The sequence below is a fragment of the Chiloscyllium plagiosum genome, unplaced genomic scaffold (genome assembly GCF_037043375.1).
Source record: "Chiloscyllium plagiosum isolate Xiang-an unplaced genomic scaffold, Cpla_swu_hap1 HiC_scaffold_21, whole genome shotgun sequence".
In the NCBI taxonomy this organism is placed as follows: Eukaryota; Metazoa; Chordata; class Chondrichthyes; order Orectolobiformes; family Hemiscylliidae; genus Chiloscyllium; species Chiloscyllium plagiosum.
In genome coordinates this window covers 64,749,924-64,894,102 of record NW_028270159.1, presented here as the reverse complement: position 1 = coordinate 64,894,102, position 144,179 = coordinate 64,749,924, and the positions used below count along the sequence as shown (strand labels likewise).

Genomic DNA, 144,179 nt, shown 5'->3' with positions numbered 1-144,179 from the left:
TTTTGTACATCTCAAACATGTATCCTCTCAATTTCTTCTGCTGTAAGAAAAACATCTCCAGACTATCCAATTTTTCTTCATAACTAAATATCCTGGTAAATCTGTCCTGCATCATTTCCAGTGCTATCATATCCGTGGTATCATTCGAATTGCAGAACTGCACACAATAGACAAGATAGAGCCAAATGAGCAAGTACAATAAATGATGTAGAAGTCCACAGAAAGAGGTACTTTCAAATAAATTTTCTTTTCCTCACTGCTACCCTGTGTCCTTTTGCTGAGCCTGATGTTCCAATAATCTATGGTCCTTGTTGTAAAAGCTGCAACATGAGAAATGATCTCACAACCACGGTATCGAAATGGAATGATTGGTTTGAAAGTGTGGACATGGTTCTTATATGATGGAACAGAGACGCATGAAATGCCAAAGCTGGGAGTGTTCCTGGTCAAACGGGGGGAGGAAGGGCATATTTGTCTCCGTTTATTAGATTATTAAGAAACAACAGCAGCATTAACCCGCACTGCAAATTGGCTCCGCTGAAGCCTGCTGGAGTCTTAAGTGAGAGGTCGATAAATTGAAAGCATTCTTTGAAATTTTCCTTAACAATGCACTGTTTTGTTACTTTGACAGTAAGAGCTGTTTTTGATCACATCGTCTCCAAATCAGCCTTTTGCTCCCAGTAAACACTCCAATCCAGCGTACATCACTTTCATTCCGACACAGCCATATGTCATATTCTCATTCCCTCTGTGATAATTGGAATTGACAATGTCATTCTCTGAGATGGAGCAATGTAGCATGCGGTTGGTCGTGTAGTGATCACAGAGGAACAGAGAACACAGAAAATTTACAGGCCAAGAACAGACCCTTTGCTCGTCGAAGCCTGAGCTGATCCACTGTCGAAACCTATCACTAAATTCAAAACAAACTGTATCCTTCTGCACCCCATCTACTCATGCATCTGTCCAGACACACCTGAAATGAATCTACCGTGCTTGCCTCTACTACCTCTGCTGGCAACACTATCCAAGTACCTACCACCCTCTGTGTAAAATACTTCCAACGTCGAACTCTCGTAAACTTTTCACTTCTCATCTTGAACGTGTGGCATCTCATTATTGAATACCTCACCTTGGGAAAAAGCTTATCTCTATCCACCCTGGCTATACCCTTCATGATTTTGTAGACGTCAATCAGGTCCCACTCAATCTCGTTTTCGTTAATAAAAACAGACATTACCTACTCAACCTCTCTTCAGAGCTAGCACCTTCCATACCAGGCAACATCCGCATAAACTTTCTCTGCACTCTTACATAACCGTGCACACCGTTTTGGTAATTTGGCGACCAGAACAGTACACAGCATTCTAAATGCGGTTGAACCAAAATCTTGTACAATTTTAGCATGCCAGCTCTTATACTCAATGCCCCGTCCGGTGAAGACAAGCACTCCATATGCCTTTTTGTCCACTCAATCCACCTGTGCAGCTACATTCAGGGTACAAAGGATCTGAACTCCCAGATCGCTCTGCTCATCAACTTTACCCAAGACTGTTCCGTTTACAGTACACTTGGCTCTAGAATTAGACTTCCCAAAATGCATTACTTCACATTTGCCTGGATTCAACTCCATCTGCCAATTCTCCGCTCAACTCTCCTGTCTATTTATATTCTCCCTCATTCTTTGACACTCCCCTATGATTTCTGCTACTCCACCAATCTTCGTGTCATCTGCAAATGTAATGGAGATATTTGGGACAGAAATGGAGAATGGAGCCTGGCAGCTGGTAGTAATTAGATTTGATGAATAAAATCTGGAATATAAACCCGCTCAGAGGAAGAGTGACAAAAAGTTTTAATTTGCTGAAAACCCATTCATTCATTTCCCTTCAAAAGGGAAATCTGCCGTCCTTAACGAGCCGCACAATAGTACGCTTCACCCATAAATTCCCACTGACTCAGGTCAAGAAGAGTTAAGGATGAACAGCAAGTGCTGTTCAGACTATGATAGCCACACTCCGTGGGAGAATAAGGAAGGATAAAAAAAGATACATGGATGACGGGGATAATTGGGAGTCGTCTCAGCGTGGACTCAAATTCAACTGCTTATCTAAACTAAACAGACACAAGGATACCCACGCCGCAATGAAGTCAGGTCCATCGGGGCGGGGTCTGCAGGAAGGGATTCAATTACCCACTGAAGTGTAAACTCACTTGCTCAGTCACAACTTGGACAGGTCATTCACCACTCCCACATGTGAGAAGGAATCAGTCAGGAGACCAACCTGCAGAGTCACCATCAGGTTTACAAATGACAGCAAGGGTCCGGTTCTGCTGTTATTTTCAGGTATTCATCTCATCTAAAAATGAACCATGTTTGGATGCCTGTTTCTAGTGGAGTACCACTGTTTCCTGATGAAGATCGATAATTCAAACTTAGTTGTAGGAGTCATGGTTAAGAAGTTTACAGAAGATATAACAATTGGTTGTATAGTTGACAATGATGAATAATTTCAGGGACCACAGGGATGTAACAATCAGGTAGAAAGGGAAAATGGAGAATGTAATTGAATCCAGACCGATGAGTGGTAATGAATTTGGGGAGTTGAAACAATAACAGTGAGGATTCTGAGTGGTGTACTGGAACAAAGAGATCTTGGAGTGGACATTCACAGATCTCTGAAGATTGTTGGACAGGGAGATCAGTTGTTCGAAAGGGTTTTTGGCTATTTTCTATTGTTGACCACGGGCTGAGGATGATATTCGATCTTTAGCAAGCGCAAGTTTAGGAAACAACTAAAGGAATGTGTACAAGTCTGGTCAATGCAATAGTCAATTTTAAAAACATTGTATGATAAAAGAGGGAGGGCTGAAGTATAACTCCTTGCCCATCAAGACCGCTTCACCACTCATTGAATTTACCACGGGTTCCTCTCCAAGTCATGCTGGTAGGTTCCTTAGAGGGTAATTTGCAAACGGTGACGTTTCAGTGCATCTTCAACCTTGTATTATAGTCAGTAAAGTTTTTGTACATTGAAGGTTCTGTCAACAAAACCTGGATGAGTTACTCCAGTGAATCTTCTAGGTGGTGCACTCTGCTGCAATTGTACCTTAGCAGTTAAGGGAATAAATATTCAGGTATTGAAGAATGTACAGTTAAGTGACTGCATTGTCGTGGAGGGTGCCCAGTTCCTTCAGTGGTATTAAAGCTGCACCCACCTAGGCAAATGGAGAGGGTTCTGTTAAACATCTAATTTGTGCGTTGCGGACGATGTAGGCTTCACGGAGACAAGAGCTGAGTTAATAATCAAACAAAGTCGACCGACGGACATGTTTTTGTAGTCAACTTCTTTATATGGGCGGTCAGGTTCCATTTCTCCGAAATACTAGCTCCCAGGACGATCACACGGAGTAATTCAGTTACAATGAAGCCATTGAATTTCAATCGAATATGATTAGATTCTCATTTGTCAGAGTCACCTTCGCTGTATTTGGTCCTTCTGTGGATCAATCCGATTCCAATCGCTTTCTGATTTCAAGTTTCAATTCCCATCTGCGCCTGAAATTTCAACCCGTTTCCTCGCCGAAATTTCTCCACCTGTCTTAATAATATGTAAGGACGCTGTAACGGACAGCAGAGATCTACAAATGTGTTGCTAACTCTGTATAAATTGGAGCTTCGTGGAATGATTGGTTCGGCTGGGAATATTATCCTTGAAACAAAAGAGGTGGAGGGGAGCTCTATAATCACATAATAACATTTATAAACGTTCAAAATTCATGGATCTTGACAGGGTAGATACAAGCAGGTGTGAGGAGAGCACCAATCGACATGAACACAGAATTAGATATTGCCTATTTAATTCAGAAATGATGAGTAATTTCTTTGCTCGGGGTCAGAATGTCTGTGGCATTTTTGCGGCACCCACTGCTGAGGTTGAGTTGTTGGGTATTTTCAAACTGTGCCAGATAGTTAATCAGAAAGATGATGAAACTTTGTCGAGGTAAGTGAGCAGAATCGAGTTGAAGATTATCAGATCAACCATGAGTTATTTGAATGGTGGGGCAGACTCGATGGGCTGAGTGGCATACTTCCACTTTGTTTAACATTTGGTCTGACGCCCTATTTTATTCATAAGTTTAGAATTGTGAGGAGATGGGCTGAAGTGATAGGAGACGTTTATTAAACAGATCAGACAGATCAAGAACAAGGCTCATAAACTCAGGAAGAAGAAATGTGCTGTGGCCTGGGTGCAACAAATAACACTGGGCACAGTACAGGTGGCTGTGTACAGAAGCTGTGATTGCTGAAGAAAGTTGGTGGACCTTATACAGTTGGCAAGTCAGTGATCACGCTGGATGATGAATCGTTGTATGAGTCACACACAGCAGAAATTGGTGGAAGGATGAAAGGTTCGTTTCATTGGAGAAGTTTTCTGCTGTTCCAATTCCGAGTGACTGTTTGAAATACTGATCAGATCATTGTGTGAAATGTTTGGTTAAAATACTCATGAACAACCCCACTGGATAAACTTGTGCTCCCGATCTCTTGTTATCTGTTTCACTTTCTTTCTAATAATGATTCCTTCTGCTTTCACATCCAAGGTATTAATGTACAAACAAATAGCAATGGTTCCTGCACAGATCCGTGTGGTAAACCCACTGGTGAAAGAATTTCAAATACAAAAACAACCCTCCAACATTTGTGGATCCAAATTGGCAACTTGCCTTGGATGCCACTGGTGTGTTGGACCAGCCTTCCATGTGCGACCTTATCAAAGGCCATTGTGAACTCCAAGGAACCCACATCATCTGCACAGCCCTCATCATGATTTCAAAGAAAACTCAACTGAATTCATCAGACGGGATCTTCCTGTACCAAATCCGTGCTGACTATCCCTAATTGTTTCCTGCCTTTCCATTTATTGATTCATCCTGTCGCTCAGAATTGTTTCCAATAATGTCCCTTCCACTGATGTCAGAGTACCTGCTCTGTAATTACCTGACCTATCCCTGCTTCCCTTCTTGAACAAAGGTACCACATTAGTGATCCTCCAGTCATTCGGCACTTCACCTGTGGACAGCAAAGTATTAAATATGTCCACCAGGGCCCCAGCAATCTCCTTTTTTTTACCTCCCATAGCAGCCGGGGATACATTTCATTGGGCACTGGGATGTTCTCCAACTTTATGCCTGTGAAAATATTTAATACCTCCTCCTTATTGATCTTAACATATTCCCGAACCTCACCATCTCAACAGAAATCCGCGACTACAATGTCTTTCTCCTATCTGAATATAGATGGGAAGTATTCATTTAAGGCTTCACCTACCCCCTCTGGCTCCATGCCCAGATTATCCCTTTCGTTTGTAACAGGTTGCACTCTTTAGCTGGGAATCCTCTGACTCTGACTGTAGTTATAAAATATCTTGTAACTTTTCCTTAATACTGTCTGTCAAGTATATTTCATGGCCATTGCTTGCCCTGCCCCTCATTTTTAAGGACCCCTTACCCTTTCTATACTCGTGAAGAGCTTCACCTGCTTTTATTGAACTGCATTTTGTCTATCAAAATCACGATATCACTTGATCAGTATTCACTGGACTTGCTGCCTTTGTCATTCCCACTTTACTAACATACTGGCCATGGATTCTCACTGTATCACTTTCACATGCTCCACTTTCCAAATATAGCCCTAACTGCAGGTAGTTCAGCCCAGTCTCTGTTTGCCACATCCTGTCTCATTATAGGAGACTCACTTGTGAGTGGGGCAGACAGGAGACTGTGTGGCTGCAGCAGTGACCCCAGATGGTGTGCTGCCTTTCAGATGCGAGGGTCGAGGATGTCTTTGAGCGGTTACGGAACATTCTGAAGGGGAGGGTGAACAGCCAGACGTCATTGTGCACATCGGTCCACATGAGAGAGGTAGACAAAGGGATGGGGTCCTGTGAAATGCGTATCGGGCATTAGGTAAGAAGTTGAAAAGCAGGACCTCAAGGGTAGTGATCTCCAGATTACTCCCAGTGCCACGTGCCAGTGAGGATAGAAATAAAAAGATAGGCCAGATGGATGTGTGACTGAGGAGCAGATGTCGGGGGCAGGGTTTTCAGTTCTTTGAGATCTCCTCTGGGGTAGAGGTGACCTGTCAAAGGGGCGGGGGGCGGGTTGGACTTGAACCAGAAGGACATCAGTATCCCTTCGTTGGTGATAGGATGGGGGGAGGATGGCTGACTGGCAATGCATGAGGCCTGACTGGTAAGGCAGATGAGCTCCGAGCATGGTTTGGCACTGGGGACAAGGACATTCCAGCCATAACAGAAACATGGCTGACAGATATAGGACATAGATGCAATGCTGGGCAAGGAGCAGATACATTCAAAGCTTCAATCCCACCATCTTGTGAGGGTCCTGCTTTCTCCTCTGCTGTAGTGGTCCTCACTGAGACAAACACTACATCGGACAAACAGGAAGAAAGTTAGCCAAGGATGAAAAAAGCCACCATTACGACTGGGAAAACACATCTATCCTGCGACAGGCTAAGCAAAGGCATGCCAGAGAATTCCTGGAGGCCTGGCACTCCAACCACAACGCCATAAACAAACACATAGATCCAGCTGCCATCGATCAACCCCTCAGAAAACGAACAGGAAATGACATCACCACAAACTCCAGGAACCCGATCCAGGAGAAAGATATAAATAGAAAGCAGGAGACAACAGCTTCGCTTCACTTGGAGGTCGCCACTGATGATGTTACCTAGCCAGGTAACGAAATGTCTGGATATCAAACCTACTGCTCAGCGAGCAAACTTACATCCTAAATCTCAACCTGGGCTTCAAACCTTCACACACCTTGCAAATTGTAAATTACCCACAGTGTTCAGGGATGTGCAGGATTGACACGTTAGTTAGGATAAATGGAGAGTAATAGGTGGGGGAATAGTTTTGGGAGGGATGTTATTCAGAGGGTCCATATGGACTCTCTGATGAGCATCCCGCCCAAACGTATTCCCTCACCGATGGAGTTGTTGGGCCAAATGGCCTGTTTCCACATTCTGGGTCTTCACTGAAGGTAGCCAGGAAGGAACTGAAGAATGGACTTCGGACAGCTGGACATGAAAAAGCTTTGTTGGGAAGGATTAAGAAAAACCGTAAGGTATACTCCACTTATGTGAGGAACAAGAGAATGGTCAGAGTTAGGGTACGGCCGATTAGGGATAGTGGAGGGAACTTGTGCCTGGAGTCATAGGTGGTAGGGGAGGTCCTTCATGCATACTGTGCTTCGGCATTCACTACTGAGAGGGACCTTGTTATTTGTGAGGACAGCGTGAAAAGGACTGATATATGTGAACAGGTTGACGTTAAGAAGGAGGATGTGCTGAGAATTGTATAAAACATAAAGATAGATAAGTCTATTGGACCAGACGGGATGTGCCCAAAGTTACTGCACGAAGCGAGGGAATGGATCGCTGCACCTTTGGAAATGACCTTTGCATCCACACTGTCCACCGAAGTCTTACCAGATGATTTGAGGGTGGCAAATGTTACTCCCTTGTTCAAGAAAGGGAATACGGACAATCCTGGGAATTACAGACCTCGCTTTCTTATGTCTGTGGTGTGCAGATTATTGGAGAGGACTCTGAGAGAGTGGATTCATGACTCCGTAGAAAAAACATAGTTTGATTAGAGATAGTCAGCATGGCTTTGTAAGGGACAGGTCTCTCCCTCACAAATCTTATTGGATCATTCGAGAGTGTGACAAAACACCTTTATGGCTCATTCAAAAAATACAGAGTCATGGGATACAGGGAAACCTGTCTGTCTGGATATAGATTTCCTGGCCCATAGAAGACAGAGTGTGATGATAAATGGGAAGCATACAGCATGGAGCTTGGTGACCAGTGGTGTTCTGCAGGGATCGGTTGCAGGAACTCTGCTCTTTGTGATTTATTTATAAACGGACTTGGATGTGGTTGTGGAAGAATGGATTAGTAATTTTGCCAATGAGATGGAGGTTGCTGGAGCGGTGGATAGTGTGGAGGTCGGTTGTCGATTAAAGCAGGATATTGATAGGATGAGGAGCTGGGCTAAGAATTGGCAGATGGAGTTCAATCTGGAAAAGTCTGAAATGATTCATTTTGGAAGGTCGAACGTGAATGCAGACTGCAGTGTTAAAGGCAGAATACTTGGTAGTGTTGTGGAACAAAGAGATCTTGGGTCTCTCAAAGTTGCCACCCAAGCTGATAGGGTTTTTATGAAGGAATATGTTGTGTTGGCTTTCAATTGCTGTGGGATTGGGTTTTCAAGCTGTGAGGTTATGCTGCAGCTCGATAGAGCCATGGTTAGACTTCACATGGAATATTGTGTTCAGGTCTAGTCCCCTCATTACAGGAATGCAGTCGACGCTTTAGGGAGGGTAAATTGGAGAATTACCAGAATGCTGCCTGTGCTGGAGAGCATGTCTTATGAAGAAAGGTTGAGGGAGGTAAGTCTTTTGTCATTGAAGTGAAGAAGGGTGAGGGGCGACTTGGTAGAAGTGAGAAAGATGACGTGAGACACAGATAGAGTGAATAGTGAGAGACTTTTTCACACCATGGCATAAATGGCTCTTGTATGTGGGCATAAATAATTTTAAGGTGGATGGGTAAGGAGAATTTTCAGAGATAGATTCTTTACACAAAGAGTGTTGCATGGTTGGAATGCACTACCAGCGGTGGTAGGAGAGTCAGATACAAGAGGAACATTTAATAGACTCTTGGAAAGGCACATGGATGGCAGTAAAATGAAGGGTATGTAGGTTAGTTCGATCTTACAGACTGATAAATGGTTGGCATGGCATCATAGCCGAAGGGTGTTGTACTGTACTGTTCTGTGTTCTAAGTTCCACGTGGTAAACTGGGTAAAAAGCCCAGATCAATGTCAAAGGATACGGCATTCAGGAGGAGCGAGGGAACTGGATGCAAAATTGGATTGATGGTAAGAGACAGAGGGTGATGGCAGACATAATGTTTTCCTGACTGGAGGCATGTGACCAGCAGTGGAGTGGGTCCCCTGTTGTTTGTCATTTGGATAAATGGTTTGGATGGGAATATTGGTTTCCTGGTAAGTAAGTTTTTTGGGGGAACACTGAAATTGGTGGCAGAGTGGACAGTGAAGAAGGTTATCTATGAAACAACAAGATGGACAGTACTGCTGGGATTGTGGGCTGAAGAATAGCACATGGAGTTTATTTAGATAAATGTGAAGTGTTCCATTTTGGTGAAACAAACCAGGGTGGGACTTGTACAGTTAATGTTCGGGCCCTGAGTAATGTTGCCAGTCAGTGACCCAGGGATGCAGTTACACAGTTCGTTGAAAGTGGCGACACAGTTAGACAGGCTGGTGAAGCTGGTGTTTCGGATGGTTACCTTAATACAAGACACTGTTGTGGCCTCCATAAAAGCGTTGTTGATCAGTCGGAAGAACTCATCAGGTTCACTTAGCTCATTTAGGGAAGAACATCCGACATTCTGACATGGTCTTGCCAACATGTGAATCCAGACCCACAGCAATATGGCTGACTCTGTGCTATACTCTGGATAAATACCAGTGGGGCAAAGAATGCCGGTCCAATCAGTAACACCCTCATCGCATGAATTAATAAATAAAAATACATCTGTCCTTCCCTACCTCTGCAAACCCATCCAGCTGCAGCCATTCAGACTGGCTTTGTAACACCGTTCAGGCCCGGACCACTCTCTGTAACACTCTCACCACCTCCAGCACCTTCACCTCTCCCTGTTCATATCATGTCATTAAACCCTGACAGTGATTCCTCTTTCCATTGCCCTCCCCGCTGATAGCAGACCCTTTGCAATTCCTTTAACACTTACTGCTTAAACTCTCTCATTTCAGGATTTAAGTAATTTGTGGTAATCGTCTAAGCCTGATAATATGACATGATCCATTTTGTTCTGAGTGAGGGATGGGTGGGAATTTCTTGCTGAGGTTTTGTCTGTTTCAATGGAACGTTCTTTTGTTCAGTGTTTTACACTATTCCTTCAAATGTTTTTTTTCCGTTATCCATTTACAGACACACGTTTCAGTCTGTTTAGCCTGTTTACCTTGGTCAGTTCTCCTCCCAAACTCATGTCAGTGGCTGTTTTTGTTTCTAGATGTGACTTGTCCTTTCTGTGATTCAGTTTAAAACTTTATATTTCTTCAAACAACACTTTACTCAATTTCCCAGGGGATCTCCCCAGGTGACATTACTCACTAAGTTTCATGATACAACGGTCGCTCTGAGATATTTACATTCCTAGCCAGTGAGGAACTAGTTGCACAATGTGTTATTCAAAGAAGCACTGAAGAAATTCTATAATCTCCTCTCCGAATATCACTCTTGTTAGTATGATTATCAAGATTATATGAATATTGCAGTTTCACTAAATTATCACAATGCCTTTATTGAAAATTCCAATGAGTTCCTCTTTAATGCAGTGATGAGCAATGAAATGCTGTTCGGTGGCTGAAACTGTTCTGCTGCTTGTGTCCTTGGAAAGTAGTAGCCAGAATTTACATGCAGACTGATCTACTTCATGATCTGCGGCCAAATGCTTTCTCTGTAATGGCTTTGTTATCCATTATTGTTAGTGTTGCCCATTTTGACTGAATTTCCTCATGGTTGTGAAACATTGAATATTTATGTTCCAAATTTTGTTCGCCCGGTAACCACGTCTCCCTGGTGCCTAAATCTCTTGTATCTCTGTGTCACAAATTAGTCTACCTTGTTGCAGAGACTTTGTCCATTCCAAAAAAAAATAATTACTCTTTCCCAAAATTTCCTGTCACAAATCGATTCACTAATGTACAGTAAAATTAAAATGTGTGCCTTCCTGTTCCTTTCTGCTTGTCTTCAGCTACAATCCGTGCTGTTCACATGCGTCATCTTTTCTATTTGGATTTGGAAACCTCCTTTCACCTGAACCGTCTGTCAGTTTAAAGCTCTGTCAATAAACCTACCGACATGATTGGCCAAGATACTGGTCCCAGCTCAGTTCCACTGGGACCATCCTAATTGATTTAAAAAAAAACAGGTATTGGATGCGGGTATCTCTGGCTGACCAGCCTTTCTTGCCCAGCCCTAGCTGCCCTTACGCTGAATAACTTGCTCGGCCATTTCAGAGGGTAATTCGGAAGCAAACACTTTGCTGTGGGTATGTCGTGCAGACCACGTGAGGATGGGCAGATGTCCTTCTCTGAATGGCAAGTGTTTGGATTTATTGTACATCAGTGTTTGGATTGATAGATTTTCAATTACTATTTTTAAACTAATTTATTTCAAATTCCACCATTTCAGATGATGTGGTTCAAACCTGCCTCTCCTGGACTTTAGCTGAGGTTTGGGATACATGCTCTAGCAACAACATCACTAGGCCGTTACTTTGTCTGCTCACAGGCTATTTATCCCTGAACACTGATACCAGTGTATCATGAAGCTAAACCTGTTTTCCTTCATGATTGTTTGATCCTGATACCTTCCAGCACTCTGGTGATATCACTCAGTCTCTCTCCATGTGTTATCTCTTACAGTGTGGGTCTAATGCTGCCACTGTCAGCGTCTCTCACTCTTGCAGCTACTCCAGATCCTGAGCCCGCAGAATTCTGCACTCCAGAGAGACGCAGCAGCACAGGCCAGGGATGGACACTGGGGTTTTCCAGATCTCTGTGGGAAACAGTACTATTCTCCATGCGTAACCCTCACTGCATCAGTCTAAGCTCCCATTCTGTCTGTTTCTCTGTCTCCTGTAGGTACTCAGGATGTTCCTGACTCAATAGATTTCCCAGCTGCCGGGTGTCTCATCCATCACCACATTGAAAGTGGTTAGTCAGCCAGAGAGACAAAGAGCAGGGAGATCTGGAGCTTTCAATAAATCCTGCAGTGAGGTAAGATCACTCAACATGCATAGAGCAGAGAGCATCCAGTGTTTCCCACTTGCGTCAGCATTGTCCTTCACAGCAACAGGAATATGCTGCCCCTGAAATCTTAATTAATCTCTCTTTTAAAAGAATCCCACTTGCCCGACGTCCCTTTACTTGCAAATTGCCTCCACGAATCAACTTTTTGACAGTTTTACCTAATACCTTCTGGACTGGGGCAAGGCCAGTTTCGATCTTTAACTTGTGGACCAGTCCTGTCCTTTTCCATCGCTATTTTCAAACTAATAGAATTGTGGTGACTTTGCCAAAGTGTTCCCCCACAAACACTTTAGCCCCTTTCTCTACCTTGTTTCCGAAGGGAGGTGTTGTTTCATCCCGTTCTCCAGTCGGACCAGTTACACACTGACTGAGACAGTTTTCTTGAACACACTGAACAAATCCCTTCCATCCAAGCTGCGAACATTATGGCAGTCCCAGTCTAGGTTTAGAAAGTTAAATTCCCGACCATTACAACCCTATCATTCTTACAGATATCCGAGATCTCCGACATATTTGCTGCTCAATTTCCCGCTGACTACTGCGGACCTGTAGTACCGTCATATCAAACTGATCATCCAGCCGTATTTCTTCATTCTACGAATACAGCTTCACTGGGCGATCCCCGGGAATGTCCTCTCTCAGTGCTGCAGTGATGTTTGCACTGATCAAAAACACCGATCCCCTTGTTGTCTTGCCTCCCCTTCAATCCTTCCTGTAGCATCTGTCCCGGGAGCATTGAGCTACCTGTCCTGCCCCTCCCTCAGCTGTGTTTCTGTAATTCCAGTGATATCCCTGTCCCATGCTCCCATCCATGCTGTGCGTTCATCTGTATAACCTGTTAGGCCTTTTACATTAAAGTAAATGCAGCTTAATTGATCAGTTTTCCCTCATTGCCTGTTGTGCTCGTGTCTGGCTCATCGATTGAAATGACTCTCTTTAAATGCTATCGCAGCCTCAACCTTCAGACTGCAGCCTGAGACCATTCCCCTCACTGTGGACAACGGCCTCACCTTTCATGTCATCTGCAAACCTACTAATGATACCTTCTGCTTTCACATCCGAGTGAATAATGCCCATAAGGAACAGCAATGGTTCCTGCACAGATCCCTGTGGTACACCCGCTGGGCAAAGGCTTTCAATCACAAAACCAACCCTCCACCAATTTTGGATCTAATTTGGCAACTTGCCTTTGATGCCATGGGCTCTTCTCTTTTGGTCCAGCCTTCCACGTGGATCCTTGTCAGAGGCCTTAATGAATTCCATGGAACACACATCATCTGCAGGGGCCTCATCAATATCTTCAATCATAATTTCAAAGAAATCTCAGCTGATTTAATCAGACATTATCTTCCTCTTCCAAATCCATGCTGACTATCACGAATCGGTCCCTGCCTTTCCAGTTATTGATCAAACCTGTCCCTCAGAATTGTTCCCAATTGTTCCCACTGCTGTCAGACTACCTGCTCTGTAATTACCAGGCCTATCCCTGCTGCTCTTCTTGAATAAAGGAACCACATTAGCGATCCTCCAGTCATTCGGCACTTCACCTGTGTCCAGCAAAGTATTAAATATATCGACCAGGGCCCCAGAAGTCTCCTCCCTTATCTTAGCATCCTGGGATACATTTCATTGGGTCCTGGGGATTTCTCCACCTTTATGCCTGTGAAACTATTTAATACCTCCTCGTTATTGATCTTAACATATTCTCGAACCTCACAATACCAACTGAAATCCCCATCTACAATGTCTTTTTCCTGTGTGAATACAGATGAGAAGTATTCATTGAAGACATCACCTACTTGTTCTGGCTCAATGCACAGATTGTCCCTTTGGTTTCTCACAGGCCTCCCTCTTTCACTGGGAATCCTCTTACTCTCACGATGCTGATAAAGTACCTGTCGCTTTTCCACAATCATATCTGCCAAATATATTTCATGACTATTGTTTGTCCCTCATTTTTCACAATCCCCTTGCACTCTCTATACTTGTGAAGGTCTTCACCTGATTTTATTGCACTGTACTTTCCTTATCGGACTCACGATATCACTTGATCAGTATTCCCTGGACTTGCTGCCCTTACTATTCACTCTTCAAGGAACACACTGGCCCTGCGTTTTCACTACATCACTTTAAAATACTTCACTTTCCTAATATGCACCCAATTGCAGGGAGTTCCTCCTTGTCTCTGTTTGCTCGATCATCTCTAATGATCGCAATACTGATAGGTGACTCAGTTGTGAGGGGGACAGACAGGAGACTGTGTGGCTGCAGAAGTGACCCCAGGATGGTGTGCTGCCTCCCGGGTACCAGGGTCAAGGATGTCGCTGCGTGGTTACTGAATATTCTGAAGGGGAGGGTGAATAGCCAGAGGTATTTGTGCACATAGGTCCTCATGACAGAGGTAGACAAAGGGATAGGCCCCTGTGAAATGAGTACAGGGAGTTAGGTAAGAAGTTAAAAAAAAAAGGATATTGACGTTAATGATCTCCAGATTACTCCCAGTCCACACGCCAGTGAGGATAGAAAAAGAAATATCGGCCAGATGGATGTGTGGCTGAGGATCTGGTATAGGGGGCAGGGTTTCCAGTTCTTAGGTCATTGGGATCTCTTCTGGGGTAGAGGTGACCTGTACCAGGTGGGTGGTTTGCACTGGAAGCAGAGGTGCACAGTATCACTGGAAAGAGATTTGCTGGTGTTACCTAGCAGGATTTAAACTATTTTGGCAGGGAGTTGAGACTCTGAATAAGAGAGGGCCCATCAACTAATCAGGGGAAAATATATCAGCCATCGAGAGAAAGTTTCCTATCCAGGGCACAGTTTCGGGAGGGAAAAGACTACTGGTTTAAAGGACATTAATTTCAATGCACGAGGCCTGACTGGTAAGGCAGACAAGTTCAGACCATGGATTAGCTCTGGGGACTAGGATATTATAGCCATAACAGAAACATGGCTGAGAGAAGGGCAGGACTGGCAGCGCAGTGTTCCAGGATACAGAAGCTACAGTCGTGACAGAAGGACAAGTAAGTGAGGAGGTGGGGGTGTCCTTTTGATTAGGGAGAATGTAAAAACAGTGCTGACAGACAATATTGTTAAGCGGTCCTCAAATGAGGCCATATTTTTATAAGTTAGAAACAAAAAGGAAATTGTCAGTCTGCTGGGATGGTGTTATAGACCCCCAAATAGCTAGCGGGTACGAGAGGAGAAAATGCGCAGTGAGATTGCAGGTTCCTATAAAAATAATAGAGTAGTATTGGATGGAAATTTTAACTTCCCATGGATTTACTGGGTCACCCAGAGTGTAAAAGGACCATACGTGGTGGAATTTGTCAAACATGACTAAGAAAGTTTCCTAAATCAAGATGTAGTGGGCTCTGTGCGACTCAGGCGGATGCAGCACAAGACCTCCCCTCAGAAAAAGAGGTCGGCCCAGTGACTGAAGTGTCAATCGGAGAGCATTTTGGGTCCAGTGACCACAACTGTCTTTGTTTTAAGATAGTTATGGAAATGAGTATACATTAGATTGTAAAGGGGGGAATTGGGTTCCTTAATTGAGTGCAAGACAAACGATTGACAAACAGGGCAAGTTCATTGGGAGACCAAGAGAAGGAATGTATGAAGATTTGAGAACAGCCATAAAGGCGTCATGCTGTGAAGTTATGGAATTGAATACTAACTCCTACAGGCTGTAACGAACCAAAGTGAAATGTGAGGTGTTACTCGAGCCTGGGTTGTGCTTCATTGGAACATTGCAGTAGCCCAGGACTGAAATGTTAGCATTAGAGCAAGGTAGGTTATTGAAATGGGAAACAATGAGACAGTCAGGGCTCTTCCTACAGACAGAGTGGGAGTGTTCCTTAATGCAGTCTCTGTTTTGTCTCCCCAATTTAAAGGAGACTGAATTGTGAGCAGCAATGACAGGAGACTGGATTGAAAGATTACAAGTGAAATGCTGCTTCTTTTGGAAGGTGTGTTGGGTTGTTAAGAAATGAGGAAAGAGTTAGCGATCATTTCAAATGTCCAAATGTATTTCTTCTTACATGTAGACTACATAGTTCCACAACGTGGAGAGAGTAAGTACTACAGGTGCGAGAGGCCAGAGTTAATAAACTTGGAGCTGGATAAACACAGCAGACCAGACAGAATCAGAGGAGCAAAAAGGCAATATTTTGATCTTGGACCCTTTGTCAGGACTGGCGAGGGAGACGGGAGCCCAGAAATGGAGCGATGGGATATGGAAGGACGAGGTGTAAGCATGATGGTGCTGCATACATGCAGGTACGAGGTTACTGTGATTGGTCAGTGGGAAGGTTGGAGCAGATATGTGAGTGAGAAGATGAACAGGTGGGTCTGGTCAAGGAGAAGGGACATGAGATAAGGCTGCGTGTGGAGGGATTTTGATGTTCCTCCTGTCAATATTGAGGTCAGTGGGCTATCAGTTCCAAAGGTAAACTCTCAGATGGTGTTTCTCTGACAGTGGACAGGCCAAGGATGGGCATATCCCCGGACGAGTTGGAGGACGAATTAAAATGGAAGGCAACGGGTTGGTTGTTGTGTTCAGAGCACTGGTGCTCCATACAGAGCCTGATCCTGCCCCACGAAGCACGTTTCCAACTCCCGATGTGGTCTCCTCTCTATCATGGAGACCAAAGGGAGATTCAGGGACATATTGATGGAGCATCTGCTCTCTGCACGCTTTAACCAACTCTACATTCCAGTTGCCATTCATTTCAATTACTCGCTCACACCCACCCACCCCTCTTGCTCATCCAGCGACAGGTCCATCCTTAGCCTCCTCCACTGTCAGAGTGAGGCCAAATAGTAACTAGGGAACACAACATGATCTTTCTGCTTGAGAGCTTACAGTTCACTGCTTTCAATACTGACTTCACTGCATTTAAAATCTCTCCTCCCACAGCCTTATTCCATGTTCCCCTTCCCGTGACCTGACCTCAGCAGTCAATCTTCCTCTTCGCCTATCCGCTGCACCCTTCCCACTGACCAATCACATTATCCCCCTACTTGCATCCCCTATCGTCATCCCATCTACGCTTCCCTCAGCTCCACACCCCTCCCTCTATTTACTTCCCGGCTCCCCTTCCCCCGGCCCAATCCTGATGAAGTATTTCAGCCTGAAACGTTGACTTTCCTGTTCCAACGATGCTGTCTGACCAGCTGTGCTTTTTCAGCTTCATATGTATTGCTATATCCGCAGCAACAGATTTTATTATGCTTTTTATACATTTTATTTTAGTCTATTTACTGACAAGCTTATCTCAGCATTCTCACTACAGGGTCAAGAAACAGTCTCTTTGTCACGAATGCTCCTGTCTGCTTCGAAATGATTTCCTTTATTTTAACCGTACTTTCAACTCTGCTGTTCGCAATAGCATGTAAATGTAACACTTGTTCTGTTGTAGCTTAATCACACCACGTCCAATATACTTCACAACTTCCTTGTTCCGAGACTCCACACATCTATTCATAAACGAAAGGATCCATTAAGTCCTTCTACACAACAGTTTCAACTTGCCTGATCATTTGTAATTTCTAATCTTCTGTGTCCTCTCTCCTTACATTTACCAGGCCTCCCTCACTCCAAACCTTCCTGAAAAATCACCAGCAATGCCTCCACAATCACCTTCGGCATCTCTTTATAACTGTGGGGTGTTATCAAACAGGTCTCGCTGATTGATCCAACTTAATCTTCCCCAGCTCCGCTCCTTACGTGGTCACGAAACTCACCTCTTCTCTCTTACTGTCTTGAAGTTCTGACATTTTGCTGATGTCTTTCACCGTGAAGATTGTTGCAATGTATTCAATTCCTCTGCCATTCCATTGCTTCCCATTACTATTCAAGCTTAATTTTCCAACATTCATTTGTTTGTTCTTTACACCCTGTCTTCCTTGTTATATGTCTAAAAATCTATTTTAATGTTCTATTACATGATTAACAAGCGTAATATCAGATTTCACCATCTTCTCCCATTTGCTGTTCTTAGTTATTCGTGCTGGAAGTTATAGGCTTCGTAATCGTCTAGATTCCGAATAATTTTCACCACATTGTGCGCACTTTCTTTTATTTTTATGCTGTCCCTGAGTTCGTTATCATGCACGGCTGCCTTGTCTTTCGCTGAATATCTATCTTTTTACTTGGGATTAATTTCTGATGTGCTGCTGAATTATCTCCAGAAACTCCTGTCATTGCTGCTTCACTATATTCCCGTGCTCAGCTCCCCTTCCGATTAACTCTGGCCAATGCCACCCTCATGTCCTTTTTGTTACATTACTCAATTATAAGCCATCTCTTCCAAAAGTGAGCATTAGATGTAAACTGAAGGAGGGAGGTTTGAGACATTGAACACGAAGAACGATTGGAGGATTTATTAACGAGATGGAAAGACAGTGACAGAGAGAATATAGACGTGAAGATGTAAAAATAGGGAAGTCTGCATGGTTGATAAAATTAGATGTGCTTCCGTATTTGGTTTGACAATTCCTGTGTGCTGTGGTCCTTTGTACAGTATATGTGCAACAGATTAATCTGGTGAAATCCTGGATTTGATGCCAGAACTTTTATCTCCATCAATATGAACGACACCAACTGTTGACAGAACCCAGCATATGTTTCCTGGTAGAAAGTGGATAAACTGAAACAAGTTGGAACACCAGAAGCAGGAATTTATAACATCCATCTGATAAGAATGGGAGATTAGATCAGGGAATGACAGAAAGGCGCAGGAGGCAGACGGTATGTTGAGAGTAGGGGAACATAACATCTCAGCTGAAGATTAAATAACATATTAATATTTTATAAATTTTGTACATCACATGCATCATGTTTGTTAAGCCTGTCTCTCTTGTTCATTCTGAATATGTTGCACACATATGCACGATCTTATCTTTCATACACACATAGACACACACATCCCACACACACACAGATACACACACAGACACACACACCATCACTGTTCAGCCATTCCATTTGAAATGATACGGTTTTGTTTACGTTGTCACTTGCCATTCCTTCTTCTGAATATATTATGTTTCTTTCACTGCATTTTATTTTATTCTGTCTGTCAAGAAGATATTGAGGACTGGCGGGGATGTCACTTTACTCCTCGTCAGTCTCCACAGCCAGTGTCTTCTATTCCTTTCTGTTTCTTAACCCATGAAAAATACGTACTGTGTCTGACCCTTTAATCCCAGCAACCAGGTCAAATTTAAACAGAACACTTACTTTTGCGCTTATGGCTACAAGAAAATCTCAAAAAGAAAAGGCATACAAATTGTGCAATAAGATGTTTGCATCTTTACAAACAGATTATAGAAGTGCATTGTGTAAACGGTAAACAATTAACTGGTTAGTGCTCTGAGAGTAAAATCCAGGGAAATACGCATTTCTTGTTTATGTTCAGGGCAGTTGTGCCCAGAAGCAGTTTTTATATTGGAAGTTGTTGTGGTGGAGGAGACTTCAGTGTTGTAACAACATCTCGATCGACGCTATATAATGATGACTATTCAGGCAGATTACTATCCCATCCTCGCTATTGTTGGGATTCCTGGTGAGTCGATCTCTGCCCAATTACTAATTTTCTAACCCGTTGTGAATGTCATCGTTTTCTCTGTAGTGTATATTTGGCAAAGATCCAAACTATTGTCTTCGCTTTCAATCACAATCTGCATTTCTATACCATGAATTTCATATCCCTGGCGTACAAGCATCTGAGGAGAAACGAAAGTGTTCATCACGACGATTACTCCATTTTATCCTGAACTGATTTATATCTCAATATTCCGTCTACCTCAAAACCTGTCGACTCCCACCTTCACAATATTCCCAGTCTTCACTTCTGCCTCAACACTGTTTCTGAATAAACTATCATCCACACCTTTTCAATTACAATTCTCTTCTGGCAACGCTTCTCGCTACACATATTTTGATCACAAACTTTTTCTTACCTCGACCTGGACTTATGCCAGGTGCAACGTGTGAAGTCAGTTTGATACTAAAATGAGTTTCAGTATAACCTGTAACCTCACACGAGGGAGAGGACTGTGCTGTCAGTGACCAGGAAGTGACAGTTTCATTGAACTGTCTTGATTCGGGAACTTTCTGAGCAGGAATGGGTGTCACAGTCCATTATCTCCCAATTGCAGTGTTCCAATGTATTCACACAGTGACGGAATCCATCTCTGCCTGCTGCTGAGGTTAATACCTTCGTGCTGTCTCCATAATGGAAGGTACTGAAAATCTTCTACATATAATATGGGACAGATTGACTGGTGAAAATAAGAACATGATTAGAATTAATAAAGTGAACTTACTCAAACACTAATTGAATTGAAGGTTGGCAAGTTACTGCACCAAATGAGTTCCATCCGAGTTTTCAAGGAAGTGGAATTACAGCTAGTGAATGAGTTATAGAGTCATACAGGACAGAAACAGACGCTTCGGTCCGACCAGTCCATGCTGACTATTCCAATTCCAAACTAATTTAGTCCCACCTGTCCGCGGTTGGCCCAAATCCAGGACATTCAGCCTCGGACCTTCGGGTGACCATCCTCCAAGGTGGACTTCGGGACAGGCAGTAGAGGAAGGTGGCTGAGCAAAGGCTGATAGCTAAGTTCGGTACCCATAGGGAGGGCCTCAACCGGAACCTTGGGTTCATGTCACATTACAGATGATCACCATTGCACTACACTCACATACACAGATATTCCTACACACACACACACTCACATGCACACGGACACAGATACACACAGACGCGCACACAGACACCCACACACACCCTTATAGACACACAGACTCCCACATATGCACCCCCTCACAGACTTAAGACACTCTGCACTCACTACACGCACACACACACACACACTTTCTCACACTCACAACCTCCACCCCAGACAGACACACAGACAGACAGACAAAGACCCACATGCACACATATATATTGTGCGTGGTGAATTTTTTTGGTACTTTCAGAGTTACATTGCACTTTGCTCAAAAACCACATAGATTCATGTCGAACTCTGAGCTCAAAAACTGCATGAATTTATTAAAACTCTGTTATTTCACTTTTTAGATTGGAATCAATCTAAACATCAGGTCATAGACAGAGAGTACAGGGGGCTAACACCTTCAGCATATTGTCTAGCTATCACTATTGTTAACAGCTAACCCGAGAATACAACTTTAAAAATAATCGTTTTGGGATTTACACATGAAAGAAGTGAAACTGTCACTGTATTCTAACAGATGAAAGGCTTAACAGACAATCAATTCTTCAATGTATAATTTCAGTTACATCACACTGCAAATTTTTGCTATAAATTCTGTGTTACGATCGAGCCCTCCACAATCACCTGATGAAGGAGTGTCGCTCCGAAAGCTAGTGCTTCCAATTAAACCTGTTGGACTATAACCTGGTGTTGTGTGATTTTTCACTTTGTACACCAAGGAAAGGGGCTTGGTGGATGTTGAGGTTAGGAAAAGATCTTTGATAACTCTTGGTCAAGTCTGCGTAAGGAGGGACGAAGTGGTGTGATTTCCAAAAGACATCAAGAAGGATAAGTCCCCAGGTCTGGATGGGATCTATCCAAGGTTACTGAGGGAAGCGAGAAAGGAAATAGCTGAGGCTTTAACAGATATTGTTGCAGCGTCCTTGAACACGGGGAGGTACCTGGGGAATGGACGATTGCTAATGGTGTCTCCTTGTTTAAGGAATAATCCAGGAAATTACAGACCTGTGAGCCTGACGTCAGTGGTAGGGAAGCTACTGGAGAAGATACTGAGGGATAGGATATATACATAGTTAGAATGCAATGACTTCTCAGTGCTAGGTAGCATGGGTTTCTGCAGGTATGGTAATGGCTTACAAACTTAATAGAATTATTTGAAGAGGTGACAATGTTGATTAATGAGGAAAGGGATATAGATATCATATAGATGGACTTTGGTAAGGTATTCGATAAATTTCCCCATGGTCAGCTGATGAAAAAGGTGAAGTTGCATGGGTGTTCTAGCTAGATGGATAGAGAACTGGTTGGGCAACAGGAGACACAAAGTAATGATGGAAGGGAGCTTCTCAAAATGGAGATCTGTGACAGTGGTGTCCCACAGGGGCCCTTGCTGGGACTTTTTTTTGTGGTATACATAAATGATTTGGAGGAAGGTGTAGCTTGTTTCATTAGCAAGTTTTCAGGTGACACTAAGATTGGTGGAGTAGCAGACAGTGAAGGGAACTGTCCGAGAATACAGCAGAATATAGATAGATTGGGGAGATGGACAGAGAAATGACAGATGGAGTTCAATTTGGACAAATGTGAGGCGATGCATTTTGTACGATCCAATTCAAGAGCGAACTATACAATAAATAGAAAAGTATTGGGGAAAATCGATGTGCAGAGACATCTAGGTGTTCAGGTCTATTGTTCCCTGAAGGTGGCAATGCAGATCAGTAGAGTGTTCAATAAAGTGTACGGCATGGCTTCCTTCATTGGACCGGGTACTGAATATAAGATTTTGCAGGTCATGTTACAGTTGTATAAGACTTTAGTTTAGCCTCATTTGGAATACTGCATACAGTCTGGTCACAACACGAGCAAAACGATGCGGATGCTTTGGAGAGGGTGCAGAGGAGGTTCACCAGGATGTTGTCTGGTATACAGAGTGCCAGCCATGAAGAGAGATTGAACAAATTGGGATTATTTTAGATAGACGGTGGTTGAGGGGGAATCTGATCCTTGGATGGCGAGGGATATTGAGGATCTGATAAGGACATTAAAGAAGGCATACATTGGGTTTAAGATATCGGGCTTAAGTCAATCCTTAGATGACTACACAAAGTGTAGGAGCACCCTTAAGAGGGGAATCAGAATCCCCCCAAAAAAGGACATGACATGGATCTCTGAGAAAAGGTGAAAGATAATCCCAAGAGATGCTCTAGCCATATTAAGAGTAGAAGCGTGACTCAGGATAGAATAGGTCCCCTTACTGATGAGCATGGCTGTCCTTGTGTGGAATCACCAGGAGGTGTGGGGAATTGTAAATTAATATTTCTTCTCCATGTTTAATCAGGAGCAAATGATGCTTACTAAGGAAATAAGGAAAGCAAGTGGGAATGTTTTGGTCTGCATGCATATTATCAAAGTGGAGGCATTTGCTACCTTAAAGCACAATAAGGTGAATAAATCCCCTGGGCAAGAACATGTCCATCCTCGGATGTTATGGGAGGCTAGGGAAAAAATTGCAGTGGCTCTTGCACAGATTTTTGCTTCATCGTTTGCCACTGGAGTGGTTCTATTGTTTAAGAAAGGTAGCAAAGACAAGCCAGGGAGCTCTTAGTTAGTGTGCGTAACATCAGTGTTAGGCAAGTTGTTGGAGACGATAATGAGAGACAGGATGAACCATCATTTGGAAATTCAAGGTCTGATTAGAAATAGTCAGCATGGATTTTTGTGCAGGAAATCATGTCTAACAAATCTTTTAAATTGTTTCAAAGAGATAACCGCGAGAATAGATAAGGGTAGGACAATGGATGATCTGTATACGGACTTTAGTAAGACGATTGACAAGGTCCCATAAGGCAGGTTAGTCAGTGAGTTTAGGTGACATGGGCACCAGAGAGAGCTAGCTAATTGGATTCAAAATTGGCTCGATGGTAGGAAGCAGAGGGTGATGGTTAAAGATTGTTTCTCAGACCGGAGTTCTATAACTAATGGTGTGCCACAGGTGTCGGTGCTGAGACCTTTGTTATTTCTTTTTTACATAGATGTTCTGAATGTGAATATACAAGGCATGATGAGGGCCATAAGACATAGGAACAGAAATTGAAATATTCAGCCCATCGAGTCTGCTCCACTATTCAATCATGGCTGGTAAGTTTCTTAACCACATTCTTCTGCTTTCTCGCCCTAACCATTGATCCCCTTGACAATCAAGAACCTGTCCATCTCAGTCTTATATATATTCATTAACCTGGCTTCCACAGCCTTCTGTGGCATTAAATTCTATGGTTCCACCACTCTCTGGCTGAAGAAGTTTCTCTTTATCTCCGTTCTAAAAGCTATTCCTTTTACTCTAAGACTGTGCCCTCGGGTCCAAGTCTGTTCTACCAATGGAAACATCTATTCTGTCCAGACTATTCAGTATTCGGCATATTTCAATTAGATCTCCCCTTATCCTTCTAACATGCATTGAGTACAGATCCAGAGTCCTCAAAGTTTCCTCAAATGTCAAGCTTTTCATTCCTGGGACCATTCTCGTGAAACCCCCCTGAACACGTTCCAAGGCCAGTACATCTGTTCTGAGATAAGGGGCCCAAAACTGTACAACATACTCCAATAACTCCCAAGAAGGTTACTACATTTACGGATGATACAAAATTAGGAGGTATTGTTGATAGCAATGAACGTTATCAGAAATCATAGAGGGATTTTAATCTGATGGGGAAGTGGTCTGAGGATTGGCAACTGCAATTAAATACAGATAAGTCGGAGGTGTTACACTTTGGAAAGTAAAACAAAGATAGGGCTAATACAGTAAATGGTTAGGTTCTAAGGAGTGTTCTGGAACAGAGGGGCCTAGGACCACAAGTCCATATTTCACTGGAAGAGGCATCACGGGTAGACAGGGCGGTAAAGAAGGCATTTACCATGCTGGCCTTCATCGTTCAAAGCATTGAATATAGGAGTTGGGACAATATGCTACCATTCTGTCAGTCGTTGGTGAGGTCACACATGGAATATTGCGTACAGTTTTGGTCATCCTATTAACCTGAAAAGAGTGCAAAGAAGTTTGACAAGGATGTTGTCAGGACTAATAGGCCCGCATTATAAGGAGGGGTGGACCAGGTTCGGATATCATCCCTTGGAATGTAGGAGAATGAGGGGTTTTTTTTAATGGAGATGCTTAATATCATGCGGGCCATAGATAGGATGAATGCGTCGAGTCATTTTCACAGAGATTATGGACTGAAAATTACAGGGCATAGTTTTAAGAGGGGAAAGATTTACGAATGACCTGAGGGGCAACTTCATTATGCAGAGAATGTTTTTGAAATGGAATGGGCTGTCAGAAAAAGTGGTTGAGGCAGGTACAATAGCAACATGGAAAAATGAATTGCTACATAGATGGGAAGGGTTGAGAGCGATATGGTTCAAATGTGGGCAATTGGAATTAGTTGAGTGGGCAGCATGGTCAGCACGGACCAGTTTGGGCCAAAGGGCCAGTTTCCATGCTCGATCACTCTATGATTCAATGACACTCCATTTAAGTCAGTGACACAGTGACACTCCGGCTTACACCAGCCCACACCACGTCACTGTCAGGGGGACACTCTGGGCTACATCAGCTCAAACTGTGTCACTGTCAGGGGGACACTCCGGGTTACAACAGCCCACACCATGTCATTGTCAAGGGCACACTCTGGGCTATACCATCCCACTTCATATTGCTCTCGGGGGACACTCGTGGATAGAGCAGCCCACATCATCTCGCCATGCAGTGGTTTCTATCATTTGATTGTCGAAGGTGCAGATGTTACCCACCTGCTTGGTAATGTTCTCTATGAGGTCAGTAATCCCCATCATACACTTGCCCTTTACTATAGAAGAGCCCGACCCTCTTTGCAGTGTAGGTAGTCGAGGGCATACCGGTTTTGCTGAGGAGATAGACGTAATTCTAAGAGCATGTCCTTACCTCCTGCTAAGTCCAAGCGATCTCCTTGCCCAAGCGGGTTGGACCACAAATAAGATAGTTTCAATTTTCATGGCTAATAATTCCACAGATTCTCCTCAGGAAAAGGTACTGAGAAATGTGTAAGCCAGAAACTGGTCTTTATTGTTACCCAAAGCCATACCACCCCTCAAATGCACGCAGAATACAGGTGAAACTGAACGTTTAGTAGGGAAACCCCAGTCCCATTCCCAGGTAGTTATGAAAACTGCCGCTACAGCTACAGCACATGGATTACCTATTTTATTAAGAACAATGAAGACAGTAACTTTGTCTTGTCTGACAAAAATAATATCCAGGTTTAGTTTAGATAATGGAGGGGGCTTCACAATATGAGGCAGGCCTGTCTTTGCGACTACCCTGAAAGTATGGGTAGTCCGTAGCTGCAAAATATGGTCGCACCGGGCTCTTAGGGTGAAAGCTGTTCAATAAAAAGTGGTTGGTCTTTCAGAAAGAGATATGATGATTGTCCCTGACTGGTTCCTTCTCTCCCACAACTGAGAAGATGGAGGTACCATTAGGGGTCTCATAGTAAGGTGTGTGTCATTAAACACCACAAAGAGTCTGAATATCCACAATAACAGAGACACATTCCTCCAGTAGGCATATGCATGGGATGCGAGGCGCCTCAGGGAAGCAGTGGCAGTTGGAACATTGGACCAAGGCCCATGGAATAAACATAGTCACATTCATTAAGTGCATCCCTATCCTGTACAGTTGTAACAAATTGGATAGGCTTCCCAGGACTTATTATAGGAATTCCACAGGCTAGCAGGTGGGGATAAGTAATAATCAAAGGAAAGATTATATCCAATAAATGCCGAACAGATATTCCTTACTTCGTTGTTGAGATTCAGGAGGAGGATAGGGATCAAGGAGCCCTTTGCTGATGTGAGGGCGTAATAGACCACTTCATGCTGGCTGAATATTTTATGATGACTTTGCAAAAGCAAATTGTTAGTGATGGGCGACATATTCCCCTTTCTCTTTTGCGAGGTGCTGATTTAGGCCTCTTTGAGTAGAGGCAATGCTTACGAAGAATATCGAAAGGACAACTGAAATCAAACTGGCACAAAACACCTCGACAGGGTAAAGACCATTGAGACTTGTTCTGGAAAGGAACTGTCCGATCTTCGTGGTGCAGTTGTCCATTACGGCAATCATTCTTGGTAACATTCCATGCATCAAAGGAATCAGTTTCCCGGGCACATAAGGACATCTTTTCAGCTTAAACGGTAAACAGTTTCTGGTTGCTCAGGATCACACGTGTAAACAGCCCCTTCTTCAGCACTAATGCTGGCGACAAAGAGTCCACATAAGTTCGATCTTCATTATAATGGCCGTTTTGCATTAAAAATTAGGGTATGTAAAACAGAAGAAGAATTAAGATTCGAAGCATGCAGCTATATCATAGTAGTCTGGTTTGTTCCCAACTGATTCCGTTTCGTCTTCCAGGTCCCCATTGTCTCCACCTCCATCATCACCACCACCAGAATCCACCCCACCCCGGAAGGGGCTCATCTAATGACCTTAGAATGATGACAGTGAACCCAGGCGGAATGCCTGGCGACCTTAACAGCAGTCAGGCTGGTGATGAGGACATGGAAGTGCCCTTGCCGTTGAGATTGGAGGGTGCAGCTTGTCCAAATCATGATGAGAATAAAGAGTTGGGATATTCAACAGTTGGGATATTGTTGAGCGAGGGGAGCAGCACAGACCTTGGAGTAAAGATCTCCCAAAACTTTGGTCAAAGAAAGAACACAGGAGGACATATGCTCAGTCATGTGTTTGAAAGGAATAGGGGAGGAGGCATCATTCCAAGGCGAGAGAACAGCTCGACCTCGGATGATTGCGGCTGGGGACAGGCGAGTTTTCCCCACAGGAGTTCCTCTGGAAAATACCAGAGTCACCACCCTAACCCAGGAAAGACCTATCTCAGAAGTCCATTTGACAAGTTTAGTTTTCAGACTCTAGTCACCATGCTCCACGAGCCCTGCAGCCTGTGGGCAATAAGCACAATGCAGTTGGTGGTGGATCTCAAAATGAGAGCATAATTCCTCATTAATATCTCCAATAAAATGGGGGGCATTGTCTGAATGAAGACAAAAGCAAATGCCAAAGCAGGTAATAATCACCTTGAGTAAAATATTTGCAACAATTTTAGCAGTAGCGTTGGAAGTGGGGTAAGCTTCAACCCACCATGGAAAAAAAATCATGACCAAGCCATACTTATAGTGCTGACAACTTTGCAACTCAATGAAGTTTTAAACATCTTTTGCAGTTGGCATCAGTTTTTCAGAGGTCGACTCACACTTGTCAGAAAATATAGAACATAGAACGTATAGTGCAGAACAGGCCCTTTGACCCACGATTTTGTGCCGAGATTTAATCCTAATGTAAAATATAGTAACAACCTACCTACCCCTCAATTCACTGCTATGCATGTGCATGTCCAGCAGTCGCTTAAATGTCCCAATTGACTCTGCTTCCACCACTACCAGTGATAAAGCATACCGTGCATTCACACCTCTCTGTGTAAAAAAAAACTACCTCTGACATCTCCTTTATACCTTCCTCCAAATATTTTCAAACTATGAGTTCTATTACCAGTCATTCCTGCCGTGGGGAAAATTCTCTGACTATTGACTCTATCTGTTCCTCCCATTATTTTGCTCACCTCCATCTGGTCTCCTCTCTTCCTCCTTCTCTCCAGAGAAACATCCGAGCCTATTCAACCATTCTACATAAAGCAAGCCCTCCAGTCCAAGCAGCATCCTGGTAACCTTCTTTGCACCCTCTCCCAAGCCTCTGTATCTTTCCTATGTAGGACGACCAGAACTGGACACAATATTCCAAGTATTGCATCTCCAGTGACTTGTAGAGCTGTAGCAAAACCTCACGGCTCTTAAACTCTATCTCCCTGTTAATGAAGGCCAAAACATCATATGCTTTCTTAACAACCCTATCCACTTGCGTGGCAACTTTGAGGAATATATGTACTTGCACACCAAGATCCCTCTGTTGCTCCACACTGCCAAGAATCCTGTCTTTAATCCTATATTCCGCATTCGAGTTCCACCATTCAAAATGCATCACTTCGCATTTATCCAAGTTGAATTCAATCTGCCATTTCTCAGCCCAGCTCTGCATTCTATGTCGCGCTGCAGCCTGCATAGCCCTCTATACTATCAACGACACCTCCAAACTTTGTGTCATCTGCAAATTTACAAACCCACCCCTCAACCTCCTCATCCAAGTCATTTATAAATACTACAAAGAGCAGAGGCCCAAGTACAGAGCCCTGCGAGATTCCACTTAACTCTGTCATCCAGGTAGAATACATTCCATCTACAGCCACTCTCTGGTTTCTGTCAGCCAGCCAATTCTGTATATACCGGTTTAATGACTGGAAACATAGTGTTGATGGAGGGTTGTCTGCGTATGTCTGATTAATGATCGGTGATCGGGTGCTGGTGAAGGGTTGTGTGTGTTTCTGCACATATCTGTTTAATGACAGGAGACTGACTGGTGGTGGTCGAAGGTTGTGTGTGTATTTCTGTGCATATCTGCTCAATGGAAGGAGAATAGGGTGGTGGTGGAGGGTTTTGTGTGTGTGTGTGTGTGTGTTTCTGTGTATCTCTGTTTAATGGTAGGATGTAGGGTTATCGTGGAGGGGTGTGTGTGAAACTGTGTATATCTATTAAAGGGCTGGAGACAGGGTGTTGTAGAGGGTTGTGCATGTGTATTTCTGTGTATACCTGCTCAATGGCAGGAGAACAGGGTGTTTGTGGAGGGCTGTGTGTGTGTGTTTCTGTGTATATCTGTTCAATGGCAGGAGACAGGGTGGTCATGGAGGGTTGTCTGTGTGTTCCTGCATATATCTGCTTAATGTCAGGAGGCACGTTGTTCATGGAATATTGTGCATGTGTGTGTGTTTCTGCGTATATCTATTTAATGGCAGGAGACAGGGTGGTGGTGGAGGGTTGTGCATGTATGTGCGTTTTTGTGTATATTTGTTTGAGGGCAGTAGGCAGGGTGTTCGTGGAAGGTTGTGTGTGTGTGCTTCCGTGTATAAGTGTTTGATGACAGGAGACAGGGTGGTGAAGGAGGTTTGAGTGAGTGTGCGTGTGTGTTTCTGTGCATATGTGCTTAATAGCACGAGACAGTTTGGTGTGTGTGTGTCATTGTCTGTCTGTTTTTTTTCTGAGTCTGTCTGTTGGGGTGGTGGTGAAGGGATGTGTATGTTTTTCTGTATTTATCTGCTCAATGACAGGAGGCAGACTGGTGTTGATGGAGGGTTGTGTGTGTATCTGTTTCTATGTATATCTGATTAATTGCAGGAAACCGGGTGGCGGTGGAGCGTTCTGCATGTATGTGTGTTTCGGTGTATATCTGTTTAAGGGCAGTAGACGGGGTAGTGGTAGAGATTTGTGGGCGTGTTTCTGTATGTATCTGTTTTAAGGGCTGGAGACAGTGTGGTAGTAGAGAGTTGTGCATGTGTGTTTCTGTGTATATCTGATTAACGGCAGGAAAGAGGGTGGTGGTCGAGGGAAGTGTGTTTGTGTATATATCTGCTTAATGGCAGGAGACAGGGTGGTGGTGGAGGTTATAGTGTCTGTATTTCTGTGTCTATGTGCTTACTGGCAGTGGACACGGTGGTAATGGAGGGTTGTGTATACTTGAGCGTATATCTGGTTAAGGTCAGTAGGCATGGTGTTCATAGAACATATATCATTACAGCACAGTACAGGCCCTTCGGTCCTCGATGTTGCGTCACCCTGTCATACCAATCTGATGCCCATCTAACCTATATTATTCCATGTATGTCCATATACTTGTCCAATGACGACTTAAATGAACTTAAAGTTGTGGAATCTACTACCGTTGCAGGCAAAGCATTCCATATCCTTATTACTCTCCGAGTAAAGAAACCACCTCTGACATCTGTCCTATATCTGTCACCACTCAATTTAAAGCTATGCCCCCTCGTGGTCGCCGTCAACATACTTGTAAAAAGGCTCTCCCGATCCACTCTCTCTAACCCTCTGATTGTCTTATATGTCTCTCTTAAGTCACCTCTCAACCTTCTTCTCTCCAACGAAAACAGCCTCAAGGCCCTCAGACTTTCGTCGTAAGACCTTTCCTCCATATCAGGAAACATCCTAGTAAATCTCCTCTGCACCCTTTCCAAAGCTCCCACATCCTTCTGATAATGCGGTGACCAGAACTGTACACAATACTACAAGTGCGGCCGCACCAGAGTTTTGTACAGCTGAAGCATAACCTCATGGTTCCGGAACTCGATCCCTATTAATAAAAGCTAAAACATTGTATGCCTTCTTAACAACACAGTCAACCTGGGTGGCAACTTTCAAAGATCTTGTACCTGGACACCGAGATCTCTCTGCTCATCTACACTACAAAGCATCTTACCATTAGCCCAGTACTTTGCGTTCCGGTTACTCTGACCAAAGTGAATCACCTCACACTTGTCCGCATTAAACTTCATTTGCCACCACTCAGCCCAGCTCTGCAGCTTAGCTACGTCTCTCTGTAAACTACAATATCTTTCGTCACTATCCACAACTCCACCGACCTTAGTATCGTCGGCAAATTTACGAAACCACCCTTCTACGCCCTCATCCAGGTCGTTTATAAAAATGACGAACAACAGTGGACGCAAGACCGATCCTTGCAGCACACCACTAGTAACTGGACTCCAGGATGAACATTTCCCATCAAATACCACCCTCTGTCTTCTTTCAGCAAGCCAATTACTGATCCAAACTACTATAACTCCCACAATCCCATTCCTCCGCATTTTGTACAGTAGCCTATTTATAGAATCTTATCAAACGCGTTGCTGAAATCCATATACACCACATCAACCGGTTTACTCTCAACTACCTGTTTGGTCAACTTCTCAAAGAACTCAATACGGTTTGTGAGGCACGACCTAACCTTCACAAAACCGTGCTGACTATCCATAATCAAAATATTCTTTTCCAGATGGTTATAAATCTTATCTCTTCTAACCATTTCCAACACTTTACAAACAACTGAAGTAAGGTTCACTGGTCTACAATTGCTGAAAATATGTTGCTGGAAAATCACAGCAGGTCAGGCAGCATCCAATCAACAGTAGAATCGACGTTGCGGGCATAAGTCCTTCTTAAGGAATCCTGAAGAAGGACTTATGCCCGAAACGTCGATTCTCCTGTTCCTCGGATGCTGCCTGACCTGCTGTGCTTTTCCAGCAACACATGTTTAGCTCTGATCTCCAGCATCTGCAGTCCTCACTTTCTCCTCACTGGTCTACAATTACCAGGATTGTCTCTACTCCCATTCATGAACGGGGAACTACATTTGCTATCCTCCAGTCTTCTAGCACTATTTCTGTAGACAATAACGATTTAAATATCAATGCCAAAGGCTCGGCAATCTCCTCCCTGGCTTCGCAGAGGATCCTAGGATAAATCCCATCCGGCCCACGGGACTTATTTATTTTCACACTCTGCAGGATTTCTAATACCTCTTCCTTGTGAACCTCAATCCCACCTAGTCTAGTTGCCAGGATCTCAGTATTCTTCTCGACAACATTGTCGTTTTCTAGAGTGAATACCGGTGAAAGATATTCATTTAGTGCTTCCCCTATGTCCTTTGACTCCTGACACAACTTCTCATTAATATCCTTGATTGGCCCTAACCTTACTCTTGTCATTCTTTTATTCCTTAAATGCCTATAGAAAGCCTTAGGGTTTACCCTGAACTTATCCGCCAACAACTTCTCATGTCTTCTCCTGGCTCTTCTGAGCTCTCGCATTCGGTCTTTCCTGCCTATCTTATAAGTTTCAAGCGCCCTAACCGAGCCTTCACATCTCATCCTAACATAAGCCTCCCTCTTCCTCTTGACCAGAGATTCCACTTCCTTCATAAACCACGGCTCCCGCGCTCTCCAGCGTCCTCCCTGCTGACAGGTGCATACTTATTTAGGACATTCAGGAGCTTTTCCTTGAATAAGCTCCACATTCCTAATATGCCCATCCCCTGCAGGTTCCTTCCCCATCCTATGCTTCCTAAATCTTGCCTAATTGCATCGTAACTGCAGTTCCCCCAGCTGTAAATTTCGTGGAAGGTTGTGTGTGTGTAGTTCCGTGTATAACTGTTTGATGACAGGAGTCAGGGTGGTCAAGGAGTTTTGAGTGAGTGAGTGTGTGTGTGAATGTTTCTGTGTATATGTGGTTGATGGCACGAGACAGTTTGGTGTGTGTGTGTGTTTTTGTCTGTTGTCCAATGGCAGGAGGCAGGGTGTTCATGGAGTGTTGTGTGTGCTTGTGTGTGTGTGTGTGTGTATGTGAGTTTCTGCATATATCTATTTCATGGCAGGAGACAGGATGATGGTGGAGGGTAGATTGTTTGTGTTTCTGTGTCTTTGTGCGTACTGGTAGGAGACAGGGCGGTGGTGGAGGGTAGAGTGTCTGTGATTCCGTGTCTGTGTGCCTACTGGTAGGAGACAGGGCGATGGTTGAGGGCTGTGTGCATGTGTGCGTGTATGAGTGTTTGTTTCTGTGTATATCTGTTTAATGACAGGAGACAGCGTGGTGGTGATGGGGGCGGGTGGTGCCTGTGTGTGTGTTTTATTTTCTGTGTATGTCTGTTTAATGGTAGGTGATAGGATGGTGGTGCAGGGTTGCATGTGTTTTTCTGTATGTATCTGCTTAATGACAGGAAACAGACTGGTGGACATGGAGGGTTGTGTGCATGTGTGTTTCCGTGTATATTCGATTAATTGCAGGAAACAGGGCGTTGGTGGAGGGTTATGCGTGTGTTTCTGTGTATATCTGTTTTTGGGTAGGAGACAGGGTGGTCGTGGAGGGTTGTGTGTGTGTTTCTGTGTATATCTGATTAACGGCAGGAAACAGTGTGGTGGTCGAGGGATGTGCGTGTGTGTTTGTGTGTATATCTGTTTAATGGCAGGAGACAGTGGTGGTGGAGGGCTGTGAGTTGGCTTTTGTGTCTATCTGTTTAATGTCAGGAGGCAGCTCGGTTGTGGTGGGTTGTGTGCGTGTGTGTTTCTGTTTATATCTATTTAAGGGCTAGACAGAGTGGTGGTGGAGGGTGCTGTGTGTATGTTTCTGTGAAAAACTGTTTACTGGCAGGTGGCATGTTGGTGGTGGAGGGTTGTGTTTGAGTTTCTGTGAATATGTGCTTAATGGCAGGAGACATGGTGGTGTGTGTGTGTTTCTGTGTATATACCTGTTTAAGGGCAGGAGATAGGGTGGTCATGGAGGGTTGTGTGTGTGTTTCTGCGTCTATCTATTCAATGGCAGGAGACAGGGTGTTGTTGGAGGGTAGAGTGCCTGTGTTTCTGTGTCTATGTGCTTACTAGCAGGAGAAAGGGTGGTGGTGGAGGGTTGTGCATGTATGTGTGTTTCTGTGAATATCTGTTTAAGGTCAGTAGGCAGGGTGTTCGTGGAAGGTTGTATGTGTGTTTCTGTGTATATCTGTTTACTGGCAGGAGATAGGGTGGTGGTCTTGGGTGGTGTGTGTGTATGTTTCTGTGTATATCTGTTTAATTGCAGGAGACAGGATGGTGGTGGAGGATGGTCTGTGTTTGTTTCTGATTATATCTGTTTCATGGCAGGAGACATGGTGGCGTTTGAAGGTTGTGCGTGTGTGTCTGTGTATATCTGCTTAATGGCAGGCAACAAGCTGTTGTTCGGGGGTTTTGTGTCTGTGCGTGTGTTTCTGTGTATAGCTGTTTAATGGCAGAAAACAATGTGGTGGTTAACAGTTGTGTGTTTGTGTATTTCTATGTATATCTGTTTAATGGCAGGAGATAGGGTTGTGGTGGAGGGTTGTGTGTGTGTGTGTTTCTGTGCATGTCTGTTTAAAGGCAGGAGACAGGGTGATGGTGTTGAGATGTGTTTGTGTTTCTGTTTATATCTGTTTAATCGCCGGAGAGTGTGTGATGGTGGAGGGTTGTGCGTGTGTTTATATGTATATCTGATTAATGGCAGCAAACAGGGTGGTGGTGGAGGGTTCTGTATGTGTGTGTGTTTCTGTGTAAATCTGTTTAGTGGCAGGACAAAGGTGTTGGTGGAGTGTAGTGTACGTGTTTGTGTGTATATCTACTTAATGGTATGAAAGAAGGTGGTGGTGGAGGGTTGTGTGTGTGTGTGCTTCTGCATACATCAGTTTAATGGCGGGTGACAGGGTGGTAGTGGAGGGTTGAGTGTGTGTGTTTCTGTATATATTTATTGAATTTCAGGAGACAGGAAGGTAGTGGAGGTTTGTGTGTGTGTTTCTGTGTATATCTGTTTAATGGCAGAAAACAATATGGTGGTGAAGGCTTGTGTGTGTGTGTTTCTGTGTATGTCTGTTTACTGGCAGGAGACAGGGGGATGGTGACGAGATGTTTGTGTGTTTCTGTTTATACCTGTTTAATTGCCAGAGGGTGTGTGATGGTGGACCATTGTGTGTGTGAATGTGTGTGTGTGTTTCTGTTTATATCTATTTAATGGCAGGAGGCAGTGTGGTCGTGGATGATTGTGTGTGTGTGTGTGTTTCTGTGTATATCTGTTTAATTGAAGGAGATAAGGTGGTCATGGAGTGGTTTTTGTGTGTGTTTCTGCTATAGTTGTTTCATGGCAGGAGACAGAAAGGTGGTTTAGAGTTTTGTGTGTGTTTCTGCATATATCTCTTTATTGGCCGTAGGCAGGGTGTTAGTGGAGGGTTGTGTGTGCGCGTGTGCGTGTGTTTCTGTGTATATCTGCTTAATAGCGGGAGACAACGTGATGGTGGAGGGTTGTGCTGTGTGTTTCAGTGTATATCTGATTAATGGCAGGAAACAGGGTGTGGTGGAGGGTTTTGTGTGTGTATGTTTCTGTGTATATCTGTTTAATGGAAGGTGACAGCGTGATGGTGGAGGGCTGAGTGTGTGTTTCTGCATATATTTGTTTAATGGCAGGAGACAGGGTGGTGGTGGAGGGAATATGTGCGTGCTTCTGTGTATATCTGTTTAATTGCAGGAGATAGGTTCGTGATGGACGGTTGGGTGTGTGTGTGTGTTTCAGCGCATATCTGTTTAATGACGTGGTCAGGGTGGTGCTGCAGCGTGGTGTGTGCGTGTTTCTGTGTATATCTGTTTCATCATAGAAGACAGGGTGGTGATGGATGGTTGTGTGTGTTTGTGTTCCTGTGTATATCTGTTTAATGACAGGAGACAGGGTGGTGGTGGTGGGTTGTCTGTATGTTTCTGTAAATTCTGTTTAAAGCAGGAGACATCGTGGTGGTGGAGAATGGTGAGTGTGTGTTTCTGTGTATAATTGTTTAATGGCCGGAGACAGGGTGGTGCTGGAGTTTTTGTGTGTGTTTCTCTATGTATCTGTTTAATTGCAAGAAACAGGGTGGTCGTGGAGGATTGTGTGTGTGTTTCTGTGTATATCTGCTTAATGACAAATATCAAATCTGGTGTCAAGGGTTGTGCGTGCGTGTGTGTGCGTTCCTGTGTATATCTGTTTAATGGCAGAAAACAATATGGTGGTGGAGAGTTGTGTGTGCGTTTCTGTGTGTGTCTGTTTAATGGCAGGAGACAGGGTGATGGTGTCGAAATGGGTGTGTGTTTCTATTTATACCTGCTTAATCAACGGAGAGTGTGTGATGGTGGACGTGTGTGTGTGTGTATCTGTGTAATGGAAGGAGACGGAGGTGTTTAGTTTTGTGTGTGTTTCTGTATTTATCTCTTTATTGACAGGTGGCAGGGTGTTAGTGAAGGGTTGTGCGTGTGTGTGTGTTTCTGCATATTTGATTTATGGCAGGAGACAGGGTGGTGGTGGAAGGTTGTGTGCTTGTGTTTCTGTCAAAATCAGTTTAATAACAGGATACAGGTATTGGTGCAGATTGGTGTGTATGTGTTTCTGGGAGGCAGGGCGTTGGTGGAGGGTTGTGTTTGTGGGTGTTTCTGTGTAAATCTGTTTAATTGAAGGAGATAAGGTGGTCATGGAGTGTTTTGTGTGTGTGTTTCTGTTACATTTGTTTCATGGCAGGAGACAGGAAGGTGGTTCAGAGTTTTTGTGTGTGTTTCCCAGTATATTTGTTTATTGACCGTAGGCAGGGTGTTAGTGGAGGTTTGTGTGTGTGTGCGCGCGCGTGTGTATGTTTCTGTGTATATCTGTTCAATAGCAGAAGACAACGTGGTGGTGGAGGGTTGTGTTCTGTATTTCAATGTATAGCTGAAAAATGTGTTGCTGGAAAAGCGTAGCAGGTCAGGCAGCAGCTGCGAAGCAGGAGAATCGACGTTTCGGGCATAAGCCCTTCTTCAGGAATTAGGGGTGTTTGCCAAGCAGGCTGAGATAAAAGGTAGGGAGAAGAGACTTCGGGGAGGGTCGTGGGGAATGCGATAGGTGGAAGGAGGTTTAGGTGAGGGTGATAGGCCGGAGAGGTCGGGAAGAAGATTGCAGTCAAGAAGGTCGTGCTGAGTCCGAGGGTTGGGAATGAGATAAGGTGGAGGAAGGGGAAATGAGAAAGCTGGATAAATCTGCATTCATGCCTTGTGGTGTATCTGATTAATGGCAGGAAACATGGTTTTGGTGGAGACTTGCGTGTGTGTGTGTGTTTCTGTGTATATCTATTTAATTGAAGGAGAAAGCGTGCTGATGGAGGTTTGGGTATTTGTGTGTTTCTGCATATATCTGTTTAATGACAGGAGACATGGTGGTGGTGGAATTTTGTGTGTGTATTTCTGTATGTATCTGTTTAATTGGAAGAGACAGGGTGGTCGTGGAGGGTTGTGTATGCGTTCCTGTGTATATCTGTTTAATGGCAGAAAACAATATGGTGGTGAAGGCTTGAGTGTGTGTGTTTCTGTGTATGTCTGTTTACTGGAAGGAGACAGGGGGATGGTGGCGAGATGTTTGTGTGTTTCTGTTTATACCTGTTTAATTGCCAGAGGGTGTGTGATGGTGGACCATTGTGTGTGTGAATGTGTGTGTGTGTTTCTGTTTATATCTGTTTAATGGCAGGAGGCAGTGTGGTCGTGGATGATTGTGTGTGTGTGTGTGTGTGTGTGTGTGTGTGTGTTTCTGTGTATATCTGTTTAATTGAAGGAGATAAGGTGGTCATGGAGTGTTTTTTGTGTGTGTTTCTGCTATAGTTGTTTCATGGCAGGAGACAGAAAGGTGGTTTAGAGTTTTGTGTGTGTTTCTGCATATATCTCTTTATTGGCCGTAGGCAGGGTGTTAGTGGAGGGTTGTGTGAGCGCGTGTGTGTGTTTCTGTGTATATCTGCTTAATAGCGGGAGACAACGTGGTGGTGGAGGGTTGTGTTGTGTGTTTCAGTGTATATCTGATTAATGGCAGGAAACCTGGTTTGGTGGAGGGTTGTGTGTATGTGTTTCCATGTATATCTATTTAATTGAAGGAGACAGCGTGCTGATGGACGGTTGGGTGTGCGTGTATCTGCAAATATTTGTTTAATGGCAGGAGACAGGGTGGTGGTGGAAGATTGTGTGCGTGTGTTTCTGTCTATAACTGTTTAATAACAGGAGACTGGTATTGGTGCAGGTTTGTGTAAGGGTTTCTGTGTATCCCTGTTTAATGACAGGCAACAGGGTGGCGATGGATGGTTGTGTGCATGTGTGTTTTATTTATATATCTTTTGAATTGCAGGAGACAGCGTGTTGTTCGAGGGTTGTGTGTATCCACTGCTGTGTATTTCTGTTTAATGGCAGGAAACAGAGTAGTAGAGGGGGATTATGTGTGTGTTTCTGTGTATATCTGATCAATAGCAAGAAACAACTTTGTGGTGTAGGGTTGTGTGTGTGTGTTTCTGTGTACAATTGTTTACTGGCAGGAGACTACGTGGTGGTGGAGGCTGGTTTGTCTGTGCTTCTGTGTATACTTGTTGTGGTTCTGTTCACCGAGCTGGGAATTTGTGTTGCAGACGTTTCTTCCCCGTCTAGGTGACATCCTCAGTGCTTGGGGCCTCCTGTAAAGCGTTTCTGTGATGTTTCCTCCGGCATTTATAGCGGTTAGTCTCTGCCGCTTCTGGTTGTCGGGTCAAGTTGTCCGCTTCAGTGGCCGGTATATTGGGTCCAAGTTGGTCTGTTTGTTGATAGAATCTATGGATAAGTGCCATCCGTCTAGGAATTGCCTGGCTGTTCTCTGTTTGGCTTGTCCTAGAAGAGTAGTGTGGTCCCAGTCGAACTCATATTGCTTGTCATCTGCGTGTGTGGCTACTGAGGATAGCTGGTCGTGTCGTTTCGTGGCGAGTTGGTATTCATGGATACGGATCATTAGCTGTCTCCCTGTTTATCCTATGTAGTGTTTTGTGCAGTCGTTGCATGGAAACCATCAAGTCACATTTCAAAAATCATTTTAATTCACGTGCTCAGACATATAATGAAACATCTCTGTGGGATGTGAACCTTTAGGCTCAGATGTCGGGGCACTACCACCAATTAACAATAGCCCCTAAAGCTGCAACATGATTCTCCTGTGTGTTTGTTCATCAACTTTCTTTGAACATACTCTGAATCACCCCAAGAGAATCGAGATCATCTGTTCCAGAGATAGTGACACTACCACAAGTTCATGGATGGGAATCGAATCCAGAGCTCTGACCCAGAGGCAGGTGTGTGACCCACGACACAAGGCTTAAACCATGCCCAGAATTTGAGTCATATTTTAAGTGCCAGTTTTCAGCTTTATATGGATTTATTAAATTCTGATTAACATTACTGAAAAACACAACAACACTTCTCATTATTAAACTAATAAAAGATATTAGCCTAAACTATAGGATGATGAGTGCATGTGCTCTGCCATCGAGATGAACAATGGACTTCTTTAATTGCTTGGATATGATTTCCAGCTTACATCGCTATTATCTGTAATCTGCAATATTAGGGCAAGAAATCTTGCAGAAACACTCTGCACTGTGAGGGATCTCGAATAGATATCAATACTGAACACCAGAGATGAGGAAAGAGCACAATTTCTGGCCAAAAAGCACGAGCCACTATTTCCAACCTCTCACATTCCTGAAATTATTAAATGATACAAGGCATCGGTTTACTTTTTAGCCTCTTCTTACCCTCTCCTCCTTCTGCTTGCACAAAGCAAATCAAGCTCTTGGTCTTTGGGAAACTCAAGGTCTGTGTTTGTCGGCCTTCTGGAGAGGGGAGGGTCTTTTAAACCTGACGCAGGAGGGTAAGGGGGCAGTGATATCATTCACTGGGCTAATGTGTGGCAGTTCGAGTTTAACTTGGATAAATGTGAGGTATTGCATTTTGGTAAAATAAAAAGCGGGGGAGGGGGGGCTTGTACAATTAATAGTGGTGCGTTGGTGGTGTTGTCGAAAAGAGGGATCCACAGATGCAGATTGAATTCACAGAAGTTTGTGGCACTTATAGACAAGGTGTTTAAGGTTGCTTCTTTGATCAGACTTTTGTGGTTAGAAGTTGAGACGTCATGCTGAGATAGTGCAGGCCATTGATGAAGCCTCTTCTGCGGTCCTGTGTGCAGTTCTGTTATTGGAAGGAGTTTATTAAGATGAAGAGGGTTCAGTAGAGATATACCGGGATGTCACCAGGTACACCTCATCTTCGGGAGCCGACACTCACACGACATGAGCATTGAACTCACTAATTTGCAAATCTCCCCTCGACGACCCAGATCCCAGATCCAACCCTCCGACTCAGATCCGCCCTCTCGTGAGAACCTACCTGTCCATCTTCCTTCCCACCGATCCGTTCCAACTCCCCACTGACCTATCACTATCACCTCTTAGCTTCGCTCACCTATCACCAACCTTTCCCCCAACCTCACCCTCACCACCCATTTATTTGTCAGCCCGTTCACTCCTTCGCAGTTCTGAAGAAGGGCCCTGCCTGAAACATTGACTCTCTTGCTCCTCGGATGCTGTCTGACCGACTGTGCCTTCTCCATATCATGCTTTATCTACACTTAATTCTCGAACATCTGTAGCTTCCATTATCTCTTCGGTACAATTCTCTGTTACCCCACATATCTGATATAACCCCATGCTGTCTTAGGTATATATTCTCTCCAGATCATAGCCTATAAAAGTTCTCTCAATTTCTTACTGATATTGTCATGCCTCAGCAGTAGTTACAGGGTCAATTTTCCATTTATAAGCATAGAAGCATGTTATTGTTCCGATAAACCTCTGGCATTATTTCCATATCCAATGCAGACTGAATGGTTACACACAATTAATCTACCAGACTCAATATTCGTTCCCTCAGTCACCCTCAAATATCCAATCCAGACTGTGTAAATGTTAATCATTATTTTGAATTTTAATAAAATAGTATTGAATGGAAGGCGTTGGCTGCAGCTATTTGTTCAGTGACTGTGATTAATGTCAGTCTCCGTGGATCCTAAATGTGTCACTGGAGAGATTGCCTCTTTTATTAATTAGGGATTCAGTTCAATGTGTTATCCAATAGTGTGAGTGGGAGCATCGTCGACAGTACATAGATCAGCAGCTCCAGAGAGACAGGGAGGAGATATCAGAATCTGAGAACATTAGACTGGAATGATCCAACATGGACAGGAGTTTATCCAGTAGTCTTTACTGGCATTCCCAACCTTGGATATCATTAGTATTGGGGATCTATGATGTACTTATTGTTATTCAAGCTGGTTACTATCCCATCCTCGCTATAGTTGGTGTTCCTGGTAAGTCATTCTAACTATCTATTAAAGCAGATTAAACTGAATTGTTGTTCATGTTATATAAATTAGGAAAGGTAGAAGCCATCGTTTTCAGCTCCAATGAAAAATTCCAATCCTTAGAAATTATAATGAGCAAATTACTACTTTCAAATGACTCACCAATATGCTAGGAGAAACTCTAACACTCCATAATCCTTCTCGCCCTGCACTGATCTATATCTCCATATCCTCCCCATTGGCTAATTCTGTCCAATACCAACATCATGATACCCCGACTCCTCCTCAGCCACAGGATACCGTCTGAGTAAAACATCATTTGAGCCTCTGTTAAATCCGGAATCATCTGTTTCAAGCCCCTTCTAACCACATGTCAATCACAAAATAATTGCGCTTGAAATGTTTAACTTGTTCTCTGCACAGAAACTGTCTTACGGCAAGATAAAGTCATTAACTCATGATCTAGAGCCACAGAATAATAATCTATTAATAGGAAGGAAATTGGTGGCATTGAAGTGAAACCATCATCGTTAAGTATAAAACGTCCATCTGCTTGCCTCATGTCTTTTAGTGAAGGCAATGGGTCATCCTTCCCTGATCAGGTCTCTCTGTGACTGCAAACCCACAGCAATGTGTATTACTTTTTACTGTCCTGTGGAGTGGCTGAACCAACCACTCAGTTCACGATAGGCATAACATGCTGGCCTGACCTATGAGGGAAGAACAAAAGGAAAGATAGCTCCCTTCCTCTGCCTGTTTCCCATATTCCTACAGCTCATTTCCATCCAGATGGGTGACCATTCCTTATGTCAAGTGCATTCTTTCTTAGTCTTTCCCTGAGTGTGATGTTCATCTCCCGGAGCATCTCTGGTGCTGGCTTTGTTGATGCTCATATATAGATGTAAGGAGCTTTTAAATTCCACGTCAGTCACAGTGTAACGAGAAGGAAAGGTTTTTTACGCCATAGGAAAGAAACGGATATGTCTCAGTGAGGAAAAGGAATTATTGTGATCAAACCTGAGAGTGTTGGTGAGACAGTCTTGGGAAATTTTGGACAGATTTTATTTCCTTTATAACAAATAATCGCCCTACCACAGAGAGAGTGCAAAGATTTTTCACCAGACTAATCCCGGGGATGGTGGTACAATGAGGGGTGAATGAAGATTAATCTTTAGAGCTGTGAGAGAATAAAAGATGATTGCATTGAAACTTAAGGGGAATGGCCAGTCTCTCATTATGTTCTAAACAGACATTGATACGGCGATAAAATCCATGGCTTATTTTTACTCGAGTTACAAGAGCCTCTGAGGACGTTCCCCTCACCCCACCCCACTCCCTATATCGATAGAGAGAGAGAGAGAGAGAGAGAGAGAGAGAGAGAGAGAGAGGGTCAGCCTTTGAATATAGTGCATTTGGTGTGTGATCCTACACTGAACATCACGTTATCCAAAATCCTGACAGCAGCCATAATACCTTCATTCTAAAACAGTTAACTATTCCCATCATCTTCTGACCTCCATGGAGAACATGGGTCTGTCTACTCAGAGATGGAAGACGCCGCTTTGAGACTTGATACAAAACATCTGGCTTCCATTCTCACTGCCAGCAAACCACTTTAAAGTAGCAGACGTTCCATCAGAAATGAACCCACGAGGAACCTCGTACAGCCATCCATGAGTGCAGTCTCTGCTCCATTGGTTTGTTGTGTTGGAGCATCAGTGACACCCTCCTATTCATGTATTACCATCTCATGGGGCTGAATGGCCTCCTCCAAGTCCCATGGAACAGGATCAAGGGTCTGATTGGGCTCTATCTGATCCTGTTTAACAGCTCAATGTACTGACCAGACGTCTTCTCTTCCTGTGGAACAAGCAGGAGTAATGAATGGGCTATCCCTCTTTTTGTTCAGTAGTTTCGTTGGGCTGAATGGCTTCCACATTTCTGTATGTAACCAGCTTGAGATGTTGAATGAGCTCCTCTTTTAACTGTGTCTGATAGCACTGTTACATGAATGTTACCAACACTTTAACAGCACAAGCCTGAATGCTGTCCGAGTCTTACTGAACACGGACACAGGATCCATCAGGAGCTGATGGGAGACAAAATGTTCTGAACATTGTGTAACCCGCAGTGACCATCCGCACCTCCGGTCTTATGATGGGGAAAGACATTGATGAAGCAGCTGAAGATGTTTGTGCTGATGAAACTACCCTGAGGATCTCCTCAAGAGATGTCCCGGGACCGAGAAGATTGTTTGGCCCCCAACCCAGGTATCTTCCTTTGTACTCTGAAAGACCCCAGCCAGTGGGGAGGGGACACCTGATTCCTATTAAGCTCAATTAAGATGGCGCTTCCGATGACATTCTCAGTCAAATACTGCCTTGATGTCAAGGCTATTCACTCTTTGCTGAGCCCCTGTGTTCCCCTCTTGTTCATATCAATAGGTGACAGTGTCTGTGTAGGGAGTGTTTTTTCTCTCACAGAGGGTAGTGAATGTCAGGAATTATCTTGTCTCGAGAGCTAGGGGAGCTACATCACTGAAAGTATTTAAAAAGGTCGTAGATGGATTTTTCATCTTCCAGAGAGCTGAGAGGGTGTGAAGAATTGGACATTAAAGATGAGCTAATACGGACAGTAGATCGGTCATGATCGTATACAATGGCTTGATTATCCGAACGACCTGATCCTGTTCCTTATTTTCTCATATTCTGTAATTACAAAGTTAATGGTTGTAATTTTCCTGCACATTCTGTTATTGAACGTTCCATACAGAGAGAGCAAAGTACTTTATGAGTCATCACTTAGTGAGGTTTGGGGGCTGAATTCACAGTGAATCTGGGTCTATATCATGACCAACAAATGAAGCACAAGTTGCAGAGAGGAGACACTCTATAAAGAGACCAGAGTTGTCTTTCGAACCCAGCCTGGGTTTTGAAGTAACATTTTCCATCTCACACCAGATTATGTGTAACAGCCTGGAAGGAATGAATGAGATCCTGTGTTACTGTGTCTCAGGTATTTGGAGCAAGATGCCCCCGTCAGCACCAGTGCAGGAGGTTTGAGGGGCTGAATTGAACATAGGAACATAGGACTGAGGAGCAGGAGTGGGTGATTAGACACATTGTCACTGCTCCACAAGGCACTAAGATCTTAGCTGCTCTGATTGTGGTTTCATCAGCACTTTTCTGTCTGCATACAATTTTCCTACATGCACTTGTCTGTCAAATGTTTGAATACAGCACAACTTTGAACAAATGCAAACATCCAGGCACCACAAACGTTTGGTAAAGGGAATTCCCACTTGAACAGTCCAATAAGAATTTCTCATTCGTGTTCTGACAAATGTTGGAGGGTCACTGTGTCCTTTTCCAGTCCCACTCCTCCACTGGCTGCAATAAATGTTAAATTTAGCCAGTTTAGTGTTATGACCAATTGTATAGGACTCAGACTGGATCATGTTTGAGAAAAACGTGAGATACAGGAAGTTGAACTCACAACAAATGGTAAACGATAGAGTGTCCCAAATGTTCTTCTGCCTTTGAAATTATTCTGCTCACACAAGCTGTTGGTAATGGGATTTATTAGTTGAACAGTTGGATTTGGCTGAACTCTCTTTGCTTCCAGGAGTGGAGAGATTCCAATGAGTCCTCACTAGGAATCCTTCACAAGTGGTGAAGATAAATCAGGGATTTTATGGTCTCACATTTTGCTATCCGGTGGACAAAGTAAGAGAGAGAGATCAATCAGCTGCTGCTTCTCAGGCAGGGAACATGTTTCTCCCTCTCTGTGTTGAACCATACAATAATGTCAACTGAACACCATGTGTGCTTTCCTGGAGCATTCTCTGGATCGGATGATAATGGATGATTTGAAGGTGCATCATCGCTGTTGTTGTACACAGTGCCTTTCATTAGAAAAAAAAGTCCTTGATTTATCATCTGATGACATGTTTATATGCGCCTGTGTAATTTGTAAATATCGGTCGATGTCTAGAAAATATGTTTTGATATCAATTCTTAAAATTGTTCTCTAGCTTTAAACTCCTTAACAAGAGCAAACATGCATCCAGCTGAAACACCTTTCAGAAAGTCAAGTATGTTTCAAGAAGATTTCTCATCTCAGATCAAAACTTATAATCACCCATAACAAAAGGCCTTCCTTCCAGGAATGTGTGAAGGAAAACATCTATGAAAATATTCTGAAAGAATTATTATTTTTAAGTTTAGGCGATCAAAACTGCACACAGTGTATCCGATGTGGTCTCAGCAATGCCCCGTTCAGATGCAGTAAAACATTCCTCATTAAACGTGATAACCTTTGCCAGAAACAGCATCATTCCACTTACCTTCCAAATCACTTGCTGCATCTGCAGACTGACTTCATATGATTCATTTCCCAGGAACATGGATAGGGCCTGTATCACAGAGTTCTGCAACCTCTCTTCATTTCAATTGTTCACCATTGTTTTATCCTTCCTGCCACTGTAGACAACTCACCTTATGTTCTTTCTGCTGAAGGTTTGCTCACTAACCTTCCCTATCTGTACCACATTGCAGACTCAATACTTCCACTTGACGACAACTTGAGCGATCATCTTGGCGATGCGCTAATTGAGCTTCATGCCATTCAGTTCCCTTCCTCCAGATCTTTGATACAGATTATTTGTCATTGATGATCCCACAGTGATCTCTAGAGCACTACACTAGTTAGAGCTTTGCAACCTGAAAATAAACATTTATCTATACTCTCTATGTCCTGTTAGCGACAGCTTCCCCGTTCCTGTGTAGCACCTAAGGTGGGTTGAATGGTCTCCTCCTGGGCTGTGCAATGTACTCAACGCGCTGAATTACTTTATTCTCTATTCCTGTGCAACCTCTTCGAGGGGCAGAATGGTCTTCTCCCGTCTCATTGTAACGATCCTGCCTGACTGAAAGGGTGGTCCCCTACCTTGTAACAGCATCGAAGGGTGGATTGAGGGAACAACACATGGGGTAGGGGCAGTAGTACATCTCTGTATAAGCCTCGAGGGATGAATTGAGGGTTCAGCGCATGGGGTAGGGGCAGCAATTGGCCTTTTAACTGCACCATTCAGAATGCTCATAACTCATCCTAGTTTGTCTGACCATCAGTCTCCTGTCTGTTCCCAATAAACATTGACTCTCCTGTCCAGCAAAGATCAGTCAAGCTCAGCGTTGAATATCTTCAATAACCGAGTTTTCACTGCTCCCTGAGGATGAGGACACCACAGATAGCACAACACGAAAGTGAAAGGGACATCCTTATTTCATTGTGGGACACGTTATTTTAACCCGTGTTAACCTAACATCAAATCACCACCTCTTTTCAGACATAAGGACACAATAATTAGGAATAAAGATAAAGCATTCTGGACTTCAAACCTGTGCCACATTCCTGCTGTCCCTTTCCAATCAAATATGTATCAAACCCAGCCTCTGCTGCTGTCTCAGAAAGAGAATAACTGATAGCATTACATCACAAGAACATTAAATCAAGGAGCAGAATGAGGCTATTCGGCCCCTCGAGTCTAAAATTTCGTTCAATTATTCTTATATGTACCTCAACCTCATTCTTCTGCCTTCTTACTAGAATCCTTGATCCCTTTACAAATACAAAGCATATCGATTTGCGTCTTAATGACACTAGTGTCTGTTCTCTATGGCTGTGTATCTTTGTGTGTGTGCGTCTGTATACGTGTGTGTGTGTGTGTGTGTGTATGTGTGTGCGTGTCTGTGTGTGTGTATGTGTGTGTATATATACGTGTGTGTCCATATGCTTGTTATCTGTGTGTTTGTGTGTCTATGTCTGTCTGTCTGTGTATCAGCCTGTGTGTTTCTTAACTGTGTTTGTGTCTATTTCTATGTGACTGTATATGTCTCTGTGTGTTTATACCCGTGTGTATGCCTATCTCCTTGTAAGTATTGTGCACGTTCGTATATTGGGGTTTTTGCCAATATTTCTGTGTATTTCTGAGTCTGTGTCTCTGTGCAGGAAGGTATCTGTGTCTTTTGTTTGGAAGTGAAAGGACTGTCGTTGGAACTGCCAGTGGGTTTAAAGTGAGAATTGTCTTTCACTGAACATTGCTCCATAATCGGTCGGTGGGACGTGGATGTTTCAGAATCTCCACACGAGGTGTCCCTGTCCTTTCTGGCTCGGATCAGTTTCCTACCCACATGGCAAGGGGAGGGGGTAAGGGAATGGATATCGGGCACTCCAACACCCGGCTTTGCCTTTCTGTCCTATTCCAGGCTCTTCCTCCTGGAATGGGAGAAAGGGAGGGTGGGAGGGAGAGTGGGAATGGGTGACCCTGATGTAAGTGTCGGTGTAGTTGGGAGGAATTGTGACGTGCCTGGAATGAGTCAGTCGGCAGTTTTGAATCCATATAGTATTATTAGTGTGGAGGGTATTGCGTAGGTGACAGAGAAAGTGAGGAAGAAAGTTCCTGAATTCAATAGTGAGAGTGGTCGTGCCTGAGCCTTATTTGGAGATAGAGCATGAGCCTAGTTCGGGGGTCGGTGCTATAACAGATATACAGTGAGTGTGAGGGAGCATGAGCCTTGTTCGGGGATCGGTGCTGAAACAGGTGTACAGTGAGTGTGAGCGAGCAGAGAGTATACGGTAACTCTTATCCTGACAGAGCGGGGAGGATATTGATGCTTATCCTGTATTGCAGGACATTTCTTCAGATCATCTCAGCGTCGAGGTGAGCCCCACTGAATGTCTTGTCCAGGCCTATCACTCATAATGACAAAGACCAGTCCCTCAGCTTCCACAGAATCAGTTTAGGTAAAGCTTACAGATAGCAAGGAGAAGCAAATATTGTTGTGTTATGTATCAAAACCAAAACGATAACAGAAAATCTCAGCATCATATGCTCTGGAAATTAGATATGCAAGTATTGTGGTTACTGCACTCTTATTGGATGGTCTCAAGTTGCATCTAAACTGCATTAACTAAGTGACTGCTCATGTTGTGAAAAATAAATTCCATAAGTGTATATGAAGTGGGTTGAAGAGTATGTTGTGAAGAAAACTAGAGCGCAGGTTATTTTGAATTTGGTATTGTGTGATCAGAATGACGAATTAATAACCTTGTACTGAAGCAGCTTTTAAGGAATAATGACATTACGAAGGTGCATTTGTAGGCGTCTGCGTACAATATAGAATGCTTGAACTTTCTAGTTAAACATCATGGAAGACTGAAGGTTAGAGGGTCAAGATAGTTCCAGTGAATTTGGAAATTACAATATAACATTCAGTGGGAGGCAAGATATGGTTGTTAGAGTCATAGAGTCCGACAGCACGGAGACAGGCCCTTCAGCCCAAACTGGTCCATTCTGACCAAAATGTCAATCCACGCTAACCCCATTTCCCTGTCATTGCCCCGTAATCTTATAATCTTTTCCTATCCTGTAATTGTCCAAATGCATTTTCAAGGTTGTTAATGTATCCGCGTCAATGACTTCCCCTGGCAGCTCATTTCATATGCGTACCAGCCCCTGTGTGTAAAAAGTTTGTTCCTCAGGTTCCCTTTTATTCTTTCTCCTCTGACTTTAAACTGATACTCTCTAGTTTATGACTGCCCAAACCTCGGGAAAAAAAGACTGGATACATTCATTCTATCCATGCCTGTCATGATCTTATAGACTTCAATATGATCCTCCCTCAGTCTTACAGACACAAAAGTAAAAAGTCCTAGCTTGTCCAACCTCTCCCTATAACTCAGTCCATTGAGTCCTTGGCAACACCCTTATACATTTTTTCTGCATTCTTTCCAGTTTAATAACATCCTTCCTATAGCAAAGTGAACCAAACTGAACATAACACTACCAATATGCCCTCAGCAGCCGTCCTGTATAACTGCAACATAACTCCCTAATTTCGATACTGATTAAGGCCAGTGTGCCAAAAACTTTCTTCACCGCCCTGTCTACCTCTGAATCAACGTCCAGAGTACCATGCACCTGAATTACAAGGTCCCTCTGTTCCACGACACTCCTTAAGAACCAACTATTCACCATGAAAGTCCAACCTTGATTTGACTTTCTAAAATGCAAGAACTGACACTGATCAATATTAATATCCATTTGGCAATTCTCAGCCGACTTCAAAGTACTCCTGTAATTTCTGAAACTTATGATAACTTTCCTCACTCTCCATGATGCCGCCTATTTCAGTGTCGTCTTCAAACTTACAAATCCTGCCTGTACATTCTCATGTCATTCTCTAAATCATAGATATATGTTATATGCAGTGGTCCCAGCACCAACCCCTGAGGCATTCCACTAGTCATAGGCCTCCAGTCTGACCAGCATTATTCCAGTATAATCCTCTGCTTCCTACCATCAAGCCAATTTTGTACCTAATTTGCCAGCTCCCACTCAATTCCATGTGATATAACCTTCAAGAACAGTGGAACATGTGGAACCTTATTGAAGACCATATAAACTACGTATACCACCCTGTCCTCCTCAACGTTGCTGGTCACTTCATTAAAGAACTCCAACAAATTTACGAGTCATGATCTCCCAAGCACAAAGCCGTGCTGAATTTGATGACGGGCGTTTGCCCGAGACATCGATTTTCCTGCTCCTTGGATGCTGCCTGACCTGCTCTGCTTTTCCAGCACCATTCTAATCATACTCCGAATCACATCCTGTCTTTCCACATGCATTTATATCAATCTCTCCGAATCTTATCAAGTAACTTACCCACTAGATTTTAGGTTTTCTGGTCTTTCGTTCCCAGGTTTACCTTTGTAGTCTTTCTTGAATAAGGGCACAGCATTCGCTACCCTCCAGTCATCTGGAACCTGACTCGTTGGCCAGCGATGATGGAAAAGAACCAACCAGGGCTCCCGCAATTACTTCTCTATCCTCCCGCAGTGTTCCTGAATATATCTGGTCAGGACCAGGAGGTTTCACAAATTCTGAAAAATACGTCTATTTATTTCAGTTACAAACACCAGTAAGTGAGAAAGTGACTCAGTGATGGTTAACATCATAAATTAGAAAATTTATTAATCATTGGAAGTGACTTCAGAAGAATTCCAGATATTGTGGAAACCTGAGAATTCTCAGAAATTAACGTCCAGACAAGGAAGGCCATGAAACTGATAATGAAATCAAAAAGAGAACGTGCCTGCTATCAAACAGGAACACAAAGACTGCATCAATCTACGATCTATATTTCAAAGGAAAAAAAAAATAAAAGCAAGGTCAAATGTGGAAATTTATAATCGGGAGATGAGAGGTTATGGTGGAGAACAGGGAAACGGTCAAGAAAATAACCAGTTACTTTGCATCTGTCTTCATGGAGGAATATCCAGAAAATCACCCAGTGACCATATCGGCCTTCGGGAGCTAAAGGCATAAAGTCAATTCATATCAGTAGCAAGGTAGTACTTGAACATGTAGCTGGATTGAACATTGCTTAGTCTGACGAAACAGATGTACTGCCTATCAAAATGTCATAAATAAATCACCAATAGTAGTATTAATTACACTGTCGATGACTGCGTTTTGTTTTCATGTACGTTCTGCAGAGGCCGGAAACTATTGTGGATAAACTATAGATGAATGGAAGGGACCCAAACAGCTACAAATGGAAGAGGACATAGTGTGGAGAACTGCAGACCAATTAATAGACATCTGTAGGGAAACTGTTGGAATCTATTACACAGGATTACATTTTTGAAATTTAGAAATTAACAGCAACAACGGAGAGAATCAGCATTTATTTCTGGTAGAGAAATTATACTTGATAAATTTCGGAATTTTTTGAAGTTGTTTCTTACAGCATAGATAATGGGGAACCAGTAGAAGTTGCAGATATTGGATTTTCGGAAGGGTTTCTATAAGATCTCACTGAGTCTGTAAATGCAATGCATGTGAAGGGTATTTGGAGGAATATATGTAAGTGCAAAGTTAAGGTTTGGTTTGTCTTCATTTTAGAGATTCAGAACATTGATATCAAGACATGTTGAAGCAGTTTCACAGCGTGTTGATGGGACTATACCTGGAGTATTGTGCACAGTTTTGGTGACCGAATCTCAGAAAGAATATACTGACCACAGAGGAAGTGCAATGAACATTCTCCAGATCATCCCTCAGATGGTGAGATTGCCTGATGAGGAAACTCGGCCTGTGTTCTCTAGAGTTTCAAAGCTGGGTCAGAGTGAAATTTCGAAAATTCACAAAACATATGACAAGTTGGAAGCGAACAGAACACTTCCCTCGCTGTCTATTCCACATAAAAGGCAAACAATGGCAGGATCTGTGACAGGCCAGTTTAGTCTGCAACAAGGAGGAAATTCTTCACTTGGACGGGACGAACTAACACAGGGGCATGGAAACCTACTGGCAGGCAAGATTAGTGAGAATCTCCAGATATTCTACAAGAGTGTCCAGCGGAACAGAATAACCAGGGAACATGTAGGACTCATTAGTGACTTGCCAAGTTGCAACCAAATCAACTTTAGTGGTAGGCGACAGAGGGTGGTGGTAGAAGGATGTTTGTGTGATTGGAGGCCAGTGTCCAATGGTGTACCACGGGGATCAGTGCTGTGTCTCTTAATATTTGTGATTCAGAGGTGTTGGTGTTGGACTGGGGTGGACAAAGTTAAAAAGTGCATAACACCAGGTTATTCTCCAAAAGGTTAATTCGGTGGCACGAGCTTTCGAAGCGCTTAATCAAGGTGCACAACCACCTGATGAAGAAGCAGCGCTTCGAAAGTTCGTGCCTCTGAATAAACCTGCTGATGTTTTGTGATTTTAAACTTTATCATAAACGATGCAGCTGTGAATATGGACGAGGGTGGGGCGAGGTGATAAGTAAGTTTGTGTTTGATACAAGGATTGGCCGGGTAGTTGTCAGTGAGGAGGAAGGCCTTATGTTACAAGATAATACAGATGGAAGGGTCATATGGTCACATCAATGGCTGATGGAATGTAACCCTGATAAATATGAGGTCTTGCACTTTGGAAGAAGGAACCAGGCAGGGGAATACTCAATGAATGGCAGCACACTAGGAAGCTCAGAGGATGCTTTGCCACACATCCCTGAATGTGGCTGGACAGGGTAACACACAATTTGAGAAAGCGTACGGGAGCGTAAACTTAGCCTTCACACATCGAAGCATAGATTATAAGATCTATGCGAAACTTTTGTTAACCAAGATGGAATACTGTGTGTAGTTCTGGTAGCTCCATTGCAAGAAGGATGTTGTTGCACTGGAGGGAGTGCAGAGGAGATTCACCAGGATGTTCCCTGGGATAGAGCATATCAGCTATGGAGAGAGGCAGGATTATCTCGGGTTATTTAGTTTGGAGCAGAGAAGGCTAAGGGGGACGCGAATCAGGAGATTATATGAGGGACATGGACGCGGTGGATAGACAGCAGCTGGTCGTTTTAATCAAAGGGACACACTTTTAAAGTGAAGGGTTTGTGGATTAGTGAGAAGTTGAGGACTGGTTTTCACCCAAAGTGTGTTTTGGAGTCTGGGATGCAATTCGTGAGAGGGGAATTGTCATGGTAACCTCAAAACCATTAGAAAATGCATGGTTGTGCACTTGAAATGCCATAAATTTCACAGTGCCGGGTTTTGTGTTGGAAAGAGGGGCTATTGTCAACCGTGCTGTATTTCTGATAGTACAGAGTCTGTGCATCTGCGAATGTATGGCTATGGAAGGTCAATCATTCAGTAGCTTAAGACAGGAATTGATGGGATTCTGAAGAATATCTTATTAAAGTGTATATGAGTGAATTTGTAATATCGTCTGAAAATACATCAATGGCAAAATTAAGAGAAAAAGGGGTAGCTTTCTTACAGTCTGATACCAGGTAATTTAAGACAGAGAAATAGCAGATCAGTGGAGCAAGTACTTCAGTTCTGCCTTCACAGAAGAAAGAAAAACAAAAATAAAATTTCCTCGCAATACTAGGGAACTTTAGTCTGGTGAGAAAAAGGGAATAGAATGAAATTAGCAACTAAAACGTTTTAGAGAAATTATTGGACTGAAATTACTGGGCATAGACAAAGTCAACAGAGACTTGTGAAATGGGAATCATATTTGAGAAAATAGCTTTTAGCAAAATTATAGAGAAGGTATCAACACAATACGATTGGTATTTCAGAAAGAGTTTTGATAAAGCCCCAAGCTAATTGTGCAAATTCGAATCCTATGGGCTAATATATGGTCATGGTTTTAGAATGGGAGAGCTGACAGGAAACAGTGAGTAGGAACAAAACCATGTTTTTTGAATGGAAAGCTTGGAGGATATAACAAGGATCGAGATTTGGCATCAAACTATTCCCAATACACATCATATCTTTGGTTCAGGGGCTCAATCGCAATATTTCCAAGTTTGCTTACAGCAATAAATGATGCCAGCTTGTGAGTGGATAAGGAGGATGTAAAAAACGCTCCAAGGTGATTGGGACAAGTGGAGTGACAGGGCAAATACCTGGCAGATGGAGAGCAATGGCAGAGGTGAGAGGTTGTGTACTTTGATGGGATCAATTGAATGGCAGTCTATCATTTGAAAAGGGATTGGTTGAAAAATGTTGATCTATAAATGAACTTAATCTGCATTTTTATTTATTTCTGCGCAGCCTTCCGAGTCCATGTAGGACAGTGAGTTATGAACACGGAAGTCAATACTGGGAATGGCATTGACACGCTGTATACAGTGTACATAGACCCAGCAAGTGGGGAGCTGTAATATTGAAAAGAATCTGGATCTCCCTGTAAACCGGCCAATGAAAGCAATATTGCAGGAGCAGAAAGCGGGTAGGCAGATAAATGGTGTATTCACCTTCATTTCAGGGGGATTTAGAATACAGGAGTAAGGGCCATTTACTGCAGCTGTACAGGGCCTTAGTGGGACCCCCATCTCGAACATTGTGCAGTGTTGTGTGCAGGTCTGGTGTCCTTACCTAATAAAGGGCAAACCTGACATTGAGGGAGAGCAGTGAAGGATAACCAGACTGATCTCTGGGATGACAAGTTAATTGTTGGAGCAGTTTGGGGTGATTGGGCCTGTATTCCATGGGCTTTAGGAAAATGGGTGGAGATCTCAGTGAGATATAACAAAACTCTGACAGGTGTGACAGATTGGAAGCAGGGATGATAGTTCACTTTATAGACAATGGTTCACGAATCACATTGCAGTCAAATCATACTTAATAAACAAGAGAACTCCCTATATATTGATGGGCCGAAGACACTATATTTTGTAATGTTTAAACATATTTTGTGATATGAACATTGTGTGGGGAAAACTGCATTGAGGAGATGTTCGGCCATGAAATAGCATGGGAAAAGCTCAATGTGCTGAATGACCTCCTCCTCTCCCGATGTTTCTGTGCAGTCTGTCGGAAAGCTCTGCAAATGTTGTCACAAGCTCTCAGATGTTAGGAAAGATGTCTACGCAGGGTCAACAGGGCTGTGTTTCCCATTCTCTTTTCTGATAACGAGGTTGATGCCGGGTGTTCTGTCAGGTTTTATCCTTTAAGACCTCAGAGTATTTTGATACAATTCAGTGTCTCACTTGGTCAATTCAGAGACCATTGAAGGGTTTATCACATGTCTGTGCGTCTGGAGTCACTTTTAGGCCAGACCAAGAAAGCACGGGAGATTCACTTCCTGAAAGTATATTGGTGAAGGAGATCGATGTTTACAATCAACATTGGACACAAGAGCAGTATTACTGACACCAGATTTTAGGTCTCGATATTTTATTAATTATTTTTAACTTCCACCAGCTGCCAGAGCATTGGCCTGATCTGGATTCGTAATCCAATGATATGTCCACTACAGCACCATCTCCACATGGGGACCTATTGGAAACCACACTGACCTGATTATTTCGGTGCTACTTGACAGCTCTATCAAAAAGTATTCCCAACAATTTGACTGTCGAGATGGGACTGAGGGTGTGGTTATTGGTCAGATTGTAATTATTCTCCTATTCAGGGGCTGGACATAGTTGAGTAATTTTCCTCATTGCCAGGGAGATGTCAGAGTTGGAACTGGAATGAAACATCTTCCCCATGGGCACGGCTTCCTCTGCAGCACAAGTCTTCAGTCCTATTGCAGGAATGCGGTCAGGGCCCATTTCCTTTGTCGTATCTATAATGTTCAGCTGTTTCTTCATGACCGTACAACAAATCGAATTGCTTGAAAATTGGAATCTGTGATTCTGTGGGAATCATGGATCATCCACTCAACACGTCTGGTTGAGGATAGTACAGACACCACATCCTTGAATTTTTTCACTGACCTACATATCTGTTCCGATATTTAGGATGAGAATATTTGAAGATTCCTCTCTTCCAGTAAATTGTTTAATAGTCCATCGACATTTATGTTTGGCTTTGGCAGGACGACAGAGCTTAGACCTGATTTGTTAGTCTTGGGATTTTTTCCCCTCTCCATCAGACGTGAGTTCTGCTGGTCGGAATTTCACCAGTTAAGTGTAGTAGCTTTAATGGGTTGTCAATAGGTTTAAGTCCACGTGATTCCGACCCTGGCATGTTCACCCACACTCATCACTGAACCATGGATCGGCATGATGCTAATGGTAGACTGATGAATTATAGTCGGGAAAATGTTACAGATTGTCGTTGAATACAATTATGTTTTTGCTTCTGTGGTCTGCAACATCAAATGATAACCCAGTTTGAGCTGCAATATCTACAATTCACTTCTACTGACTGTCCCCCAGTTCACACCGAGACCCATTCACCCATCAGCCCTGTATTCTCTACCTAACCTGGTTTCTGATGCGGTAACACTTGTATTTTCATATTCTCATTCTGTTGAGGGCCTCTCCCTGGTGTCACACATCTAATTTGTTACTTTAATTCAATCCATTTAAAGTAATGATCTGAATCATTTCTCTTCCATAATGTCAACTTCTGTATTTGAAGTGAACGTGTTTCCCTCTGTTTTTCTCCCTGACCATGATCAAGAGCTCTGTAGTGTCAGTGATGCCAGACTTATGTTGCTTCAGAGCCAAGGAACTTGTGCACTATGCATTATTGTTCAGTTCCCAGTGTACAGCACTCCATGTTGGACAGGATGTTTGACCATCTTTGACAAACTTCTTTGGAAATTGTCCAAAAACAGAAATTGCTGAAGATGTTGCAGCATCTTCTGGAATGAATGCAGTGTTAAATTTTCAGGTCGAGTTACCCTCTACAAAGCTCACAGTTTCTCAAGAATTTTGTTATTTTTATTGCCAGTATCCATAGTTATTTGTTTTGTGAAAATTTGTTCTGTGCCTATTCATTTCTGGAGAAACTCAGCAGGTCTGTCAGCATCTGCAGAAACAGAGAAACAGCGTTAGCATTTCAAGCCTAGTGTGACACTTCTTCACAACTGAAAAGCATTGGAAACTTGGCTTTTTAATATCCTTGCCAGAGTGGGAGATAGGTGACAGGGAAAAGAGGGCGTGGCAAAGATAAACCAGCTTTTAGCAGTTGTGAACGAGAAGATGATATAAAATGGGTTTAAATTAAGGTGTGAATGGGGAAAGGGGTTCTCTCGACTGAGTGCAAAATAAAGAAGACACAAACACACAAGGTCATCGGAAGGCCAGGCGGGAGAATGTTGACTATGTGGCATTATAAAGATCTGGCCATAAGTACGTTTTCACTGTCGAGATAATCACCTCCTTTAGACAAAGGATATCAGGTGCTTGACTTCTTATTGGCTCTAGTAAGCATTTCATGCTGCCTTAGTATTGTAATAGGGAGAAAAAACAAATCACAGTATGAAGTTTGGGCTGAGTATTGTTTATCTGTCATGTTTACTATAATTTCAAATTTGTAATATTTATCTTTAAATGCTTGATCTTGAAGTTAGTATTGGATGGAGTGCAGAAGGTTGAGGGATGACATTATAGAAGTTTCTAAAATCATGAGAATTATGGATAGGGTGAATAGCCAAGATCTTTTCCACAGGATGGGGGAGTTCAGCCATAGAAGGTATAGGTTTCAGGTGAAAGTGGGAAAATTTACAAGGGACGTAGGGACAGTGTTTTTACACAGAGGGTGGTTGGGTATGGAATGAGCTGCCAGAGGAAGAGTGGTAGATTTCAGTACAGCTACAACATTTTAAACTCATTTGGACAAACATATGAGTGGGAAACATTTAGAGGCATATGGACCAAATGAAAGCAGATGGGATTTGTTTAGTTTGGAAAACCTGGCGAACATGGAAATTTAGAAAAGCTTCACGCAGGTTCAGAGTGGTTTTGTGAAAGGGAAATTATACTTTGCCCTGTAAAATCATGCAAAGTATTTCTGGAGATGCCTGAGAATGTAGCAAACGGACTTGATAAAGGGGATCTGTTAGACACCAGGCTTTCCAGAGTTTTTCCACAAGGTATTACAAAATAAATGTTCTTACACAAGACAGAAGCTCGTAGGATGATGGAGAATGTCTTAACATGCGATGATGATTGCTTAACATATAGAAATCGGAGAGTCAGGATTAATGGATCTTCATGATAAAGGTATATCTGCTGGAGGACCACAGCTATCAGTCTGATGGCATCAGGTCTTTACCTCTATACTGATAGTCTGAAGGAGGGAGCTGAGTGCAATATACATCTGGGTTTGAGGATGACACTGAGAATAAAAAGGCAGGCTATTATTTAATGGAGAGGATTTCCAGAAAAAGAACACTACAAAGGGATTGGAGTGTTCCTGTGTACGAAACATAAAGTCAGCATGCTGATGCAGCAAGTAACTAGGTTGGTTCATTAGCCAGCTTCCATGGATGAAAGGGTTGTGTTATTGAGAATTTCTAAAATGGTGAGGCGATTATTCATTGGGGTTTAAATGAATGAGGAGTGATTCTGCTGAAAAGTACAAGACTCAGAAGGGACTTGAGAATGTAGATGTTGAGAAGTTGTTATCATTCCTGAGTGGAGTCTCGAACTCGAGGACATAGATACCGAATATGGAACATCGATTTATATCTGAGATGCAAAGTGATGTCTTCTCTCAGAAAGTCTGGAATTCCCTAACCCAGAGAGGTGTGGAGGGATACATGTAATAGGCAAGAAAGTGAAGTTAGACCTGAATTAGATCAGCCATGTTCGTATTAAATGATAGGGCAAGCTTGAGGGGCCGAATAGCCTACTCTTGTTCCTATTATGAATTTCACATGTTATGCTTTTGCAAACTAACTGGTTATTTTCCCGGAAGTTGTGTTGTGTAATGCTACATTCGGGTGAGCAGAGGATTTGTTTGAGTTAACGCTGGTTGGGGTATGGGGGCCGTATTCACAGGAAATCTGGGTCTGTAACATGTCAGTGGGCGGCACTGTGCCACAGTGGTTGTGGGCGGCATCTCTGATGTTTCACAGCGTCAGAGATCCGGGTTCAATTCCCGACTCAGGCGACTGACTGTGTGGAGTTTGCACATTCTCCCCGTGTCTGCGTGGGTTTCCTCCGGGTGCTGTGGTTTCCTCCCACAGTCCAAAGATGTGCAGATCAGGTGAATTGGCCATGGTAAATTGCACCATGGTGTTAGGTAAAGGGGTAAATGTAGGAGTATGGGTGGATTGCGCTTCGGCGGGTCGGTGTGGACTTGTTGGGCCGAAGGGCCTGTTTCCACACTGTAAATAATCAAATCTAATCTAATCTAATGACCCACATCTGGAGCAAACGTTACAGAGAGGGGAAGCCTGGAAAAAGGGATTGGGGTAAGTGGCACTTCCTGACACAGCCTGGATTTTCCAAGTACATTTCCAAAACTGCACCTAACCATCAGAGTGGCCTTGATCTGCCCCTGTGTAGTAGGTCCGAAGGGCTGAATGGAACATCAGAACGTCGGGCTGCGGGACACGAGTGGGCCATTCGGCCCCTTGACACTACTCCACCAGTAAATAAAGTCGTGGCTCATCTCATTGTGGTCCCAGCTGCACTTTTCTCTCCATGCACCATTATTCCTGATTCACCTGTCTATGGAAGATCAGACGAAGCCAGCTTCGATATAATATAAAGATTCAGCCATCCCAAACTTATGGGAAAGAGAATTCCCACTTTAATGAATTCACATTTTGTGAATTTCTTCTCACTCCAGTTGTGACTGAGGATGGAGGGTGTCACTCTTTCCTTTCCTAGTCCCACTCCTCCACTGTTCACAACAAATTTTAAATGTAACCAGGTTCGTGATATGGCCGATGATAAAGGTCTCAGACTGGGTCAGGTTCAGTGATAAGAACAAGTCAGGCAGATTTCTTTAGTCGGTCACAAGTTACTAACAGAACTAACGGAGGAGTATGTTGGATCTGTGGGTAGCACTGCTGCCTCCCATCACCAAGGAGCTGAGTTCAATTCCAACCTCGGGCGACCCTCTATGTGAAGTTTGAACATTCTCCCCATGCCTGCGTGTGTTTCCTCCCAGTGATCCCGTTTCCTGCCACAGTCCAAAGATGTGCAGTTTAAAGTGGATTGTCCATAGTGCCCAGGGATGCGAGGGTTAGGTGGGTTAGTTATGGGAAATGCAGGGTTACATGGATAAGATTGGGAGGGGGGCACGTCCAGGTGGGATGCTGTTTGTGGATCAGTGTGGACTTAATGGATGGAATGCCCTGCCTCCACACTGTAGAGGTTCTATGACAATGACAATAAATTTGGACTATACAAACACCCAGTGGGTACATATCTAATCCACTCTTATCAAGGTCTTGTATGTTTCATTCTCATTCCAAGAGTAACCTGTTAAAGCCTTCATAATATAAGCGCTTCACTCCTGGAAAACGTGAAATGAAATATCTCTGAACTGCTTATAAAGTAATTATATCCGTTCTCAGATAAGGAGACACATAAAACTAATCCCACACTCAGATTATAATGTTTATAATTGTTTTCTCAAAGTGCTGTGAGTCTTTGGAACACTCTTCCCCACAGAGCATTGTAGGCAGAGATATTGAAAATTTTTGAGGCACAGATGGAAGATTCATAAATAACAACAGAGTCAAGGATTATCGAGTTATGGGCAGCAATGTGCAGTGTGAGGCGAAAATGTAGACAGTGGTATCAAATAACACGGCTTCAGAACCTCCAGGAATATAATGCAAAATGAAATGATAATATCGATATAATGTTAAGGGGAATCCAAGATGGTGGCGATCTAGAAGGTCTGCATCAACACACGAGCAAAGTGATTCTCTAACCCACGCCATCCCAGTAATTTACTTAAAATTCAACACTAAAAGAACGATAGAATCTTTACTAATCCCATTTGTCAAAGGGAAAGGACAAAACATGGGGAAAGGATCAAGTAAGTCTCAACACACGGTGCACCCGTCAGAAGCATAGAGCATGCCTGAGGCCATAGCTGCAACCCAATCTGCTCATTCGATGGACCCAGTTACTCACCAGGCCTTGGTCACTGAGTTCACCAAGCTATGTGAAATGGTTGAAGCAATGTTTGAAGAACAGTTCAGCCGTGGCTAGAGCCGCTCTCAGCCGTGCTCCAAAAACATGAGCAGCAACTTGACAGCCTTGGAAACAGAACAGACGATGCCAAGGCCGAAATGTAGCGACAGACCGTGATCAATTCCTCTCGGGAGAGGGTCCTCGCCCTTGAAAACAGGTCTGCACCTTAACTGAACAAGATGACGACCACGAGATCAGGGGTAGGATGAAGAATATGCACGTCATCGCTTTGCTGGAGCGGACAGAAGGTGGTCAGCCGGTGAGTTTTTTCAATAACTGGGTGCGGCGATTCCTTCACGTCAAAACTGAAGAGGGACGGGTGAAGAGTGAGGAAGTTCATCGGGTTACGGTGCGGAAGTCAGACTCAGACCAACGCCTTCATCCTGTCCTTGTTCGGTTACATAGTTATGGGGACAAACAAAGACTGATGGAATCTTCCAGTACCCAGGGGAAAGATCCGATGGCTTTAATTCACGAGGGCTCCAGGATTATGTTCTTTCAGGACTTTTCAGCGACGGTGATTCAGGAAAGAAAATCTTTTGATGATATGAAGAGAAGAGTAAGGGAACTCTGGATTCAGTATTCCTTACGATACCCAGCGGTGCTCCATATCGCTCTCAATGGATCCACGAACTCGTCTGACTCTCCAGAGAAAGCGAAAACTTTGTGGACATTTTAAAGTAAGCTGGATATTTAGATAATCATGTTTCTCTCTTAAAGAAATTTTGTTAGATTTTTCTGCTATTAACAAGTCTTAAATTATAGCTGGGAATGGGTAGAGTACTCATTTTAACTTCTTCATTAGTATTACCACACTTTTTTTTCTTTGTTTGCTTGTGCCTGGGGTGCAGTGCAAGCTGGAGGGAGTTACAAAGGTAGTTGTGCTGACTTAGCGCCAATCGAAGGGTAGTTCAAGCCTGATTTTTGTTGTTAATTGCCCTGGATTCCATACTGGTAGAGGGCACAAGAAAATGTTTTGAGATATGTAAGCGTCCCCAGTGGGCACTGGGGAGTAAATTCCCCAATCGAGTGTCATTGGCGTTTTGGATTTTATTTCATTCTTTGTTTTTTTTTGTGTGTTTAGCTTTGGAAAGTTTGGAGAGCTTGTTAGTTGTAGTAGGTTTATTTTGTGCAGTTTTTAGGCTCAATGAGTCTTTTTTTCATTAATGATCAGCGATGTGTAATTCGATGTGAAACTCGAGAGTTGAAATGTTGCTACAGTGTGTTATGGATAATGATGTGCTTAAATGTTGTACCTGGAACACTAAGGGGCACCATCCGCCAGTCAAGAGGAAAAATGTACTTTCTAGTCTGCACAAAGGAGAGGGTGGATGTTGCCCTATTGCAGGAGATGCACCTTGATGACAAGGAACATGTGACGTTACAGCAGGGCGGGTATGATCGGGTTTATTTCTCGTCTTTTAATACAAGGAGTAGGGGAGAAGCCATACTAGTGAAGAAGAATCTTCCATTTAAATTACTGTATTGTATTAGACACTCACGGAAGGATCATCATCCCCAAAGTCTTGTACTATGAGAAATAATACAGTATTTTGAATATTTATTGCTCCCTGGTGCACCTTCTTAAAATCCTGGTAGATGCATTTTCCAAATTAAGTTATCTTGCATCGTGGCACATTATCGTAGAAAGAGAGTTCAACTGTCTTATGGACCCACGGTGGACAGAATGTCCAAATATCCCCCAATACCCTCGTTATAATGTAAGCAATTAGTGGGTTTGTGTGCAGACCTAGAGCTGGTGGATGTCTGGAGGCAGATCTACCTCGCAAGTAGGGATTTTATTTTCTTCTTTAACCCGCACAAATGCCACACGAGGGTTGATCTCTTCCTCATCCCTGCAACAATCTTAGATACGGTGGCATCCGGCACAATTGGGAATATTACCCAACATACCTGCCCCAGAAGTAACATAAGATTATGTTGCAGGAGATGAGCGTCTTATGTTTTTGTCAAATCCCACAGTTTCGGCAGCTCACGTGATGCAATGCATTAATTCGCTTGTCGCCTTTTCTCAATATAAGACTAATTTTACAAAGTTTGTGGCCATCCCTATGGGAGCTCTCAGGGAAATACCTGATGTTGAAGGCAAATCCTGGTTTCCTTTTAAATGGTCACGGGGGTGGTTTCCCTATTTCAGTATATTCATTGCATCTGTCTTTCATCATTTATTTACCGTGAACTATGTCCACTTGTTTGACAAAATTAACAAGACCTTCAAAGATGGGAGGCACTTCCAATATCCTGGCGAGGTCGGATAGCTGTTCTTAAAATGAATGTCCTTCTTTATTTGCTATACCCCGTGTGAATGCTTCCTTTGATGTTTCCCAGACAGATATTTAGGAGACTTAATGGTTGGTTTAGCTCTTTTATTTGGCACCATAAGCGACTCTTTATCAAGCTAACGAAACTGCAACTACCCCACCGATAGTGGGGAGTAGATCTCACAGATTAAAAGCTATCAACTAAGCTCTTTATTATCCTATGTTAGTGTCTGGGCCACTGAGGACTCGGTGTCAATACGGTTAGATATTGAACCCTCTCAGACAAAGTGAACTCTTATTAGTCTGCTGGTCTTAAACAAAATAACAACATTTATGGAGTATTGTTATAACCCAATAATTATCAATACTGTTAAAGCATGAATGACAATGCGTCAGATAAAGGGCAATTCAGCCAAAACTATGTTTCTTACCCCTGTAATTGGTAGGTCAGGCAGCATCCAAGGAGCAGGAGAATCGACGTTTCAGCCATAAGCCCTTCTTCAGGAATGGATTCATGAAGAAGGGCTTATGCCCAAAACATCAATTCTCCTGCTCCTTGGATGCTGCCTGACTTGCTGCGCTTTTCCAGCAACACATTTTCCAGCTCTGATCTCCAGCATCTACAGTCCTCACTTTCTCCTGTATTTGGTATACCGGGTTGTCAACCGGGGATAATGGATTCCATGTGGGCGGCCAGGGGCGTGCCGAACTTGAGTGATTTTGAATTAATAGAATCCCTACAGTATGGATACAAGACCTTGGGCCCAACAAGTCGACTTCGACACACCCAGATCCATTCCCCTACCTTCCTATATTTACCCTGACTAATGCTCCAACCTACACATCCCTGAACACTATGGGTGATTTATCAATATCCAATTCATCTAACCTGCACATTTTTGGATCCTGGTGCTGTGAGGCCGCAGTGCTAACTACTGAGCCACCACGTGTTATTTGAGCGAGAAACAATGACAACATTTGATCAAATAACTCGTAAGTATGGACTACCTAGTAGAGACCACTTCTGTTTTTGCTTTTAGATCAGAGTTTTGATTTAAAAAAAAAACACACTTTTAACAGACTCTTACAGATCCGATAAAGAGAAGTGGGTGATTATTGCTTAGAATACACTCTCTGTCTGTACCCTTTATCATTAGTTGGCGACTATTCCCTCAGACGAGACTGTGCAGCTTTGTGATGTCTGCGAGAGAAAGTTGGGGGTTCAGAACACCTCGGAGACATGGGAGGACATTTGTGAAAATGCTCGAAGGATTTCATCTGTAATAGGATCCATTCCATGCAGTTGAAAATTCTTCATAGGGTCTATCTGCCTCCAGATTGTCTCTCAAAATGCAAAGTGGGATTGTCTTCAACATGTCCTAAATGCAGAATGACTACAGGCACTCTTACTCATTGCTTGTGGTCCTGTTGCAGGCTTCATCTATGTTGGAGCACCGTGTCAGTTGTGATAGAGTGGGTCTTGGGGACTGAATTGGATATGGACCTGGTTCTTCTTTCATGGGCCTGCCCAGGGTTCTTTACACAGATGCACATGGGAAAAAAATCCTTACTTTCCATGCTAGGAAAAATATTCTGTTGTGTTGGATGTCTGAACCCGAGATTTATATGAGACATGGAAGCCCTTTTTTGGATTACCACAATACAGTCTTATCTGCCACTCTAAGAAGGGCTTTTATATAGCCATGGCGATATTACCTAATGAATCTAATATCCAGAGATGAAGAATTATAAACATAAAAATATCTATCAGGTAATGCTCTTGATGAACGAGAACTGTCATTATGTTATGCTGAGCTGTATTATTTATTCATTATTTATTGCTTAGTTTTGTTTTTCTTCTGTCTGAGTAGTGTTTTAACTTGTTTTGTATGTACATGCAATTGGATGTCATTTTTTTCAGTTATTTGAGTTGTGTTATTATTGGTTTATTATAATGTTAAAAATCTCTTTATTAATAAAAATATTTTTTAAATTAAAATGCTAACATTGATAGAATAGAGTCCCAAATGAAGCTTATTAGAGAGGCCACTCATGGTGGTTTACTATGAGGGTCACCATACCTCGAGTGATGGGGTTAGATTGAGAGAGCGTCTCGTTCATGGTAACCTCCGTCAGTGTGAGGAACTGAACCTGCGATGTTGGGCTCCCTCTGCATCACAAACCAGCGATCTGTCCAACTGAGTGGGAGACCGTGTAACTGCTACAGACAGAAACAGTCACAGACATAGGGTAAGAGAAACATTCATAACAAGGAAAGTGGTACAATTCAGATAACGGTCAAGATAACGGCTGAGGGTAAAAACGTTCCCTCCTCGAAATTGTATTTTATAACAAGACGTGTTTAGAAGCTGTTTTTGGTTTAATATCATTAAGGTGAGTCAAGTGAAATAACCAGAATTACTAAGTGTGATTGGATATCTATAACCATAAAATAAGTTTAGATTTTCGTTTGGTCTGTGTAAAGCATGCTGACCGTTGCATAAAAGTATAAAGATGTTGGAATATATAGTTAGGAGTGTCCGTCCCCGTGGGAAATGCCCTCAAACAGATGCTTGAAAAATATCGGATTAAAAGTGCCTGAGTGCTGTCTGGTCAGTGACAGGAACCCAGGGGTTTGAATAACTGAAAGTTCCTGTAACATGGAGCTGAGAAAAACATCAGATCAGCAGAGACCTTATTAAATGCTAAAGCACATTTGAAGGGCTGAATGGCCTCAGCATGGTTTGAATTGTGTGTGATTTAAAAAAAAGTACATCTCTACTCCTTCCTCTTATGTGTTACACACTGGAACACTGCCATTTTCCTGAAACTGGGAATTATTTGGAACATTATCTGGAACATTCCATAATCGGCATTCTCCAGAATAGTCTATAACTCTGTGGGATGTTTTGCAAAGGTGAGAGATAGAGACAGAGAGAGAGAGAGTAAGTATTGCATGCAGTAGTGAGAGTGGGGGACCATGAGCCTTGTTCGGGGGTAGGTGCTATAACAGATATACAGTGAATGTGAGGGAGCAGAGAGAATACGGTGACCATTATCCTGATAGAGCGGGGAAGGTTATTGATGCTTGTCCTGTATTGCTGGATATTTCTTCAGACCTCAGATACTGCACTGAGCTGGGCGGTGAACTCAGATCATGCTCGGTGGGCCTAGTGGTGTGGCTCCCTCTGGGATTGGAATGTTCTCCCTCTATACTAGCCCATCCAATACGCCCATCGTGCTCCGTCAACAAACCACGGTGAAATTGCCACCTATCTGCAAATGTGCCATTTCCCTGCCTTTGCTCTGTATCCATATAATCCTTTTCTATCTGTATATTTGTCCAAATGCCTTTTCAATGTTGTTATTGTACCCACTTCAACCAATTCCACTGGCAGCTCAGTCCATATGTGTACCACACTCTGTGGAAAAAAGTTTACCCTCAGGTTCCTTTTTATTATTTTCCTCTCCAAACATTAATGGATGTCCTCTAGTCTTCGATTCCCCAACCTTGCAAAAAAAAGTTGAAGTATTCACCCCTACGCACGCCTCTCATGATTTGATAAAATCTATACTTCCATAAGAACTCCCTCAGTTTCCTACTCTGTAAAGAAATAAGTTCTAACCTGTCCAACTTCTCCCTATAACTCAAACCCTTTCGCCCAGGAAACATCTTTATAAATTTCTTCTACATTCTTTCTTGTTCAATAATATCTTTTCGAGAGCAAGGTGAACAAACCTGAGCACAATACTCCAGCTGCAGCCTTACCACCATCCTGTACAACTGCAACATAATTTCCCAACTTCTATACTCAATGTGCTGATGAAGGCCTGTGTGCCAACAGCCATCTTCACTGTCCTGTGTATCTGTGACTCAAATTTCAGACAACCGTGCACCTGATCCACATTTGTTCCACTACTCTCTTTAAGGCCCTCTCATTCATCGTTAAAATCCTACCTGGATTTGACTTTCCAAAATGCAAGACATCACACTTATCTGTATTAAACTCCATTTGCTAATTCTCAGCCCAATTCCCCAGCTGGTCAAGGTACTGCTGCAATTTCTGATAACGTTCCTCACTGTAAACGATGCCTCCAATTTTAGTGTCATCTGCAAACTTACTAAACTTGCGTTGTGCACTCTCATCCAAATCATTGATATCGATAACAAATAGCAATGGGCCCAGCACCGACTCCTGAGGCACTCCAATTGTCACAGGCTTCCAGTCCGACAAACATACCTCCACCATAGCCATTTGCTTCCTAATGTCAAGCCAATTGTGTCGCCAATTTGCCAGTTCACCTTGGATTCCATGCGATCTAACCTTCTAGAGCGGTCTACTATGTGGAACCTTATCAAAGGCCTTACTGAAATCCATATACAATATGTCTACCATCCTGTCCTCTCAACCCTCCTGGTTACTTCTTCAAAAATCTCTAACAAAATTTGTAAGGCATGATCCGCCACGCACAAAGCCATCCTGACTGCTCCAAGTCAAAGTCTGTCTTTCCAAATACATGCACATCTTATCTCTCAGAAGCTTCTCAAGTGGTTTAGCAAAAATAGGTGTGAAGCTTACTGGTCTATATTTCCCAGGCTTTTCTTTGCAGTCATTCTTGAATAAATGCACAACATTTGCTGCCGCCCAGTCTTCCGGGACCTTGGCCCCGAAACGTTTTCTCTCGCCTCTTGCAGTGCTCTTGGATATACCTGGTCAGGACTAAGAGATTTGTCTGACTTTGTGCATTCTAATATGTCCAACAGCACCTCTACTGTGATTTGGACTGTACCAATATATGACAACTAACTTCCTAAAGGTCACACGTCTTCATGTCTTTCTTCATGGTAAACACAGAGGGGAACTTGGGGACTTCAGCCATCTCTAGAGGTTTTACACATGCATGCTTATGTTGGATTTTAAAGCATCATATTCTCTCTCTAGTTGTTATTTTTTCTTCACTATACTGAATTTGGATTCGTTCTAATCTTCTCAGCCAAGGCTATCTCATACCCTCCTTTCGCCTTGCTGATTTCCTTCTTTAGTAAGCTCCTGTATCCCCTGAATACCTCCGTGGATTCCCTTGATAAGAGCTGCCTGAAACTGAGCCACGCCTCCTTTTATTTCTGGTCAGAGCCAAAAATCTCTTGACATCCAGGGTTCAATGTCGGTAAGTGTGAGATGATTCACTTTGGTAAGAGTAACAAAAAGATGGGGTACTGGGCTAATGGTCGGATACTTGATAGTGTGGATGAGCAGAGGGATCTTGGTGTCCATGTACACAGATCTCTGAAAGTTGCCACCCAGGTAAATAGTGCAGTGAAGAAGGCATATGACATATTGGCTTTTATTGGTAGAGGAATTGAGTTCAGGAGTCCTGAGGTCATGTTGCAGTTGTATAAGACTCTGGTGCGGCCGCATCTGGAGTATTGTGTGCAGCTTTGGTCGCCATACCATAGGAAGGATGTGGAGGCACTGGAACGGGGGCAGAGGAGGTTTGCCAGGATGTTGCCTGGTATGGTAGGAAGATCGTATGAGGAACAGCTGAAGCACTTGGGGCTGTTTTCATTGGAGAAAAGAAGGCTTAGGGGTGACTTGATGGAGGTGTGCAAGATGATTAGGGGTTTAGATAGGGTTGACCATGAGAAATTTTTCCACGTACGGAGTCAGCTATGACGAGGGGGCATAGCTTTAAATTAAGGGTTGATAGGTATAGGACAGATGTTAGGGGTAGATTCTTTACTCAGCGAGTCGTGAGTTCATGGAATGCACTGCCAGTAGCAGTGGTGGACTCTCCCTCTTTATGGGCATTTAGACGGTCATTGGATAGGCATATGGTGGACAGTAGGATAGTGTAGATTAGGTGGGCTTGGATCGGCGCAACATCGAGGGCCAAAGGGCCTGTACTGCGCTGTATTTTTTCTATGTTCTATGTTCTATGTTCTATCTTCGAGTCTCACTTTACCTTCACCCTCACAGGAAAATGGAAACCTTGAACTCGAGCTATCTCACTTTTACAGCCCTCCCACTTGCCCGAGATCCTTTTACCTCGAAACAAACTACTCCAATCCTCCCCTGTAATCCCCTGTCTAATTCCAACCACAACGCCTTGCCCCGATTTAGAACGTGAACCTGTGGAACAATTTTGTCCCTCCCATAACCATTTTAAAATTAATACAACTCGAAACACTTTTCCCGTAATGCTCCCCCAATTTATCTCCTTCACTTATCATGCCCTATTTCCCAATAATAGGTTGAGTTTGTTCCTTCCCAAGTAGGATACTCGATATATTGCTTATGGAATCTTTCCTGAACACACTTAAGAAATTACGTTCCATCTAAGTTCTTAACCATCTGGAAGTCCCTGTCTATGTTAGCAAAATTACAATCACCTATTATAACAACCCTGTTGTTCCTGCAAGTCTCCCCAGTATCCCTGCATATTTCTTCCTCTAATTCCCATTGATGATTTGGAGGCTTAAAGTGCAACCACGAGAACATTATCATCCACCTCTAACTTGTTGTGGTTCTGTTCGCCGAGCTGGCAATTTTTGTTGCATACGTTTCGTCCCCTGCCGAGGTGACATCCTCAGTGCTTGGGAGCCTCCTGCGAAGAGCTTCTGTGGTGTTTCTTCCGGCATTTATAGTGGCCTGTCCCTGCCGCTTCCGGTTGTCAGTTTCAGCTGTCCGCTGTAGTGGCCGGTATATTGGCTCCAGGTCGATGTGTTTGTTGATGGAGTTTGTGGATGAGTGCCATGCTTCTAGGAATTCCATGGCTGTTCTTTGTTTCGCTTGCCCTATCGTGGTAGTGTTGTCCCAATCGAATTCATGTTGCTTGTCGACTGCGTGTGTGGCTACTACAGCGGCCACTACAGCGGTCTAACCTTGCTAACCAGTCTACCATGTGGAACACTTTGGTTTTCATACTGAATTCCATAAAGACAGCATCCACTGTCCTGCCTTCATCAATCATCTACATCACTTGCTCAAAAAAAAATCTAACGAGTCAGTTTGACGTGATCTCCAATGTACAAAGTCCTCTTCAGTCCTTTTCTTTCAAATGCATTTACATCCTTTCCCTCAAACTCCCCTCCAACAGTTTAGTCACCATTTATGTCAGTCTCACCGGTCTACAGTTACCAGTTTTTTTCCTTACTTTCTTAAATAATGACACTATGTTAACAGCCCTCCAGTCTTTTGACACCTCGCCTGTGGAAATCACTGATACAAATCTATCAGCAAAGTGCAGAGCAATCTCTTTCTTGCTTCCCACAAACGTCTGGGATACAACTGATCAGTCCCAGGGATTTGTTCACCTTTGTGTGTTTTAAAATGTCCAACACCTCCTTATCATATAAACACTTTTCAAGATATCACTGTATATGTCTTAATTCTCTCGCTGTTGTAACCTCCTCCACATTAAATACTGAGGAGAAATATTTGTTTCATATCCCTCCCATCTCCTGTGGTTCCACACATAGGTAGCCTTACTGATCTTTAAGGGGCCCTATTCTCTCCCTAGTTAATCTTTTTCCATTAAATGATTTGTAGAATTTCTTCAATGCCTCGTTAACCCTATTTCTGAAGCCATCTCATGTCCATATTTTTCTGGCCCGATTTCCCCGTTGACTATACAATTATACTCCTCTCGGGATTCACTTGATCTCAGCTCTCTTTACCTGACATATGCCTCCTTCCTTACCTTGACCAGAGCATCAATATATCCAGCCATGCAGCACTCCCTGACCCACCAGCCTTGCCTCTCTCACTAATAGGAATACGTTGACTCTGGGCTCTCTGAACCCAAGTTTTGATGGCCTTGCATTTTCCAACCATCCCTTTACCTGTGAATAGGGTATCCCAATCAGCCTTTCACAGGGGTTCAAAATTGGCCTTATCCAAAGTTAGAACTTCAACGTTTACATCACGTCTTTCCCATTCAATAACACATATAAAAAATAATATTTATGCGTAACAGACTTGGAATGTTAAATAAACACTTCCTGCCCCTCTGTAACAGGCTCGCGAGGCTGAATGGCCTCCCCTATTTCTCTGTAATAGACTGGAGAGGCTGCATGGCCTCCTCCTGTCCCTCTGTAATAGACTCGTGAGGTTGCATGGCCTCCTCCTGTCCCTGCATAACAGACACGAGACATTAAATGACACAGCAAACTCTGGATTACGAGCAGCGGGCAAACTGTATCTGATGGAGATCCATCCGTTCTTAGTTACAGAAATACAAAAAGCACAATGCACTCCAGGTGCCCACTCAGTAACACCTCATACAGCTGCAGTGACACATCTCTTTGTTTTGAATGATTCTGTTGGTAAAATGTGCCAACATTCCAGCTTTCCACCTTTTCGAGTAGCAACAGGCTAATATTGGCTAAATGGCCTTCTCCTATCCATCTGTAAGAGGCCCATAGGAACAGAATGCTTTGGCCTGTTCCTGAGCAGCAGCCTCAGTGCTCTGTGTCAAGGTTATGAAAAGATTTGATGACAGGGCACTTGAAACCAGGAGCAGCCTCGCACTGGTCAATAAGTATCATAATTTGGGTGAAGCTATCTAGAAACTTGCCTACCCGACTCTTTTATGTAGCCGATCTATTATTTTATAACTGCCTCTTTTCATAAGCAGAGTGGAACGAATGTAGACCCCTGCAGTGTTGTGTTAATACTCTCACATACAAGGAAAAAAAGATTAAAAATATTGCAAGATTTATGGTTCATCCCTCAGCTACCCTCATATACTCCATCCATAAACAGTAAATGTTCCCTTTTATAATGACATGAAAACTTATGTATGGAACTGGTTAACTGAGCCTATTTGTTCAGTGACTGTGATTAATGCCAGTCTTCATGGATTCTAATTATGCCAGTGGAGGGTTTCCATCTTTTAATGCTAAATGGGCGCCATTCAATATGTTATCCCATAACATGTGTGGGAACATTGCCGACAGCACTGACAGGGAGCAGCATATCCATGGGGGTGGGGGTGGGGGGTGGGGGGAGATCAGAATCTGAGAACATTAGACTGGAATGTTCCAAAAATGGATCAGAATCTGAGAACATTAGACCGAAATGTTCCAACAATAGACAGGAGCTTATCTGATTATGTTTGGTATCTTTCTGCATTTTATTGGTTGTCATTATCATCTCAGAACTATTGCACTCTTCTCACTATTCAATATTTTTATTATCCCTTCCTGGCTATTGTTGGCATTGCTACGTGTCACTGTCCAGATTTTTTTTCTATAAACTAGTTATGATTGTATTACTGTCCTCTCATATAGTATACATTTCTTGCCACTAGTATTGTTCCTGTTAAAACTCTGAATCCAGATATTACTCTACAGACTACTACTAACTACATCAAGGAATGTGTTCAATCACTACCTCCCTCTCTGCTCTGGCAGTGTTACTCATGTGTCTCTATGTTGACATATTCAGTTTCAGCAGAGTACCACAATGTGTTGTATCATTGCCTTTGTTGTTTAATATTAAGAGCATGGAGGTCACTGTCTACTATTCTGGTTACAAACTCCACTTCCTTGCACTGTTTCCATTCCGTGCCTGGCGAATATCTGCGGCTGAAGCAGACGAGTCATAACTGTGGGAGATCCCTTTGACCATGAGCTCATTCGTGACACCATGCCCTGACGATTTCTAACTTGAAATACTCACCACTCCAGAATATATCTCACTGGCTTATTCTATCTGCTGTTTGAATCTTGTGTATGAAATACAATCTTAAGAAAGCCAATAATCTGCTGCTGACACTCCCGGCTTCAAACCTTCCGAAGCAAATCTGTTTCGAACTCACAGCAAACTCCCATCCAGCTGTCATTCATGCGCATGCAGATGTATATTGCTATTGTGTCTGGCAATGCCTTTATTTTAACATTCTCAAACTCTTTATCTCATCTGTCCATGAAACCTCTCATGTTCTCTCCGTCGATTAAAAAAAACCCTGTCAATTTTTCGTACTTAAAATAGTTACACACACATACACGCACTCTCTCTCAGTCTCTGATGAACACACACACACGCAGAGAGAGCAAACCTTCCCATTGTAGGCAGTAATCTGATGCGATTACAGTTAGCATATGACAGTAAAGTTTACAATGCTCTACATGCTGGGCAAATAGTGCAGTTTACTGAGCAACACACTAGCATGCTCTGCACAGCTCTCCATGCTGGGCTGTCATCTTGTCCCAGTTTATGTTGTTTGTGGTGTTGTGTGAAGCAGATTGAGAATTTGATGTAACAAACCATTCCAGCTGATCTGACAATGCCTTTATTTAATGTTCTCATTCTTGTAATTTTACTCACGAAGATCTCACTTCTCCAGTTAGTCCCACTGCCCTGCCTTTTTCCCCATAATTCCATAGCATCTTCTCAGTTAATTAACTGTCTGTTTCTGTCTTTAATGTGAATCTCTCTGTCCCTTTGTATCTTTCCCTGGCCTTGGCTTTTGGCAATGTATCGATTGCTGGCATTGTGTAACTCAGAAATAATGAAATGGGGTGTGTCAAGCTGTTGTTCACTTCCTGGTATGTCCCATGTGATGGTCCATGGACAGGCGTGTTTCAGAAGTTATGAGACACATCCTTGTAACTTGGTCTGTACCTGTGGCTGTCCTTCTCAGGTGACCTTGCGATCAGTAACACGAGGAAACCCATTGAATAAAGGACCAGGCATCTAAATTGCCTGACAATGCTGTCATATTTTTAATAAAAGATTATATTCTCCTTTTTTTTAGTGGGAGGTTTTAAAGGCCTACTGAAATAGGCTCAAGTTAATAACTTACGGGGCTGTTAGGTTCTTTAATAAATAGTAGTAACAATGGCCAGCTCGCACAGACCAGGCTTTCGAAGTGTTTTTTTATTGTAGCTATAACAATCACTAGGTGTGTGGGGTCACAGAAGGATTGTAAGTTTTAGTAAGTTATCCCTAGCTGCTATTCTCTCTGGAACCTCACTTGATGCTGTTTCCTACTGGATTGGAGAACTGTATGCAAGAATGCATGTCTGAATGTTCCTTTTTGCCAAGCAGTGTGTTTAGGTGATTTTAGTATGTTGGAACAGTTCATTTGGAGAATGTACTGTATCCATTATTCGGTTAAGATTTGCAATAGTTAAGTTATTCTAAATTCCGCTTCATTTTGAATGGATTTTCATTAGAGTGTTTAAATATATTGTGTTTTGCTTAATGGTGAGTGGTTTGACTCGTAGCATCACATCTGGAACACCCAACCCACATCTACCTTTAAAAGAAGAAAACGTTGGCATCAAAGCTACCCTCTTAAAATAGTTTGAGGCAGTCTGGTTGGTCTATAGTAAACTGGGGACTCTTGTCCAGTTCTAAATCTATAATACCAAATTGGGTTTAGAATTTGCAAACAAGCCATTCCACCCAACAAGTCCACACCGACCCTCCGAGGAGGAACCTACCCAGACCCATTCCTCTACCCTATTATTACACATTTATCCCGACGAAGGCAACTAACCCACACATCCCTGAAAACTATGAAAAATTTAGCATGGCCAATTCACCTGACATGCACATCTTTGGATTGTGGGCGGAAACCAAAACATCCAGAATAATCTCATGCAGACACTGGAGAGTATGCACCAGGAGGCTATTGGGTTCAAAGGTCGCGTATGGTAGTTGTTAGTGTCTTTTTTTCCGGATGTTGAATTCGGTTGGTTAAAACAGTGTTTTGCGTATAAAGATTCTTTCAGTCATTAAGAGGTCTCTGGTTGTGGAAGAAGTGAAGTTGGGGGTTTTACAAAAGGTAATGAAGGCAAAGCTGTAGGAATTGCAGACAAGCTGGAGTTGGGGTTGCGTTCCTCTATGAGAAAATGAGAGATAAATGCAGCTATAGCTCAGCAATTACTTTTAGTGAAACCGCCATCAGACTCTTTGGAAATGGCTGTAATGCAATTTCAAATGAGATACTTTGAATATGAGAAGGAATTGAAACGGTTTGAATTATGATGAAAAGTAGAAATAAAAGAAAAGGAAATGAAGAAGAAAGACAGAAGAAAATCAGAGAGTTTCAACTTCAAAGTTAGCAGTTAGAGAGGAAAGTTGAAATAGAAGTCGGAGATGTCGGTAGACGGTCGGCGGGATGAGGAGGATAGTGAGGTCGTGCTAACCTATTGTAATCAATGGCCTAATGGGCTTCTGTTTAAATGCATCCAGGTATTATCTAAATTTGATGAGAAGGATGGGGAAGCCTTTTGAAATCATTCGAGAAAGTGGCTAAACAAATGCAGTGACCAGTGACCATGTGGATTTAGTTGATCTAAACAAAACTGATAGGTATTTGCATCCCCATCGGAGGCAGTATCTGGCCAGTATGGGGTGGTGAAGAAAGCCATCTAAAGTGTATATGAGCTTGTGCCAGAAGCTGACAGACAGCGTTTCAGGAATCGAAAAAAATGTCCCTGGTTAAACGCACATTGAGTTGGAAAGGATCAAACAAAGTAATTTTGAAAGGTGGATAAGGGTATTAAAAACAGATCAAACCTATGACATTCTTAGGAGATTCTCATTTTGGACGAGTTCAACAATTCACTTCCTGCAGTCGTGAGAACTCGTGTGGAAGAGCAGAGAATTAAAACGGCAAGATTAGAAGCTGAAATGGCTGATGATGATTGAGTTCAGAAATCAAAGTTTGGTTTCTATGAGAGATACAGAAAAATGTGCGAGATCTTCTTAAAACACATACCTGTGAGAGTAAGGTTTACTGGCATAGACCAGGGGTAGTAGGTAAAGAGGTTAGAGCATTAAGAGGTACAGAAGTATGTAATTCTATTATGCTGAGACATGAGAAGCTATGTCATTCAGAAGGACTATTCGAGAGATGAGAATTGCTCCATTATGTAACGTGTGGTTGGAGTGTCCGGTGGAAACATCAACAGATTTATTCCACAATGGGGAAGGAGGCCTTGAGCTTGGTGTCGGATTTACAACATTTCAGCATTTAAATTGCCAATAACATACATGAGAAAAATCTTTCTCACTGATCATGACCCCTTAAAGTTTTTGGAGAAGTTTAGGGAGAAAAATACCAGTCTGTTTCGATTGAGCTTATTATTGCTGCCATTCAATTTGAAACTATCCAGGTGACAGGACGAGAAAACCTAGGTTTTCACACGTTGTGAAGACTTGGATGGAGAAAGACAAAGGCATTGTGTGTTAGGAGTAAAATGATTGAAATCGAATCAAGTTGTGAATATTTGTATGTTCAGAGTCAATATAAAGTATATGCATTTCAGTCTACTAATAGTGGAAGATTAGGAGGTCTAAAATGGATCCACCTTTGCATATTGATGAATGATTTTATTAAAGATGGAGTCATGAGGATACTGTCACTGTAAAAAGATTATTTTCTCTTGGGATTTTTTTGAAGACAGCTTTTAAAGGCAGAGGTGCAGAACTGCTGTCTGAAAACAGTTTAAGTAAATAACTGAGAAAGCCTTTAGGTTTCATTAAAACGGTTGTAACAATGGAAGGGCAGTGGCCAGCTCTCCCAGACCATGTTTCCTCGTTTTGTTTTTAGCTGCAGCATTCAGAAGCTGCTGGGGATCGCAAAAGGGTTGGAAGTTTCAATACATGATCCCCAGCTGTTTTTCTCTGAGATCTCTGTTGATGTTGTTTCCTCCTGGATTGGAAAACTGCATGAAACGAACTGTATTTGAATATATCTTTGTGCCAAGCGGTGTAAACCAAGAAGGTACGGTATCTATTGTTTGTGAAACTGTTCCAACATATAAGCCATCCTGAAATGTTCTTTTCTTTGATTGTATTTTTAACTAAAGCGTTTTAATAGATTATATTTTGCTTAATGTAGAGTGGTATGACGAGTCACAACATATCTGGAACGCACACTTCCCATCTATATTTAAAATAAGGAAAGGTTTGGGTCTAAACGGTCTTCTTAAAACATTTTACGGGGATCTGGTCTGGTCCACGACACTTGTAGCCAAAGGGATTGTGACTGACTCCTGTAATTAAAAATTTAGTGGAGGAGCTGGAGATGGTTTGCTGGAGGTTGTGCTGTGAGCTGCCTCAGACATTCAGGGAGACCTGAGGATTTGGTGACCCAACTCGGGATGGAGCATGAGGACTGTAGTTACAGCATCTGGATCTGTAACATGAACAACAAATGGAGCAGAGGCGACAGAGAGGGGAACCTCTGAAACAATGCAGTGATTGTGTGTGGGGAAAGGGATCTGCTGTATTCACCTCGGGTTTTCCAGGAACAGCTTCCCAAGCTACACTGAACCCAGGAGCAGAGTGTAAGGGAACACTGATTAAACAAGGAGCTGGTCACAGACCGGTGTCACCTCCTTCAACACGATCTGCAGCTTCACACCAGGGAGAGGATGGTGCTGCCAGTGTCTGTTAGGGTCTCTGTCTCTTTCAGCTTCTATGATCCAGAACTGTCCAGGCAGGACTAGCTGACATATCCATCATTTCCCAGTATCTCAATATCAATGACACCATTCGGTGATGGAAGATATATATGGTGGATGAGAAAATTGTTTCTCCCTCAGCAGGGAGCTGTCGGGTTTATCCAGTATAGTGGGATTCCGGATGGTGTACATGGCATCTGCAGAGTACCCATGTTAATGGGGAGAGGTAGAGGAACTGAAGGAGCTCTCTCTCTCTCTCTATTAATGTTACAGTGTGCCCATCAAAGTACATCATGTTGGTGAATACCCACTGTCCTGGCAGCAGTCATGGCCTCTTCATTCAGAAGCAGTCAGCCATTCCCCTCGTCATCGGGTCTCCACGTAGAAAGAAATGAATATATCTTGGATAAAGGCCGCCCCCTTGATGCACGTTTCAAAACACCATCCCCACCACCAATTAGCCACATCTAAATATTCCATATGTAGAGAGAGGAATGGGGTCACTTGGAGTGTCTGGGAGCTCACAATCAGGGATGGAGCAAAACGTCCCATGTCTGAATGGATCTGAGTGAACCCCCTAGTACACAGTATCATTAAGTCCTGTAATCCCTCTCCATTTCAGTCACATACTGCCTTCCATTATTCCTGTAACTGAAATGACAGATTATATCATGTTAAATTCCACCTGCCAAACTATTATCTATTGTCTTTACCTCTCTGAATCTATCTGCAGACTCTCCAACCACTCTTGATAATTTAATCTCTTGTTTATCACAGCGACATCACCAAACGCAGCATCTGTCTCCCTGTTCCATCCTCCTGATCATTAATATCGACGGTAAATAGTTGAAAACCCAGTGCTGGTCACTGTGTGAACCTACTGGTTATGTTCTCACTAACTGATTTATCCTGAGAGCCTGCTTCCTGTATGATACCAAGTCCTCCCCCATTCCTGTGCAACACAGTCGAAGAGTTGAATAAGAACAAGGAGCATCTGTGAGGAATCCAACCCCTCAATGAGGCGGATGTCAACGCGGCCTCTGTTCCACTTTCCTGCCATCTCTCCATCCAAAACCCTGGTCTCTTGTTGTAGATTGCGCCAAATGAAAAAAAATCCACTCCACGTCTACACATTCAATTACTTTTAGCATTTTATAGACCTTAATGAGATCTCCTTTAATTCTTACGAACTCGAGAGTATAGGCCTAAACTGATCAATTTCTCTTCATAAGACAAACACTTCAAATATGGATTCAATCTAATGAAGCTCTTCTGAATTGCCTCCAATGGAAATACCTCATTCTGCAGGACACCCAAACTGTACTCCAGTTGCAGCCTCAAAAATGACTTGCATATCTACACCAACACTCCCTACCTTTCTACTCTATCCTTTCATAAATAAACGCTGAAATTATGCTTGCATTTCTCATTACTTGCAGTACCCGCAGGCAGGTTTTCTGTGATATGCAAGTAGACACCCAGATCCCTCTGCACCTAAGCACTTTGAACTTTCTCTCCATTGAGATAATAATTTGTCTTTCTATTATACTGGCCAGCTTGAATAGCCTCATACTTATTCACTTTAATTTTCCTTGCCAAATGATGGCCCATTCATCCAACCTATCCATATAGTTTTAAAATCTCTTGCAACATCATTCCGAAGTAATTTCCCACCGATGTTAGTGTCATCTGAAAATGTGAAAATGTGGTATCGTATTATCTATCCTGTCAACTGAGTACAGTAATACCATCAATCACAAATGGTTGAGGCATGAGTACTTAAATCAATGTCACAGCACAAATTGCATTTGCCAAAAGAAAATGACACCTTTATTCCATCTGACTACATTTTGTTAGTTAACCAATCCTCCATCCAAGCTAATCAATTACTCCTCAACCCATGTTGTCTGATCTTACCACTTACTCTTTGGAGAAGTGACATATCCGATGCTTTCAGGAAGATAAGATATGTTCTATCTCCAAGATTCCCACTATCCACCTTGTTTGTGACATCTTCAAATAACTCAAGCAAACAATTCAAACACGATTTAGCCTTCGTAAAACCATGTTGATTCTGACGAATTGTGGTTTAACTTTGCAAATGTCCTGAACAATGGACTCTAAAAATTTTCCTGAAATTGCAACAGTTTATTGTTAAACTTTAGCCCCTAATGTATACTATTATTATAAGTTCTTCCCTTTCGAAAACCTTTACGTTTTCTTTGAATTCCTGTTAAATGGACAAAAGGCTTTAAGAGATCTACTCCAATTGCTGAGTAAGAGCCATGTGTGGCTGAATGGACTCATCATCCTACTGATGTACAAAATCGATGGGCTGACGTCTTTCTGGTGTTTCCATATGGTCATCTCCAAGGCCAGAATGACCTCCTCCTGTTGATGCTTTGGAGGATTGGGAGATTATGGAATCTTCCTGTTGATGTCTAACATTTTGTGGGGCTGATGAGTCTTCTCATACTCCTCCATAATAGGTGGAGATACTGAACGGTCTTCTCATGTATCCTGCAGATGGGACCGAGAGAATGATTGGTCTTCTCTTGTTCCCATACAACAGACACGTGTCTAAATTACCTCTTCCTTTCTCATGAAATAAGTCTCAGATAGTTTTTTTTTCCTTATTAAATTCCCTTGCAATAGGCTCGGTGGGTCTGAATGGCCTCCTGTTATCCAAGTGTAACAATCTCCAATCACTGTGTGACCTCTTCCAGTTCCTATGTTACAGACTTGAGGAGGGCTGAATGGACTGATCCTGTTGCTGTGTAACAGGATACTGGTGCAGTATGGCCTACTCTGGGTCTGGTGTTATAGGGTCGAGTGGCTGATTGGCTTCCTTCTGTAAATGTATATCAGGCTCCAGGATCTGAATAGCCTCTTCCTGTTTTGGTGTAACAGGTTCGAAGGCCTGAATATCCTCCTGTTGTTCCTGTGTAACAGGCTGGAGAACGGAATGGATTCCTCCACTATCTGTGTAATTCACTTCACTTGTTGACTCCTTCTGTCATCTATGTTCAAATAAGATCATCTTTAATCTTTGTAAACTCCAATGGCTACTGGGTCAACCTGATTGTCCTTTCGTTATAAGCTCGCACCTTCATTGCAGGAATCAGCTGAGGGGACCATCGCTGAGCTGCTTCCAATATAACAACATCCTTTCTTCATTGAAGAGACTAAATCTGTTCACACTACCCCAGATGTGATCTCACTAACATTCTGTACAGCAGCTGAAAATGTGTTGCTGGAAAAGCGCAGCAGGTCAGGCAGCATCCAAGGAACAGGATAAGCGACGTTTCGGGCATTAGCCCTTCTTCAGGAATCAGGAAGCCCTTCTTCGGGCAAATGCCCGAAACGTCGATTCTCCTGTTCCTTGGATGCTGCCTGACCTGCTGCGCTTTTCCAGCAACGCATTTTCAGCTCTGATCTCCAGCATCTGCAGTCCTCACTTTCTCCTCTGTACAGCAGCAGCAATACTTTACCAACCTGCTGTAAAGTTCCCACCCAGGTTAGAGCTGTCTCAGCTCTATGGAGGAATACAAAGCCTTGTTGGAAGATCATTGTCCTTCTCTACTCCATCAGCATAACGGGAGATCTGGAGAAATTAAAGTTTGAGAACATCATAAATGATGTGGCGAGATGATTTTTGTCATTAACCTCCCCAGAGCCCACGTCGCTCAGATTCCACAGAATCTAGTAGGTGGAGCGCAAAAACAGCAAGGAGGAGCAAACGTTGATGGGAATTATATTTCAAAGTGAAAGCCGCAGTACAAATGGTGGACATATTATAAAACAGGAAATGAGAAAAACACATTTGTGGGTACTGCAGTAATAATATACTGTTTAAATTATATCTAAACTGTGTAAACCCAATTAATGCTAATGCTGGGAAAAATGCAATTCGTGACCACGTGTGAGGTGGTTTACAAGAACATCATGTCGAGCACTGAGCTCGAGATCATGTTATTTAGGAATTGGTGTTGAGTGATCAGAAGAGCTAATTGAAAATTTTGCTGGAAAAGACCTTTTGGGAACTGTGACCACAAAGTATTGGTTTTCTTTTATGCTGTTTGAGTACACGGCAGTTTTTGTTTTATTTGAAGTAACCGTTATAAATCTGAATCATGCAAGCCATGAAGGTATGAGGAGAAAGTGGGGACGACAGATGCTGGAGATCAGAGTCGAAGAGTGTGGTGCTGGAAAAGCACAGTCAGGCAGCATACTAAGAGCAGATAAATCGATGTTTTGGGCATAAGCCCTTCATCAGGAATGAAGCTTGTGAGCCAAGGCGGCTAAGAGATAAATGTGAAGGGGGTGCGGCAGTGGGGAGGTAGCTGGGATTGTGATAGGTAGGTGAAAGTGGGGTTGAAAGTGATAGGTGATGAAGGGAGACAGAACGCCTCATCTACTGCATCCATTGGTCTTCTCTTATTGGTGAGGCAGGGGGTCAACTTGTGGATCATTTCAGAGAACATCTCTGGGACAGCCACATTGAACAACTCCATCGCCTTGTGACTGAGCACTTAAACTCCCCTTCCCACTCTGCCAAGAACATGAGGGTCCTGGGCCTGCTCCATCGCCAAAAACGAGCCACCAGTAGCCTGGAGGAAGAAATCCTCCTCTTCTGCCTTGGGACCCTAAAACCACAGGGGAGCATAGTATATTTCCCCATTTCCCATTTCCCCTAATCCCACCTTTTCCCACTCCAACCTTCCAAGTCAGCACCGCCCTCTTGAATGTTCCTATGTGTCCATCTTCCTTCCTATCAATCTGTTTCACCCTCCTCTCCGACTGCCACTTTCAATCCCACCTTCATTTGTCTATTAGATGAAAGGAGGCAGCTTAGAAAAATGCCAAGTGTTGCAGTGAGCCAGTGAATTCAGAGAAATGTAGGACCCAGCAAAGGATGACCAAGAAACTGAGAAGAAAATCAAAAAGAGAAAAAGCGTGCAAATGAAAGAAAAACATAAAGACTGCCCAAACTCGTCTATCAATGTATGAAACAAAAATAAAAACAAGGTCAAATGTGGAACAGTTGGTGCGCGTTCAGGATATTTATTGCAGAGAACAGAGAAATCGCAGGGAAAAGAAAGTTTCTTTTTGTCTATCTTCATGGAAATATGTCCAGAAATTCTTCCAGAAATACCAAGTGACCACGGGTCTTGTGTAAGTAAAGCCTAAGAACAGTCTTATCAATGTTGAGGTCATCCTTGAAAAGAAAGCTGGATTGAGTATTTATAAATCTGACAGATCGGATGTACTTCATACAAGAATTTCAGAGGAAGGAGCAATAGACATGTTGATTGCATCGCGGATTTTCACTTATTTTCCGACACATTCCCTAAAGTCACTTAGGCAAAGGTTATAAATATTATCCAACAGTTTAAGAAAGGATGAATTTGGGAAATGGTGAACTACAGACCAGTTAACTTGTCATCCGCAGTCGGGTGTCTGTTGGACTCGATTACAAAGAACATGCTACTGGATATTTAGAAGGTAATAACATAATTGGGGAGTGTGAGAATGTACCAATGAAAGGAAACCCAGAAGTGGCAAACATTTTTTTGGAATGGTTTGAAGATGATTCTTGTGGACATTGGCAATGAAGAACCAATGTAAAACGTATAGTTGGATATTCATGAGATCTTTTAAAAAACTCACACAGTAAGCTCATAGGAAAAGTTAAAGCGAGAGATATTCGAAAGAACATATACAAATGGGAAAGTAAAAATTAGGTTTACATTCATGTGAATGTAATTGGAATATAGAGGATGTCGTGCACCAGTTGTATCGAGTGTTCATGAGACTACACTTAGAGTATTGTGTACCGTGCGGAGTCCCAATCTAAGAAAGAATATATTGACGACAGAGGAACTGCAAAAGGTATTATCCAGATTAATCCCGAAAATGGCAAGATTGTCTGATGTGGAAACTCAGTCTGTGATCTCGAGTTTCAGAACATGAGAGGTGATTGTAGTGAAACTTAGAAACATAGAGCGGACTGAATAACAGAAAGACATGGAGAAATACAAGTAGGCGAGATCAGGGAGAATCCCATGATGTTCTACACGGGCAAGTAGAACAGAATAATCAGCAAACTGTTAGTGTCCATTAGAAACCAAAGGGGCAATCTGTGTGTCAAGCTGGAGAACATTGATGGATTGTTACATGAGACCTTCACATCTATTTTACTTCGGAGAAGGAGGAGACAGGTACAGAATTCAAGAAGATGGATGGGGAAGCTCTTGAACAGATAGATGTAAAATACGAGAAAGGATTTGAGGCTTTGTTCTGAATAAATTTGGACCAATCTCCATGTCTGAATGAGTTGTATCAAAGGCGGCTATTAGGGTCAAGGGAGGAAAGACCCTGACTGAATATTTTAATTAGAATCTGACCATAGGTGAGGTGCCAGAGAACTGGAGAACTGCTAATACGATTCCTCTTCACAGCAAGTGTGGGAGAGATAGACCAGGGAACTATAGACGAGCGAGTATTAGATCACTGTTAAGGAAACTACAGGAGAAAATAGGGAAGGAAAAAATCGAACTCCAATCAGAGTCGCAAGGTTTGATCAGGGATAATTATCATGACTTTATCAGAAGGCAGTCACATCCAATGGATTTGATTGAATTAGGTTGAGGAGGTCGATTGTTTATTTTTGTAGGAAGGCCTTTGGCAAATTTCCACCTGTGAAACTGAAAAATAAATTTAAATCTCACAATATGAAGGATAACTTGACAAGTTACATAAAAAATTGTCTTAGTAGCAGGAGACAGGGGGTGGCGGGAGAAGGCTATTTGTGTGACTGGAGACCAGTGTCTCCTGGTGTACCACAGGGATCAGTGCTGTGTCCCTTATTGTTTGTGTTATTCATCAAGAAAAGATGTGAATGTGGAGGGGGACAGGTGGAGAGTGGGGGAGGTGTGATAAGTAAATGTATGTTTTACATAAAGATTGGCTGGGTGGTTATCAGTGAGGAGGAAGGCCTCAAGTTACAGGAAGATGCAGATTGAATGGTCAGTTTGGCAGATCAATGGCAGATAGAATGTAACCCTGATCAATACGACGTGATACACTTTGGGAGAAGGAACCAGGCAGGGGAGGACTCAATGAATGGCAGCACACTCGGAACGTCAGAGTGTGCTTCCCCACACATCCCTGAATGTGACTGGACAGGTTAATGGACTAGTTAAGAATTGGACCTTGGGTGTTGCGTTTCCTAATCAGGGCGTAGATTATAAGAGCAATACAGGGCTTTGGTTAAACCAAAATGGAGTACTGTATGTAGCTCTGGGAGCCACATTGTACTGGAGAGGGTGCAGAGGAGATTCACCAGGATGTTCCCTTGGAATGGAGCATATCAGCTATGGAGAGAGGCTGGATAAGTTCGGGTTGTTTACTTTGTAGCAGAGAAAGCTGAGGGGTCGTGATTCAGAAGGATCAGATTATGAGCGATACGGACAGGGTGGATAGACGGCAGCTGTTCCTTTTCGTCAAAAGGTCAAGAACAAAGGAGCACACTTTTAAAGTGAAAAGTTTGAGGTTCAGAGAGGATTTAAACTTTTTTGCAGCGACTCAGTGTTGTGTTCTGGGATTACTTCCTGAGAGGGGAATTATCACGGGTAACCTCACAATCATTAAAAAGTACTCGGACGAGCACTTGGAAGTGTCATAATATTCCAGGCTATGGTCCTGCTGTAGGAAAGTGGGACTAATATAGATCGTGCTGTATTTCTGTTGGCACAGAGTCTATGTTCCTGTGAGTGTATGGTGTGGAAGGTCAATTACTGAGCAGTTTAAGGCAGGAATTGATGAGTTTCTGAAGAGTATATTCGCAAGGATTATAAGAGTGAACTGTAATAACTTGTTAAATTATGTCAACGTGAAAAATATGAGAAAACAAGTGCAGTTTCCTGACAGTTTGAAACCAGAGAATGGAGAATGGGGAACAGGGAAATGGCAGAACTATGAAGCCACTACTTCCGTTCTGTCTTCACAGAAATTTCAAACAATATTAGGAAAACCAAGTCTGGTGTGGGAAAATGATAGAGTACATGGAACATAGAACATAGTAAGTAAATGGTTAAAGAGAAATTATTGACGCTGAAAGTAATGGTCATAGACAACACTAACATAGATTTATGAAATGGGAATTATGTTTGAGAAACAGACTGTGAGACAAATGAAAGAGAAGCAATGGATGTAAAACGTTCTGATTTTTAGAAAAATTTTGGTAAAGCTCCAAGCCCATTTTGCAAAATCAAATCTTAATGGATTGGGGCGAATAGATGGCCATGTTTCTAGAATGAGACAGCTGGCAGGAAACAGTGAATAGTAATAAACAGACTCGTCAAGCAACAGCCTGACATTATCTGTAAGGTATGATTCTGTAAGGTATAAGTCCTTCCACATCTAGTCAAGAAAGTTTGGGGATAATTAAACAATTAACTGGAGGAAGAGATTCCATAAATAACCCCTTCCTCCATGATGGAAGAGCCCAACACTTCAGTGGAGAAGATAAGGCTGATTCATTCGCAACAATCTTCAGTCAGAATTGCTGAGTGGATGATAAATTTCAGACTATGTCCCAGACTCCCCATCACCTTCCCCAGATATCTTCTGTCTCATCAGCAGGACGGACACAGCAGAAGTGGCGGCACATTGGGATACAGTTGGAAGGGAATTGCTCTTGGAGTCCTCAACAGTGACTTCGTATCATATGAAGTCTCATGGCATTAGTTTACACATGGAAAGGAAACCTTCTGCTGATTGTCATGTTCCACCCTCTTTCAACTGATGAATCAGTACTCCACCATCCTTACCAACACTTGGAGGAAGCACTGAGGGTAGCACGAATGCAAGATGTACTCTGGGTAGAGGATTTCAATGCACACCTCCAAGAGTATCTCAGCTACAACATTACTGATCGAGCTGGCCGTGTCCTAAAGGGTATAACTGCTAGCCTGGTTCTGCGGCAGGTGGTGAAGGAACCAACAAGAGGAAAATACATACAGACCATAGCTTACTTATCTGCCAGTTGCAGAAGTATCTGTCCATGACAGTATTGGTAAGAGTGGCCACCGCACAGTCATTGTGGAGACAAAGTCACACCTGCACATTGAGAATAGCCTCCACCATTTTGGGTGGTACAATCATGGTGCTAAATAAGACAGACTTCGAACAGATCTAGCAGCTCAAGTCTGAGTGTCCATAAGGTGCTGTGGTCCATCTATAGGAGCAGAATTGTACACCCGCACAAACCTCATGACCTGGCATATTCCCCTCACAACAATTACCATCAATCCAGAGCATCAACCTTGGTTCAATGGAGTGTGCAGGATGGCAGGAGCAGCACCAGGCAAACATGAAAATGAGGTGTCAGCCTGTTGAAGGCTCCAAACAGGACTACTTGTGCGCCAAACAGCATAAGAAGTAAGTGATAAACAGAGCTAAGTGATCCCACAAGCAACAGATCAGATCTAAGCTCTTCTGACCTTCCACATCTAGTCGAGAAACATTGGGGACAATTAAACAATTCACTGGATAAAGAGATTCCACAAATAACCCCTTCATCCTTGATGGAAGAGCCCAGCACTTCAGTGTAGAAGATAAGGCTAATGCATTCGCAACAATCTTCAGTCAGAAGTGCTGACTGGATGATCCATCTCAGCCTCCTCCAGTTGTCCGCAGCGATTCAGTTCCCAGTCATCAACCAATTCGATTCAGTCCACGCGATATCCAGAAACGGTTGGAAATACTGGATACTCTAAAGGGTCCATACTCTGACAACATTCTGGCAATAGTACTGAAAACTTGTACTCCATAACTTGCCACTCCCCTAGCCAAACTGTTTCAACACAGTTACAACAATGACATTTCCCCAGTTATGTGGAAAATTACCCCAAATATCTCCTGTATCTAAAAAGCAGAACAAATCCAATCCGGCCAATTACCACTCCATCAGTATACTCTCGATCATCAGTAAACTGGTGGAAGGTCTCATTGCTTTTAAGCAGCACCTGCTCAGCAATACCCTGGTCAATGACGCCCAGTTTGGGCCCCACCAGGGCCACTCAGCTCCTGACCTCATTACCGTGGTTCAAACATGGACAAAAGAGCTGAATTCCAGATGTGGAATGAGAGTGACAGCCCTTAAAAACAAGACTGCCTTCGATCAAGTGTGGTATCAAGGGGCTTTAGCAACACTGGAATCAATGGGTATTCGGGGCAAACTCCCCGCTGGTTAGAATCATACCTGACACGTCGGAAGATGGTCATGGTTGATGAAGGTCAGTCAACTCAGTTCCAAGTCTGTCGGAGTCCCTTGAGCAGTGGCCAAAAACTTCTTCAGGGCTGCTTCATCAATGACTTTCCCTCCATTTTAAGTTCAGAAGTGGGGATGTTCGCCAATGATTGTACAGTGTTCTGCAAAATTTGTGGCTCCTCAGATATTGAAGCAGTCCATGTTCAAATGCGACAACATCTGTATAGCACCTGGGCTAACAAGTGGGAAGTAATATTCAGGCCACACAAAAGCCAGACAGTGACCATCACCAATAAAATACAATGTAACCTGCCCCTTGGCATTCAATGGTGGTACTATCACTGAATCCCCCAGTATCCAAGTCCTGGTGGGTAATCATTCCTCAGAAACTCACTGGTCTCGCCACATAAACACAGTAACTACAAGAGCAGGTCAGAAGCTAGGAATACTGTGGCGAGTAACTCACATCCTGACTTCCAAACGTCTGTCCATCATCTACAATGCATAAGTCAGGACTACCAATTTGCCAAAATGAGTGCAGCCCCATCAACACTCAAGAAGCTTTATACCACCCAGGACAAAGTAACCAGTCTGACTGTCCCCTCATCCACAATGCTTTAATGCTCTGCAGCAGCAGTGTTTTACTATCTACATGCTGCAATGAAATTATTCACGAAAGATCCTCAGAGACCATCTTCCCAACTCACGACCACGTCTATCTAGAAGGACAAGGGCTGCAGATGTATGGAAATGCCATCATCTTTAGGTTCCCCTCCAAGCCATTCACTATCCTAACTTGGAAATATATCACCGCTCCTTCACAGTCGCTGGGTCAGAATCCTGGAATTCCCTCCCTAATGACATTGGAGGTCAATCACAGCAGGTGGACTGCCGCGTTCAACAAGGCAGCTCACCATCATCTTCTCAAGGGCGACGAGGGACAGGCAATAAATGCTGGCCCACCCAGATTCACGAAGTAAATAAATAGAAATTAACAGAGGAAGTTTACTGAGATGTCACGGGGATCAGTGCTTGGGGCCCAGCTGTTCACAATGTCCTTTAAACATTTGTTTGCGGGAATCAGATACAATATATCTCAGCCTCCTGACAGCACTAACGGATGTGGGATTGTGATTGGGTCAGGAGGTTGTAAAAAAGCACCAATATTGCATGAATAAAAGCAGTTAAGAAGATAAATGGTGTGCTGACCTTCATTTCAGGGGGAATTGAGTCCAGGAGAAAGGGTGTCTTACTGCAGCTGTACATGGCCTTGGTGAGACATCATTCTCAAACATTGTGCAGTATTGTGGGCAGTTTTGATCTCCGTACCTAATAAAGGACAAACCTGACATTGAGGGAGAGCAGTGAAGGATGACCAAAATGATAGCTGGGATGACGGGCTTGTCGTGGGAGCAGAGTTTAGGGTGACTGGGCCAGTATTCCATGGGGTTTAGGAAAATGAGTGGAGATCTCAGTGAAATATACAAAACTCTGACAGGGTGAGACAGATTGGAAGCAGGGATGATAATTCCCCTGGCTGGGACGTCTAAAACAATGAGCGACATTATTAGGTACAGACAGGCCATTCTGCACTGAGATGAGAATAAATGTCTGCACTCACTGATTGGTGAAATATCTCGCACCTGGAAACCAAGACACTGATTATAGATAAGGATTTAGATACAGTAAAGGGATGGTGGGAGGGCAGGAGTACGGTGTGGAAATGAAGGGCCAACCATCATTACATTGAATTTGGTAGCAAACGCGGTGGACCAAACGTACTTCTGCACTTCCTATTTTATAGTTTCCCAAGATTACTCACATTAACGGATATGTATGTCGTGTGGGGTAAGTGCATTGAGGAGATTTTTTCCATGAACTAGAATGAGGGCACTCAATGTGTTGTATGACCTACTCTTTTCCCAATGTTTCTGTGTAGTCTGTGGGATAGCTCTGTAAATGTCACAAGCTCTCAGATATTAGGAAGGAGGTCTCTGCAGAGTCGACAGGACTGTGTTCCCATTCCCTTTTCTGACACTGATGCTGAGGCCAGGTGTTCTGTCCGGGTCCATCCTTTCAGACTTCGGAGTAGTTTGATAAAAATGAGTGCCCTTGCTCGGCCGTTTCAGAGACCATTGAAATGTTTATCACATGTCAGGGTCTTTGGAGTCACTTTTTGGTCAGCCCAAGAAATCACGGGAGATTCACTTCCTAAAAGTACATTGGAGAAGGAAATTCTGTTTACAATCGATATTGGATTCAAGATCACTATTACTGACTCCAGATTTTAGACCTCGATATTTTATTAATTGTTTTTAACTTCCACCAGTTGCCAGAGCTTTAGCCTGGTCTGGATTAGTAATCCAGTGACATTTCCACAACACCATTTCCACATGTGGACCTATCAGAAACAGAAACTGAGCAGGTTATTTCTGTGCTGCTTGACAGCTCTGTCAAAAATAACTCCCACCAATTTGACTGTAGTTATGGGACTGAGGGGGCGGTAATTGATCAGATTGTAATTATTCCCGTTTTAGGGGACGGGACATGGCTGAGTAATTTTCCACATTGCCAGGGAGATGTCAGAGTTGGAGCTGGAATGAAACAGCTTCCCCAGGGACACGGCTTGTTGTGTAGCACAAGTTTTCAATCCTATTGCAGGAATGGTGTCAGGGGCCATTATCTTTGTCGTATATATTGTGTCCAGCAGTTTCTTCATCTCAAATGCAGCAAATCGAATTAGTTGAAGACAAGCATCTGTGATTTTGTGGGCATGATGAGGGTATCATCGACTCAACACCTCTGGCAGAAGATGGTGCAGATGAAACATCCATCTCTTTTACACTGATGTGCAGGTCTGTTCCATTATTTAGGATGGGGATGTTTGTGGAGCCCTCTCCTCCAGTCATTTGTTTAATCGTCCATCACTATTTTATAACTGAATGTGGCAGGACTACAATGCTTCGATCAGATCTGTTGGTCAAGTACGGTAGCTTTAATGAGTTAACATCAGGTTAAGATTCATTTGATTCTGATTCTGATATGTTCACCCACACTCGTCACTGAGCCATAGATGGTGTTGATGGTAATGACAGACTGAGGTGTTATCCCGGGCAAAAAGTTTCAGGTTGTGGTTGCATGCAGGTCTGCTTCTCCTGCTGCTGTGGTCTACAGCACTACATGAATACACAGTTTCGAGCTGCAATATCTGCAGTACAATTCTGCTGTCTGTTCCCAATTCTCACTGAGACCCATTCACCCATCAGCCCTGCACTCAGTGGCCGAACCTGGTTTCTGATGTGGAAATACTTCAATTTTCAAACTCTCATTCTGCCGAGGGTCTATCTCCCCGGATCTTGCTTTCAATCTGACATATTCCGCAAAAGCATTTAACTGATCTTAATGCAAACGTTTAATTCACCTGAATCTTATTCCTTGAGAAATGCCATCTTCTGTGTTTAAAGTGAATGTGTTTCCTCTGTTTCTATCCCTGACAATGATTAAGAGGAGAAAGTGAGGTCTGCAGATGATTAAGAGTTCTGCAGTGTCCGTGATGCCAGCCTTATGTAGTTTCAGAGCCAATGAATTCTCTGGATTCCCAATCATCTTCACCACATTGTATGTTTTCTCTTTTGGTTTGATGCCTTATCACTCATGGCGGCCTTGTCCTCCCATGAGTATGTTTCATCTTCTTGGGGTTGAATTTCTGGTATTATCTTCCGAATTATGTCCACAAACTCCTGCTATTGCTGCTCCATGGTCTTTCCTGCTCAGCTCCCCTTCCAATTTACTCTGGCCAGATCCTCCCGCATGTCTTTGTAGTTACATTACTTAATTATAACCACGTTACATCTTGAAGAGAGCATTAGATATAAAATGAAAGAAGGAGTTTTGAGAGATTGGCCACGAAGAATAATTGGTGGATTTCTTAACTAGATACAAAGGGAGAACGAGAGAGAAGATATAGATATGGAGATGTGGAAAATGAGAAAACTACATTATAGAAAGAAGTAGATGTACTTCCCTCAATGTTTTGGCAATTCCTGTGTGTTGTGGTCCTTTGTACAGTGCACGTACAACGTTCAAATGTTGGGTCTGATGCCAGAACTTTTCTCTCCAATAATATGACAGACACTAGTTTTGGAAAGAACCCAGCAGGTCTACACATTTAATTCCTGGTAGAAAGGGATTAACTGAAATAAGTTGGGACACCAGAAGGAAGAATTTTTAAGACACATTCTGATAAGAATGAGAGACTAGAGTTGGAAATCCCAGAAAAGGGGAACGTTGTAAGATAGGGAAGGTGTCACTTCAGATGAGGATCAAATAATTGTTTAATGCTTTATAAATTTTACACATCATGTGCATCATCTTTCGTTAACCGTGGTCTCTGTTGTTCATTCAGAATGTGTTGTACACAAATGAAAAATGTTAATTATCTGAACACACACTGATTAAACAGTGTATATAAAATCATTTTTCCTCCATTTAAAACTGTCCTGTTGTCGTGCTAGCAGGATACATGAACACCAACTGGCCACCAAAAGACATGACCCACTATCACTACTTTCCATACTTACAGACAAAGAAGGACACCATGTTGTCTGTGACAACACACACTTCCTAGGACAAAGCCAAGCACGGAAGATCTTAGAGGCATGACATTCCAGCCAGAAGTACATCAATAAACACATCAATTTAGATCCTCTCCAACTTCCCTTGAAAAAACGACTGGAAATGACTTCACGCACCTTAAGAAACCAAGACCGATAAGTAGAGAGGCGGGACATACCACCAGTGCGTCACCAGAGACTCTCACTGATGACGTTACCTAATCATGGTGAGAAAACATCTGAAATCAACTTTCAAGCTCAGCGAGCTAACTTGGATACTTATAACTGGTTATTTTTCTCTTAATAGTGGAATTCGGGACTTCTCTGACACTCATGTTTTAACTGATTACGAGGCGAGGTGAGCTTTTCTGGGTGTGTGGTTTTAATTAACAGAGGGGTTAGACATCGACATCATAACGGTTTGAGGGCTTGTCGTATGGGATTTGGACAGATTTGGGGTGCAAAAGATTCCAACAGATTCCATCACTTGGCAGTTAGTGACCGAGATCTTCAAATAAAACAGGTGACAAAATTCATTTAATTTTGTTTCCTTGTGGTTGGTTAAATTAAAAGAAATTACTTTTAACATTACGAAAGAGGTTCAGAGGTTTGAAGATGATTCACAAATTTGCAAAGAAATTGTAGAAAGACAAAGGAAGGGCATACTTTTAGAATTAACATGTAGATTAGAATTGGGTTTCACCAGGGACATAAGGAAAGCTGTAATCATAATGGAGTTGGTCAAGCACTTTGGTGTATCAGAGAAGCAGGAAACTGCAGTCGAGTTAGAAAAAACTTAAGTTGCAAGTGGGGCAACTGGAGTTAGAAGATAAAGAGAGAGACAGAAATAGAGAGCGAAGATAGATAAAGAGAAAGAGAGGAAAAAGGAAGAGAGGGAGAATTTGAAATTCAGAAGTTTGGAATTAGATAAGAAAGTTAAATTAGCAGGATGAAGATGAAGGGAGAACGAAGGGATGTAAACAACTATGTTAATACATTGCCATATTTCGCTGAGAAAAATGCCAAAACCTTTTTTTATTTCATTTGCAAAATTGGCTCGGCAGATGGCATGTCCAGTGAACTTATGGATAATGCTAATTCAGACTAAGCTGGTGGGTACAGCTTGAGAGGTATGTGCAGTGCTGTCACATGAGCGAGCAAGAGATTGTGCAGATGTCAAACAGGCTATTTTGAATGCTTATGAATTGGTACTAGAAGAATATAGACAGCTGCTCAGAAATATAGAAACGGAACCAGGTCAGACTTATATTGTGTTTGAAAGAATTAACCACAGTCATTTTGATAAATGGGTGCAGGCCTTAAAATAAGACCTGTGAGACCCGATAGGAGATTATTCTGCTGGACGAGTTTAAAGACTCATTTCTAGAGACGGTAAGAATTCATGTGAATGAACAGGAAGTTCAAGAAGTGAGAAGCACAGCAGAAATGGCAGGTAAATATGCATTGGTGCATGAGATGAAATTTAGCTTCTGGGAGGATTTTAATCCTGTGAGGTATAGAAATTGGGAGAAGGGAGATCCTACACTCCAAAACATAGGGAAAGGCACACTGGCAATAGTTTACCACAGGTGAAAAATAAAAGCCCAAAGGGGTTGAAAGGAAGTGAAAGGCCTCAGGTGTTCTCACTATAATGGAGTGGAACACATAAAATTACAGTTTAAGAAGGGCACTGGAAAAAGGTGTTTTCATTGCAGTAAGCTGGGACACACAGTGTTGGGCGTTGCAGGAAGACACTTTGGGAAAAGTTGTGGTAAAAGAATTTAAGCCAGTGGTATTAGTGAACCTGGTAAAGGAGACCCCCAAGTAGAGCCGAGGAGCTGCGGGAGAGTGCACAGCCTAGACAGGGGCTGTGTGTGGAGTCAGTGCCTGATCTCTATCAAGAATTCGCCTCTGTATATAAACCTTACTAAGAAGAAATGGGGTGTGGGGGAGGACAAGAAGTTAAAAATTTGCAAGATGCGGAATATGTTCAGTTTCTAATAGTTGGGAGGTGAGGAGCCGGAAACGCACAGCAGATTAGTCAGCATCCGAAGAGCAGGACAATCGACATATCAGACATAAACCCATCGTCACGAATGTGGCGGGTGGGGGGGGGGGGGGGGGGGGGCAAGGGAGTTGAACGATAAATAGGAGGGTAGGAGCTGGGCTGATGGGAGGGTCACTGAGAGGGCGATAGGAAGATGTAGGTGGGAGTGATAGTGATATATCAGAGGGGAGGGTCGAGTGGGTAGGTGGGAAGGAAGATGGACAATTGAGACAGTTCAAGAGGGCGATGCTAATTTGAATGGTTGGATCTGGGATGAGGTTGGGGGAGTTGAGACTTGGAAATTGGTGAAGTTGATGTTGGTGCTGTATAGTTTGAGAGTTCCAGCTGTCCTACCACCTATCCACTTCACCGTCCTCTCCGACCTATCACCATCACAACTCACCTGCATCTACCTAGCACCTTCCAAGCTCCCTTACACCCAGCTCCACCTCCACTCTCCTAATTAATTCTCAACCCCCTTCCCCCTCACTTAACCCCACTTTCCTGATGAAGGATTTATGCCTGAAATGTCAACTCTCCAGCCCCTCGGATGCTGCCAACCTGCTGTGCTTTTCCAGCCCCACACTTTCCAATTCTAATCTCCAGCATCTGCAGTCCTCACTTTCCCTCGGTCTCCAGTAGTAAGAGATGGAAGTATTTTCAGTCTTCCTGGCATGTTACTCAAGAGCGTGATCATCTGTGGAATGGGGGCAGAAACTAACCATTCCCTTGTGTAACATCAAGTTGGAGTGCCAAATCAAGGTTGGGGAACTAACCCGGTGAGTGAGTGACAGGGTGTCCGTTCCAGGAATACAGTTTATTCTTGGGAATGATTTGGCAAGATCCAAGGTGGGAGAGGCACCCCTTGCGGTGGAGAAGTCAAAGGAAGACGAGGGAACTGGGAAATTAAAATAAAAATACCCAGGGATTTTTCCAGACTGTGTAGCAACAAGATCCACTTTCATAAGTTACAGCAGGTAGGGAAAACGAAAGAAATAAACAAAGGAGTTGATGTTCAGTGAACTCACGCCCTGTTTGATGTAACAATGCAGGAAATTTGTATATATTGTACACACACTCTCTCTCTCTCTCACACACACACACACACAAAAGGAATCGGAATCAGAATATATTGTCGAACGTTATTAGAGATAGAATCCTAAAACTTAAATGGAGACCACGACAGATTTGTGCAGAAGGGAAATGGACTGAGGTGCAACAGACTGTGTTACCGGTAGCATACAGTGTTACGGGTAGCAGATAAACTAACTGCAGGCGGTCAGCTAGGTGTACAGACTCAGGCTAAGGTACAGAAGCATTTCTAGTGGCCTGGAATGCACACGGACCTGGTTAATTTTTGTTGTACATGTCATACATGCCAAATGGTAGATATGCCTCAGACAGTAATAAAACCAGCACCTTTGTTGCCAATTCCTGCATTCGAAGAGCCTTTCACATGGATTATGATTAACTGTGGAGCTCCCTTTTCTAAAATAAAAATGGAAACCAATATCTGCTTACCATAATGTATGTGTCTACCAGATTTCCAGGGATTATTCCATTATGGAGTGTTAGGGCAAAAGGGGAGGTGGAGGAGTTGGTAGCTTTCTTTACTCACTGTGGGCTACGCAGTGTGATTCAGTCAGACCAAGGGTCTCATTTTACCGCTCAACTGTTTAAAGAAGTCATGGATAGCTTCAGCATACAGCAGTTTAAATCAAGTGCGTCCCATACCAAATTACAGGGAACCTTGGAAAGTTGGCATTAGACACTGAAGACAATATTAACAGCGTACTGTCAGAATTACCCGAATGATTGGAATAAAGGCGTCTCATTATATTGATTGCCATTAGAGATGCTCCAAATAAATCTACTCAGTTTACTTTCTTTTGAGTAAATATTCGTACATGAAGTAGGAGGTTCTATGAAATTAATTAAATATAAATTGACAGGACCGAAGTCGGAAATCTCACACTTGGATTATGTATCTGAGGTGAGGGAGAAATTAGATGGAGTAGGTGAGTTAGCTAAACAGCACTTGAAGAGGGCACAGTGTAGAATGAAACAGGTGGCAGATAAGAACTCTGAAACTTTAACGATTTCCCGTGAGGATAACGTATTAGGATTGTCACCAGTTGTAGGTAATCCCTTCAAAGCCAGGTTTAGTGGCCCCTTTCAAATTAAAAAAAAATGTTGAGTCAGTTAAACTATCTGTTAAAGATAACGGATATGACAAAAGAAGTTAGAGTATGTCATGTGGATGAGGTAAAAACAATGACTGCAGATGCTGGAAACCAGATTCTGGATCAGTGGTGCTGGAAGAGCACAGCAATTCAGGCAGCATCCGAGGACAGGCCTGTCCTCGGATGCTGCCTGAATTGCTGTGCTCTTCCAGCACCACTGATCCAGAATATGTCATGTGGATGAATAATGCTCCAGGCACATTTCAGACTCAGGAACAGAGTTATGGCCAGATGAACAAATTGTGCAGTTTATCTGTATGATGTAGTGATCTTTAGCAAGTGATTGAAAGCTCACATGTTACAGCTGGCAGAGCATGTTGAACGATTACAAGAAGCAAACTAGGTAATAAATTTAAGAAAACAGAATTCACGAAGGCAGATGGGCCGTTCCTGGGACATTACATTGGCCAAGGAAGATTGACCCCATGTAACACAAGGAATTTCCACAACTATCCTCGAAGAAAGAGGTGGTTCGGTTTTTGGAACTGAGTGGATGCTATCGGACCTTTGTTCCAAACTTCAGCATCGTATTGGCACCCCTGATGGATTTACTAACGAGAACACAGAATTGTGATGGACAGAATAATGCAGGGAGGCATTTAAGAATTTTGAAACAGAATTAATCACCGCACCAGTTTTAACTGCACCAAATATTTTGAAACCCTTTGAACATTGTGTTTGATACGAGGGATATAGGAGTCGGAAATGTACTGACGCAGAAAGATGATGATGGAATTGAATGGTAAATTGGCTGCTTATTGAAAAAACTCAATATCCACCAGACAAAATGCAAAATCTCCATTATTGAACAAGAAAGACTGAGTTTCATACAAGTTTAAGTTTCGTACTAACTTGACAATATTTTAATGTTTTATGACAAACAAATTGTTGGAGATGGATGTGGATAACAACGACAATCCTCTCGCATTTTTTGGAATTTTAAAGACCAGAATATGGGACTGTTTCATTGAGGTCTTATGTTACAGAGTTTAAACTTACAACATGTACATTCTGTGGGTCGTATAAATGTGATAGCAGATGTGTTATCACGGATTTAAAGGAAAATGTGTTGCTAAACTTTGCCTTATTCCAGTGTTATATATGCGTGCATAATTAATATGAATGGTATAACTGAGATTAATACTTTTGTATTTCATAATAATGGGATTAAGAATTAAACGAAAAGAAATGAAGCCATCTTTTCGTTCTGATAGTTCATTTTAATTCTGAAGAAGGGAGGTGTTATGAAGCCGAAAGCCGACGTCTGGTCACTTTAAAACAGAACGGGTTTTGCTGAAAAGAAAATATAGCCACAGGTGCCAGCTAAAGGTCAGACTGTTCCAAATGTCACTATTAGCTGGGAAATGGATACCTGGGTTTTGGTTGCTGTTTTGACAACAATTCAAATACAACAAAAGAGTTTAAATAATGCTTAGCAGACCAGAAACCAACGGAAATCGATATTATTGTTTGGACAACTGGAAAGTATGAGATGTATTGTAACATGGGAAGTATGTAAACACAGGTTTTTGAACACTAGAGGGAGAGCCACTGCCATCCAACAGCAAAGTAAGTGCTGTAGAGCAGGAGTGCGAACTGGCCATCTCAAACACTCTCTATCAATGATAAATGTTCATGTCAACCCTACTTTCAGTAAAAAAAAACTGACTCAAGGAGATCAGCAGTTGGAAGAGTGAACACAGCGGGGAAGATAGAGACTGTGTGGTCTTGAGATTGTCATGTTTAATATTGTGGGTTGTTGGAATAGCATAATTTTATAGAGTTGGAGTCAGGATAGTAAGTAGTTAAGAAAAGAGGAGCTTGGATTTGGGAATAATTGATCTTTAGTGTTCACTATTAAAATGTAGAAATAAACTTGTCAATTTTTCTTAATAGTAGAAGGTAGGAGATCTGTGTCACTCATATTTTAAAAGATGACGAAGTGAGGCAAACTTTTCTGGGTGTTTGGTTTTAATAAACAGAGGAGTTCGACTCCACCTTGTAAATGAGGTAAAAACAATGACTGCAGATGCTGGAAACCAGATTCTGGATCAGTGGTGCTGGAAGAGCACAGCAATTCAGGCAGCATCCGAGGAGCTTCGAAATCGACTTTTCGGGCAAAAGCCCTTCATCAGGAACTTTTGCCCGAAACGTCGATTTCGAAGCTCCTCGGATGCTGCCTGAATTGCTGTGCTCTTCCAGCACCACTGATCCAGAATCCACCTTTTAAATGTCCTTCCACGCTAACCCCATTTCCCTGCAGTTGACCCATATCCTTCTAGTCCTTTCCTATCCACATATTTATCTAAATGCTTTTGAAATGTTGTTAATGTACCCCCTCAACAACATCTGCTGGCAGCTCATACACGTACCAGCCCTCTGTGTGAAGAAGTGGCCCCTCAGATTCCCTTTTATTCTTTCCCCTTTAACCTAAAATTGATCCCCTCTAGTCCACGATTCTCTAAACTGTGGAAAAAGACGGAGAGCATTCACCCTATCCATACCCCTCATGATCTTATACAGCTCCATAATGTCCCTCTCAGTTTCCTGCACTGTAAAGAAAAGGTCCTACCTTGTCCAACGTCTCCCTATATTTCAGACCATTGAGTCCTGGCAATGTCCTTGAAAATTTCTTCTGTACTCTTAAATAACATCCTCCCTATAACAAAGGTGACAAAACTGAACACAATACTCCAGTGCGGCCTTACCAAAGTCCTGTGTAACTGCAATCAATGTTCCCAACTTCTAAACTCAATGTCCTGCCTGATGAAGGTCAGTGTGCGAAATGACTTTTGCACTGCCCTGACTGCCTGTGACTCCACTCTCAGAGAACCGTGCACCTGAACGCCAAGATCTCTCTGCCCACTACACCCCGTAAGGCCCTCCCATTCACCATGAAACTCATACCTTGATTTGAGTTTCCAAAACGCAAGACCTCCCACATCTATATTAAATTCCATTTGCCATTTCTAGGCCCACTTCCCCACCTGATTAAGGTCCTGCTGTAATTTCTGATAAACTTCCTCACTGATCACGCTACAGCTTATTTTAGTGTCATCTGCAAATTTACTAATCATGCCTTGTACATTCTTAACCAAATCATAGATAACAAACAGCTATGGACCCAGCCTCCAGTTTGACAAGCATCATTCCATAAAACCCTTTGCTTCCTACCATCAAGCGAACTGTGTATCCAATTGGCCTGTTTCCCCAGCCTTCCACACGATGTAACCTGACAGAGCATCTTCCCATGTGTAAACTTATCAAAGACCTTACTGAAATCAATCGACACTATATTTACCGCTCTGCCCTCGTCAACCTTCTTGGTCACTTCATCAAAGAACTCTAACAAATTTGGGAAGCATGATCCCCCACTCACAACACTATGTTGACTGCTCCAAATCAAACTCTGTGTAATTCATGGGTGCAGTCAATGGTATGCTGTTCTTTATTATATGAGGATTCAAGTACATAAGTCAAGCCATATTCCTGCTGTTGAAGAGCATTGCTGAGAGAGCATTAGGGGCACTCTGTACAGATTTGATCTGCTTTGTAAGGAATGATCTCCTTACCACAGACACAGATGATGGTAACATGAGGATAGAGTGAATAAGCTGAGTGTTTAATCTCTAGAACTATGAGAGATGAAGAAATGGTGACGCTGAAGCACGAGGAGTGGTAGCGATCACTTATTTCCAAATCAGACATTGACAGGGAGAGAAATTCCATACTTTACCCAGGATTGATTGGTTTGATTTATTGTCACGTATACCTCAGTACAGGGAAACACTTTATTTATGAGCAGTGGAGGCAGATCATAGTAAGCATGGCCAGACAGATTATAGGGTGGAAATAGACTTGAACAGAGTAAGGCATACAGGTTACACTGCACAGGACATGCACTAGACAAGACAAACATCAACAAGATCACCATTATTTGAACTTAGAGAGTCCATTCATCAGTCTAACGTGACTTTCTTAATAATTTATATGCCTTAATTAACTCTCCCCACGTTATTGTGCTGTCGGCGTGTGAACCCGTACTGAACATCAGATTGTTAACAATCCCCAACAGCAGCCACAATACCTTCCATCTGAAACAGGTAGTTTTTCCCATCAGCTTCCGTCCTACTTAGAGACCACCAGGTTGTCTTCTCAGAGATGAAAGATGCCTTCTTGAGACTTCACTCAAGATATATGGCTTCTCTACTCACGACTTGAAAACCATATTAAAGTCCCACGTATGTATCATAAGCAATGGAGCCAATAGGAACAACGTGGAGCAGTCTGGCTGTGCAGCTTCTGCTCCACTTTTCATCATGTTGGAGCATCAATTAGGAGACAGTGAGGACTGACGATGCTGGAGATCAGAGTGGAGAGTGGTTTGCTGAAAAGGCACAGAAGGTCAGGCAGCTTCAGAGGAGCAGGCGAATCCACATTTTGGGCATAAGACATTCATCAGGAATCAGCATAAATTACCTCATTCTGCCCCCGTGAAAGTGCATTGGGATGGGAATGGCCTCGCACTGTTCAATGAATGTCTCCTGACTGCTACTCTCTCTGAATTTTCTCTTGATGCTGTTTTGAATTCCTGGATTGGAGAAATATTTGTGACATTCTGTGTCTGTATTTTCCTTTTTGCCAAGGGCTGTGTTTATGCGTGATTCCTATGTTGGAATAGTTCATTCGTAATAGTTCCTAGATCTATTATTCTGTTAAGCTGTCCAATAAATTACGTTATCCTAAATTCCTCTTTCTTTGGTTTTGTTTCATCTTTCGTGTTGAAATAGATGGTGTTTTGCTTCACACCAAGTAGTTTGACCTGTCACATTGCATCTGGAACAGACACTTTGCATTTCCTTTAAAATAAGAAAACATTAGAGCCTAGGCTACTGCCTTCAAATATCTTCGAGGGGCTCTGGTGTAGTCCATCATATTAGACTCCTTATCTTCCTGAGTACAAGGCTGGAGGCACTGAATGGGCTGTCCCTGTTCTTCTCCAATAGTGACAATGGGCTGAATGACTTCCTCATATTCCTGTGAAACCAGCGTGAGGTGCTGAATGAACTCTTGTTTTACTGTGGCAATGTGCAGTGCCCGCCAGTGCTGTTACATGAATGTTACAGGCCCTTTAACATCACATGCCTCAATGGAGTCTAGGTATTGCTTCACATGGACACAGACCAGTTCAGGAGCTGAGGGGGTGCAAAATGTTCTGAACATTGTGGAATCTTCAGTGACTATCCCCACTTCTGATCTTATGGTGGGGAGGGTGGGGAGGGAAGACATTGATGAAGCAGCTGAAGATGTTTGTGAAAAGGAAGCTACCCTGAGGATCTCCCACAGAGGTGACCCAGGACTGAGATGATGAACATCTTCCTTTGTGCCATGTTTGACTCCAAACACTGGAGAGTTTACTCTGATTCCCATTAAGTCCAGTTTTGTTAAGCTCCTTGATGTCAACAGAAGTCAACCACTGCCTTGATATCAGGGCCAGTCATTATTTCCTGAACCCTTGTGTCAACCTCTTTTGTTCATATCAATAAACCATGATATAGGAGCAGTGAGTGTTTTCTTCAAACAGGTGGTATTGAATGTCAGGATTTCACTTCTCAAGAGTGTTGATGTATGATGACTGAAAGTGTTTGAAGAGGAGTTAGATGGATATTGACCTGTCAGAGAGTTGAGGGCTATGAAGAATTGGGTATGAAAAAGGATTTGAGATCAAGAGCAGATCAGTCATGATCTTAGTGAAGGACAAGGCAGGCTTGGGGAGTGAACGATCTGTCCCTGCTTCTGTTGTTCTCACATTCTGTTATTGCAAAGTTAGTGGGTGTTATTTTTATGAATGTTTTGTTATTATATATTGCAGTCAGGGAGAGCAGAGGATTTTGTGAGCCATCGCTGGGTGAGGTATGGGGGCTGTATTGACAGTGAATCTGGGTCTACAATATGACCAACAAATGAAGCACAAGTTGCAGAGAGGGAAAGCTCTGTAAAGAGAGATAAGGGGCCTCTTTCATACCCAGGCTCATCTGCCTGTTATGATATGCTGTGACTTACCTCTGCAACAGGCAGGACTTGAATCCCGACCTTCTATTCCAGAGCTAGGAGCACTACCAAATTGGAATCAAATCCAGAGTTCTGGTCCAGAGGCAGGGACACTACCCTCTACATTACCATACCCAGCGTTTAGGTCATATTTGAAGTGCCAGCTTTCAGCTCAGTGTGGATTTATTATAGTCAGGTTACCATTACTGAACTACACTTTGCATTGTTAAACAAATGCAAAATATTTGTCTCAACTGCAGGATGTTGAGTGCACATGCTGTGCCATCAAAATTAACTATGGCCATCTTTAATTGCTATTATCTGTAGTCTACAATATTAGGGAAATCAATCCAGCACACACACTCTGCCCAAAGAAGGGTCTCGAATTGATTTTCATTACTGAACACCAGAGACGGAGAAAGAGGGTAATTTCTGGCCCCAAAGCACCGATCGGTATTACCCGACTCTCACGTGCGACTACCCTCTTCCTAAAACCATTAAAAGAAACCAGGCCGCTGATTACTGTCCAGCCTCTCCTCCCCATTGATTGTATCTGCAATCTGTCCCTCCTCCCCCTAACCACACAAGGCTACCCAAGCTCAGGATCTTTTTGAAAATCAAGGCCGGAATGTGCTGGCATCCTGGAGAGGGGCAGGGAAATTTAAATTGAAGGGGAGGGGGATGTTGCAGTAATGTCACTCATTGGGCTCAAGGATGGCAGATGGAGTTTAGTTTGGAATAATGCGAGGTATTGGATTTGGTAAATCAAACAAGAGCAGGACCTATACAATTAAAAGTAGGCTTTTGGCAGTGTTGTAGAACAGAGACCTCGGCCGTCAGGTATAATACTTTAAAATTTGCATCTCATATAGATAGTGTAGTTAAGATGGTTTTTAACACACTTGTCTTCAGAGGTCAAACCCTTGAGTATCAGAATTGGGACGTCATGTTGTGGTTGTACAGAACATTGGTGAGACCCGTTCTGGTGTGCCCAGTCTGGTGCCCTGCTCTGCCCTGCTCATTCCATAGGCACACCACCCTCTGGGTGAAAAAGCTGCCCCTTAGGTCACTTTTAAATCTTTCCACTCTCACATTAAACCTATGCACTCGAGTTTTGGTCTCCCCTACCCTTAGAAAATACCTTGACTATTCACCCAAATATTATTGATCTTGATATTATTAAGCCGGAGAGGATTGAGAAAAGATTAACCTGGATGTTGTTGGGAATGGAGGGAGTGAGCGATAAGGAGAAGCTGGATAGGCTGGGACTTTTTTCACTGGAGAGAATGAGATTAAGGGGTACAGAAGTTTACAAAATCATGAGGGGTACAGGTAAGCTGAAGGGCTGATGTCTTTTCCCTAGAATTGGGGATTCAAAGCTGAGGGATATTTTAAGGTGTGAAGAAAAAAGATTTACAAAAGTCATGAGAGGTAATTATGTTCGACAGAAGCTGGCTTCTGTATGGAATGAACTTGCAGAGCAAGTGGTGAAAGCAGGGACAGTGACAATGTTTAAAGGATATTTAGATCAGTACATGCATAAGACATGTACTGATGTTCCCCTCTCTGAATGAATCCCTGTAGGTTTTCACCCTCTGCCAATGCCTGTGCAGTGGCGTGGGGAGGCCAGGAGAGGTGGCATTGCATCACTTTAAACACCACAGAGACTGCCAGACCTGCCCCACACAGAGATACACAGATACACACAATGGAATGGTTGGGACACGGCATGAAGCTCATCTGGAATCTTAAATTAAACATAAAGAAATGTTCAATTCACCTCGTAAACTGTTAAAATATGAATGACAGATCTGCCAAATTTCACTGTTTAAATAAAAACATCAATTTATTTTTTCACTCTGAAAGTGAACATTTTACATCAACTATTCACAACTCTGGGACCGTCTTTCTCTTAACTGCTTATTACCCGACTCCAGCTCTATAGCAATATACTGTTTCTGGGTCTGCCATCCTCTCATATCACAGGTGCTTGTAAGCTCTCAGTTCAGAACAGCATTCACCCTCTCTTAAACGTACAGTACACACTTTCAACTTCATTACATTATAACCTGATGAATATGGAAAAGTGGAGCTGATCCGTATTTCTTTTGCTCTGTCGTTTGTCAATATTTCATCTACTCTGTCTCTATGTGTCAGGATTTTTTTTGCTCCATTGACATCATGTCATTATTCGACTCCATCCGTGGGAACATATCAGTATTTCACTTGCTCACACTCGTGAGTGTGCTAGGATTTCAGTTGTTTCCTGGGGACTGTGACGCTATGACAATCTCAATGTTTGTCGATAACACCAAACCTGGAAGAATTGCAAAGTCTATGGAGGACAGTGTGGAACTCTAACAGGACAGTGACACGTTGGTGCAGTGTTCGGGTTTATGGCAGATGGGGAGCAATTAAGAGCAGTGTGAGGTGATGCACTTTGGTAGGAAAGATGAATACAGTTTAAAACAGGCCGTACCATTATAAAGGGCATGCAGGAACAGAGGGCCCTGGGTGTATATGAGCACAGATTATTGAAGGTTTCAGGACAAGTGGGGAGAGCAGATTATACACTATACCAGATTAGTTTCAGTTTCTGAGCTATTTACAGGGGGAGGTGTAGGAGGGAGCCTCCGTGCTCGCTTCCTGGGAGGTGGTAGTGACGATGTGTTGTGAGCCCATCCTCCTGCCCACCGAGACCGTGGGGATTCCATTTGTACCAGCTCGACACAAAAGGGAGATGGCATCAGGGCCACGGCTTCTAAGTTGTGCCGGGGGGAAACGGAGATGCCAGTGGGTTTAAAGTGAGAATTGCCCTTCACTGAACATTGCACCTTACTCGGTCGGTGGGACGTGGATGTTTCAGAATCTCCACACGAGGCGTCCCAGTCCTCTCCAGCTCATACCAGGTTCCTCCCCACATGGCGGGGGAGGAGGGCGAGGGAACAGATATCAGGCACTCCACCACACGGCTTGGTCATTCCTGTCCTATTCCAGGCTGTTTCTCCTGGAATGGGAGAAAGGGAGGGAAGGAGTGAGGGAGTGGGTGGCGAATGGGAGAATGGCAAATGGTAAGGTTTTCAGAGGGAGTCTGTCGACAGCGTTGTATCCATGCAGTGTAATTGATGTGGGGGGTAAAGTGGACGGGGTGACAAAGAGAGAGAGAGAAAGAGAGACAGACTGAGACAGACAGAGAGAGAGAGACAGATAGACAGACAGACAGACAGACAGAAGGCGCTGCAGTGCGAGTGGTGGAGCATGAGCCTTGTTCGGGGGTCGATGCTCTCACAGATCTCCAGTGAGTGTGAGGGAGCAGGGCGAATACAGTGAGCCTTATCCTGACAGAGCGGGGTAGGTTATTGATGCTTGTGCTGTATTGCTGGACATTTCTTCAGACTGCAGACACTGCACTGAGCTCGGTGGTGAGCTCATGCCATGCTCGGTGGGTCTGCCGGTGTGGCCCCTCTGGGAAGAGAATGCCCCCCCCCCCCTCTGTACTAGTCCATCAACCAGGACCTCCGTGCCCCTGTCGACAAACAGTGGTGTATTCCTCCTTATCCCCAATGCTCGGGGTAAACTGTGTAGGGCAGCTCCGAACTGAGATAGCTCAACCGTGTGCCCATTGGCCTTTCAAAGATAACCCCAGTGTCAGGGATCACGGAATATCCAGGGGTACCCGGGTGATGGTGTGTACCTCCAGCCATGATGGGTGTGAGAATCGGGCTAGTATTGAATGGGAGGGACACAATGAGGTGGACTGGGTAGTTAATGAGATGAGTTCAATAAGATAGCACCAGGAAACTAGCTCAGCCTCGTACAGACAATCGCTCTGTCACACTCAATGAAAATGGCACTGAGACAAATTACTGTTAGAATCAGCCCAATGAGTCATAGATTCTGCTGAAACCACTCTCATTTACAAAGCTGTAGAACAAATGCTCATCCAAAACTCTCCATTATCTGACCTTAGACCAATATCCCTTTTTCCCATCCCTCCTGGGAAGACTGGCTCGTGTTTCAGGATGCTATCGAGTGTCGACATTTCAGCATTCTGAAACCTGGGAATACAATCTTCCATTGCTATGTCTCTCAGTCTCTCCCTCTCTGTCGATACTCCAAACCCTTCCCATCTGGTGATATTTAAACTGATTCCACCGCCATCTCTCTCTGGCAGTGATGTTCACACGCACAGCACCCCTTTGCCATGGCACAATGCAGATATGGAGCTGTAAGTGGATGGGAGCTGCACATTCCGTCACTTCCAGCATGGGCTGCAAGATTCCCCACGCTGGGTAGGGCTCTAGCACAGTGATACAGAGCAATCCGCTGGGGTGGTATACACACTCCTACATGCTTGGAGTGTAACTGCTCCTGGTTTACATCAGGGCCCTGGGGTGGTGTACACAGCACTACATGCTGGGAGGGTAACTGCTCCTAGTTTACAGATCAATACAGTGGGGTAGTGTACACAGCTCAACATGCTGGGAGGGTAACTGCTCCTGGTTTACAGATCAGTGCCCTGGGGTGGTGTACACAGCCCTAAATGCTGGGAGGGTAACTGCACTGGGTTTCCAGATTAATGCAGTGGGGTGGTGTACACTGTCCAAATGCTGGGAGGGTAACTGCTCATGGTTTGTAGATCAATGCACTGGGGTGGGGTACACCGTCCTACATGCTGGGAGAGTAACTACTCCTGGTTTACAGATCAATGCACTGGGGTGCTGTACACAGCTCTACATGTTGAGAGGGTAACTGCTCCTGGGTTAGAGATCAATGCACTGGGGTGCTGTACACAGCTCTACATGTTGGAAGGGTATCTGCTCCTGGGTTACAGATCAATGCACTCGGTTGATGTACACAGTCCTACATGTTGGGAGGGTAACTGGTCCTGGTTTACAGATCCATGCACTGGGGATTTCGCTGCTCCTTGGATGCTGCCTGAACTGCTGTGCTCTTCCAGAGTACTAATCCAGAATCTGGTTTCCAGCATCTGCAGTCATTGTTTTTACCTACGGTCCTACATGCTGAGAGGGTAACTGCTCCTGGTTTACAGATCAATGCACTGGGGTGGTCGACACAGTCCTACATACTGGGAGGGTAACTGCTCCTGGTTTACAGATCAATGCACTGGGGTGGTCTACACAGTCCTACATACTGGGAGGGTGACTGCTCCTGGTTTACAGATCAATGGACTGGGGTGGTGTACAGAGTCCGACATGCTCGGAGTGCAACTGCTCCTGGTTTACAGATTAATTCACCGGTGATCACTGCACAGGTCTCTGTGCTGGTCAGACTAACTGGTTGAGGTTCATAGATAATGCAATGGTGTAGTCTGTGCAACTCCCCATGCTGAATTGATATTTCTTTCAGGTTCACACATTAGTGCACTGCTGTGTTCTGCACAGCTCCCGGTGCTGTATAGATATCTAATCCGGGTTTATAGATATCTAATCCGGGTTTATAGATCAATGCACTGCCGTGTTCTGCACAGCTCCCCGTCCTGGACAGACACCCAGTCTGGGTTTATAGATCAACGCACTGCTTTGGTCTACACAGCTCCCCGTATTCCTGTGTAGCAGCTTTGAAATGCCGAATATTCCCTTCCATTTCCTGTGTAACAGGTATGAGTGGTTAAAAGATCTGCTCCAATCGCTGAGTAAAAGATTCGAATGGCCGAATGGCCTCATTCTGTTCCTGTTTAAAACTGTTGATGGGCTGAATAGCCTGCTTCAGTATCGGTGCAGTTGTGAATGGTGCTGAATATTTTGAAACCATCAGTGAATCGCCCACTTCTGACTTTATGATGGAGGGAAGGCCATTGATGCTGCAGCTGCTGCTAGCCCACAGTGCCTCATGGTTGGCCAGTTTCCATGTGCTCGGTCCTTTAGAAGTATATCTTACTTCACAGGAGGGAGTGCCACATCACACAGTGAGCAGTACGCCTAATATGATTTATCTCTCCATCCCGGAGGCTCTCAGCCTCATTCGTGATGAAGGTCTGCTGCCCGAAATGGTGATTTTCCTGCTCCTCGGATGCTGCCTGACCTGCTGTGCTTTTCTAGCAACAGACTAATCTTGAGTATGTCTATTATGAGGCTGAGACTTTCCCTCCACCAGGACTGTGTGCTGGCTGCTCCTACAGATACTGTCAGGGACAGATCCTTTTGGGACAAGGAGTTTGGTGAGAAAGTTTCCCCCAGTCTGGCTGTTGTGTATTGAAGCCTGGGTCCATGCTGAGTCAGTGGAGGGCCTGTGGGGACACTCTTGGTGATGCACATTGAAGTCCCACACACAGATGATATTCTGTCTCCTTATCACCCTCAGTCCTTCCTCTCATTTGTTTCCAACATCGAGGGGAACTGTGTTATCACCGAGAGGAGGGGTGGTGGGGGCACGAGATAACCATCCTCAGGCGGTTTCCTTGACCATGATCTGTTACCATGAGATTTCCTGGGTTCTGGAATCAATGTTGGGGAATTGCAGGGTAACTCCTTCCCTGACTGTATCCAAGGGGTCTCCACCGCTGGTGGGTCTGTCCTGCTGGTGGGACAGGATATACGCAGGGATGGTGATGGGGCTTCATGAAACATTATGGGTGGCACGGGGGCACAGTGGCACAGTGGTTAGCACTGCTGCCTCACAGCGCCAGAGACCCAGGTTCAATTCCAGCCTCAGGTGACTGACTGTGTGGAGTTTGTACATTATCCCCGTGTCTGCGTGGCTTTCCTCCGGGTGCTTCGGTTTCCTCCCACAGTCCAAAAATATGCAGGTTAGGTGAATTGGCCATGGGAAATTGCCTGTAGGGTTACGTGTAGGGGAATTGGTCTGGGAGGGTTTTGCTTCAGTGGGTCGGTGTGGACTTGTTTGGGCTGAAGAGCCTGTTTCCACACTGTAAGTAATCTAATCTAATCTAAATTACCCATCAGGCCTGATCCTGTGAGTATGATCGTGTCGGACTGCTTCCTGACTGGCAGTGTGGTGCTGGAAAAGCACAGTAGGCCAGGCAGCATCCGAGGAGCGGGGGAATGAACGTTTCAGGCATAAACCCTTCATCAGGAATGAGGCTTGTGGGCCGGGGGGCTGAGAGATAAATGGGAGGGGGCTGGGGCTGGGGCTGGGGGAAAGGGAACTGGGAATGTGATCGGGAGTTGGAGGTGGGGGAGAGGTGATAGGTCAGAGAGGAGGGTGGGGTAAATGGGGGAGAAAGGTCATGGACAGGCCAAGGAGTTCCCCAGAACGTTCTCACCCGCCATTCTATAACCGCCAATTCCCCGAACGTTCTGTCCCCGACATTCTATAACTGACATTCTCCGGAACGTTCTGTCCCTGACATTGTTTGTGAACGGCCGGACGTCAGTGAATTTAACAAACGATAAGATCCTGAGGGAAGAGATCCCGTTCCAGGGAGAAGGAGACACTGTTCCGAAGTTAAAGGGGTGAATACGTTTTCCCTGCGTTTACATTTCTTCACGTCACAGGATCAACTACAAGTTAGACCAAAATACAGAAATTCTAAAACTCTGTTTGTCTTCAAGAAACTGGGAGAGAATCCTTCAGGACGGCAATGTTCCCACCCTCCGTATTATGAACTAAGAAGGAGTGACCTGTGTCTGCTCTCGAGTGATCGAGTGTGTGGGAATGTTCTAGAAACAATCTGTACTTAAGGATGTGTCTCTGTGTGTTTGGGGAGGGAGGGTTTCTTGTGGTTTATGTCACATTTTTGTCAGTAATTCCGACCGTTCCATTTGTTATTCCAGCGCCAATTATTTTAATAAATCCCGGAATACAGTGACACATTTGAACATCTCACTGGGTCCCCAATCAAACGGGTCCCTTTGCCTCCAGGCTGATGGATAATGGGTTTGTTTTCCTTCCTCACAGTTAACGTCGTGACCATCTACGTCCTGCTTTATAAAGATTGTGGATTGTCTCCATGTGTCAGACGTTACCTGGGGGCCATGGCAGCGGCGGATCTCCTGGTCATTATCCTCGACCTGATACTGAGACACATTCCCATTGTTTATCGGGAACAGTTATATTTCCTGATGGACGCCGTCCCCGTGTGTAATATCCATGCTGCCCTGCTTTATGCAGCCACTGACTGCTCTGTCTGGTTCACCGTCACTTTCACCTTTGATCGGTTTGTGGCAATTTGTTGCCAGAAGCTGAAAAGTAAATATTGCAGTGAGAAAACGGCGGCTGTGGTTCTGGGAGCAGTGACTGTGCTGAGCTGTTTAAAGAACATTTCCTGGTATTTTATGCTCACGGCTCGGTATTGGCTGATGAACGCCCCCTGGTTTTGTGATGTAACAATCGCTCTTTATTACTCCATTGTCTGGGTCACAATCGAGTTCCTCCACCACATTCTAACCCCGTGTGTCCCATTTCTCCTGATTCTGCTGCTCAATGTTCTCACCGTCAGACACATTGTAGTGACCAGCAGAGCCCGCAGGAGACTCCGCGCTCACACCAATGGGGACGCTCAGTCTGACACTGAAATGAGAAACCGTAAAAAATCCATCATTTTACTGTTTGTGATCTCGGCCAATTTCATCCTGTTATGGTCAACGTTAATGCTGTATTCTGTATGGAAGCGGATGTGGTATATTGTGTATTCCCCTGTGATTCTCCATGACTTTGTGCAGGAATTGGGCTTCATGCTGCAGCTCCTCAGTTGCTGCACCAACACTGCGATTTATGCCGTGACCCAGACTAAGTTCAGGCAGCAGCTGAAGAAGGTGCTGAAATATCCCTTCACCCAAATCCATCCATCAATCAAATTCCATCATTAATCAATCCATCCGGGATTTTCTCATTTCACTTCATTGTTTCAGCGATGGAGCAGCCTGTCGCTATGGTCACAGACTGAGGGTAGCGCTAGTTTGTCCATCCTTATCCCACAGGGGGGTTACAGGGAAACATTTCAATATTTCTCACAACTCGGGGCCAGTGGGAAAAGGCACCATCCCACTGACTGTATCCATCACTTCCATTTGTAAACAATAAAAATGTTGATTAAAGCGTGCCGAGCAGCAGAGTGACCGATGTTGTTCTGTGTCTTTGTGTCGGAGAAGCTGAGCTGGAGAGAGACAGACTCAGCCCCAAGTCCTGGTCCTCAGGGAAGGGGAGGGCACCGGGCCCTGAGCTCAGGAGCTGGGTTTAACTTCCTCTGTCCCCCACTGCAGCCTGGCCTGTCCATTTCCTCTCCCCCACTCGTTCTCCTCAATTATTTCCCTCTCTCTTTCGTTCTGGACACTCTCTTTCTCACCACCTCTCCCTTCAACTCTCCCTCATCCCCCTCTCTCTCTCACACACACCTCCACCTGCATCCACTCTTCCCTGTCCCCCTCCCCCTCTCTCTCTCATGCCATCTCTGTCTCCCTCCCACAATTCCATCTCTACCCCATTTTCCCTCCTCTCACCTCCCGTATCCCAACCCCACCACACCACACGCAGCCTCAACACCACCAATCCCCCCAGTCTCTGGGTCAGAGGGAGAGGAAAGAACCAGGGAGACAGAGTGTGTCAGATAGAGGGAGGGCGGGAGAGAGAGATTCAGTCAAAGAGAAACGATGGGAGGTAGGGACAGAGAGACACTGAGGGAGGCGTATCGAGAGTGAGAGAAGGTGGAGAGAGAGTGAAGGAGCAGGGAGAGAGGGGGGAAGAGAGAGATAGGGTGAGGGAAAGAGAGAGACGGGGAGGTGATAATGAGAGAGAGGGGCAAGTGAGAGGGGCGGGGGGAGAGAGAGAGGAGCGAGAGAGGGGAGGACGAGATAGGGTGGGAAGACAGAGGGTGAAGAGAGAGGGAGAGAGAGGGGAAGAGATTGGGAGGAGAGAGAGTGGGGGAGAGAGAGTGCGGGGAGAGAGAGTGGGGGAGAGAAAGAGGGAAAGGAGCGAGAGGGAGAGAGAGGAGGGAGAGAGCGCGGAGAGAGAGAAGGAAGAGAGCAGATAGAGACAGAGAGGGAAAAGAGAGAAAGGGTAGAGAGAGAGTGGGAGAGAGAGAGGGTGAGAGAGAGAGGGTGGGAGAGAGAGGAGGAGAGAGAGGAGGGGACAAGAGGAGGGGAGGGAGGAGGGAACAGAGAGGAGCGAAGAGAGAGGAGGGGAGAGAGAGGAGTGAAGAGAGAGGAGGGGAGATGGGGGGACAGAGAGGAAGGAAGAGAGAGGAGGGAAGAGAGGAGGGGAGAGAGGAGAGAGGAAGGGGAGGAGGGCGTGAGAGAGGGGAGGGGGAAGAGGGGGTAGAGAGAGAGGGTAGAGAGAGGGGGTTAGAGAGAGGGTGAAGAGAGAGGGGCATAGAGAGAGGTGGTAGAGATATGGGAGAAGACAGAGGGGGAGAGAAAGAGGGGGAGAGAGACAGGGGCGGGGAGAGAGAGGGGGGACAGAGAGGGTGGCAGAGAGAGAGGGTGGGAGAGAGAGAGGGTGGGAGAGAGAGGGGAGGGCGAGAGAGGGGTGGGGGAGAGATAGATGAGAGTGAGAGGGGAGGGAGAGTGAGACGGGAGGGCAAGAGAAAGGAGAGCAAGAGAGGGGAGATCGAGAAATGGGAGGGCGAGAGAGAAAGAGGAGGGCGAAAGAGAGGGGAGGGAGCATGAAAGGGAAGGGAGAGAGACAGGAGGGAAAGAGAGGGGATGGCGAGAGAGACGGGAGGGAGAGTGAGAGGGGAGGGAGAGAGACGGGAGGGAGAGAGAGGAGAGACAGAGAGGGGAGGGTGAGAGAGGGGAGGGCGAGAGGGGGAGGGTGAAAGAGGGGAGGGAGAGAGAGAGGGGAGACCAAGAGTGGGGTGGGAGAGAGAGGAGAAGGCGAGAGTGGGGTGGGTGAGAGAGGGGAGGGAGAGAGGGGTGGGTGAGAGTGGGGAGGGTGAAAAGCAGAAGGGCGAGAGATGGGAGGGCGAGAGAGAGAGGGGAGGGTGAGAGAGAGGAGAGGGCGAGAGACAGGGTAGGGCGAGAGAGGGAAGGGTGAGAGAGAGGGTAGGGCGAGAGAGAGTGGAGGGCGAGAGAGAGGGGAGGGCGAGAGAGTGGAGAGGGATAGAGACGGAAGGGAGGGGGGGAGGGCGAGAGTGGGGAAGGCGAGAGGGGGAGGGGGAGAGACAGGGTAGGGCGAGAGAGGGGAGGGCGACAGAGAGGATAGGGCGAGAGAGAGAATGGAGGGCAAGAGAGAGGGGAGGGCGAGAGGGTGGAAGGCGAGAGAAAGGAGAGGGAGAGAGGGGGAAGGGAGAGAGAGGGGAGGGAGAGTGAGAGGGGAGGGTGAGTGAGAGGGGAGGGTGAGTGAGAACGGAAGCAGAGAGAGGGGAGGGAGAGAGAGGGGAGGCGGAGAGAGGGGTGGTCGAGAGAGGGGAGGGCGAGGGGGAGGGAGAGAGAAGGGAGGGAGAGTGAGAGAGTAGGGTGAGTGAGTGGGGAGGGAGAGTGAGAGGGGATGGAGAGAGACGGGAGTGAGAGAGAGGGGATGGCAAGAGTGGGGAGGGCGAGGGGGAGGGCGAGAGAGGGGAGAGAGAGTGAGGAGAGTGAGAGTGAGAGGGGAGGGAGAGTGAGAGGGGAGGGTGAATGAGAGGGGAGGGAGAGTGAGAGGGGAGGGAGACTGACGGGAGGAAGAGAGAGGGGAGGGCGAGTGAGAGGGGAGGGCGAGAGAGAGCGGAGAGAGGGGGTGGTGAGAGAAGGGGTTGTGAGAGAGAGTGGGGTGAGAGAGTGTTAAGAGAGTGAGGGTGAGAGAGAGTGAGGGGATGATAGAGTTAGGGGGTGAGAGAACGGGTGGTGAGAGAGAGCGGGGGTGAGAGAGAGAGGGAGTGAGAGAGAGGGGTGAGAGAGAAGGGGGTGGGGGTGAGAGAGAGAGTGTTTGAGAGAGAGAGGTGTGGGAGAGAGAGGGAGTGGAAGAGAGAGTGGGTGGGAGAAAGAGAGGTGAGAGAGAGAGAGAGAGCTGGGTGAGGGGGTGAGAGAGAGGTGGGAGTGAGAGATAGAGATGGGGTGGGAGAGAGAGGGAGTGACAGAGAGAGGGTGAGAGAGCGGGGTTGAGAGAGTGAGGGGTGAGAGAGTGAGGGGGTGAGAGACTGAGGGAGTGAGAGAGGGGGTGATGAGAGAGAGGGTGAGAGAGAAAGAGGGGTGTGAGAGAGATAGAGGGGGGAGAGAAAGTGGGTGAGAGAGAGTGTGGTGAGAGAGAGGGGTTGTGAGAGAAAGAGGGGGTGAGAGAGAAGGGAGAGAGAGGGGGGGTGAGAGAGTGAGGGGTGAGAGAGTAAGGGGGTGAGAGAGTGTGCGGGGTTGAGCAAGGGGGTGCTGAGAGGAGGGGGTGAGAGAGATAGAGGGTAAGAGAGAGGGGGTGAGAGAGAACGGGGTTGAGAGAGAGGGGTGAAAGAGAGAGGGAAGAGAGAGAGGGGTTGAGAGAGAGGGGTTGAGAGAGAGAGGGATGAGAGAGAGAAGGGGATGAGAGAGAGAAGGGGTGAGAGACAGAGAGGGGGAGTGAAAGAGAGAAGGGGTGAGAAAGAGAGAGGTGAGAGAGAGAGGGGTGAGAGAGAGGGGTTGAGAGAGCAGTGGGTGAGAGAGAGGGGGGTGTGAGAGAGAGAGAGGGTTACAGAGAGAGGCGAGAGAGGGGTTGAGAGAGATGGGTTGAGAGAGAGAGGAGGTGAGGGGGAGGACTGAGAGAGAGAGCAACAGACAGACAGAGAGAGATATAGCAAGAGTGAGAGAGAAGAGGTAAGAGAGGTAGATAGGACTGAGAGAGAGGGAGAGAGACAGACAGACAGACAGAGGGAGCACGAGCGACAGAGAGAGATCACGAGCGAGAGAGAAGTGAGGTGAGAGAGAGAGGGAGGCAAGAGAGAGGGAGAGAGGCAGGGAGAGAGAGAGTGTGTGAGAAGAGGGTGAGAGAGTGAGAGTGTGCGAGAGGATGCGAGAGAGAGAGCACAGAGAAATCGGGAAAGAGAGAGACTGAGCAAGAGAGAGAGAGAAGGCGAGAGAGAGACAGAGGTAGCGAGAGAGGGAAGGAGTTTTGAGAGAGAGACAGAAACAGACAGTGTGAGAGGGGGGGAGAGAGAGAGGGGCGAGAGAGAGGGGTCTGGAGAGGGGGCGAGAGAGAGGGGCGAGAGAGAGGGGGTTAGAGAGGGGGGCGAGAGAAAGGGTGGTGAGGGGGGCGACAGAGAGGGAGCAAGAGAGGGGAGCGAGAGAGGGGGGCGAGAGAGGAGGGGAGAAAGGGGGAGAGAGAGGGGGCGATAGAGGGGTCGAGAGAGGTGGTTGGAGAGTGGGAAGGAGAGGGGGAGGGAGAAGGAGAGGGGGCGGGAGTGGGGGCGAGAGAGGGGGGCAAGAGAAGGGGCAAGAGGGGGGCGGGAGTGGGGAGAGAGAGGGGCAGAGGCAGGGGATGGAGAGAGAGGAGGCGAGAGAGGGGGCGAGACAGGAGGGGAGAAAGGAGGGGAAAGAGTGGGCAAGAGAGGGGGAGGGAGAGGGAGAGCAGGCGGGAGTGGGGTCAGAGAGGGGGGCAGGGGGAGAGAGAGGGGGAGATAGAGGGGGAGAGAGAGGGACAGAAAGAGGGGGAGATTGAGGGGCAGAGAGAGAGGGGAGAGAGAGGGGGCGAGAGAGGGTGAGATAGTGATGGGGAGAGAGAGGGGATGAGAAAGAGACAGACAGATGGTGGGAGAGAGGGAGGGAGTGCGAGAGCGAGGGTGTGTGAGAGTGTGTGTGTGTGAATGAGAGAGGGATATGAAAGAAATTGGGGTGGGAGAGAGAGGGTGTGACAGAGAGAGAGAGGGTGAGAGAGAGATGGGTGTGAGAGAGAGAGGGGTTGAGAGAGGTTGGATGAGGGAGTGGGAAAGTGAGGGGATGAGAGATTGAGGGGGTTGAGAGAGGGGGTGGTGAAAGAGAGGGGGGTGAGAGAGAGTGGGGTGAGAGAGGGAGTGAGAGAGAAAGAGGGGGTGAGAGAGAAAGAGGGGGTGCGAGAGAGAGCGATGAGAGAGAGGGGGTGAGAGAGAGAGTGGTGAGAGAGAGAGGGGTTGAGAGAGAGAAAGAGGGGTGTGAGAGAAGGGAGGGGGGTGAGAGAGTGAGGGGGAGAGAGAGTGAGGGGATGAGAAAGTGAGGGGGTGAGAGAGTGAGGGGGGTTGAACGAGGGGTTGGTGAGATGGAGTGACAGAGAGAGTGGGTGAGAGAGAGGGGTTTGAGAGAGAGGTGTTTGAGTGAGAGAGGTGCGAGGGAAAGGAGGAGAGAGCGGGGTTGAGAGAGAGAGGGTGGAGAGAGAGAAGGTTGAGAGAGAGATGGGGATAAGAGAAAGAGAATGGGGGTGAGAGAGGGAGGGTGAGTGATAGAGAGAGGGGGTGTGAGAGAGAGGGGGGTTGAGAAAGAGAGGGGTGAGAGAGAGGGGGGGTGAGAGACAGGGGGTGAGAGAGAGCGGGTGAGAGAGAGTGGGGGTGTGAGAGAGAATGGGTGTGAGAGAGAAGGGGTGTGAGAGAGAAGGGGGTGAGAGAGAAGGGGTGTGTGACAGAGGGGGTGGGAAAGAGAGGGTGGGTGAGAGAGAGGGTGAGAGAGAGGGGTGAGAGAGAGAGCTGGATAAGAGGGGGGTGAGAGAGCACGGGGAAGAGACAGGGGACAGAGAGAGGGGGAAAGAGAAGGGAGAGAGAGAAGGGGAGAGAGAGAAGGGGCGAGAGGGGGAGAGTGGGGGAGTGAGGGAGTAGAGAGTGGTGGATAGGGGGGAGAGAAGGGGAGAGAGGAGGGTGAGAGAGAGGGGTTGAGAGAGTGGGGGTGTGAAAGAGAGGGGGTGTGAGTGGGAGTGGGTGTGAGAGAGTGTGGGTGTGAGAGAGAAGGTGTGGGAGACTGAGTGGGTAGGAGAGAGAGAGTGGGGTGAGAGAGAGTGGGGTGAGAGAGAGACGGGTGAGAGAGAAAGGAGAGAGACAGACAGCGGGTGAGAGAGAGAGACAATGGGGGTGAGAGAGAAAGGGGGTGAGAGAAGGGGTGAGAGAGGGCGGTAAGAGAGAGAGGGGTGAGAGAGAGTGCAGGGGTGAGAGAGGGAGAGGGGGTGAGAGAAAGTGTGGTTGAGAGAGAAGGGGTGAGAGAGATGCTCAGAGAGAGGTGGGAGAAAGAGGGGAGTTAGAGAGGGGAGAGGCGGGGAAAGAGGGTGTGAGAGGGGGATGGGGTGAAAGATGTTGCGTGAGGGGGTGAGGGATAGGGTGTGGAGGGGTGTGAGAGAGAGGGGCAGTGAGCGAGGGGCAAGAGAGGGAGGAAATGAGAAAGAGAGGGACTGTGAGAGAGGGGAAGAGGGGGGAGAGACGAGGCTTGAGAGAGAGGGGGTTGAGAGAGAGAGAGGGTGAGAGACAGAAGGTGTAAGAAAGAAAGGGGGCGAGAGAGAGTGGGGTGAGAGAGAGGGGTGAGAGAGGGGTGTGAGAGATAAATGGGCTGAGAGAGAGAGGGGCTGAGAGAGAGGGAGTTGAGAGAGGGGGCGACAGAGGGGGGGTGAGAGAGAGAGGGGTGAGAATTAGAGGTGGTGAGAGATAGGGGATGGGTGGGGTGAGAGAGAGAGGGGGTGAGAATTAGAGGTGGTGAGAGATAGGGGATGGGTGGGGTGAGAGAGAGAGGGGGTGAAGAGAGAGTGTGTGGTGAGAGAGAGGGGGTGAGAGAGGGGGTGAGAGAAGGACAGTGAGGGTGTGTGTGTGAGAGAGAGAGGATGTGTGAGAGAGAGGGAGGGTGAAAGAGAGGGGGAGAGATAAGAAGAGAGAGGGATGAGAGAGATAGGGGAGTGAGAGCGAGTGAGGGGTGAGAGGGGGGTGAGAGAGAGAGGGTGTGAGGGGGAGAGAGGGTGAGGGGAGAGAGAGGGGTGAGAGAGAGAGAGCCCGATGGAGAGAGGTGGTCTGAGAGAGAGTGAGAGAAAGGGAGTTAGAGAGGGGGGAGTGAGAGAGAAAAGAGGTGAGAGAGAGGGAGTGGGGGGAGTGAGGGGGTGTGAGAGAGAGGGGCAGTGAGAGAAAGGGGGATGGGAGAGAGAGTGGGTGAGAGAGAGGGGGTGAGAGAGGGGGAGTTGGGAGTCAGGGCGGTGTTGAGAGAGACGGGCCGTGAGAGGGAGAGGTGAGAGAGAGAGACGGAATGAGAAAGAGGGGGTGGGAGAGAGGGGGAGAGAGGGGGGAGAGAGTGGGCGTGAGAGAGAGGAGGGTGAGAGAGAGGTGCGATGGGTGTGTAAGAGAGAGAGGCAGAGAGAGGTGGGAGGAAGAGGGGGGTTGGCGAGGGTGAGAGGCGGGGTGATGGGGGTGAGGGGGAGAGAGGGGGTGTGACAGAGGATGTGTGAGAGAGGGGGTGAAAGAGGGGGGTGAGAGAGCGGGTGTTGGAGGGGTGTGAGAGATTGTGGTGAGAGAGAGGGGTTTTTGTGGGGTGAGAGAGAGGGGGTGAGGCGGGGTGAGACAGGGGTGTGAGAGAGGGGGTGAGAGAGAGGGTTGTGAGAGAGAGGGATGTGAGAGAGGGTTGTGAGAGAGGGTTGTGAGAGAGGGGGTGAGAGAAAGGGGTGTGAGAGAGAGGGATGTGAGAGAGGGGGTGTGAGAGAGAGAGGGAATAAGAAAGAGAGGGGGTGGGAGAGAGTGGGAGAGAGAGGGTCGTGGGAGAGAGGGGGTTGAGAGAGAGCGGGGTGAGAGAGAGGGAGTGAGAAAGAGAGGGTGTGAGAGAGAGTGGGGTGAGAGAGAGGGGTGAGAGAAGAGGTGAGAGAGGGGTATGAGAGAAAGGGGTGAGAGAGAGGGGTGTGTGTGAGAGAGAGACGGTGTGAGAGAGAGGGGAGAGAGAGGGTGTGAGAGAGAAGGTGTGAGAGAGAAAGGGGCTGAGAGAGAGGCGGCTGAAAGAGAGAGGGGCTGAGAGAGACGGTGTGACAGAGGGGTGGTGAGAGAGAGAGGAGTGAGAATTAGAGAGGATGAGAGAGGGGGTGAGAGCGAGAGGGGTGAGAGAGAATGTGAGAATGGGGGTTGAGGGGGCTGAGAGAGAGAAAGAGGTGTGAGAGGGAGAGTGAGGGGGTGAGAGAGAGAGTGAGAGAGGATGTGAGAGAGAGGGGAGAGATGAGAGAGAGCAGGGGGAGAGAGAGAGAGGTGTGAGAGAGAAAGGGGGCTGACAGAGAGAGAGGGTGAGAGAGTGAGAGTGAGAGAGAGGGTGTGAGAGTGAGGGAAGAGAGAGAGGGAGTGAGAGAAAGAGGCAGTGAGAGGGCGAGAGAGAGTGTGAGAGAGATGGGAGAGAGAGAGGGGAGAGAAAGGATGTTGAGAGAGAGGGGGTAAGAGAGAGACGTGGGTGTGAGAGAGAGTGAGGGGGAGAGAGAGAGTGTGTGTGTGAGAGAGAGAGCGTGTGTGAGGGAGAGAGGGGAGAGATGAGAGAGTGAGCGGGGTGAGAGAGAGGGGTGTGAGAGTGAGGGGAGAGAGAGGGGGTGAGAGAAAGGGGGGTGAGAGAGAGGGGGATGAGACAGAGAGGGGTGAGACAGAGAGAGTGATGGTGTGTTTATGAGAGAGAGTGTGTGAGAGAGAGGGAGGGTGAGAGAGAAGGGAGAAATGAGAGAGAGCAGGGTGAGAGAGAGAGGGAGGTTGGAGCGAGAGAGGGGTGAGAGAGAGGATGTGAGAGTGAGAGGGGGTGTGAGGGAGAGTGGCAAGAGAGAGAGGGTGTGAGCGGGGGAGAGAGGGTAAATGGGTGAGAGAGGGAGAGGGTGAGAGAGAGAGAGAGGGTGTGGGGGAGCGCGATTGAGGGGGTGAGAGAGTAGGTGGGAGAGAGAGAGCCCGGTTGAGAGAGGGGGTGAGGGAGTGAGGAGTGAGAGAGACGAGGGTGAGAGAGAGGCGCGGTGAGATAGAGGGGCGTGAGAGAGAGAGAGCGGGGTGAGAGACAGGGAGTGAGGTGGGAGTGAGAGAGGGGGGTGAGTGAGAGAGGGCGAGAAAGAGAGGGGTGAGAGAGGGGGAGTGAGAGAGAGTGGGGTTGAGAGAGAGGGGCAGTGAGAGAGACGGGTGAGAGAGAAAGGGAATGAGAAAGAGACGGGGTGGGAGAGGGGGGGAGAGAGGGGGTGTGAGACAGAGGGAGTGAGAGAGAGAGGGAGGTAGAAAGGGAGGGGTGAGAGAGGGGGGGTGAGAAAGAGAGAGGGGCAAAGAGAGAAAGAGTGGCTGAGATAGAGAGAGAGAGAGAAAGGGGCAGAGAGAGAGGGGTTGGAGCGAGAGAGGGGTGAGAGAAAGGGGGTGAGAGTGAGAGGGGCTGTGTGAGAGAGAGAGGGGCAAGAGAGAGAGGGTGTGAGCGGGGCAAACAGTGTGAAGGGGTGAGAGAGAGATGGGTGTGAGAGAAAGAGGGGGTGAGAGAGAGACGGAGTGAGGGGGGATGAGAGAGAGGGGCAGTTAGAGAGAGGGGAATGAGGGGAGGGTAAGAGAGACAGGGCGTGAGAAAGGGGTAGTGAGAGGGGGGGTGAGAGAGAGGGGCAGAGGGAGAGAGGCGGTGAGCAAGAATGAGGGGTGAGAGAGAGGGGGAGTGAGAGAGAGGTGTGAGAGAGAGAATGAGAAAGAGAGGGGGTGGGGGGAGAGAAAAGGGGGAGGGGGGAGAGAGGAGGCGTGAGAGAGAGGGGGAGTGAGAGAGGGGGGAATGAGAAATAGAGGGGTGAGAGAGAGGGGGTTGAGAGAGAGAGGGCGATGGGGGGTGAGAGAGATGGGGTGAGAGAGGGGGTTGAGAGAGAGAGGGGGCAAAGAGAGGTGGGAGAAAGAGGCGGGTTGGAGGGGGAGAGGTGGGGAGAGAGTGGGATGAGGTGGGGAGGGGGGCTGATGGTGGGTGTATGAGAAAGGGGGTGAGAGAGGGGTGTGAGAGAGGGGGTGTTGGAAGGGTATGAGAGATGGGGCCGTGAGAGATGGTGGTGAGAGAGGGGGGTTGGGAGAGAGGGTGAGAGCGAGTGGGGTTGAGAGAAGGGGGATGAGAGAGAGGGGTGTGAGGGGTGGTGAGAGAGAGAGGGGTGCGAGAGGGGGGAGAAGGGGAAGAGAGGGGGCGTGAGGGAGAGGGGGTTGAGAGAGCGGGGTGAGAGAGAGGGAGTGAGAAATAGAGAGGGTGAGAGAGAGTGGGGTGTGTGAGAGGGGGTGAGTGTGGGCAATAGAGAGGGGTGTGAGAGAGTGGGGTGTGTGAGAGAGCGGTGTAAGAGAAACGGGGTGTGAGCAAGGGGGGTGTGAGAGAGAGAGAGAGGGTGTGAGAGAGAGGGGTGAGAGAGAAAGGGGGTGAGAGAGAAAGGGGCTGAGAGAGAGAGGGGCTGAGAGGGAGAGGGGCAGAGAGAGAGGGGGTGACAGAGAGGGGGATGCGAGAGAGAGGTGAGAGTTAGAAGAGGTGAGAGAGAGGGGATGAGAGGGGGAGAGAGAGGGGGTGAGAGAGGAGGGGTGAGAGTGGGTGAGGTGAGAAGGAGCGGGAGTGAGAGGGAGGGTGTGAGAGAGGGAGAGACAGTGAGAGGGTGAGTGAGAGGGTGTGATAGAGGGGGGAGAGAGAGAGGGGAGGGGGAGAGACAGGGGGTTGAGAGAGAGGGGGTAAGAGAGAGGGGGGAGAGAGAGAGTGTGTGTGAGAGAGAGGGAGGATGAGAGAGCGATATGAGAGATGAGAGAGTGCAGGGTGAGAGAGAGAGAGGATAGTTGGAGCGAGAGAGGGGTTAGAGAGGGGGTGAGAGATAGAGAGGCTGTGAGATATGGGGGGGTGAGAGAGAGGGGCAAGACAGAGAGAGGGTGTGAGCAGGGAAGAGAGGGTGAAGGGGTGAGTGAGAGAAGGGGTGAAAGAGAGAGTGTGTGAGGGGGAGAGAGGGTGAGGGGGTGAGAGAAAGAGAGGGGTGGGAGAGAGAGCCTGGTTGAGGGAGGGGGTGTGAGAGAGAGAGGGCGAGAGGGGGGGTGAGAGAGAGAGGTGCGGTGAGAGAGAGGGGCGTGAGAAAGCGGGATGAGAGAGAGGGAGGCAGTGTGAGTGGTGAATGAGAGAGGGAGATGAGAGAGAGGGCAGTGAGAGAGAGGGGATGAGAGAGAGAGGGCGTGAGGGAGGAGGGGATGTGATAGAGGGTGTGTGAGAGAGGGGGTGAGAGACAGAGGTGAGAGAGGGGAGGTGAGAGACAGAGGTGAGAGAGAGGGGTGTGAGAGAGAGGGAGGGTGATAGAGAGGCGGTGTGAGAGAGAGGGGGTTGAGAGAGAGTGGTGTGAGAGAGTGGGGTGTGAAAGAGAGGGGTGAGAGAGAGGGAATGAGAAAGAGATGGTGTGGGAGAGGGGGGAGAGAGTGGGGAGAAGGGATAGAGAGGGTGTGAGGGAGAGGGGGTTTTAGAGAGAGTGGGATGAGAGAGAGGGGTGAGAGGGGGGTGAGAAACAGGGAGGGTGAGAGAGAGGGGTGTGAGTGAGAAAGGGTGTGAGGGGGAGAGAGAGCGGGGGATGAGAGAGAGGGGGTGAGAGAGAAAGGGGCTGAGAGAGAGAGGGGGTGGCAGAGAGAGGGGATAGGGGGTGAGAGAGAAAGGGGCTGAGAGAGAGAGGGGGTGGCAGAGAGAGGGGATAGGGGGTGAAAGAGAGAGAGGGCGAGAGAGGACGGGTGAGGGCGGTGAGAAGGAGCGGCGGTGAGAGAGGGGTTGAGAGAGAGAGACAGTGAGAGGGTGAGAGAGGTGAGAGAGAGAGGTGGGAGAAAGCGGGTTGAGAGAGAGGGGTTGAGAGAGAGGGCGTGACAGAGAAAGAGTGAGGGGGCGAGAGAGAGAGTGTGAGAGAGAGAGAGGGTGTGAGAGAGAGGGGCGAGATGAGAGAGAGAGGGGAGAGATGAGAGAGGGAGCGGGTGAGAGAGAACGGGGTGTGAGAGGGGTGTGTGAAAGAGCGGTGTGAGAGAAACGAGGTGTGAGAGAGGGGGGTGTGAGAGAGAGAGGGTGTGAGAGAAAGGGGAGAGAGACGGGGTGAGAGAGAGGGGGGCGAGAGAGAAAGGGGCTGAGAGAAAAAAGGTCTGAGAGAGAGGGGCTGAGAGAGAGGGGCAGAGAGAAACAGGGTGACAGAGAGGGGGATGAGAGAGAGAGGTGAGTGTTCGAGGGGGTGAGAGAGAGGGGTGAGAGAGGAGGGGTGAGAGTGGGTCGGGTGAGAAGGAACGGGTGTGAGAGAGAGGGTGTGAGAGAGAGGGGAGAGAGAGAGAATGAGAAAGAGAGGGGTTGGGAGAGATGGGGAGAGAGTTAGGCGAAGGGGTAGAGAGGGTGTGTGAGAGAGGTGGCTTGAGAGAGAGTGGGGTGAGAGAGAGAGGTGAGAGAGGGGGTGAGAAAGAGGGGGGTGAGAGAGAGGGGCTGAGAGAGAGAGGTTTGAGAGAGAGGGGACAGAGAGAGAGAGAGGGATGACAGAGAGAGGTGTGTGAGAGAGAGGGGTGAGAGTTAGAGGGGGTGAGAGAGAGGGGTTGGCGTGAAAGAGAGAGAGGGTGAGAGAGAGAGAGACAGTGAGAGGTTGAGAGAGAGGTCGTGAGAGAGGGGGTGTGAGAGAGAGGGAGGGTGAGAGAAAGGGTGTTGAGAGAGAGAGGCTGAGAGAGAGAGGGGGTGACAGAGAGAGTGAGGGGGTGAGAGAGATATTGTGAGAGAGAGGGTGTGGGAGAGAGAGGGAGCGGGGTGAGAGAGGGCGGTGTGTGAGAGAGGGGTGTGTGAGAGAGCGGTGTGAGAGAAACGGGGTGTGAGTGAGTGGGGTGTGTGAGAGAGAGAGGGTGTGAGAGAGAGGGGAGAGAGAGAGAGAGGGTGAGAGAGAAGCGGGTGAGAGAGAAAGGGGCTGAGAGAAAAAGGGGCTGAGAGAGAGGGGCTGAGAGAGAGAGGGGCTGAGAGAGAGAGGGGCAGAGAGAGAGAGGGGGTGACAGAGAGGAGATGAGAGAGGGGGTGTGATAGAAGGGGTGAGAGAGGAGGGGTGAGAGTGGGTGGGGTGAGAAGGAGCGGGAGTGAGAGAGAGTGTGTGAGACAGAGGGGGAGAGAGAGGGAGGGTAAGCGAAAGGTGTTTGGAGAGAGGGGGCAAGAGAGAGAGGGGGTAAGGGAGAGAGAGTGAGGGAGTGAGAGATACAGTGTAAGAGAGAGAGGGAGGGTGAGAGAGAGATGGGAGTGATGAGAGAGCGGGGTGAGAGAGAGTGTCAGAGAGAGGCTGTGAGAGAGAGGGGCGAGACGAGAGAGAGCGGGGTGAGATAGAGAGGGGTGTGAGAGAGGGGTGTGTGTGAGAGAGCAGTGTGAGAGTGTGTGAGCAAGGGAAGTGTGTGAGAGAGAGGGGTGAGAGAGAGGGGAGAGAGAGAGGGGGTGAGAGAGAAGGGGCTGAGAGAGAAAGGGGCTGAGAGAGAAAGGGGCTGAGAGAGAGGGCTGAGAGAGAAAGAGAGGGGCAGAGAGAGAGGGGTGAGAGAGAAAGAGAGGGGCAGAGAGAGAGGGGGGTAACACAGAGGGGGATGAGAGAGACAGGGGATGAGAGAGGGGGTGAGAGAGGGGGGTGAGAGAGGAGATCTGGGAGTGGATGGGTGAGACGGTGCGGGAGTGAGAGAGAGGGTGTGAGAGGAGGGGTGTGAGAGAGAGGGAGGGTGAGAGAAAGGGGGTTGAGAGAGGAAGGTGTTAGAGAGAGGGGGGTGAGGGAGAGAGAGTGAGGGAGAGAGAGAGAGTGTGAGAGAGAGAGGGAGGGTGAGAGAGAGATGGGAGAGATGAGAGAAAGAATGTGAGAGAGAGAGGGGGGAGTTGGAGCGAGAGAGGGGTTAGCGAGTGAGGAGTGAGAGAGAGAGGGTGTGAGAGAGAGGGGAGAATGTGAGAGAGAGAGGTGCAAGAGAGAGAGTGTGTGAGGGGGAGAGAGGGTAAGGGGGTGAGAGAGAGAGAGGGGTGGGAGAGAGAGAGAGCCCGGTGGAGGGAGGGGGTGAGAGAGAGAGAGAGGGCGAGAGAGACGGCGTGACAGAGAGAGAGGGTGAGAGAGAGGGAGGGAGAGTGAAGGGTGAGTGAGAGAGAGGGGATAAGAGGGGGGCAGAGAGAGCGAGGGGATGAGAGAGGGGGGTCGAAAGGGGTAGTGAGGGGGGTGAGAGAGAGGGGCGGTGAGAGAGCAGGGTGAGAAAGAGAGGGGGGTGAGGGGGGAGTGAGAGAGAGGGGTGTGTGAGAGAGAGGGGCGGTGAGAGAGAGAGGGAATGAGAAATAGAGGGGCGGGAGAGGGGAGGTAGAGAGGGGGGCGTGAGAGAGAGGGGGATGAGAGAGGGGGGTGTGAGAGAGAGAGGTGATAGAGAGAGGGAGGGAGAAAGAGAGGGGGTGAGAGAGAGGGGTGAGAGAGGCAGGGTGAGAGAAAGGGGGTTGAGAGAGAGAGGGTAAGAGATAAAGGGGGTGAGGGAGAGAGAGTGAGGGGGAGAGACAGAGAGTGAGAGAGAGAGAGGGAGGGTGAGAGAGAGATGGGAGAGATGAGAGAGAGAATGTGAGAGAGAGAGGGGGAAGTTGGAGCGAGAGAGGGGTTAGAGACAGGAGGGGAGAGAGAGAGGGTATGAGAGAGAGGGGAGTATGTGAGAGAGAGAGGTGCAAGACAGAGAGTGTGTGAGGGGGAGAGACGGTGAGGCGGTGAGAGAGAGAGAGAAGGGTGGGAGAGAGTGAGAGCCCGGTGGAGGGAGGGGGTGAGAGAGAGAGAGAGGGCGAGAGAGACGGCGTGACAGAGAGAGGGTGAGAGAGAGGGAGGGAGTGTGAAGGGTGAGTGAGAGAGTGAGGGGTAAGAGAGGGTGTAGAGAGAGGGAGGGGATGAGAGAGAGGGGGTCAGAAAGGGGTAGTGAGGGGGGTGAGAGAGAGGGGCGGTGAGAGAGAGCGGGGTGAGAAAGAGAGAGGGGTGAGGGGGGAGTGAGAGAGAGGGGCGGTGAGAGAGAGAGGGGATGAGAAATAGAGGGGGCGGGAGAGGGGAGGGAGAGAGAGGGGGCGTGAGAGAGAGGGGGATGAGAGAAAGGGGTGTGAGACTGAGAGGTTATAGAGAGACGGAGTGAGAATGAGAGGAGGTGAGAGAGGGGGTGAGAGAGAGACGGGGTGAGAGAGAGGGGGTGAGAGAGGGGGCAGAGAGAGGAGTATGAAAGAGAGGTGTTGGAGAGGGGGATAGACGAGGTGAGGGGAAGAGGGGGTGAGATAGAGGGCGTGTGAGAGAGGGGGTGAGAGAGTGGGTTCAGAGAGAGGGGAGTTGAGAGACGGGAGTAGAGAGGGGGTGAGAGAGAGGGGTGAGAGAGGGGAGGTGAGAGAGAGGGGTATGAGAGAGAGGGGGTTGAGAGAGAGTGGTGTGAGAGAGTGGGGTGTGAGAGAAGGGGGTGAGAGAGAGGGGTGGTGAGAGAGAAGGGTGAGAGAGAAAGGGAATGAGAAAGAGAGGGGGTAGGATGAAGGGGGGATAAGAGAGATGGCAGAGAGAGTGAGGGGATGAGAGAGAGAGGGTGAGAGTTAGAGGGGGTGAGAGAGAAAATATGGTGTGAAAGAGAGAGAGGGTGAGTGAGGAGGGGTGCGGGAGGGTGAGAAGGAGCGGGGGTGAGAGAGAGCTGTGTGAGAGAGGAGTGAGAGAGAGAGACGTGAGAGAAAGGGGGTTGAGAGAGAGGGTTGAGAGAGAGGGGGTGACAGAGAGAGAGATTGTGGGCGTGAGAGTGAGAATGTGAGAGAGAGAGGGTGTGAGAGAGAGGGGCGAGATGATAGAGAGAGGGGAGTGATGAGAGAGAGAGCGGGGTGAGAGAGAGAGGGGTGTGTGAGGGAGAGACAGTGAGGGGGTGAGAGAGAGGGTGTGAGAGAGAGGAGTGAGAGAGAGAGGGTGTGAGAGAGAGGGAGGGTGAGAGAGAGATGGGAGAGATGAGAGAGAGCGGGGTGAGAGAGAGAGAGGGAGTTGGAGCGAGAGAGGGGTTAGCGAGAGAGGGGTTAGAGAGAGGGGGTGTGAGAGAGAGAGGGTGTGAGAGAGAGGGGAGTATATGAGAGAGAGGGGCAAGAGACAGGGGTGTGAGTGGGGAGAGAGGGAGAAGGGGTGAGAGAGAGAGTGGGTGAGGGGGAGATAAGGTGAGGAGGTGAGAGAGAGATGAGAGAGAGCCCGGTGGAGGGAGGGGGTGAGAGAGAGAGCGCTCGAGAGAGGGGGTGATAGAGAGAGGGGGTGAGAGAGGGGGAGTGAGAGAGACGGGGCTGAGAGTGAGAGAGGGATGATAGAGTGGGGTGGTGAGAGAGAGGGGTGAGAGAGAGAGAGTGATTGAGAAAGAGAGGGGGTGGAAGAGAGGGGGGATAAGAGAGAGAGGCAGAGAGAGCGAGGGATGAGAGAGAGGGGTGAGAGTTAGAGAGGGTGAGAGAGAGTGTGAGAGGGGGAGAGAGGGTGAGGGGGTGAGAGAGGGGTGGGAGAGAGAGAGCCCGGTGGAGGGAGGGGTGAGAGAGAGAGAGACAGGGCGAGAGTGTGGGGGTGAGAGAGAGGGGGTGAGAGAGTGGGTGAGAGAGAGGCGTGGTGAGAGAGAGGGGCGTGAGAGAGAGGGGTGAGAGAGAGGGAGGGAGTGTGAGGGGTGAGAGAGAGGGTGGATAAGAGAGAGGGGCAGAGAGAGCGAGGGGATAAGAGAGAGAGGGGGTGAGAAAGGGGTAGTGAGAGAGGGGTGAGAGAGAGTGGCGGTGAGAGAGAGGGGGTTGAGGAAGAGAAAGGTGTGAGGGGGGAGTGAGAGAGAGAGGTGCGTGAGAGAGAGGGTAGTGAGAGAGAGGCACGGTGAGAGAGAGTGGGAATGAGAATTAGAGGGGGTGGGAGAGAGCGGGAGAGAGAGGGGGCGTGGGAGAGAGAGGGAATGAGAGAGAGAGAGAGGGTATGAGAAAGGGGAGATAGAGAGAGAGAGTGAGAATGAGAGGAGGTGAGAGAGAGGACTGAGAGCGAGAGAGAGGGGCGATGAGAGGGGTGAGAGAGGTGACGGGGTGAGAGAGAGGGGGTGAGTGAGAGAGGGGCAGAGAGAGGTGTGTGAAAGAGAGGTGTTGGAGAGAGGGACAGAGGTGGTGAGGGGGAGAGCGGGTGTGATAGAAGGTGTGTGAGAGAGGGGGTGAGAGAGGGGAGGTGAGAGAGAGGGGTGTGAGAGAGAGGGTGGGCGATAGAGAGGGGGTGTGAGAGAGAGGGTGGTGAGAGAGAGGGGTGGTGAGAGAGAGGGGTGAGAGTGAGAGGGAATGAGAAAGAGAGGGGGTGGGAGAGAGGGGGATAAGGGAGACCGGCAGAGAGAGCGAGGGGTTGAGAGAGAGAGGCGTGAGAGTTAGAGGGGATGAGAGAGAGGGGATGGTGGGGCGAATGAGAGACAAGGTGAGAGAGGATGGGTGCAGGGGGTTGAGAAGGAGCGGGTGTGAGAGAGAGGGTTTGAGAGAGAGGAGTGGGAGAGAGAGGTGAGAGAAAGGGGATTGAGAGAGAGGGGGTGTGTGAGAGAGGGGGTGACAGAGAGAGCGTGAGAGGGTGAGAGAGAGTGAGAGAGAGGTGTGAAAGAGAGGGGCGAGATGGGACAGAGGGGTAGAGATGAGAGAGAAAGCGGGATGAGACAGAGAGGGGTGTGACCGAGGGGGTGTGAGAGAGAGAGACGGTGTGAGAGAGAGGGGAGAGAGAGGGGGTGAGAGAGAGGGGGTGAGAGAGAAAGGGGCTGAGAGAGAGGGGCCGCGAGAGAGAGAGCGGGGCAGTGAGAGAGAGGGGATGACAGAGAGGGGGTTGAGAGAGAGAGAGAGGTGAGAGTTAGAGGGGGTGAGAGAGAGAGGATGAGAGAGGGGTGTGAGAGAGAGGGGGTGTGAGAGGAGGGGTGAGAATGGGTGGGAATTTAGGAGCGGGGATGAGAGAGAGTGCATGAGAGAGAGGGGAGAGTGAGAGGGAGGGTGAGAAAAAGGGGGTTGAGAGAGGGGGTAGGAGAGAGAGTGGGTGAGGAAGGGAGCGTGAGGGGTGAGAGAGAGTGCGTGACAGAGAGGCAGGTTGAGAGAGAGATGGGAGGGATGAGAGAGAGAGGGGTGAGAGAGAGAGAGGGGAGTTGGAGCGAGAGAGGGGTTAGCGAGAAAGGGGTTGGTCGGGTGAGAGAGAGGGTGTGAGAGGGAGGGGAGTGGGTGACAGAGAGGGGAAAAAGAGCGAGGGTGTGTGCGGGGGAGAGAGGGTGAAGGGGAGAGAGAGAAAGAAGGGGTGAGAGAGAGAGTGTGAGGGGGAAGAGGGGTGAGGGAGTGAGAGAGAGAGGGGTGGGTGAGAGAGAGCCCGGTGGAGGGAGGGGGTGAGAGAGAGGGGAGTATGTGAGAGAGAGAGGGGCAAGAGAGAGGGGTGTGAGTGGGGGAGAGAGGGTGAAGGGGTGACAGAGAGAGTGTGTGGGGGGAGAAAAGGTGAGGGGTGAGAGAGAGAGGGGAGAGAGAGAGAGCCCGGTGGAGGGAGGGGGTGAGAGAGAGAGAGAGCGTGACACGGAGGGGGTGAGAGAGAGAGGGGGTGAGAGAGTGGGGTGGTGAGAGAGAGGGGTGAACGAGAGAGGGAATGAGAACGAGAGGAGGTGGAATAGAGGGGGGATAAGAGAGAGGGGCAGAGAGAGCGAGGGATGAGAGAGAGGGGTGAGAGTTAGAGAGGGTGAGAGAGAGAGTGTGTGTGTGAGGGGGATAGAGGGTGAGGGGGTGAGAGGGAGAGAGGCGTGGGAGAGAGAGAGCCCGGTGGAGGGAGGGGTGCGAGAGAGAGAGAGACAGGGCGAGAGAGTGGGGGTGAGAGAGAGGGGGTGAGAAAATGGGTGAGAGAGATGCGCGGTGAGAGAGAGGGGCGTGAGAGAGAGAGGGGCGAGAGAGAGGGAGGGAGTGTGAGGGGTGAGTGAGAGGGGGGATAAGAGAGAGGGGCAGAGAGAGCGAGTGGATGAGAGAGAGGGGGGTGAGAGAGAGAGGGTGAGAAAGGGGTCGTGAGAGAGGGGTGAGAGAGAGGGCGGTGAGAGAGAGGGGGTTGAGAAAGAGAGGGGGGTGAGAGAGGATGGGTGCAGGGAGGTGAGAAGGTACGGGTGTGAGAGAGAGGGCTGAGAGAGAGGAGTGAGAGAGAGAGGTGAGAGAAAGGGGGTTGAGAGACAGGGGTGTGAGAGAGAGGGGATGACAGTGAGAGCGTGAGGGGGTGAGAGAGAGAGTGTGAGAGAGAGAAGGTGTGAAAGAGAGGGGCGAGATGAGAGAGAGAGGGGGAGAGATGAGAGAGAGAGAGGGGTGTGAGAGAGAGAGGGGTGTGAGCGAGGGGGTGTGAGAGAGAGAGAGACGGTGAGAGAGAGGGGAGAGAGAGGGGGGTTGGAGAGAGGGGGGTGAGAGAGAAAGGGGCTGAGAGAGAGGGGCCGCGAGATAGAGAGCGGGGCAGCGAGAGAGAGGGGATGACAGAGAGGGGGATGAGAGAGAGAGAGGTGAGAGTTAGAGGGGGTGAGAGAGAGAGGGGATGAGAGAGGGGGTGCGAGAGAGGGGGTGTGAAAGGAGGTTAGAGAATGGGTGGGGATTTAGGAGCGGGGTGAGAGACAGTGTGTGAGAGAGAGGGAGAGAGAGAGGGAGGGTGAGAGAAAGGGGGTTGAGAAAGAGGGGGTAGGAGAGAGAGGAGGGTAAGGGAGAGCGCGTGAGGGGTGAGAGAGTGCGTAAGAGAGAGGGAAGTTGAGAGAGAGATGGGAGATATGAGAGAGAGAAGGGTGAGAGAGAAGGGAGTTGGAGCGAAAGAGGGGTTAGCGAGAGAGGGGTTGGTGGGTGAGAGAGAGAGGGTGTGAGAGGGAGGGGAGTGTATGAGAGAGAGAGGGCAAGAGAGCGAGGGTGTGAGCGGGGGTGAGAGGGTGAAAGGGTGAGAGAGAGAAGGGGTGAGAGAGAGAGTGTGGGCGGAGAGGGTGACGGAGTGAGAGAGAGGGGTGGGAGAGAGAGAGCCCGGTGGAGGGAGGGGGTGAGAGAGAGAGGACGAGAGAGAGGGGGTGTGAGAGAGAGAGAGAGAGGATCGATGAGAGGGGTGAGAGAGAGACGGGGTGAGAGAGAGGGTGGTGAGAGAGAGGGGCAGGGAGAGGTGTGTTAAACAGAGGTGTTGGAGAGGGGGATAGAGGAAGTGAGGAGAGAGAGGGCGTGTGATAGAGGGTGTGTTAAAGCGGAGGTGAGAGAGGGGATTCAGAGAGAGGGGAGTTGAGAGAGGGGGTGAGATAGAGGGGTGAGAGAGGGGAGGTGAGAGAGAGGGGGCAATGAGAGGGGGGTAGGAGAGAGGGTGGTGAGAGAGGGGGCAGAGAGAGGTGTGTAAAAGACGTGTTGGAGAGGGGGATAGATGGAGTGAGGAGAGAGAGGGGTGTGATAGAGGGTGTGTGAGGGGGGTGAGAGAGGGGATTCAGAGAGAGGGAGTGAGAGAGAGGGGTGAGAGAGGAGAGGAAAGAGAGAGGGGTGTGAGAGAGAGGGGTGAGAGAGAGAGGGAATGAGAAAGAGAGGGGGTGGGAGAGAGGGGGAGAGAGTGTGGAGAAGGGGTAGAGAGGGTGTGTGAGAGAGCGGGTTTGAGAGAGGGAGTGTGAGAGGGTGTGAGAGTGAGGGGTGTGAGTGAGGGGGGGTGAGGGAGAGGGTGAAAGAGAGAGAGGTGTGAGAGAGGGGAGTGAGAGATGGGGGTGAGAGAGACGGGTGTGAGAGAGAAAGGGGCTGAGAGAGGGGCAGAGAGAGAGAGGGGTGGCAGAGAGGGGGGGTGAGAGAGAGCGGTGAGAGTTAGAGGCGGTGAGAGTGAGGGGATAGTGGGTGAATGAGAGAGAGGGTGAGAAAGGAGGGGTGAGGGGTGTGAGAAGGTGCGGGGGTGAGAGAGAGGGGGTGAAAGAGAGAGATAGACAGTGAGAGGTGAGAGAGAGGGTGTGTGAGAGACGGGTGAGAGAGAGAGGTGAGAGAAAGAGGGTTGAGAGAGAGGGGGTGAGAGAGAGAGGGGGTGACAGAGAGAGAGTGAGGGGTTGAGAGAGACAGTGTGTGAGAGAGAGAGTGTGAGAGAGAGGGGAGAGATGAGAGAGAGTGGGGTGAGAGAGAGAAAGGGGCGTGAGAGAGAAAGTGGCTGAGAGAGAGAGGTGTGAGAGAGAGAGAGACAGTGAGAGGGTGAGAAAGAGGGTGTGAGAGTGAGGGGAGAGAGAGGAGTGCAATAAGGGGTGAGAGAGAGAGGGGAGTGAGACAGAGAGAGTGAGGTTGTGTGCATGTGAGAAAGAGTGTGAGAGAGACAGTGACAGGGTAAGAGAGAGGGTTGAGAGAAAGGGGGTGAGAGGGGGGGTGAGAGAGGGGGGTGAGAGAGAGGGGGGTGAGACAGCGAGAGTGAGGGTGTGTGTGTGAGAGAGAGTGTGTGAGAGAGAAAGGGGGCTGAGAGAGAGAGATGGTGACAGAGAGAGCGGTGAGAGAAAGGAGTGAAAGAGAGGGGATGAGAGAGGGGGTGAGAGAGAGGAGGAGTTAGATAAGGGGGTGAGAGAGGGCGAGGTTGAGAGAGGGGGTGAGAGACGGGGAGAGAGGGTGAGAGAGGGGGAGGGGGAGAGGGCAGAGAGGTGTCAGAGAGAGAGTGTGAGAGAGTTACAGGTCAGAGAGAGGGGTGTGAGAGTTAGACGGATGAGAGAGTTAGAGAGGTGAGAGAGAGGGAGTGAGAGAGAGGGGAGGTGAGAGATAGTGGTGTGAGTGGGTTTGAGAGAGTGGGTGTGAGAGAGAGGGGGAGAGAGAGTGGGGGGTGAGAGAGGAGGTATGAGAGAGGGAGGAGTTGAAAGAAGGAGGGTGTGAGAGAGAGGGGGTGAGAGAGAGGGGTGGTGAGAGGGTTGAGAGAGAGAGTGAATGAGAAAGATACGGGGTGGGAGAGAGGGGGAGAAGTGCGGAGAAGGGGGTAGAGAGGGGATGAGAGATAGAGCAGGGTGAGAGAAAGAGGGGGTGAGAGAGAGGGGGTGAGAGAGAAAGGGGGTGTGAGAGAGGGGGTGGGCGAGAGAGAGAATGAGAGGTTGAAAAGGTGAAAGAGAGAGGGGGGTGTTAGAGAGGGGTGAGAGAGAGAGATGGTGATAGAGAGGAGGATGAGAAAGATGGTGGTGAGAGAGGGGGTGAGAGAGGGCGGGGGTGAAAGAGGACAGGTGAGAAAGGGAGGAGATGAGAGAGGGAGGAGTTTAGAGAGGGTGGTGGTGAGAGACAGAGGGGTCGGGGTGGGGGTGTTGGATGGGCGTGGGGGAGGGGCGGTGTTTGACGGGGTTGTGGGAGGGGGTGGTGTTGGACAGGATTGGCGAAGGGGGTGATGTTGGCCGGGTTTGGGGAAGGGCCAGTGTCGGGCGAGGTTGAGGAGGGGGCGGTGTTGGACGGGGTTGGGGAGGGGGCGGTGTTGGGCTGGGTGGAGGGGCAGTGTTGGACGGGGTTGGGGGAGTGGGCAGTGTTGGACGGGGTTGGAGAGGGGGGCGGTGTTGGACGGGGTAGGAGGAGGGGAGGTGTTGGACGGGGTTGGGGGCGGGGACAATTTTGGACGGTGTTGAGGGTAGGGGGCGGTGTTGGACGGGGTCGGGGGATAGGGCTGTATTAGACACGTTTGGGAGGAGGGAGCGGTGTTGGACGGGGTTGAGGGAGGGGTCTGTGTTGGATGGGGTAGGGGTAGGGGCCGCTGGTGGACGGGATTGTGGCAGTTGGCGGTGTGGGACGGGGTTGGGGTGGACGGGTCGGTGTTGGACAGATTGGGGAGGGGGTGGTGTTGGACGGGTTTGGGGAGGGCAGTGTTGGATGTGGTTGGGGAGGGGATGGGGCGGTTTCGGACGGGTTTGGGGAGGGCAGTGTTGGATGTGGTTGGGGAGGGGATGGGGCGGTTTCGGACGGGTTTGGGGAGGGGGCGGTGTTGGACGTTGTTGGGGAAGGGGCGGTGTTGATGGAGGAGTTGGTGTTGCATGGGGTTGGGGAATTGCCAGCGTTGGACGGGGTTGGGGAAAGTGGCAGTGTTTGACGGGTTTGGGGGGAGGGGCAGTGTTGGGGAGAGTGCAGTGTTGGACAGGTTTGGGGTGGGGCAGTGTTGGGGGGTGGGGCGGTGTTGGACTGGTTTGGGGGAGGGGACAGTGTTGGATGGTATTGGGGAGGGGGCAGTATAGGACGGATTTGGGGAGAGGGGGCGGTGTTGGACGGGGTTAGGAGAGGGGTCGATGTAGGACGAGGTGGGGGGCGATGTTGAACATGGATGTGGTAGGGGGCAGTGTTGGACGGGGTTGGGGGAGTGGGCGGTGTTGGACTGGGATGGGGAGGGGGCGATGTTGAACGGGATTGGGGAGAGAGCCGTGTTGGACTGGGTTGACAGGTGTGGTGGTGTTGGGGGGCGATGTTGTACAGGGATGTGGTAGGGGCGGTGTTGGACGGGGTTGGGGGCGAGGACGGTGTTGGATGGTGTTGAGGGTAGGGGGCGGTGTTGGACGGGGTTGGGCGAATGGGGCTGTATTGGACGGGTTTGGGAGGAGGGAGCGGTGTTGGACCGGGTCGAAGGACGGCTCTGTGTTGGACGGGGTAGGGGTGGGGCCGCTGTTGGACGGGATTGGGGTAGTTGGTGGTGTTGGACGGGGTTGGGGAGGATGAGACGGTGTTGGACCGGGTTGGGGGAGGGGACAGAGTTGGACGGGGGTGGGGAGGGCAGTGTTGGATGGGGTTGGGGAGGGGATGGGGCGGTGTCGGACGGGTTTGGGGAGGGGGCGGTTTGGAAGGTGTTGGGGAAGGGGCGGTGTTGGTGGAGGAGATGGTGTTGCATGGGGTTGGGGGAAGTGGCAGTGTTGGACGGGGTTGGGGGAGGGGCAGTGTTGGGGAGAGGGCAGTGTTGGACAGGGTTGGGGGAGGGAACAGTGTTGGGCGGTATTGGGGAGGGGGCAGCATTGGACGGAGTTGGGGAGAGGGGGCTGTGTTGGACGGGGTTAGGAGGGGGGCGATGTTGGACGGTATTGTGTGAGGGGGCGGGGTTGGACAGGGATGGGGCGGGGCGGTGTTGGACGGGGATGGGGAGGGGGCGATGTTGGACAGGGCTGATGGAGTGATGAACAGGATTGGGAACCCTCTCGTGTTGGATAGGGTTGGGAGGAGGGGGCGGTGATGGACGGTGTTGGGAGAGGGGATGGTGTAGGACGAGGTGGGGGCGATGTTGAACAGGGTTGTGGTAGGGGGCAATGTTGGATGGGGTTGGGGGAGTGGGCGGTGTTGGATGGGGTTGGGGAGAGACGTTGTTGGACGGGATTAGGGAGAGGACCGTGTTGGATGCGGTTGGGAGGAGTAGCGGTGTTGGGGGGGGGCGATGTTGTACAGGGATGTGGTAGGGGCGGTGTTGGACGGGGTTGGGGGAGAGGGCGGTGTTGGTCGTGGTTGGAGAGGGGGCGGTTATGGACGGGTTTGGGGGAGGGGGCGCTGTTGGACGGGGTTGGAGTAGTGGGCGGTGCTGGACGGGGTTGTGGTGGATGGGGTCGGTGGTGGATGGGGTTGGGGAGGGGCGATGTTTGACGGGGTTGGGGAGGGCAGTGTTGGATGAGGTTGGGGAGGAGGTAGTTGGGCGGTGTCGGACGGGGTTGGGGAGGGGGCGGTGTTGGATGGGGTTGGGGGAGGGAGCGGTGTTGGACGTGTTGGGGAGAGGGCTGTTTTGGATGGGGTTTGGGGGTGGGGGTGGTGTTGGATGGGTTTGTGGGGAGGGGGCGGTGTTGGACGGGGTTGGGTGAGGGTGCGGTGTTGGACGGGGTTGGGGAGGGGGCGGTGTTGGACGGGGTTGGGGGAGCGGGCGGTGTCGGATGGGGTTGGGGAGGGTGTTGCGTTGGATTGCATTGGGGCGGGGGCGGTGTTGGACGGGGTTGAGGGAGAGGGCTGTATTGGATGGTGTTGGGGAGGTGGCGGTGTTGGACTGTGTTGTGGAGGGGGTCGATGTTGGATGGGGTTGGGGAGGGGTCGGTGTTGGACGGGTTTGGTGAGGTGGCGTTGATGCATGGGGTTGGGAATATGGGGCTGGATTAGACGGGTTTGGGAGGAAGAAGCAGTGTTGGACGGGGTTGGTGGAGGGGGCGGTGTTGGATGGTGTTGGGGTGGGGGCGGTGTTGGACAGAGTTGAGGGAGGGGCGGTATTGGACGCTTTTGTGGGAAGTGGGCGGTGTTGGACTGTTTTGGGTAGGGGTTGTGTTGGACGTGGTTGGGGAGGGAGCGGTGTTGGACGGGGTTGTGGGGGGGGGGTTGGAAAGTGTTGGGGAGCGGGCAGTGTTGGATGGGGTTTGGGGACGGAGTGGTGTTGGACGGGGTTGGGGAGGGGACTGTGTTGGACGGGGTTGGGAGGAGGGAGTGGTGTTGGACGGGGTTGTGGGGGGGCCGGGGTTGGAAAGTGTTGGGGGAGCAGGCAGTGTTGGTTGGGGTTGGTGAGGGAATGGTGTTGGACAGGATTTGGGAGGGGGCTGTGTTGGACGGTGTTGGGAGGAGGGAGTGCTGTTGGACGGGTTTGGGGAGGGGGCAGTGTTGGACGGGGTTGGGGGAGGGAGCGGTGTTGGACGGGTTCGGGAAGTGGGGGCGGTGTCGGACGGGGTGGGGGAGGGTTCGGTGTTGGGCAGGATTGGGAGGAGGGGCCGGGGTTGGACTGTGTTGGGGCAGGGGCGGTGTTGGACGGGGTTGAGGGAGAGGGCTGTGTTGGACGGGGTTGTTGCGGGGGCTGTATTGAAGGGGGTTGGGTGGAGGTGGTGGTGTTGGACTGTGTTGGGGATGGGGCGATGTTGGACTGTGTTGGGGAGGGGGCGGTGTTGGACGGTTTTGGAAGAAGGGGGCGGTGTTTGACTGGGTTGTGGGGAAGGAGCGGTTTTGGACGGGGTTGTGGGAGGGGTGGTGTAGGACGGGGTTGCGGGGGGGCGGTGTTGGACGGGGGTTGGGGGAAGGGGCAGTGTTGGACTGTTTTGGGAAGGGTCGGTGTTGGACGGGGTTGGGGAGGGGGAAGTGTTGGACGTGGTTGGGTGATGGTGCAGTGTTGGACTGAGTTGTGGTAGGGCGCGGTGTTGGACTGGGTTGGGGAAGGGGCGGTGTTGGACGGGGTTGGGGACATAGGGTGGTGTTGGACGGGGTTGGGGAGGCAGCATTGTTGGGGGAAGGGGCGGTGTTGGACCGGGTTGGGGAGGGTGTGGTGTTGGATGGGGTTTTGGGGAGGGGTCGGTGTTGGACTGTGTTGGGGAGGGGGCGGTGTTGGATAGGGTTGGGGATATGGAGGTGTTGGACTGGGTTGGCTGAGTGGGCGGTGTTGGGCTGTGTTGGGGAAGGGAAGTGTTGGACGGGGTTGGGGAGGGGTCAGTGTTGGACTGGGTTGAGGGCAGGGGGCGGTGTTGGACAGGTTTGGGGAGATGACGGTGTTGGGCGGGGTTGGGGAGGGTGCTTTGTTGGACTGTGTTGGGGAGGGGGCGATGTTGGACAGGGTTGGTGGAGGGGGCGGTATTGGACGGTGTTGGGGAAGGGGGCGGTGTTCGACGGGGTTGGGGGAGACAGCATTGTTGGGGGAGGGTGCGGTGTTGGATGGTGTAGGGGGAATGTGCGGTTTTGTTCGGGGTTGTGGGAGGGGGCAATGTTGGACGGGGTTGGGGAGGGTGCGGTGTTGGATGGGGTTTAGGGACGGTGCCGTGTTGGACGGTATTGGGGGAAGGGGCGATGTTGGACGGGATTGAGGTAGGGGTCGGTATTGGACTTTGTTGGGGAGGGGGCGATGTTGGACTGGGTTGGGGGAGTGGGTGGTTTGGACTGATTTGGGGAGGGGTCAGTGTTGGACTGGGTTGCGGGCAGGCGAAGTGGGGTGTTGGATGGAGTTGTGGGAGGGGCGGTGATGGACGGGTTTGGGAAGGGGCGGTGTTGCACGGGGTTGGGGAGGGAGTGCAGTGTCGGACGTGGTTGGTGGAGTGGCTAGTGTTGGACGGGGTTGGGAGGAGGAGGCGATGTTTGACGTGGTTGGGGGCAGGGACGGTGTTGGTAGGGTTTGGGGGGTCGATGTTGGGGGAGGGGGTGGATTTGGAAGATGTTGGGGTAGGGGGCAGTGTTGGACTGGGTTCGGGAAGAGGGCGCTGTTGGACTGACTTGGGGAGGGGTCGGTGTGGGACGGGGTTCAGGGGAGCGTGCGGTGTTGGACGGGCTTGGGGGAGGGTGTGGTGTTGGATTGTGTTGGGGATGGGGCGATGTTGGTCGGGGTTGGGGGAGGGGGCGGAGTTGGAAGGGGTTGTTGGAGGGAGCGGTGTTGGACGGGGTTGGGATGGTGGCTGTGTTGGACAGGGTTGAGGGAGGGGTTGGTGTTGGATGGTACTGGGGAAGAGGGGTTTTTGGACAGCGTTGTGGAGAGGGTGCAGTGTTGGATGTGGTTGGGGGAAGATGTGGAGTTGGACGGGGTTCAGGGAGGGGGCTGTGTTGGTTGGGGTTGGGGGATGGGGTTCTTGGACAGGGTTGCAGGGAGGTGGCTGTGTTGGGCGGGGTTGGGGGTGGGGTCGGTGTTGGACGGATTAGGGGAGGGGCGGTTTTGGACTTTGTTGGGGAGGGGCCGGTGTTGGATAGGGTTGGGGAGGTGGAGGTGTTGGACTGGGTTGGCTGTGTCTGCGGTGTTATGCTGTGTTGGGAAGTGGGCGGTGTTGGACGGGGTTGGGGAAGAGGCAGTGTTGGACTGGGTTGGGGAGAGGGCGGTGTTGGACTGGGTTGAGGGAGGGGGCGGTATTGGACGGTGTTGGGGGAATGGGGCGGTGTTGGACTGTTTTGGGTAGGAGTGGTGTTGGACGGGGTTGGGGAGGGAGCGGTGTTGGACGGGGTTGTGGGGAGGGGCGGGGGTTGGAAAGGGTTGGGGGAGGGAGTGGTTTTGGACGGGGTTGGGGAAGGGGCTGTGTTGGACGGGGTTGGGGGATGGAGTGGTGTTGAATGGGTTTGGGGAGGGTGCGGTGTTGGACGGGGTTGCAGGTGGGGGCAGTGTTGGACGGGTTTGGGGGGAGGGGGCGGTGTTGGACGGGGTTGGGGGAGGGAGCGGTGTTGGACGGGGTCGGGGAGGGGGGTTGGTGTCGGACGGGGTGGGAGGGTGCTGTGTTGGACAGGGTTGGGAGGAGGGGGCGTTGTTGGACTGTGTTGGGGCAGGGTCGGTGGTGGACGGGGTTGAGGGCGACGGCTGTGTTGGACGATGTTGAGGAGGGGGCTGTGTTGGACGGGGTTGGAGGGAGGTGGCGGTGTTGGACTGTGTTGGGGATGGGGCGATGTTGGACTGTGTTGGGGAGGGGGCGGTGTTGGATGGGGTTGGGAGGAGGGGGAGCTGTTGGACTGGGTTGTGGAGAGAGAGCGGTTTTGGACGGGGATGGGGCGGGGCGGTGTTGGATGGGGATGGGGAGGGAGCGGTGTTGGATGGGGTTGCGGGAGGGGGCGGTATTGGACGTGGTTGGGGGAAGGGGCAGTGTTGGACTGTTTTGGGAAGGGTCGGTGTTGGACGGGGTTGGGGAGGGGCCAGTGTTGGACATGGTTGGGTGATGGTGCAGTATTGGACGTGGTTGTCGTAGGGCGCGGTTTTGGACTGGTTTGGGGAAGGGGCGGTGTTGGACGGGGTTGGGGAGGAGCCAGTTTTGGACATGGTTGGGTGATGGTGCAGTATTGGACAGGGTTGTGGCAGGGCGCGGTTTTGGACTGGTTTGGGGAAGGGGCGGTGTTGGACGGGGTTGGGGACATGGGGCGGTGTTGGACGGGGTTGGGGGAGGCAGCATTGTTGGGGAGGGGGCAGTAGTGGACTGTGTTGGGGGAGGGTGCGGTGTTGGATAGGGTTTGGGGAGGGTGCGGTGTTGGATAGGGTTTGGGGGAGGGGTCGGTGTTGGTTAGGGTTGGGGAAATGGAGGTGTTGGACTTGGTTGGCTGAGTGGGCGGTGTTGGGCTCTGTTGGGAAGGGGGCGGTGTTGGATGTGGTTGGGGAGGGGGCATTATTGGACTGGGTTGGGGTGAGGGTGGTCTTTGACTGATTTGGGGAGGGGTCAGTGTTGGACTGGGTTGAGGGCAGGGGCGGTGTTGGACGGGGTTTGCGGAGGTGGCAGTGTTGGACTGTGTTGGGGAGGGGGCGATGTTGGACGGGGTTGGTGGAGGGAGCAGTGTTGGACTGTGTTGGGGAGGTGGCGGTATTGGACTGTGTTGGGGAGGAGGCGATATTGGACGGGGTTGGTGGAGGGTGCGGTGTTGGATGGGGTTTGGGGGAGGGTGCCGTGTTGGACGATATTGGGGAGGGGGCGGTGATGGACGGGATTGGGGGAGCTGTCGGTGCTGGACTGTGTTGGGGAGGGGGCGGTGTTGGATAGGGTTGGGGATGTGGAGTTGTTTGTCTGGGTTGGCTGAGTGGATGGTGTTGGGCTGTGTTTGGGAGGGGGCGGTGTTGGACGGGGTTGGGGAGGGAGCAGTGTTGAACTGGGTTGGGGAGAGGGTGGTGTTGGACTGATTTGGGGAGGAGTCAGTGTTGGACGGGGTTGAGGGCAGGGGGTGGTGTTGGGCGGGGTTTGCGGAGGTGGCAGTGTTGGACTGTGTTGGGGAGGGGGCGTTGTTGGACGGGGTTGGGGAGGGGGCAGTGTTGGACAGGGTTGGGGGAGGTGGCGGTGTTGGACGCGGCTGTGGGATGGGGCTGTGTTAGACGGGGTTGGGAGATGGGGCTGTGTTGGATGGGGTTGGGGGAGGTGGCGGTGTTGGACTGTGTTGGGGCGGGGGCGTTGTTGGACGGGGTTCGGGAGGGGGCAGTTTTGGACGGGGTTTGGGGAGGGAGTGGTGTTGGACTGAGTTGGGGAGTGTTCAGTGTTGGACTGGGTTGAAGGCAGCGGCGGTGTTGGACGTGGTTGTCGGGAGGCGAGGGCGTCGGCAAGGTTTGGGGAGGGGGCGGTGTTGGATGGTGTTGGGGAGGAGGTGGTGTTGGTTGGGTTTGTGGTAGGGGGCGGTGTTGGACGGGGTTGGGAAGGGGGTGGTGTTAGATGGGTTTGGGAGGGGGCAGTGTTGGACGGGGTTGGGTGTGGGGGCAGTGTTGGATAGATTTGTTGAGAGGGGGCTGTATTGAATGGGGTTGGGGAGCTGGTGGTGTTGGACTGTGTTGTGGAGGGGGTCTATGTTGGATGGGGTTGGGGAGGGGGCGGTGTTGGACGAGATTGGAGCAGGCGAGGCGTTGGACGGGTTTGGGAGGAGGGGACGGTGTTGGACAGGGTTGAGGGATGGGAGCAGTTTTAGACGGGGTTGCGAAGGGAGCGTTGATGGATGTGGTTGGGGGAATGGGGCTGTATTGGACAGGTTAGGGAGGAGGGAGCGTTGTTGGACGGGGTTGGGGAGGGAGCAGTGTTGGACGGGGTAGGGGGCGGGGCTTCTGTTGGACGGGGTTGTGGTAGTGGGCGTTGTTCGACGGGGTTGGGGTGGACAGGGCGGTGTTGGATGAGGTTGGGGAAGGGGGCGGTCCTCGACGGGGTTGTGAGGCGGGATCGGTGTTGGATGGGTTTGATGAGGGAGCAGTGTTGGACGGGAAGGGTTAGAGGGCTGTGTTGGACGGGGTTGGGGGTGGGGTGGTGTTGGATGGGGTTGGGAGGCGGTGGCGGTGTTGGACAGGAAGCGGTCTTGGACTGGGTTGCAGAGGGTGGTGTTATATGGGGTTGGGGCAGAGGCGGTGTTGGACGGGGTTGAGGGAGGGGGCTGTGTAGGACTGGGTTTGGGGGTGGTGGCGGTGTTGGACTGTGTTGTGGAGGGGTGAGTGTTTGACGGGTTGGGGTAGAGGGCGGTGTTGGATGGGATTGGGGAGGGGCGGTGTTGGACTGCTTTGGAGGAGGGGAGGTGTTGGACGGGGTTGGGGAGGAGGCATTGATGGATGGGGTTGGGAGTATGGGGCTGTTTTGGTCGGGTTTGGGAGGAGGGAGCGGTGTTGGACAGGGTTACGGTGAACGGGTCGGTGTTGGGCAGGTTTGGGTGAGTGGGCGGTGTTGGACGGGGTTGGGGTTGGCGGTGTTGGAGGGGGTTGGGAGGCGGGAGGGGGGCGGTTTCGGACAGGGTGGGGAAAGGGGGCGGTGTTGGACGGGGTTGGGGGAGGGGGGCGGTGTTGGACGCGGTTGGGTGAGGGAGCGGTGTTGGACGGGGTTGTGAGGTGGGAACGGTGTTGGGGAGGAAGGCGATGTTGTACAGGGATGTGGTTGTGGGCGGTGTTGGATGGGTTTGGTGGAGTGGGCGGTGCTGGACGGGTTTGGGGGGGAAGTTGGCGGTCTTGAACGGGGATATGGGAGGGAACGTTGTTGGATGGGGTTGGGGGAGGGAGCGGTGTTGGATGGGGTTGTGAGGTGGGATCGGTGTTGGGGAGGGAGGCGATGTTGTACAGGGATGTGGTAGGGGGCGGTGTTGGATGAGGTTGGTGGAGTGGGCGGTGTTGGACGGGGTTGTGGCAGGGAACGGTGTTGGATGGGGTTGGGGAGGGAGCGGTGTTGGACGGGGTTGGGGAGGGGGCGGTGTTGGACGGGGTTGGGGAGGCGGGAGGGGGGCGGTTTCGGACGGGGTTGGGGCGGGGGCGGTGTTGGACGGGGTTGGGGGAGGGCGGCGGTGTTGGACGCAGTTGGGGAGGGAGCGGTGCTGGACGTGGTTGGGAGGAGGGATCGGTGTTGGGGAGGGGGCGATTGTGGACAGGGATGTGGGAGGGAACGGTGTGGAATGGGGTTTGGGGAGGGAGCGGTGTTGGACGGGGTTGGGGGATAGGGCTGTGTTGGACGGGGTTGCGGTGAATGGGTCGGTGTTGGGGGTAGGGGTGGTGTTGGACGGGGTTGGGGAGGGCGGTGTTGGATGGATTGTCGAGGCGGGAGGGGGGCGGTGTCGGACGGGGTTGCGGGAGGGGGCGGTGTTGGACGGGGTTGGGAGGAGGGGTCGATGTCTGACGGTGTTGTGGGCAGGGACGGGATTGGACGGTGTTGGTGTCGGTGTTGGGGAAGGGGGTGGTGTTAGACGGTGTTGTGGGTGTGGACGGTGTTGGGGAGGGTACCGTGTTGGACAGGATTGGGGAGGCGTCAGTGTTGGATGGGTTGGGGAGAGTTGGCGGTGTTGGATGGGGATGTGATGAGGGGGCGGTGTTGGACGGGTTTGGCGGGAGGGAGCGGTTTTGGGCGGTGTTGGGGGAGGGGGCGGATTTGGGCGGGGTTAGGGGAGGGGGCAGTGTTGAACTGGGTTGGGGAAGAGGGCGCTGTTGGACTGAGTTGGGGAGGGGTCTGTGTTGCACAAGTTTGAGGGGAGCGTGCAGTGTTGGACGGGCTTGGGGGAGGGAGCGGTGTGGGATTGTGTTTGGCACGGGGCGATATTGGTCGGGGTTGGGGGAGGGGTTGGTAGAGGGTGTGGTGTTGGACAGGGCTGTGTTGGACAGGGTTGAGGGAGGTGGAGGTGTTGGATGATACTGGGGAAGGGGGGTTTTTGGACAGGGTTGCGGAGAGGGCATGGTGTTGGATGGGGTTGTGGGAGGGAGTGGAGTTGGACGGGTTTGGGGAGAGGGCGGTGTTGGTTGGGGTTGGGGAGGGGGGTTCTTGGACAGGGTTGCGGGGAGGGGGCTGTGTTGGACGGGGTTGGGGGTGGGGTCGGTGTTGGACGGATTAGCGGAGGGAGCGGTATTGGACTGTGTT

The 144,179-nt window shown here is 47.2% G+C and overlaps 1 protein-coding gene across 1 annotated transcript; it reads left to right on the top strand.

Annotated features, from left to right (window-relative positions):
* The first annotated feature begins 41,269 nt into the window (after window positions 1–41,269).
* LOC148146288 (putative G protein-coupled receptor 139) lies at window positions 41,270–111,600 on the top strand. The gene is made up of 2 exons (XM_087998664.1): window positions 41,270–41,402; window positions 110,690–111,600. Exons 1-2 carry the CDS (start codon window positions 41,270–41,272, stop codon window positions 111,598–111,600), a joined length of 1,044 nt encoding a protein of 347 aa, XP_087854790.1.
* The last annotated feature ends 32,579 nt before the right edge of the window (window positions 111,601–144,179 follow it).

Bases quoted from the DNA above. Each gene is read 5' to 3' on its own strand.
- LOC148146288 (XM_087998664.1), top strand. From the start codon at position 41,270: ATGGACAGGAGTTTATCCAGTAGTCTTTACTGGCATTCCCAACCTTGG. The intron at 41,403-110,689 runs GTAAGTCATTCT...CCTTCCTCACAG, and splicing joins CGCTATAGTTGGTGTTCCTG to TTAACGTCGTGACCATCTAC.